This window comes from Sceloporus occidentalis, unplaced genomic scaffold, assembly GCF_023333645.1.
Source record: "Sceloporus occidentalis isolate IW3139 unplaced genomic scaffold, rSceOcc1.0.p SCAF_2, whole genome shotgun sequence".
NCBI lineage: Eukaryota > Metazoa > Chordata > Lepidosauria > Squamata > Phrynosomatidae > Sceloporus > Sceloporus occidentalis.
The window spans coordinates 92371040-92515218 of NW_028316982.1; the positions used below are offsets into that span (position 1 = coordinate 92371040).

Consider the following 144179-nt stretch of genomic DNA (forward strand, 5'->3'; position numbering starts at 1 on the left):
CAAATCTTGATTTTGCCATTTTATATGAGGGACACCTTTTTACTATGTCATTGTAGTTAATGGGTCTTGAGCACCCACGGGGTACCTGGAACCAAACCCCAACATGGCCCACTGTAGTATTTTTATAATTGTATTTACTGCCTGGTTGTTACTACATAACAGAGATAAGAGTAACAGACCTTGACAAAAGTGCAAATTGGGTGTAGCAAGGGTGGCTTTTGGGACTGCTTGAACAGGGACACAAGGCTACTTGTGTCATAGTGGTTTGAGCGTTGGACTATGACTCTGGAAACCAGGGTTTGATTCCCAGCTCAGCCATAAAACCTACTGCGTGACCTTGGGCAAGTCACATGCTCCCAGTCCCAGGGGAAGGCAATAGCAAACCTCTGCTAAATGAACCCTGCCAAGAAAACCCCATGATAGATTCGCCTTAGGGTTGCCATAAATTGGAAATGATTTGAAAGCACCCAGCAGCAACAACAATGGTACTTATATGCCCCCATTTACAAGCCTAAATATCCTGAAGGCATGCTGCCCCTTTTGTTCCTGGAATTCTAGGGCTGATTCTGATGAGTCTTGACTGAAGGGTGTGAGAGCAATGCCACAGCCTCCTTGAGTGAGGCCTCCCCCTTGATGGAGCTCTTAGGAAGGCTAGCAGCATCCTTCAATTATCTTTGGCCACCACAAATCATAGAACGCGATGGGGCCCAGAACGCTATTTTACTGCACAGCGGAATGCTGCCATTGCCGCCAAGCATTCCCATCGCGTTCCCATTGAGTTCAAGGGGACGCCATTTCTGGGAACTGTTTCAAAGTGTCCCCAGAAATGGCGTCCCCTTGAACTCAATGAGAATGCAATGGGAATGCTCAGCAGTGACAGCTTGTTCTGCTGTACGGTAAAATAGTGTTCTGAGCCCCATCGCATTCCCGTCACACTCCGTGCTCACCCCCGTTAGAACGCACCGGGGAATGTTTTAACCCCGCTGCGATAATCTTCTTTCTCTTATGAATTCCCATCTAATTCTGGAGTGGTCCTGCAAGGAAAGTCATGGAAGAAATGAAGGAGGTATGGTATTCCAGACAGATGTTTCATACCATCCTGTATTGCCTCTAATACAAAGGCTTTTTAGTATTAACATACTCAACTATCAGTAATCTCTTTTTCTGTGTAACTAACACCAATTTTGAAAGTGCTAGTATAAGGACTAGTCACTTGGTAGCCAAATTCTGTTTTATTCTCATGTCAAAGGGAAATTTCTATATCTCCTAAACTGAACACTATTTGTGTATCAGAATTTATGAGAGCCAGCATGGTGTAATGGTTTGACTTTTGGACTAGGACACTGGGAAACCAGGTTCAACTCCATGCTCAGCCACAAAAATCCACTAGGTGACCTTGGGAAAACCACACTCTCTCAGACTCAAAGGGAAGAAAAGGCAACCCCCCTCTGAACAAATCTTGCCAAGAAAACTCTGTGATAGATTTGCTTTAAGGTCACCATAAATCAGAAACAACTTGAAGGCACACAGCAAGAACAATGCTGCACTTGCCAGTATGAGGTCTGTATAACAAAATTAAAAACAATAATTAATAAAATAATATAATAAAATAGCAGCACAATAATAACAAGTATAATAACACAGTAATAATATATTCATGATTCATCTTCTGTCTTTTTTAAACTGCTCCTTCAGATTGGAAAAGACAAAGGTGTGGTATCAAAAAGACATGAGAATAGGTAGCAAGCAAGATTTCCTGGGGAGGAAATTCTACACTGTATGAGATGCTACTACATAAGTCACTGCTTGCCGCACCTTAGATGAGGCCTCTGAAGACCATCTCAATTCTTGGGCAATTTGATGTTAAACAAGATGTTCTTCAAGGTCCTGAGTCCCAAATCAAGTAGGGCTTTAAGTAGTAGTACTTTTCATTACATTCAGAAATTGACTGTTTTAAAAAGAACGAGTGCCATTTCACACTACACAATTATATGGCTCCACTTTAACTGGCATGGTTTTGTCCTATGTCAAATATTGGGATTTATGGACTGAGCTTGCGACTTGGACTAAAATACTTTAATACATCACTGATGTCCAGATATATTTGGTATTCTACTGGTGGCACCTTGTGCTATTTGTAGACCCTTGATCCTCAAAAGGGAGAGGTGGGATGATAATAATAATAATAATAATTTATAGTTCTGGTAGTCCCATGCACTTCTCATTGTATTAATTCAAGCTGGAGGTTATTGAGCCTTGGCCACTTATAACTAGGCTACTTCTGCCCAGGAAGGGTCATCAAACAGGAACTATCCGTGCCCTGATGAAAATCTTGGATTGTCTCTGAAAACATGAAACTTCAGGGAGAGTGCAACCCAATCCAGAGCAGGCTGAACATCCCCTGAGCAGATGAACCACCAACCAACAATATTTCCATTTTGTTAGGTGTAAGTCTTACACTTATTGACTTGTATCCAGTCCAAGCACCTGTTTAGCACCTCCACCATCTCACCTGAATCAGAAAGGAGAAGATGTGGGGGTAGAGAGAGAGACAGAGGGATGGGTGCTGTCAACATGCACATGGTCCCAAACTCACCTGGAGTTTAGGGCCATGGAGTTTAGGGCTGTGGGTATGTTGAGTACATATAGATATTAAAACAAACAAAAATAGGGCAAACTCCAAGAGGCAGAATCAAAACCACATTCACAACATCCTCCCAGATGGGAACTATCTGTTCCTGAATTAAACACTGTGCCTGCATTTCCCAGTCCTATAGGAGTCTAGAATCAGTGGTACTGACAGTCACTGAGAAGTCCAGTAGAACTAAAAGAGATGCATTATCCCTGGCTGCCTTTCTGTTCAGGGCACTCACCAAAGCAAGCAAAGCAATTTTGGTGCCAAAGTCATGCCTCAAACCTGACTTATGAGTCAAATCCAGATGATTGCCTCTTTCCAACAAGTAAAAAGATTTGTCTTTGAATGATTTGTGTTAAGCTAGCTTTTTCCCCCCTTTTTGACTCCAAATTATTCTGCATACTAAGATCTAATGGCTTTTATTCCCCTTTAGGATGTATGCTATGCCGTTTGCTTGAAGAATGATACTGTATTATGATACCTGTGATTGTCCTGCATGTTGGACTATACAGAAATGTCCCAAAAGTACACATTTTGATACATATCCTCCAGGAGTCATACTAAGCAAAATCTGGTGGGTGGTTACTTACTCTTTTCTTTTATATATACGTGAGTGTGTGTGTGTGTGTGTGTGTGTGTGTGTGTGTGTGTGTGTACTTTGAATTTTCAACTGGTCCTGGAGTGACATAAAGGCCTGTGATCAATTTTCTGGAGTGAAACAGATTTGTATTTATCTGTTGATATATGTCTCCAGGCAGAACTCTTACTTTTCCATCATGGGTGAAACACAAATTATTTTCAACAAAATAAGTATAGTGATGGGAAGAACTGCACAGGATAACCATAACCAAATCGTATGGTTTTAGGTCTGAAATGAGGTCCATCCAGCAGAAGGTGTGGGAAGCTTTTGAACCTCTAGAACAGTGGTGGGCAAAGCATGGGCTGCAACCAGCCCTTGGGATCCTTAACTCACCCAAAGTCCCTAACCTCCCCTCATTTTTAAAAAAAAATGTTTATTTTTACCCAATACCCCCCCAGCACCCCCCCCCCCCCCAAAGCTAATATTGAAACTGAAATATAGAGAGATCTTGTTGCACCTTTGAGACTAACTGAAAGAAAGAAGTTGGCAACATGAGCTTTTGTAGACTTAAGTCTATTTCCCCAGATACATTTGGTGGAGTGGAAAGCCAGGGACAAACCTATATATGTGAGAATGTCAGTTCAAATTCAAAATCCTTTGTGTAAGCCACCCACGAGTTCTCATCTTTTTCTCTTCCAGATGTTTTGGACTTCAATTACCAAAATTCCTGAACATTTACCTCATTGGCTGGGAGTCCTGGGAGTTGAAGTCCAAAACATCTGGAGGAGCAAAGGTTGAGAACTACGTAAGGAAATGAAATGGCACATCCTGTTTTAAAATGATCATTGATTAACAAAGACAGTGGAAACTGCAAGAGAGAGAGAGAGGAAGGGAGTGGTGGGTGAAACCATCATTGACTGAAACCATCCTCAAGGTCTCAGACAGAGATCTTTCCCAGATGACAGGGAATTAAATCCAGTGCTCTCTATCAATGAGACAAAAACTCCTCCAAGAAACATCACATTTCTACCTTTTGAGGAACAAAAAGTGCTTGAAGATCACTGAAATGACTTGTGAGGAGCTGATGTCAAGGCATTCAGCCCTGATGAATCTATGTCCAGTTGACCCTTCCAGCCAAGGGTTCATGGCAGAAAGCACATATGTCTATGCATGTTCTGACAGGCAAGGAAGATCAATTCCCATAATCTACCTCTTCTCATTTAATGGTGTGTGTGTGGCAGGGGAGGGGGCTAGGGTTGCCATTAGTCTGGACCTCCAAACCGGGACAAATGTAGGACAAACTTTTCAAATGTAGGACCTTTTTTTTGGGGGGGGGGGGTTCCTACATTTGAAAAAGAGCCTCGCTGAAGGGAGGATTCCTTCTCCGCCTGGGCTCCGTTCTCAGCAAGGACGGAGCCCAAGTGGAGAAGGAATCTGCCCCCAGGGAGGCTTTCTTTTCCTCTTGGGCTCCGTTTTTGCCAACAGAGCCCAGGGAGAAAAGAATACTCGCTGAGGGGAGGATTCCTCCTCCGCCTGGGCTCCGTTGGAAGCAGACCAGGCGGAGAAGGAATCCGCCCCCAGGGAGGCTTTCTTTTCCCCCTGGGCTCCGTTTTTGCCTGCGGAGCTCAGGCGGAGAAAGAAGTCTGGCCTCGGCAGACGAGGTTTCTTTCCCTCCCTCGGCTCCAGCGGAGCCAAAGAGGGGAGGGAAGCCCCCCCTCCAAAGGAGAGAGGACTACAGAGGCCTCTCTCTCTTTCCCCCACCACCGCTGTTGCACACTTTGCAACAAAGCCCAGGGGCGGGGGAAATCCCAGGGGCGGGGCCAACCCGGGGCGGGACCGTGCGGACCCGCCCAAAACCGGGAAAGTCCCGCCCACAGGCGGGATATGGCAAGCCTAGGGGGAGGGAGATAGGCATAATGTGTACTTGTGGATTCCTGACTTTTACTGGACTCTCTAGGAACAGTCAGGAGAACTTTACTTGACTGGCATCACACTGGGATGATGAATCTTGCCTGGGTGACCATGTGAACAGAAGCACTGTCTATGGGCCTTTTCAATGCCTTGGCTTAAGGGAATCTTGTTTTGTTAATATTCAGAGAATTCACTTTTGTTCCTAGCAGAGGCTCTTATGTTAGAATTGGGACCTTTGGATGTTAAGCAGACATTGTGCTTTTAAAATTCTCTTTTCTATTCTGAGCCCAAGCTAATAATTCACTTTCTGTTTTTATTATGCACACAGAGGCCTTTTTTCTTTCATGTATTCTTGAGAAGTACACAATGAAACTTTAAGTAGATATTCCTTCTTAATAGCCTATAAAACCATCCATAGGGAAATCATATTTCCCCTTTATGTTTTTATAATATTAGGCTGTCTTGATCATGGGGTGTGCTATTTTGGAGTGCTCCAGATGGAGAAAATAGTATTCACTTTCCATCAGCTGCATTTTAAAACAGGTGTCCTTACAACACCTTGTGGCAACTGCAAATTTCTGTCTGACCATAGGCCTTTATGGAAAATAACATAAAAATCCAGGAGACTGTATTTATTTTTCATCTGCATTTAGTTTTCATTTCCCATAACACATCTATATCAGTTTGATAGAACACAATAGCTTCATCTGATACTCCAGCTGCACCCTTTCCTGGAACTGTAGTACATGCACTGATAACCTCACGACTCAATTTTTGTAATGCATTCTACATGGGGCTACCCTTGTGCCTAGTCCGGAAACTTCGACAGGTACAGAATATGGCGGCCAGACTGGTCTCCAGAACATCTAGGAGTGACTGCATAACACTAGTATTGAAGTCACTCCACTGGCTGCCTGTTGGTTTCCGGGCACAGTACAAGGTGTTGGTTATTACCTTTAAAGCCCTACATGGCTTGAGTTCAAATTATTTAAGGAATCGGCTACTTCCATATAATCCGCCCCGTACACTCAGGTCCTCTGGGAGGAATTTATTGCAACCTTTAAAGACCAGGTTAGTTGCTATCTCCCAGAGGACTTTTTCTGTAACCGTTTCCAGTCTGTGGAATCGCTTGCTGAATGAGATCCGTCAAATCATCAACTTAGACACTTTTTAAAAGGCTGTCAAGACGGATCTCTTCCGGCAGGCCTTTCCAGAATAAAGTCCTCAGCCACATAATGATCACTCCCATACACCACGGACACTTTGGTCTATGCCATGACTCTGACCACGATTATTAGATGTTATTTATGTAATTTTAATCTCAATTTGTTTAATTCTTTTTTAAGGGGGATATTGTTTATATCATTTTATGATTTTATATGCTGTTCGCTGCTTTGATTGTTTTTACAAAAAGCGGGATACAAATAAAAGTTTTATTTATTTTTATTATAATAAAATACAAAAGGGAAAAGGGAAAAATGATTGGATTGGATCCAGGTCTAATCTGCACAGCAAATTAATGCAGTTTGACATCTCTTTAACTGTCATGGCTCAATACTATGGAATTCTGTATTTGTAGTTTTGTGAAATATTTAGCCTTCTCTGTCAGAGAGCTCTGGTGTCACAATAAACTAGAAATCCCAGGACTTGAGACATAGCAGTTAAAATGGTGTCAAACTACATTATTTCTGCAGTGCCAATTAGATCCCAGACATAGAGAAGCAGTATTGAAATCAATAGGAATTACATGATTTCAAAGAGTTTTCCATAAACATGAATAAGTCTGGAACTCAATAATTTTCCTAAAGGACTTCCAATATATACATAATATATATTTATCTATAGATACAGATACAAAAAGATATGCACATGCACATACGCACAAACATATTATCTAGCACCACCACCGCCGCCTTCAGATTTCTTTCCAAGGTTTGTACTGCTTTCTGAAAGGAGAAGAACTCCTTCCCAAGCCAGGAAAGATATTTCAGTTTCACATTCCTATGTGTCAAGTCAGAATATGTTTATATCAAGTTAAACCCTTATTCTACATGTTTTTGTCAGGATGTTCAAATTTATTTTGACAGTACTGGAGAAGTGGGTTTATTGCTTTTTTCTTTTACTACAAAGTGACAAAAATTTATTTGCACAAAAGTCAGAGATGGCAAGACAGCAGCTGCAAAAGCTCTGCTACAAGTTAAACAAAAATTGCATTTGATAAACAGTACATGTGAGGAATCAATATCAAGCTAAAATATGACATAGCTTCAGAATTTACATAAGCCTTGTATAAAATTGTTAAATGTTTAGACAATCTATCTCTCACTAACAACATAGGCTTGTGAATTTTTCTTGTTTTGAGGACATTATTGCTCAGAACGGAAGGAATTTGTATAACTTTAAAAGGGACTGTACAAATGAAGCTACTTATTGTCAAAAAAGGAGAAAGGGGAATGAGTAAATAGTGTTTTGTTTTTACACAAAGGATAAAAGCATGGGTCACACTGACTAAACGTAGTTGGAAGGGGAAATCCCTACAAATTGGTAATAATAAGAATCTTAGCTAAGATGTCAAAATTTGAGGCACCTACAGAACATTGTGCGTGTACCCAAAAGATTGTTTTAAAAATCAACACAGCAACCCGGAAGGACACTGGCCACCTGTCTATTGTTGGCATGAATGCAGCACTAACAGTTGAACAGAATGGAGGGGAATAATGGCTTCACAAATCTCTTACTTCCCACACTGATGGATCTGCCAAGTGAATTAATTGCATAGACTGACTTTTAAGCAGAGCCTAGTCTCCTCATTCTTTTCTTTCCTCTCTTGTCTTGGACAAAGAAAAACTCTGAGCAAATGGTTACCTGTATACGAAGCTATCCAAGGGGCCAGTACATAATTTTATAGGGAAATCAGTTAAGTAACTGACAAGGATTGGTGTGGTGCTTGACATCCAAAGTCAAGGTTCAGTAGGCTTTATATAAAGGAGAAAAGGAGTGTCTGCGGTGAAACCCCTGTGGGCTGGTGCATGTTTCTGAGGTGCATAGAGTCATTTTGCACAGAATGCTATCCTGGAATTTGGTTCTCATTGGAGTTTATCAGACAAGGGGAATTGGGAGTATAATCTGATGGCAATCTGAACGCAATCATGGGGTTTAGCGTTATTACGTGATAACCCACTACACACAAATTCAGGCAATGGGAAGTCAGTCCGAACGCATTCATGTGGTTTCACATTATTGCGTGATAGACTGCCACATGCAAATTTGGGCAATGGCATGGTATTTTCAGGCAATGGGGAGCCAGTTCGAATGCAATGCGTATTCACGTTATTGCGCGAAACTAGCGACTTTAAGTGAATGTGTTCTGGCCCCACTTTCTTTTCATTCGAATGTAAGAGAAATTCCTCCTGTTTGATGAACTCCATTGTGTCCTTCATGAACTGGAAGTACATCGAAGAAGACGCCCACCACTCTTTGGTGTTCATATTGTGGAAGAAGATAAACCATTCTGCAAAAAACTATTTCAGGTAAGTTTGTCTGCTGTTAGATCTTCTTGTAAAGGAAGGCCTGAGCAGACCCCAGCCTTCTTTAATAACATTATTTTCCAGAGGACTACAAATAACTGAACATAATGCTGAACATAATGGACACATCTGACTTTCACATCCAAGCTGCAGAATGGGATTGCGCACTTATTAGAACCATGCATGCGCTCTGTACAAAGAGTTTTCAAGTTTCCAAATGTGTTTTGAATTCCTATGGACATTCTCACACACAGTGTATTATATAGGTCTGTCCCTGAGCTTTCCACTCCATCAAATGTATCTGAGGAAGTAGGCTCAAATCTGCAAAAGTTCATGCTCCCAACTTCTTTCAGTTAGTCTCAAAGGTCCTCAAAAGCCCTTTGCATACTGAATTTCCAGACTAAATTTGCTTTGAAAAATTACTTTTTGGACCATAACTCCCAGAATCTTTCATCCATCATAGCCAGTGGTTCTAAAGTATTCACTTTCTCAAACTCTACCAAGTTACCATGTGGCAAGTTGTTCAATTAAAAATAACCCACTCCTTTGTGAAAAGCACTGAGGAAGAGATAGTTATATATGCATTAAAATTGACATATTTGGGTGTCAGGTTCCTGCTTTATTATTGGTCTTGGGATTTAATCATCTGCTCCCACATCTTAAGAAAGAAAGAAAGAAAGAAAGAAAGAAAGAAAGAAAGAAAGAAAGGGATAAAGAAAAGAAAAGATGAAAGAGCAAGCAAAATAACTGTCATGGTTTCCTCCCAGACTCCTTAATTCCAGTCTGTATGTAGTGATTACAGTAGATGGAGCTTGACATGATGTTGAAGGGAACAAGAGATGGTAATGCCCTCTCCATTGGGAATTCTGTTTGGCAGAAGCAAGAGAACAGCTTTTTGGAAAACTGGGCAGTTTTCCATACTGTTAAGAGTCTTCTGCTTCCATCTCCAGTTTGCTAAAGAAACTGCAGCTGAGTTGTTACACTGGGAGCCAGGAGAAATGTTTTGTAAATTTGCTGGAGCATTAAGAAATCATTCTGCTTCAAAAACCTTGTGAAACATAAGGTCTGCATTGGCCTGATTATATTTTTGAGAGGCCAGGTCAGAGTCGGGCTTTGTGGTGACTTGAGAAGGCACAAAACACATGTTCGCCTCCTTTGGAACAGCTTTGAAATCAAAATCAGCAGGAGGGAAAATCCACTGAGATGACCAGAGCAGCTTCTATTTGTTTTACTGGGGCTCATGCCACACTCCTTCCAAGAAGAAGTATGACAGATAACTTTAGAACTAGAGCGTGAAATAAAAAGACATACCCATGCCAGTCCAAAAAGGGATGCAAAAGGATCTAGTAGTACCTTTGAGACAAACTGAAAGTAAGAAGCTAGTAGCATGAGCTTTCATAGAGTTGAGCCTACTTCCTCAGATGGATGTGAAAGAATTACTTTTTAAACTATTACTGTGAGAATCCCCCAGTCACCATGGCCAGTGTGTCCATGCCTACATCTCTGATTCTATGGCATGGCATCCAAAGATGTCCTGGCCTGTGATGAGCCATTAAACTCTCCTTTGGATAATAGGCTAGCTAAGAATGTCATGTACTGACATCTTTGGGTGAGATCTGCATCACTTTTTGATTTTGACCTTAGTAAGAAAAGATGCCTTAAAAGTTGCCCCAAAAGGACAAAGTCTAAGGCCTGTTACAGACAGCCAAAATAAAGCTGCTTCGAGTCACAGTGGAGGAATGGTGTTTCAATGATGCATGCATCCTAAGAGTCCAGAAGTCGCACCAAAGCCACGCTCCAGCCCTAAGGACTGGATCATGGCTTTGGTGTGGCTTCTGGACTCTTAGGATGCATGCATCATTGAAACACCATACCTCCACTGTGACTCGAAGCAGCTTTATTTTGGCTGTCTGTAACAGGCCATTGTTTCATGTCTGGCTGGAAAAGGTTGCAGAAGAGGCTCCTAAATGACTTTTTGAGACTCTTGTACTACTGATGACCGATGTTGTTCTGGGACTAGCACTGTCTGCATGCATGCATGCTTGGTTGCTATACAGCTCTTCAGTCTGTATGTTTGGAAATAAAAAGATATGCATGTCCTTCCAGAAATCTAACCAAGGCTTACATTATTATTGAGCAAAGTGAGACAGGTGGGTGAGAGTTCCAGGAAAAAAATGTGCTGGACAAGACCTGCGAAATACTGCTGTCCTCACACAGGACTAGGAGCATAACATCTTAGTACAGAGGTGTCCATAACTGCTTCTAGTTGTTTAGCTAGCTTGTATTCAGCCTCTTTTAAATTTTGATTCTTGGGCTGGCTGTTCTACACTTTAGCCTGACCTATTTACATTGCCATTCAGTTAATTAACCCAAACGTGTGAGCAGTGGCCAAAGCTGACGAGCCCAATGTTCATGTACACAGCATGATAGTAAGATGAAAAAAGCAAAGTGTGTCATCTGTTATGACCTATTTTGTAATGGCTCTTTTGCAAGTCAACGTAAATGTTTGCTTATGAGAACAAAAAGAAAAGAAAGAGATCAAAAGCCATGTCCAAATTAACCTTTTAGGAAGATGAGTGCAAAATAAAGGAAAACATTAAGCATTCAGCAGAATGTCAAATCCATTAGCCTGTGCTGTGTTAATAATATTATCAGTTCTCTGGATTCATGTGCAATTTTATCTTCTGCAAACACACAGGTTATAAGAAAGCTCCACATTTACTCTGGATTGGGGCATTTAGTGCTTAAAAGACTCTCCCCTCCACATGTTGTTGGTGTGGTTCTATTTCTGTCATCCCATTGCCTCCCTGAGGTTTTCTTTGCCTGACCTACTCACACGTTATAGCTCATCTTTTCTAAAATTAAAGCTGCATAGTCAAGCACACCTGTGGGAAAACAAACCCCATTGCAATCCATAAGTCTAGTTCTGTGGTGTAGCAACAAATTCTGAAATGTAGGCAGTCTGCAAATGAAATGAAAGTTGGCAAAGCCATGTCCTACAAGGAGACTCCAAAAGTGTAGATGATTGTGTTGAAGACACAATCTGCAAACAGATATGATACTTTATTTATTAAGCTATTCATTGGGGCCAAGCAGAGCTCAGAAAACTTACTTTTTTGGACCATATTTTCCAGAATCTCCCAATCAGCATGGTCAGATCATGACTTGAACTGGTTGCTCCTCCACTTTGAAACAGTACTAAATGTCATTTGAATTTCATAGCACATATAAAAATGAGAAAAACTAGATGAAATAAAGACAAGATGGGGGAATGGTATCACCGAAATCAACCCAGTCAGATGGCAGACACAGCAATTTATATGATGCATTAGAAATGTTGCAGAAGTGTACGGTTTTATGCAAAAACTACCAGATGTAGTGTAAGGCTCCTGAGGCAGTGAAATCCCACACCTCATTCCAGCCAGAGTATGCCATCATCTTTATGATGGCAAATATGTTTCGTTTAAGTGTCTTCATGCTGTGAAACTACATAGGAGGCACAGTCTGGTGCCCTATAGATACCCACATACTTTCAGCAATTTATCATTGTAGCGATTTCTTTTTCACCTCCAACCTCTACCCTCGCTCTGGCATCATTATTCTGTGTGTGTCTTATATACACACATGTGCATCAAGTAATGGCAAATCAATTTTGCTGAAGTGTAGTGCCTACAATCTGTGCAGTGTTTGTGTCTCAAAAGAGGGATAATCAAGTGTCAATTATTGGATGTTCACATTTAAAGAGTATCTTGAGGCAAATCTGGAAACCCCCTCAGTGTCTCTTTACATTAAGAGATGCCTCTCAATAATAACAAAACAAAACAACAAAAACACTTTTCCTTTTATGCTGTAGCAGGATGCAGGCAACAGGAGAGACATGTGATGCAAGGCCATTTCATACTGGAGCGTCTTTGTTTGGCAGTTGGGGGTGCATATATCAATTTTATGAAGCCCAAAATGCAGAGATGCAATCTCTACTTTCTTTCTGTATGTCACTGAGACAAACACAGATTCATGTCAAATGACAGAGGTTTTAATTTATGCATTTTACTTTGGGCAATTTTTTGGGGAAAGTGGCTTTGAAATTTGATTTGAGTCACAAGTGAAAACACACGATTATGAGATTGCATGTAAATATTTAAAGTAAATAAATGAGTGACTTAAATAAATCAATACTAATCCTAATAATGGTGGTAATAATAGCAACAACAGCAACATCTGAATGATTTCTCAAGTAAAAGAGCTTTTAATTCCAAGTGTTTTAGTGCACAGTAAGTGAGGCTGCTGTCACATTGCAGAAATAAAGCAGTTTGACACCACTTTAACTGCCATGACTCAATGCTATGGACTTTTGGGTTTTGTAGATTTCTGGGATATTTTGAGAGCTCTGGTACCCCGACCAAACTACAGATTCCAGAATTCCATAGCACTGAGCCATGGAAGTTAAAGAGGCATCAAACTGTTTTACAGCATTTCTGTCTGCAGTGTGGCAGTAACCATAGATAACTTCAGCTATGCTGAAAAGACATGAAAAAGGTTTTCTTTACAGTCTTAGAGGCATTCTCTTTCTCATCATGTTCCTGGTCTAAGTTCTGGCTCAAGTGGTCAATCAGTGTGGTTTCACATCTGTGGCTAACACCAGCTTATAATACACAAGTATTGTGCATTGGGCAGGATGCATTATTTGAATTAGGAACATTTCTCTTCTGCTTTCTGTTCTGCATTAACAGTGATCACACACAGTCATATAAATTGTGGAAGGGGGGCACAAAATTAGGGCTTAGAGTGGGGCTGCATCTGCACTGCAGAAATAATGCCGTTTGATACCACTTTACCTGCCACGGCTTAATGCTATGGAATTCTGGAGTTTGTAGTTTGCTGTGGCACCAGAGCTTTCTAAGAGAGAAGGCTACAAAGCTCATAAAACTTCAAATCCCAGAATTTTGCAGCATGGCCATTAAAATGGTGTCATACTGTATTATTGCTACAGTGCAGATGCATCCTGGGACACCGTGGCACTTTCTTTTCCCAAGAACTATAACAGTTCTGCTTCTTTTCACTGGATGACATTGAGCCTGGCCTAATCTGAAACTGAGTCAGCCCAGAACCTCTCCCAATAAAAGAAACTGGCCCACTTCCTTTCCCCCCAGGCTCAAGGGAGATGTCAGAAGCTTCTCTTCTACAAATGCTCTCAGTCCATTCATTGAGGTGCTTCTTGTTTGTAGCTTTATCACTTTTCTGCTGTCTCTTTTTCCTTATTACCTTGAATCACAAGTCTTCTGTCTTTCTGTGCTTTACTTCCAATTTTCCTGATACTAAACCTAGCTTTACAATTAGGCAGCATTTAATTTAAATTTTGTACTTTGACTATTGTGCTATAGAAAAATCCACGTGTGATCACAATTATTCAATTTGGTCTGCTATCTAGTGGAATCAAATGAAATCACAGTGCAGTTTTGGAGCCAATCAGTCAGCTCCTTTGGTAACCTCTTGAATACACACTTTGGATTTCTGCTTTGTTTTAGTTTTAAATACACATTTCATACCTTTCAAATGTTCCAGTTTGGCAGGACTGTCCTCATTAATCCTCTGTCACTCCTCTTTTTCATTTGCATTTTAAATGTTCCATTTTCATTGTCCTCCTCCCACTTTCCCTGTTTGTTCCCACCTTATTTCAATAGGTGCAAGCTAGTTCAAAGAACAAAAGTAGTTTGTACTCAATTAACTTAGCAAGGAGATGGTATGGAAGACTGCTCTTCCCAGTAGATCCAGACTCCTAGTTTGTGTGTTCTTCCTTATTAATACTGTCTGCTGTTTTGACCATACTCTGATGTTGCTTCACCACATGTTTCGTCAAACAGCGACATTTAAGTTCAGTGCTCTTTTCTGAACTGATTTTGAACAAACCTGATACTTACACTTATCTTTTGAATGAAACTTCTTGATGATTTTTTGTGCCGATTCTGGATCAATCAGCAAAACTTTTTGAAAATTTTCTGGGTTAGGTTCATTTTGCATGGATGTAGGTGGAGAAAAAACTTTAAGGGCTGTAGATGCTTTTGTTTCATTCAGACATTGAGTTGAAATGATCAACATCAACTCATGCAATGCCAGTAATTGTATGTCAAGAATAGATTTCAGGGCATCCAGGTTTTAACAAATCCAAATTCTTTATTTTACATAAGTGTTTAAGTTTATAGGAACTTGGCTTCCTGGTCATCCTAAAGAGACAAAGAGAATGCTGCATAGATTTGTGAAATTAAGTACTTCAAAGAGTTTCTTTGCAATGTCTTGATGTTAGCTTGGCTCTCAACTTCTGACCACCAACGTATTATGATTCCATCTTTATGACTTTATTACTTGCAGTGGTGCCCTCAGGACAAGACATTTGGGCATAGGTCCAGGGAGGATGCAGAAGGATGCAAATATAGCAGGGCTGGTGTCCTATATATGAATGTAAGTGAGCTAATAAACAATGGCATGTAAAGACTCCCCAGCACAGCATAAAATAATTAAAACCAGCATCTAAAATGACTTAATGGCAACATGTAGTGGGGAACAAATGAAAACTTTGCATGGGGAGTCTGTGACAGTTTTCCTTGCTGACCAGGGCCCCTTTCACACTATAAAATTGTAGCACTGTGATTCCAATTAAACTGCAATAGTTCCACTTTATGCAATCCTAGGGTTTCTCATTTAGTGAAGCACTAGAGCTCTCTGGCAATGAATCCAGAGAAACCATCCTTCAACTGCAAATCCCCAGGGTTCAATGAGGCGGAACTGTGGCAGTTAAAGTGGAATCATAGCATTATAACTATGTGATGTGAAAGGGCCACAGGGGTGTCTTGCTGATTTGAAAGACAAAAAGAATGGACTGTGACAGAAAATAAATGTAGTAGGTCTAAATACCAAGCTGGACCCATGTGGAACATGCAAAACATGTGGGTATGGTGATGAGATGCCAAGCTCAGTTTTAAAGATGGCCGTTGGGGAACAAAGGTGGGAGGAAAGCCAAGGTGAGTTTATACCCATATAAATGGCATAAGGAGTTACTGGAATGTAGTATGAACTTGGCTGGAAACCAGAGAGGCAATGTGGCAAAATGGGTAAGAGAGTCCTCATGAGTTTAGGGCATTAGCTAGTGTTATAATATGTGCAGTGTGCTAAGAAACCATTGCCTTTGTCCAACCCACTGTCGATAGACTGGAATTTGCAGATACATCCCAGTTCTGCTTTTTCTCTTTCCAATTTCTTTTGTAGGTTTCTTTTTATTAAAGGATTGCTGGTCTGAGGACCAAGATATAATGTCCAGGAAAACTGAAGTGTTCTGCAACTGGTTTTTGTATATTCCCATTCCTAAAGTCTGATTTATGTTAGTTTATCTTCTGGCACAGAGACTGGGTTGTTTGCCCAATGCAGAGGGCATGTTGACAGAGGATGGCATATATCAGATTAGAGGATAAGCAAATGAAAGTATCTCTAATATTGTGGGTGATGTGGTTAGGTCCAGTGATGACATTTCTTGAGTTGGCATGTGAGCACAGCTGGCATCTGGGTTTGTGGTAACTCTCCCATCCATGTTGTGTGTCCTATTTAATCATTTTGGCTTCTGATGAAATGTCTTCTGGTGGAATGTCTTTTGGCTCCTAGGGACAGTTTAGGCCTCATTTGCTCTTGGGCCCATTCGTTTGTCCTTTTGGAAGACAATAGTATATGTAGAACTCTCTCCCAGAGTCCTATCTAAAATGAGTTTATTCTTCCCCTGTCAGCTTTCTTCACTGTCCAGTTTTCAACAATATATATATATATATATATTGTGGCATGTGTGATTCTGACATGGTATTTAATTATATTTCTTTACACTTGAGGAGCTTCATCTTGGAAAATGATAATCTATAGATCTATAAATCAATATCTGGCATCAAGATCAATATGCATTAAGATCATTCATAAATGGTATTACTAGCCATTTAACCTCAGTAAGATCAGTAAAGAAGCAACAAAGTTATTTGGGAGATATTGTAGCAAAGTAGGCGATTGGAATCACATGTGGCTAATCTGTCCAAAAAATATGTACATTCTGGAAGGATGTATCAGGCTGGATAAAGCATATGTTGGCCCAAAAAGTCCACTTCAGTAGGGCATTATAATTATTTTCAATATTTGAAAGTGAAAATGAAAATTTGCCAAAGATCTTATAGCACTTATGTTAAGTGCTGTAATGCTAAAAATACCTAAAGCATGGAAAACATTTGACAATCTCTTGATACAAAAAGTAGTTAAATAGGATATGGTCCATTGCTCTTTCAGAAAAATTAACACACACACAGACAAAATGAAAGCAGCAAGAGAAGACTTAAAAGAAAGCTTGTGTGAGATTACTTGGAAGCCATTTATTGCTTATATTTCTGATGGCAATACTGGATTTAAACCCCCTTTGGATTAAGAGAGATTTTGGGGGAAATGAGTAGTAAAGATTGTGACTATCATATAAATAACATGTAATTATTTGAAACCTGTTTTTGTGCTCTCTTCCTTAACTTTGCTATTTTCTCCTAATACTGTAGTATTTGCATAAGAGTGGAACAGGTAAGCAAGTAAGCACCCTTTACTGTTTACCACTAGCGTCTACCACCACTGTTCTACTATACCACTAGACCAGTGATGGTAAACCTTTTACAGACTGAGTGCCCAAACTGCAACTCAGACCCCACTTATTTATTGCAAAGTGCCACGTCCCTCTGGCTTTCTAGTAAGAAACTGGCAAACTCTGTGCTAGGATAACAGCATATGAGCCCATAGAGAGGGCTCTGAGTGCCACCTCTGGCATGCGTGCCATAGGTTCGCCATCACTGCACTAGACTCTACTACACCACTAGAGTCTGCCACTACTGTCCCCTCTAGCATGGGTGGGCCATTGTGCTAAGGAAGTAGACTTTGGTAGACTTAAGTAGACTTCTTTCTTCCAGTGAGTTTCAATGGTGCTCCAAGATCTCTTTCTATTACTACTACTACTACTACTACTACTAATAATAATAATAATAATTAGTAACAGTTATAGTATATAGTATATATACTATAGTATAGTATATATACTATAGTATATATACTATAGTATATATACTGTCTAACTATTCTCAGGATCCAGCAATAATTGATCTCTGGCAGTTTCTGGGCTTCAGTCAGCAACAGGATTTTGGTAGGTATAGCTTTCAATAGTCAGGGAGATTCAGTGATGGTAATAGCTATACCAAATGAATTTTAACTTGCCATTGAAGACACAGAAAGCTGCTAAAGGTACCCTAGGTTCCAAATAAATTCTGCACCTTGGACAGATCTGTCACACACATTACCACATGACATTGTCGTGGTGCTATTATTCCATTTTAACCATTATGGCTGCCTCCTGTGGAATTTGGGGATTTGTAGTTTAGTGAGGCCTAAAAGCTCCCTGGCTGAAAATTCTAAATGCCCTTCCTTAAACTGCAAACCCCATGATTCTACAGTGGGCAGCCATAGCAGTTAAAGTAGAATAATACCATTATAACAGTACAGTGGGACCTTGCCATTTGCAAGATTGCCATCTGTGGATTTGAACACACCCCACTGTCCCAAATGGCAGTGTGTGTGGTCACACTAGTGACCATGCACATATTGCACTGGTATTAGGGACAATGGGACTTGAGGTCTTGCATTTTTTTGTATCCAGGAAGGTGAATCCAGAATGGATCCCCTTAGATACAAAGGTCTAACTGTACACTCTTATACTGGGAAATTCACTGTGTTATACTGGCAAATTCACTGTCCCTCTAACAGGGAACCCATCTTCCATGGGGCATGGGAAGGTTAAATGTGGGTAACTTCCAGCTTTATGGTGAATTGGTCAACAACCTTCCCACATTCATATGCTTGTCCTGAGATCTCATCAGTTTCATTGGTTGAAAACACTGAAGCTGCAACTGCATCCGCTCTGTAGAAATAATCCGGTTTGACATCACTTTAACTGCCATGGCTCAATGCTGTGGAATTCTTGGGACTGTAATTGTTGTGGCACCAGAGCTCTCTGGATAAAGAGCTCACAAAACTACAGTTCCAAGAATTCCATGGCATTGAGCCATGGTAATTAAAGTGGCATCAAACTGGATTATTTCTGCAGTACAGAACTACCTTATAGAGCGCTCTCCTTTGTATCTGGGCACTCATTCACTCAACTGGGGTGGTCAACAAACAAGCAGCCCCATTGAGCATGTGAATCGGACATAGGCACAGAAGAAGTGACAAAGGGATGCCTTCCACCAAAGTGGTCTCCTTGTGGGGTGACCAGATGCCCTCCTTCCCCAGGATATGTCCTCCATTTCAACCATCTATCCAGGAGGAATTTCAAAAATATTCTCTATTCTGAGCATGTTTAAGAAGCAAGAATTTACATTTCTGTGCATGTTTTTAGCTTTTATTTTATTTTCCATTTTTCTGCAATGTCCTCCATGTGGCCATGCCTTGTCCTCCTTTGCGGTGAGGGCATCTGGTCACCTTGTCTCCTTGGTGCAAACCAGCCATCCAGGTGAACTCTCTGATGTTTCTATGAGGCCAGAAAGAACCCCACCTCATAGAAACCAGCCACTCCTGGCCCAAACACTTCACCAAAGCCCTCTGAGAAGGCAGGGTGATCAGAGCTCCTCCTTTTCCAGGACATGTCCTCCATGTCAGCCTTCTGTCCAGGAAGAATTCTAAAATGTCATTCATTTTGAGCATGACTAAGAAGCATGAATTTAGTATTCATATTAGTGTTTTTAGCTGTTATGTTGTACTGTCCTACATTTTTCTTGCATGTCCTACATTTTATGGAACTATGTCCTCCTTTGTGGTTAGGACATCAGCTCAACCCTGCATGGCAGTTGAAGCAGTGTCAAACTGAAATATATATATATATATATATATAGAGAGAGAGAGAGAGAGAGAGAGAGAGGGAGGGAGGGAGGGAGGGAGTGTATGTGTATTTCTGACTGATATATATATATATATATATATATGTCAGAAATATGTATGTGTTAATATACCTACAATGTGTGTGTGTGTGTGTGTGTGTGTGTGTGTGTGTATAATGGTATATTAACACACACATATTAGTAACCATATAAATCATATTACAGAAACACAAGACACTACAACCCACAACATGCCCCTTCTCAAAAAAAACCAACAAAAACGAAACAAAACACTACATAAAGAAAAGGATAACTTAGGTCCAAAACAGACTGCAGAAATAATCCAGTTTGGGATCACTTTAACTGCCCTGGCTCAGTGCTAGGGAATCCTGGGAACTGTAATTTATTATGGCACCAGAGCTGACAGAGAAGGCTTAGCAGTGAGCCAGGGGAGTTAAAGCGGTCTCAAACTGGATGATTTCTGCAGTGTGTTTTGGGCCAAATCTTGACTTCCCATTTGCCAAGATAAACAGGGCATCCCTTTATGAGTGTTTCCCAAAGAGCGGTTTTCTAGGCTTTTGGACTTCAACTCCCAGAAGCCCTGACCAGCTTGGCATACAGTCAGGAATTCTGGGAGCTGAAGTCCAAAACGTCTGGAGGACCAATCATTGCCACAGTCCTTCTCAAACTGGGTTATTTCTATAGTGTAGGTGCATGACTTCTTGTGTCATGAATACAGCAATGACTTTGCTTTCTCTCAGTTTTCCCTCCATTTTGTGGTGTCTTGTCCTCCTTTACAGATAGGACATCTGGTTATTCGGTGTGAAGGAAAGCGCAGGAAGAAAGAAGAGGAGGGCAACTATAAGCTGCCACTAGAGTCTGGAGTCCCAACTGGGCCAGAGGCCTCTGAAGGAGGGACTAGTGGTCACCTTTCACTCCTCCTCCTGGAGGACCTTGTTGTTGTGTGGCGTCAAGTCATTTCTGACTTATGGTGACCCTCCTAAGGTGATCCTGTCCTGGGGTTTGCTTGCCAAGGTTTCTTCAGAAGGGGCTTGCCATGGCCATCCTCTGAGGCTGAGAGAGTGTGACTTGCCCAAGGTCACCCAGTGGGTTTCCATGGCCAAGGCCAGATTTGAACCCCGGTCTCCAGAGTTGTAGGCTGAAACCACTAACTCTTAAGAAGGACCAGGCACCACCAAATGGAGCACTTTGAAGATATATATATATATATATATATATATATATGGACATGACCCAAGCAAAGCTGAAAACACTCATAGAAATGTTAAAATTTAAAGATATAGCCATGTTTAGGATCAGTATGTAAAGAGGTCTTGGGGCACTTTTGAGACTCACTGAAAGAAAGAAGTTGGCAGCAGGAGCTTTCCTAGACTTAAGTCTACTTCCTCAACGCATTTAGTGGAGTGGAAAGCCAAGGACAGACCTATGTATGCCATTGGTGTATGAGTATCTCCATTCAAATCCCAAGTCCTTTGGGTATGGAGATGAAGCGGCAAACTGGAATTTGCTGGATTCACCACTTGGAGTAGATGTGCCACTTCATCTCCATACATAAAGGATTTGGGATTTGAATGGGCATTCTCACACACTCATGACATACATATGTCTATCCCGGGCTTTCCACTCCACCAAATATATCTGAGGAAGTAGACTGAAGTCTACAAAAGCTCATGCTGCCAACTTCTTTCTTCTAGTAACGTAGAAAGATCTTGTAGCATTTAATATCTCTGTGCAGAGAGATCTTGCAGCACCTTTGAGACTCACTGAAAGAAAGAAGGTGGCAGCATTCGCATCTGAGGAAGATGACTGAGGTCTATGAAAACTCCTGCTGCCACCTTCTTTCTTTCAGTGAGTCTCAAAGATGCTACATGATCTCTCTCTACTTATTATTATTATTATTATACCCAAATGCATCTGAGGAAGTAGACTTTTGTCTGTGTAAGCTCCTTCTTTCATCCAGTGAATCTCAAAGGTGCTGAAAGATCTTCCTCTACTTATTATCATCATACTATCCAAATGCATCTGAGGAAGTACACTCAGGTCTATGTAAGATCCTGCTGCCACCTTCTTTCTTCCAGTGACTCCCAAAGGATCTCTCTACTTATTATTATTATTATTATTATTATGATATCCAAATGCATCTGAGGAAGTACACTCAGGTTCTTCCAGTGAGTCTCCAAGGTGCTACAAGGTCTCTCTAGTCTACCTATTGATCCTGCAGCCTCCCAGGGCTACTACATCTCGGAGTACTATCCTCCCAGGGGCTACAACAGTGTCTTGATATTAAACCCGACTTCCAAATGAAGGACGGTTGCGGGCAGGAGGCGGGAAAGGAGGACGTGTCCGGGAAAAGGAGGACCTGGGGAGGGGGTCTGAGGGAGAGGCACTGCCCCTTGCGGAGGGGGCGGGTCTCCTCCTCCTCCTCCTCCGTGGAGCGCAAGGCAAAGGCGCAAGGAAGCCCAGCCAGGAGGGCGAGTAGTTGCTGGCGGAGCGCCGTCGAAGCGGCGGCGGGAGCTTGGGGAGCCTTTCTATTCCTAATCCTCCTCCTCCTCCTGGCTGGCCCCCTTGTCGGCCCCTTGGGCCCCCCAGAGAGCTGCTCCTGGCCTGGGCAAGAGGAGCCCCTGAGGCTGGAGAGCTGGGCACCACCACTCTCCCCAGCAAGTGGCGAGGAGGAGGCGGGCATGCCGGGCTTTGGCGTCGGGCGGCCGGGGCGGCCTTCCTCCTCCTCTTCTTCCTCCTCCTCCTCTTCCTCCTCCTCCTCCTCCTCCTCAACATGGTCCTGGACTTCGGGAGCGGATGCCCTCTCCTCCTGGCTTTCTCCCCGGAGGACCCCCGGCAGCAGGGAGCAGCAGCAGGGACCATGATCGCGGGATCCCTGCACCCCCCGCGCTTAGGGTTAGGCGGGAAGCTCCTGCAAGGGGTCACCTCCATCCCCAGGGACGGAGCAGCGGCGGGACTCGGAGTAGCTACTAGTGGGAGTAGCAGCCCCGGCCCCAGCGGCAGCCCCTCCGGGGGCCCCTCGGCGGCGGCGGCGGCGGCGGGGGTCTTCGGCAACGCGACGGAGCCCTGCGGGGAGCAGATCCTGAGCTACGGCCCCCTGGAGAAGGTGGTGATCGGGGCGGTGCTCTCGCTGCTGACCCTGCTGACCGTGGCCGGCAACTGCCTGGTGGTCATCTCGGTCTGCTTCGTCAAGAAGCTGCGGCAGCCCTCCAACTACCTGATCGTCTCGCTGGCCCTGGCCGACCTCTCGGTGGCCCTGGCCGTCATGCCCTTCGTCAGCGTCACCGACCTCATCGGCGGCCGCTGGGTCTTCGGGCGCGCCTTCTGCAGCGTCTTCATCGCCATGGACGTCATGTGCTGCACCGCCTCCATCATGACCCTCTGCCTCATCAGCATCGACAGGTCAGCGCCCCAGTCAGTCCTCCCTGGGCCCCTGGGAGGAGTGTGAGCGGGAGGGCAAGAGAGGACCGCCAGGGGTCTTCCAGCTCTCCCAGGAGCTCCTCTGTGTGTCTTTGGGGGGGAGGGGAGGGGAGGAGCCCCAGGGCCAGGGGACTGCTTTGGGTCCAGCTGTCCCAGGAGCTCCTCCCTGGCTCCCTATGGGGGAGAAGAGAGGACTTCCCAAGGGGCTTCTTCACGTCTAGCTAACCCAGGAACTCCTCTTTTGTGTTGTATGTACAGTATGGGAGTGTGAGGAGGAGAGGAGAGGACCTCCAGGGGGCTCCTTTTGGATAAAGGGTCCATATTATAAATATATGGATGGGGGAGAAGAGAGGACCCTCCATGGGACTAATTCACATCCAGCTAACTCAAGAGCTCCTCTCTGGCTCCCTATGATGATAAACATAGATGTGTGTGAGGGGGAGAAGAGGACCTCCCAAAGAGCTTCTTCACGTCCAGCCAACCCTCCTCCCTGGCTCCCTGTGCTGCTGAACATAGAGGTGTGGGAGAAGAGAGCACCCTCCAGAGGGCTTCTTCATGTCCAGCTAACCCAGGAACACCTCACTGGTTCGCTATGATAAAATGCTTGTGGCTGCTGGGCAGCTGGGTATGAGGGGACCTCCCAAGGGGCTTCATCCTGTCCAGTTAACCCAGGAACTCCTCCTCTGTGTGAGGGGGAGCTACTCCCTGGCTCCATATGGCAAATATGTCTGGGTGTGGGTATTGGTGTGGATGTGAGGGGACCCCCCAAGGGGCTTCTTTACCTCCAGCTAACCCAGAAGGTCCTTGAGTGTGAGTGTGAGAGGGAGAAGCCCCAAGGCCAAGGGGCTTTTTCATATCCAGCTAACTGACCTTACTGGCTCCCTATGATACGAGTGTGTGTGTGTGTGTGTAAGGGGAGAAGAGAGGGCCTCCCAAAGGGCTTCTTCACAGTCAGTTCCTCCATGTGTGTATGGATGTGTGGCATGTGTGTGTGTGTGAGAGAGGTTGCATTCATACATGGAACATCATGCATGTATGAAAGAACTCAGGTCCTGGTTCCTTCTCGGTGGAGCCACGTAGAAGTCTACCTTTAGATAATCAATAGGGTGCCAAAGACAATTTCACGCATGTGTGGCTGAAGAGAACTTGGTTTGGTATCCTGACCACTTGGAAGCAGGGGTTAATTTAAGTGAATGGTTTGTTGCTGTGTGCCTTCAAGTCTTTTCCAACTTATGGTGACCCTTATGGTAAGATTTTTTCAGAGGAGGTTTGCCCTTGCCATCCTCTGAAGCTGAGAGCACGTGACTTGCCCTTGCTCACCCAGTGGGTATAGATGGTCGAGCAGGGAATCTAAGTCAGGGTCTCCAGAGTCTTAATCCAGTGCTCAGACCACTGCACCATGAACAATAGGTTGCTTGAGTGGATGAATTAACCAGATTCAACATCACTGATCACTGTATTCTGGTTTTTTAGTGTTAACAATTATAATCTTAAGAGTGATTTCCAATCCACTTATAGGGCAGCAGTTATGGTCTCTTAGTAATTATGAAGGACTCAAGAGGAATTCACATAAGATCCTTGTATTCTAGAGTAAGTTGTGAGCCAAACCTGCTTTAAAAATATTGTCGAAGCGATCTATCCATGTCCTTTACAGATTCAACAGAGTTGTTTTTTATAGCCACTCTCTGGCTATATAAATTTGTTGTTGTGTGCCTTCAAGTTGTTTCTGACTTATGCCAAACTGAAGGCCAAACCTTTTCTTGGCAAGTTTCTTCAGAGAGTGTTTGCCACTACCTTCCTCCAAAGCTGAGAGACTGTGACTTGCCCAAGCTCACTCAGTGGGTTTTCATGGCCAAGAGGGCATTCAAACCCTGGTCTCCAGTGTCATATACTGTTACAGTATTATGACTTTGGCAAAATGCAGTATTGTCCATGGTATACTTTTATTTCACCTAGTCTCCAAGCTAGCTGAAATGAAACATTTCTGAAGTAGATTTCACTGAATTTACAAAATATAAAAACATTTTAAACTGGAGAAATAGAAGAGACAGAAATGATCCTGAGTTAAAGAACTGTTAGTAAAAAGCTAAATTGTGGAACCAAATGCTTGAAGTATGTCTTACATCCCTAGAAGCAGTCAGTCTTATAGCTTGCAGCTTAACTGCTATCCTTGAAATATTTTACTTTTGCAAATTCTACATAGAGAGCAAGGTGATGTTTATTTCTTACCTTCCTATTTGAAGTTCCCTCTGTCAAATTACACTGACTAGGATACCAAGATGCCAAGAGAGACACTAGGATGAAATCAAGCGATACACACACAGAGGTTCTCTAAAGTTTGAATGGAGTAGTAAAGTGTGTGGCAGAAGCTGAGAAGCTGATTCCAAAACCATTCCAGCAGGGGTCTCTTTTGTATTGTTTATTTTTTGCCTGGAAGAATGTGAAGGTTAGGCAAAAAGGGATCGTTGATGGGGGGAAAGGAAATACAATTTTTAGCTCAAGTACAGCCAGATGTATGCCATTTTATTTATTTATTTACTTTATTTATATGCCACCTTTCTCCCAGGACAGAACCCAAAGTGGCTTCCAGAACACCAAATTAAAAAGTTTACAAAAAGTTTTAAAACTGATTTAAAATCCCCACACTAGAGCACTATAAAACTGTTTAAAAATCATACAAAAGTTAAAATCTATCAAGCTCTGCCAAACAAACAGAATTTCTATATGAGTTGAATCTCCCTTGTACAAAATACTTGGGATCAGAAGATTGTTTGGGGATTTTGGAATAACTGTATTAGTTGTTATTGTGTGCCTTCAAGTCATTTCCAACTTGTGGCAACCTTAAGGCAACCCTATCATCAGATTTTCTTGCCAATATTTGTTCAGAGATTGCTTATATGTACATGTACAGATGAGAGCCAGCATGGTGTAGTGGTTTAAGCATTGGACTGTGACTCTGGAGATCAGGGTTTTATTCCCCACTGGGCCATGGAAACCCACACATGACCTTGGGCAAGTCACACACTCTCAGCCCCAGAAAACTTGGTCATAGATTCACCTTAGGGTCTCCATAAGTCTTGAAGGCACACAACAACATCATAATTAGATATTTGGGAGGCTACACATGAAATTCACTCACGGTTCATATACACCTTCTACATATAGCCGGAAGGTAACTTTATACAATGTTTTAAATAATTTTATGCATGAACCATCAGAAAGCAAAGGTTTCTCAGGCACCCAGGAAAAACATTTTGGTTTTTGGAGTATTTCTGATTTCAGAATTCCAGATAAAGGAGATTGAGCCTGTATAACAATGTTCTAAATAAGGTATTTCTTCTGGTGTTGTTGTGACTGTCAGCTTGATTCTGGGCAGAGTTAGACACCTCTATTGAATTTGACAGGGTCCAGTCTTGATAGGATTGCAGTCTGGCATAGCTGTTTGTCCTTGAACATTTTCAAATATGCAGAAGCAAAATATGACACTTCTTGAGTTCATTCCCATTAATGAACTGATTGATCAGAAATGTTAAGTCAGGGTGGGGAATGTCTGACTCCCCAGGTATGGTTGAACTGTACCTGTCGCCATCTCTCACCATTGGCTACAAAGCCTCCAGCTATTTGGGGTAGCTGTATCTGGTGGCTCTCTTGTCTTTGGAGTGGCTAGTCCATTCTGAGTTGTAGTCTTAATTCTAAAGGGGCTGTCCAAAGTTCTAAATCATATATCCTAAACAGGTTCAATCCCATGGACATGTCTTAAAGGTGCTGCTTGCTTCCATGAAAGCAACCAACTTGCCACCCCACGGATGATTCAAACCTTTGAGTACCTTTGACACTCACACTTGGTGGTTAATAATGTTTACCATGATAGCTAAGGAAAGAATACGCGCCATTGTCATTGTGAAGAATATCTTGGCACAGCAATCTATTTTTGTCACTTACTATTTATTAATTGCCACTTTGTTAACTAGAAATCCCAACATTTGGGATCCCATGCAAACAATTTGCATTTTGATAGAGAGTAAAAAGGGTTGGAGAGTGAACTTTTCTATTGAAAGGAGGCTGTTCTTTCTCTTTCTCTTCAGTGATAGTGTTCACCTCTGATTTGAATTTTAGCAGAAGTGGCAACATTGTTAATGAGAAAAGGCTTAACATTTGTCTTATGGTGACCTATAAGGTTCCTATAAGGTTCCCCCTCCTCTGATGGAGATTCTCTATACTGGGCTGGCACAAGACATTTTGTAGCCTGAGACAGAACAGAAAAAGTTTCTTCTCCTTCTCTTGTCCCCTCTCCTCTAAGATGCACAGTACCTAAAGCCATCCAGGTTACTTTGGCAAAGCCGAAAGAAGCATCCAACAAGTGACATTCCACAAACATTCTAAATTGAAGAACTGACCATGCATAGTAATGGCAGTCTTTATTTTGTTGATTTCCTTCAGACCAAGGAATAGGGAATGGGGATTCCTTTGAGATCTACAACATGAGCAGAGTATACCTCATCTCACGGTTGTCTCCAGTTATTGACCACAGAAAACACCAGAGGCTCCTAACTGGGGACTTCATGTGTTGTGGTCAGAGGAGTCTGCTGCTATATCCAGTCAGTGATCAGAAATAACAGCACTATTCTACTTTCCTGTGTGTTTCTCACTTCTCCAATTGAGAAAGCCGAGCAAGGGCCTGGCAGACTCCCCCACACACCAATGCAGAGGGGAAAGTTTGTGAGAAAGCGACAGGCCTCGCTAGAATCCTTTGAAGGCCTAAATGGAGTACCTCTGTGGTACAAACTACATCTGGGGACCAAAGGGTTGCCTTGTCATAATGGGAGGCCCAGAACTGCCTGTATAAATGTGCATCAGCAGCAGTGACATCATTGTCTTACACTGAAGGTGAATCTATGGCTGCTGGGGGCATAGTGGTCATGTTGCAAGGCTGTGGCTTTGGGGTAAAATCCTGCAGTTCCCATCAGTATGTATGGGCTAAACAGCTTGGTCATAGCAGAATCCCTTAATGAAATGGAAGCAAGGGAGAGAAGAAATAAGAGACAGAAAAATCCTCCCGCTTAATGTTATTCTTCTGAAATGGAGCTTTGCCACCAAAACTGGGCACCAGAAATTTGTGGTTTGAACAGTTACTGTATGGAAAATCTTCTAATTAAGTAGAAAGGAAGGAAAATGTTAGCCAGTGCTGACAGAGAAGAATATGATAATGCTTGCCAACAGTGCAGTTGTTTTTTAATTTGTGTAAATAGTGTGGTGTAGTGGTTAGAGTATTGGACTACAAGCTCTGGAGACCAGGGTTTGAACTCCACTCATGCATGGAAGCCCACTGGGTAACCATGGGCAAGTCACACTCTCTCAGGCTCAGAGGAAGGCAAATCTTGTCAAGAAAACTGTTCATTTTGGGGTTGCCAAAAGTTGAAAATGACTTGAAGGCACACAACAACAAATAAACATTACTAGTTTGAAAGAGGGGAGATTCTTAAGTAATAAAACAAACGGATGACTTCTGTTTTATTAGTTATTGTAATACATGAGTGCTTATGCTTTTCCTACATTAGGAAGAACTGATTGATATTTAGAGCTTTTAAATGGTGGAAAGGCCTACCACTTCATGGGGTGGTGGCTTTTCCTTTGTAGAAAAAAAATTAAAACACATTTTGGATGGCCATCTGTCAGGAGTGCTTATTTCTTGATTTCTTGTATGAGTAGAGGTTTACGCTTGATGGTCCCTTTGATTCTTTGAACTCCTGAGCTACGTTCATTGGGTCCCAGGAAGTCCCAGAACCCTGAACCAGCATCAGTCTTAGAACACAAAGCCTAAAATAAATTCCATATGATTTTAAGATTCCAAACACATGAAGAGAGTCTTGCAATATGGGTTCCACAGAATTTCATCCAAAAGAAACAAATTCCAGACAGTGTGTCACATACAGTTCTTCAGAAGAAAGTATCTTTTCCAAGCCTTTTTCAATAACCAATCAGGCTGTAGCTGGTTGACAACCTAATAAGAAGGCTTCAGGCAGTCCTGCCCAGGCACTTGATACTGGCAGCCTGCTAGTTCTTCCATAATACTTGCACCCATAGGTCCTTCATTTTCTGTGCCTCACAGCATGTTATCTCCTTCTCTCCTCTTTCCCACAGAAATCTTTAATTCTTCCCATCTACCCTGTCCTTCAGTCTCATGATGTGGCTGAGACAAGAAAAGGGCAAGTCTTTACTTGTGTTCTCCACCCATTTATACACCATTGACTCCCTTTTTTGCTTCTTGTTTTGCCTTAAGGACAGGCACATAGAATGGTGATTTCAGTGACTCAAGAGTCCTTTGTCATTTTTAGTACAAATTTAGCTGCTAGCATTCCAGTCTAGGAAGCTCAGGTACAATTAACCACATATGGCTCCTTGTTCTTTTTTCTCTCTCTTTTAAATCTTCACTCTATGTTCATGATGTTTTAAGGCATTACTGATGTGCATCTGCTTTGCATTCTGTGTGCTGCAGAGTCCAGACATCTGTGTAGCAATGATGCTATTTTGGTGAAGAAATGGAGAATTTTGGAGAGGATTAAAGTCCCTCCCTCTTCTGCAGTTTATTTCACAATAAAAATAATGTGCCTGTTTTCTATCATGGCAAGAAATAATAAAAACATTGCTGCTGTTACCTGTTGTCAGAGGTGGTCTTATCAGTGTTAGTCCACTTGCCCTGCCTCCTGGCTTCAAAATGCCAGGTATATAAGTCAAAGCTGAGATTCAAGACTTTAAAAAAGCAGGCTTGTCTTTCTTGATAGCAGGATTTTCTTTCATGCTAGAATGGTAAAAAAATGCCAGGAAAGGCTTTGCCTTCTCCACCTTTGAGAGCTTGTGGGGTGGAGATGTGCCCTGCTGAACAGCCTGCTTTCCATAGTCGGTTATAGTGTGTATTCTAGGCCACATATTCAGATAATTCGGGAAAAAGAGAAGAGCTTTATCTCTCAGAGAGATATAACAATGGGTGTATTTATGCTACCAGTTAAAGCAGTCAGAGGACACTTTAACTGCTGTGGCTCTATCATGTGTCATCCTGGGATTTGTAGTTTGGTGAGGTACTTAAAAATTCTCTGCTAGAATGCTCCAGTGCACTCCCCTGAGCAACAGAAACAGACCTTTCTGGTAGAAGCACTTCACCAAACTGCAGATTTTACAATTCCCAGGGTAGAGCTTTGAAGGTCAATAAGAGTGGGATGACCTGGGGCCTAGAACTCAACTGTGTCCTGTATGTTTTGTCTTTCTCAAGAGTATCTTTATTTGTCAATTGTTTTTGACACCAGTACATGTCAAAGAAATTAATAATGACATACAGAATTCTGTGGTGCAAAATGCTAACTTTTTTAGTCAGTCCACCCTTGCTTCAGGAGAGAGCAGATCTGGGCACAGGTGAGGGGAAGTGGGCAAAGTAGTGCCAATGAGTACTTTGAGTGGAGGATGGAAATGAGATTGGTGGGCAGGTGAGTGGTGTTGGAGGAAACCATGAGTAAAAATCCAGTGACAGTGGTGGCGGCTCAAACCAGAGACCCAGAGGTAGTTGTACCACTGTGGCCTCAGCTGGCCAGAGGAAGAGGGGGACATGCACCTTCACTTCCATGGCCAGGGTGAGCATTTCTCCCAATTCTTTGGTACTGCCCCAGAAATGGCTCCCAAATGTCTCTTCAGGGTGACCAGATGTCACATCTGCAAAGGGGGAAAGGTACTGCAAAATGTAGGACATTTGAGAAAAATGTAGGACATGATCACATTAAAAGCTAAAACCACTTATATAAATGTATATTCATACTTCTTAGTCATTCTTAAAATGGAGGACATTTTGAAATTCATCCTGGACAGAAGATTGAAATGTAGGACATGTCCAGGAAAAGGAGTATGTCTGCATCTTTTGCCCATTCCAAAATGGCTTCTGGAGGGAAAACGATGTTGGGGGCGGTACTTCTGTATGTGATGGGTCAAAGAGTGAAGCCAAGGGTGGGAACTGTGTGTATTACAAAATACTGATAATTTTAGCCAATCTTTCTTGAGCACACTATCCTTGAGGGAATGGTTGGGACCTGGAAAAAAATCCCTGGTGTCCAAACCCACTCTTGGCAGTCCTGAACCATGAGAGTTAAAGTAGTATCAAACTGATCTAGCTGTGACGTGCAAATATACTAAAGACATATGCCAGAGGTTGTTGAAATGTTTTCTAGCAGTTTTGCCCTATTTTGCAGTATAAGACCCAGGTTCTATAGTGCGTTGCCTGACTGCATGACTGATGCAAGATCTGCCAAATTAGATGATACAGCTTCTTTGGAGACCCGAGTAAGCTGAGTATTCTTCAATAACGCATCTACGGGGGAGGGAGGTGTAACCAGGGGGTCATTCCCTACATTTTTACCATTGTAGTAACTTAAACATTTACTTTAGCATTTAGAAATACTAAATTACTAGGGGTAGGAACACAGCATATATAAAAGTTCTAGGTGTGAATAATTTTCACTATCCCACTTTCTGCAATGCTAGAAATGTGGGCTTGAAGAATAATCTCATTGAGAGACAGAACTGTTACTTATGGGACAGTGCTCTTATTTCACACACACACACACACACACACACACACACACACACACACCCTTAGGAGAGGGATGCGACAGATAGGACCTGTCCATAGATTTCTGTGTGACTGGCAGTAAACTGACAATTTTTTTTTTTGATTCCCAGTTGTGTAACAAGGACAAGGATTTAAACACATGCATGCATACACATACAATGCTGCCAAAATGAAGAATGCTGGAGGCACAGCCCAATTTTGGAACTAAAAACAAGTTTCTGGCTCATAAAACTCCAGTTCTAAGTGTTCGTCATTTCAGATTCTAGTCTGAAATTTCCCCCACATTGCCTGGAATGGATGGGCATTTCAGCAAGTCCAGGCATTCTTTTCATGGATCTAATAGCCCTTGGGATTTAATAGCCCCCTTGAATCCCATTTTGTGAGAAAGATAGGATAGAAATCCAATAAATAAATCAAATTCGGAACTCTTCCTGCATCATTGTTGCTGAATATTGGTGACAACCAGGAAAAAAACAGCAAAAACTGAACCTCTGTGGTTCAATCTGGGAGCAGATTGCAAAAATGGCCTTGGTGGGTCATTCTTGCTCTCACAATGACTCAGCAAGGATACAAAGGGTGAAAGAACCCTAAGGTAGACTGTTCCTAAATAGTTTAGAGCTTTCTGTGTTGATAGCAAAACCTTAAACTTGCCTATTTAGCTTATCAGTATACTGTAATTCTTTTTGCAGAGGTGGAATGTGCTCTCGAAAGCAAGCTTCTGTGAACAGCCGCTCAGATGCAATTTGCATTTTCTAAATCAAACCCAGCAATATTCCCACAGTAACCCAGTGTCAAGATTACCAGAGTTTGGACCATTGTGTCCACATTATCATAGAACTAGGAATGGGAAGATTTCTTATTCTTGTTTTTGTGTTTCTTTTACTCTTCCCTGTAGTTTCTTCTTGTCCTTGTTTTTATCACATTTGTGGGACTTTGTGAGAAATTTTTGCATGGAAGTTCGTGCACACCTTGTAATGCATTGCCTCTAACATCTGCACACATTTATGTAATTTATCAATTTCCTTCTTTTGTCTACAGCATGTTTATATGCATTTTTTCAATTGCATGCATTTTAGCTGTTTGTCTTATTAAATATGCCTGTTGCTTTATGTACATTTTATTCCTTTTAAATGTCCCAGAAACATCACAATTGTGTTAATTCTTCTCACAGTTAGTTTAAGTGTCATTCAAACAGTGTTGAATGAAAGAAAATTGCTTTTCATCTGGCCATAGCTAATAGCGTCACTTGAGTCTTCAGTGACAACAAACAGATTCAGGAACACAGTGACATGACATACTGTATGTCTTCTTTCAGGGAACAAGCAGCCCACCTATCTGCTGAAGTGGAATCCACCTACCTACTGTGCCTCCATCCTGTGGGGATTCAAACTCAGTTTATTGCCTTGTACTGAGTGGTCTTGAGCCTACATAGCTTAACCTTAGTCATCTCATGTATGGAAAAATAGAATTGTGTGTCACCTGCTTGATGATATCTTGTTCCCAGTTCCCCAATGGCTGCTCCCAGTAGCTTCATATTGTTGTTAGGGACAAGATAGTGTTCTATAACAGGCTGAAGCAAAAATACCAGAGAGCCTAAAAATGCACCTCCTCTAGTTAAAAAAAAGACAACAGACAAATGTGGCCATGCTAGTCATCCCATGGAACCAATATCATCTCAGCATACTTGCAGGATTTGTGATGGTTGTTACAAATCCATGGAATATTTGGTGATGACTGTCACAAATCCATGGATCCATGGTGGGCTTTTTCAGGTCCAATCCTACTGCTGCCTTTTTCAAGATGGCAGGCAGCAGTGCTTCATGTAAAGATCCATGAACCCCACACCTCTGATACAACCAGTCATACACAGCTGGCTAGCTTTAATTAGTCGACGGGCTGAAAAGGCATATAGTTATTTACACCATTTCTCCATAACCAGGCCATGTCACCTGAAACTGATTCCCCAAATAGACCTAGGTGAAGTACTGGATGCCTCACTCATATCACATCTGTTACTTCAGAGCCAAATGACAAATGACCTCCAAAATGCATTGGGGGGAAAACATTACAGTGGGTGCTTTTTGGAGTCAGTTGCCTTCAGATCATTTAAAGATCTCTATTGAACAGATACTCAAGGATGCAGCGGGAATGGTAAATGTTCATGTTCATAACCTGAACCACATGGTAGGTATGATTTTGTGTTCTAACGGGTGTAGAGTTGACTTTGGAGCATGACTTTGGCAGACTGTGCTCCAGTGATCCTTGATTGAGCGACCATGGTCCAAAACACACTGCAGAAATTATTCAGTTTGTGACCGCTTTAACTGCCCTTGCTCATTGCTAAGAAATTCTGGGAATCATAGTTTGTTGTGGCACCAGAGCTCCCTGACAGAGAAGGCTAAATATCTCACAAAACTACAATTCCCAGAATTCCCTAGCAATGAGTCAGGGCATTTAAAGTGGTCTCAAACTGGGTTACTTCTCTAGTGTATTTTGGACTCATGTCAGCAGTATTTCATATCTCACTGTGCCATGTTGCAGCAACAGCTTTGACAGCTTTGTCATCTGTATGTTTTATAAAATCCACAGGCGCATTCAGGATAATGTTAGATCTCGACGGGTGGCAGGATATCACCCCTTTTCGCCCCGGATTGGGGCTGCAGCAACCACACGCTGCAGCTTCCATAGGAAGCAAAAAGAAGCTAGAAAAATTGGATTCTTTTTGCTCCCTGGAAGGGGTGTCGTAGGCACGGCGGTGCACCATGATGACGCACCTTCTGCGTTATGTTGTTTGGGGGCTGCGCCAGAGGTGCATTATCATGGCATGCGCCGTGTAGACCACAATGGTGCCCTGCCAGCAGCAGTAGGGCTTGGAGCGTGCGGACGCTCAGCCCTCATCCTGTTCATAGGCCAGCACAAAGTAGCCCCTAAGTGTCCAACCTAATAGGCCCCCTATGCATGCAGGAGGAAATTGCTGTCAGAAGTCAATATGCTACTTATTGGGAAGCAATGTCCTCATTTTGCCCTCTGCCCTATAACTTCATCCTTGATCCCTTCTTTAGTTATGATGCCATTGTCTGTATGAGTGAGAGAATAAGTATACTTGTAAAATATGTATTTATGCATCTTACTCTACAGCCACTGCTTAACCCTCTCACCTTCTGCAGTTTTGCTTGCTCCAAATTGCTGCACTCAAGCATTGTTTCCACTCATGGCAGAAACATCTCTCCATACATGGGAGGAAAGCAGCTGGACAGGGATATGTTTAGATCCAGCAGAAGTAAATGATCAAGCAGTCTCTTAACTGCTGCTCTTCCATTCCTAATGGCAGCCTCAGAAACTGTGTGTGTATGTGCCTCCAACTTGCCTGTGAACCTATGGTGACCCCATGAATTTCATTAGGGTATGTAAGGAATTCTCAGAGGTGGTATTTCCAGTTTCCTCTCTGAAATATAACCTACAGCATATTCCTTGGCAGTCTCCCATCCAAGTACTAACCAGTACTGACCCTGCTTTGCTTCCAAGCAGGGTGCCATTGCTCTTCCTTAGAAAAAAGATGGAGGAATGAACCACTTGGGTGTATGCAAGACATTGTGAAGAGGATACTACTGTTTTACAGTAACACAGTTGATTTTTTTTTTTAAAAAAAAGAGCAAGTGTTTTCATTTTGTACATTGATTAAAAAAGAAATAACAAGGTGAAATGGCATTTGTGAGATCTTTGGAATTAGTAAATACCATGATATGGCACGTTGGGATGAAATATTTAGCAATATACCAAATTTCTGTGCTGCCTGATAGTTATTAAATACTTTGTTTTGGCTTTGATTAGTGAATTGGAATTTCTTCCCCTTTACAGAAACAGGTACTGAAACAAAAGGGACATAGGCAAGGAAGTGGAATGATTTCCCACCCTCAGCCTTAGATTAATTCCTCTTCTGGATTAATTCCTTTGGCCCCCTCCTTCCTTTTTCCTCCCTTTGGGTTAATAATCAAGTTTTACAGTTTTAAATGTGAGCCAATTTTAAATTTAGTTTATTAAAAACAATCCTGGAAAAAGACTATTAAAAACTGGAAAATGAAGCCTGGGAAGAGCTGACAAGGTTTTTGATGTGCAAAAAAGGATCTCTGCACTTCTGAGAAATCTCTTTTATTTGCTTTACGTGCCTGGCTTCATCCTAGAGCTTTGGAGAGCTACAGCAAGTATGAGAGATATTTGGTGAAGTGCCACACCTCACACCTCTTTGGGGAGCACCTTCTTTCTCCCTGTTGCCCCATAGTGATCAAAAATTGTCAGAAGGGCCCTTGAAGACTCCAGCAGCAGCTTCTGGCATTGCTGTGTGTGTTACCCTTTAAATGTGGGAGGGTTTTTTTTTGCTGTTCACCTCATGGATGAAATCCAAGCCTTTTGGGTGGTTATGGGAGTTGGGGAGAAGGTCTTTTAGGAATTCATAAGATTTACTTTTCCAGGCATCTTAATGAACCAGTCTGCACTTTTGAAGTGGCTACCCAGCATAGTCTCAGAATGTTTATAGGCAGAATGCACATTCTCATTTGTCAAGTTTTTTTGTTGTTATTTGTCATGGAGTTGACTTTGACTTATGACTGCCCAACTTGGGTTTTCAAAACACAGGGCTATGGCTTCCTTGATTGAATCTATCCACCTGCAATCCAGTTTCTCTGTTTTCCTGCTGCCATCCACTTTACCAAGCATTATTGTCTTTTCCAGTGAACTACATCATCTCATGAGATGTCCAAAGTACAGCAACTTCAGTTTAGTCATTGTCTCTTCCAATGAGAGTTCAGGCTTGATTTGCTCTAAGACCCATTCAGTTTCTCTGACAGAATTGGTAAGTCGGGGCTAGATGATAGAAGATGTACGTAATCTTCAATGTCATGAATCTTCACTGGTTCTCCTCCATCCTCCTCTCAAACAGTGCAATACTACTACTACTAGTAATAAAATTTATTTTTATCCCGCCCCATCTTCCCTCAGGCAATCGGAGCAGCTTACAGCATTAAAAAATTACAGTATACAAATCATATCCCCCAACCTCCCTCCCTTAAAATAGAATTAAACATTTTACACTTTAAAACATATTAAAAGATAAATAACAATTTAACCAATAGATAAAAACAAACAAACAACAATAGACAAGCAAACAGCAAACGGGATCAATCCATTACATTCTCTCTTTGGAGGCCACAATGGATTGATCCCATTTGCTGTTTGCTTGTCTATTGTTGTTTGTTTGTTTTTATCTGTTGGTTAATTTTTTATTTTTATTTATCTTTTAATATGTTTTAAAGTGTAACATGTTTAATTCTATTTTAAGGGAGAGAGGGTTGGAGGATATGATTTGTATAAATATATACATTACTATACATGTTTAGTCAGAAGGAAGCCCCATGCAGTCCAACATTGCTCCAAGATAAAGGCATATCAGATTGCAAACAACATCTGGATGTTTGGTGGCCCTATGCTTTCTACATTTTTCAACCCAAAGTATCCTTTGACAGTGCTAGTGATGATTGCAGGATTATAGCTTTTAAAGTGTATGCAGTTCTTACATACATCGATAGTTTTTGGCAAAGTCACCAGCATAAACATTGTCTTTGATGACTTCGGGATTCTGGGGCTCTGGGCAATTGTCATATGTAACTGTTCCCATCTGGATGTGATATCACTGTTCAAGCTACTTTTATGACTTGCTGAACCCTTCTTTACTTCATCATCCTCTAGCTCAGGGGTTTCCCTACCTTTTCTATGTCCCACACCCTTAGAAAATGTTTGATTTGATTGAAATGATTGATTGCATTCCCTACAAAAGTTGGTTACCTTGCATGCCACTGAAATGATGACACAGGTTTTGTACTAAAGCTGTGTTCTTAAGCCGGTCAATCACAGAACATATGGCAAATGTTTCACTGAATTCAGAATTACTTACTTCTGAGTAAACATGATGAAGGTTTGGTCTGCAGCAGAGCTGGAGAACCTCTAGCCTCAAGCCAAATCTGGCTTTTGTAGGGTCCCAATCTGATCATTTGGATGGCTCCAGATGCCTGCTTTGTCTTCCTCACAAGACATTTGGTCCCCAAGAAAATCTCTGTAATGGAATCCTGGTCATTGTGAAGTTGGATCCTGCTCAATGATGATATGATCTTCCTTTTCAGAGGGACATAATGCTTCCTAAGGGGATCCCAAGGAGAAAAAAAATGGCTCAATATATTTGCATAATATGTACTCATCGCTCAGTGAAGAAGAGCTTCACAGAGACTTGTGAAAGTGAGAGGAAGCAGGGAGAAGAGTAAAAGAAAAGACGGCAGTCTAATGTAGCCATATACTTTATTAAAACAGTGAATATGTAATTTGGCTGCCTGGCTAGAGACTTGGAAGGCATGTATCAGTTGCAAGGCAGCCTACAATTTGTCTTTTCCATCACAGGGGTCTAATTTTCATAATATATTTTTGGGGATATAGCCACTCCTGGCTACTTGGATTAGTATTCAAGAGCTTACATGCTTATTTTATCATTTACAAGATGTGAATCCTGAGAATTCTATAATAGACTTCTGTTCCCTTAGGGTTGACCAGGATTCTGAAAGGATGCCCATACTTTGCATATAGTAGAACCATTCTAGTGTCTGGCATATAATTGTAAAATACCTCTTTGCCCTCGAGGTAGCTGGAATGAATGCTTTAATCATACTAAAGCAGTCCATTCTGCTTGTTCATAAGCTACCAGGGATATTCTGAAGGTTCTTTATGGGGATCATCCCATCAGATATAGAGTTTTCAGTGTTGATGGAGATATTGCCCAAATGGGTGCAAGGGAAAGAAGTATGTAAGCAGCCTGGCTGATATGATTAAAAACTCTGAAAGGATCATGTGAGTGGGCTACAATTGTATACAAACAGGGGCCGTGAAAGACACACACACACACACCCCAGTTGTTTAGGGCCAAGTTTGATGATTCAAAGTTTCTTGGATTTGATTTAATCAGGTCATATGTGATGACCCAGTTTGGATTGGAATCTGAATTGAAATTTGAAAATCAAATGCTCATACTTCCCATTAAGTTGCAGTTGGAAATCAAAACAACCATGTGTTTTTTTTACACATAAGTATATAAAATTCAGACAAATTTTAGACAGATTAGTCTATCGTTTATTATGCTACCCACCGTTAAAATTTGCTAACATGTATGCTGCTATTTTGCACTCAGTTACTGTGTGTGCTATATGCGTGCAGCTAAAGCACAAAGGTAAAACAGTACACTTATGTACAGTGAAGAGTCAGACAGATAAAAAAGAAAATATAAACACTTAACAACGCAGATCTAAAGTAATATCAAACCTCTCATAAAAAACAAGGCCAGAATTGTTTGTGAAGCAGGCAGGGTTTAAGGCAGGGGTGGACAACCGTGGAAGGCTAGAGAGCTGCATTAGCCCCCAGGAAACCTTCTAAGGACTGTACTTTTGTGTGTATGTGTGTGTGTTGTGTGTCTTCAATTCATTTCCAACTTATGGTGACCCTAAGGTGAACGTGTCATAGGGTTTTCTTTACAAGATTTGTTCAGAGGAGGTTTGCCATTGCCTTCCACTGAGGTTGTGGCCTGCAGCATGTGACTCCCATAAAAATAACAATGAAAATGTTGTTTTGCTTCCAAATGCCTCTAGGGGGTATTAGGACATGGTTTCAAAATGTCATTGCTTAGCCTAAAGTGGCCCAGGGTGTGTGCACAATATGGGAGATATTCCATGCACCACACTCCCTAGTGGATATTTTGGAACATTTTGGGGGAAACTTGTGCAAAAATTATGTTTTACCCCTGATGGGGACAGAGTAACTCCATAGATGATGGAAATGCCATCCTGCCCCTGGCATGCATTTAGACACATTGTGGAGATAAAAGCATTTTTTGGGGGGAAAATATTGGAGCCTTGGGAGCTGCATGTGGCCTGCAGCCATACTTTGCCCACTGCTGGTTTAAATGGATGAGGCAAGTGTCACAACCTTATAAAAATATGACTAAAATAACACAGAGAGCAACAGAAATGGTCAGAGAAATAAACAACTCTTAAAAAAAAAAAAAAACCAAAAGATGGAACTAAACTGGGAAGGACTGTTAAAGGAAGAGTGAAGATTAACTGCTGGTAGGATGAAGGAAGAAAACAAATACAGGTTACAGTAGATACTAGATTGCTACTAAGCTCTAGCAGAGCTCTTTAAAAATGTTTCTACATATAACAGGGAATCAGTGAAAGAGAAAAACTGGACAGTACTGTTGAAATTCTTGCTTCAGATTGGAAGGCAGAATTCTCAGTGAACAAAGGTCGAGCTGAGAGAATGTGACTTTCCCAAGATTGTTTCCATTATTCAAACTCTGGACTCCAGAGTCATAATCCAATGCTCAAACCACGCTGCCATGATGTTTTATGGCACTGTGCACCATGTTAGAGATCCATACTGTCTGGTTTTCATTTCTTCTATTTTGGCGGCTGAATGGCAAAATAGGTCTGCATCAATTTGGACTGATCTGATCCATTTTGCACCTGATTGAGACCAAATCAGTCTCAGACCTATCTGATTCTGGCCTAACCCAGACAAACCTGAATCAGCTCATTTTGGGATTTATCCAAATTGGTTGAGCAGCCATCATAAAAATGTACACACAGAGAAAGTCAGGTAATGTTTACCATAAAACCTAACCAGTCCACTGTTAATGAGAAGTAGTCTAGTCAGATTACTACAACAGCAGTCAGTACTATGAAGATGAATGAGGCTGATGTGGAATAAAAATACTTGTCATGCAGAACAAGCAAAACGAATGATGCTGCTGTTCTTCTCTCCCCCCCGCCCTGCATTTCACTTGAGAGGGCAGGTTAGGTAGCCTTGAAATTACAGTGGATGCCATAGCATCTGCTGAGGTTTTGTCCCAGGACCCCCGGTGAATGGATGGTCAGGTTCCATTAAATACAATAGCATAGTAAATTGGTTTGCTTTATATAAAATGGCAAAATCAAAGGTTGCTTGTTGGACCTTAAAAATAAATATATATTTTCAAGCCATAGATGGCTGAATCCATGGATGCAGAATCCACAGATAGGGAGGGTTGACTGTAATTAGATGGCGCTGGGACTGGATAATGATGGTGATATGTTTGTTTCTATCATAATTGCTGTATTATCTTTAATAATATAATTAAATATGGATTATTAATTTTCTTTCAGACACAAATGATTTAATTTGTCTCTAGACCTTGTTTATATTCCGTCAGGCCTAGCCATGCATGAGATCTTGCAGTTGGCTTTTCCCAAACTTTTAATAAAGCAATAAACAGGAAGGTGAACTTTATATTTGACTGAAACAGAAGTATATAAGGAAGGAGTGCTTTTACATTTTCCCACTATGTTGATTTCCCAAATAAAGTTGTTTCCCACCACTGAAAGCTGCTGTTTTTTCCTGGGATGGGGGGGAGAATAAGATAGCAACTAGGGGAGGGGGTTGATTGGGAACTATTGTTTGTTTTTGTTATGTGTTTTCAAGTCAATGTGATCCTATCATTAGGTTTTCTTGGAAATTTATTCAGAGAAGGTTTGCCATTACCTTTCTCTTAGGCTGAAAGATTATGGTTTGTCCAAGGTTTGTCCACTGGGTTTCTGAGGGTGCATGGGGATTTGAATCATAGTCCAACTCTCAAGCCACTGTACTATGCTGGACAAAACACAGACATTTCAAAACACTAAAACAAACAAACAAACGCACACATAATAATAATAATACACAGTCCTGATCATGGACCTCATGTGTCATGTGAGATTTGGCCTAAAAGGTATGAATTGTGCAGCAGCCTGGGATGAATTGTTTTCACACTGTGTCTCATGTTAACACATATGGTCAGCAGTGAACATGTGGCTCTACCAATATTTTTGGCTGCAACTTTCATTTGCCTGTATCTCTTTAAAATGCTGAAGAGTTGGTGTGAGTGGAGTAAGGCTCAATGGGAGCAGAAATGAGAATCCCCAGGGTTTTTTTAATTTAAATTTCAAAATTCAAAATTCAATTTTTTTTATTATTTTTTATTTTTTTCTTTAAAAACATCACATTTTACCAAGTTTTCACTTTAACCACATGAAACTATGGATATGTAAACACATTCATTCTGTGTGTATGATACTGTAATTTAAAGGTATAATTTTAATTTTGCTAGTTGTTTATATATCAGCTATTACATTCAGTGATATATGGGAAATACGATTTATGAGTAAATTAGTACAAAAAACATTACTAAGGATTCTGTATGGGTGTGGTGTAAGATACAGTTGGGGGGGAGTGTGTGACACCATGAGTTACCACACCAGGTGACACCAACCCTACTGATGCCACTGGTATTTAGCGCAAGTACTGGAGCCATACAGTGACTTGTTTGTTTGTTTCAGGAACAGGGCATTTGAAGCTTTACAGTGGCACACCCTTTCTCCACACACTTGCTGTAAGAAGAAAGTATTGCACCTCAATAATATTTTTGTTCTTTTTCCTGGGACTGCTTTTTAAAAAAATTATAGCTGTCTGGAATTTTTGACAGTTGACAGGAAAAGCAGGCAAATATTGGGCTTTGTCAGGACTGGCATCTGGTAAAAGAATACTTAAAATTTATGGGGCATTTTATGGGAAACATAAATTTATGTGCATGACAAACAATGCCAAATTACAAAACAAAACTTTTATTGACAATGGGTAGTATTCTGTAATAGGCTACACTGCAATTTAAAAACAAGACACATGCCCTTTTTATCTTTTATAGCCTTTTCTTTTCAGCTTTTCAGCTTTGTGGCTTTTTTTTTTTTTTTTTTTGCCATCATTCTTGTCATCATCAGTAACAACAGTCATAGTCTTATGTACCAGGGTTATACAAGAACTATGGCTGAACCTTGAATAATGAAGCAAATCGGTCTGATTTGTATTGATCTCTCTAATCTCTGGAGCAGGGGTAGGCAACCTTTTTGAGCCGGGGGCCGGGTTGCTGTCCCTCAGGCGACTGGGGGGCCGAAGCTGGGGGTGGAGCTTCAACCCTCCAGGGCGGGGCCACGTGCTGGGGGTGGAGCTTCCACCCTCCGGGGTGGGGCCACGTGCCGGGGGTGGAGCTACCACCCTCCGGGGCGGGGCCGCGTGCCGGGGGTGGAGCTTCAACCCTCCGGGGCGGGGCCGCGTGCCGGGGGTGGAGCTTCCACCCTCCAGGGCGGGGCCGCATGCCGGGGGCGGAGCTTCCACCCTCCGGGGGCCAGGCCTCCCCATCTTTGCTGGCCCCTGACGGGGCCCCAGGCCCCGTCAGAGACCAGCAAAAAAGCTGGGGGGGCTGCCAGCGCTGGAGGGCCCCCTGGAGGGCCCCAGCGACGGCACCGGGCCTCCCAGAGGCCCCCTGCCGCCCTCGGAGCCCTCCTGGAGGGGCCCAGCGACGGCAAAGGGCCCCCCAGAGGCCCCCTGCCGCCCTCAGAGCCCTCCTGGAGGTCCCCAGCGACGGCAAAAGGCTCCCCAGAGGCCCCCTGCCGCCCTCGGAGCCCTCCTGGAGGGCCCCAGAGACGGCAGTGGGCCCCCCAGAGGCCCCCTGCCGCCCTCGGAGCCCTCCTGGAGGGCCCCAGAGACGGCAGCGGGCCTCCTAGAGGCCTGCCGCCACGGCCGCCGCAGCCACCCATCGCAGCTTTTCACTGCTCTGGGCGCTGCCATTTTGGGCGGCAAAATGGCGGCACCCATAGCCCCAGAGGCCGCTATGGGCGCCGCCATTTTGCCGCCCAAAATGGCGGCGCCCAGAGCGGTGAAAAGCCGTGACGGGCGGCGGCGGCGGCGGCGGCAACAGCAGCCAGGGGCTGGTCGCCAGGCCTCCGCGGGCCACATCCAGCCCGCGGGCCGGAGGTTGCCGACCCCTGCTCTGGAGCATAGTGTATTGGCACAATTTGGTTCTGGACAGAACAGCATATTCTGAAGCACTTCAGAGATCCAGAGATCCGGTTAGTGAAAATTACCTGGAAAAAGCCTGGCAGTGTGTCTCCAACATGCCCATACTAGGAAGTTGCCAAGGAGGTGTGATTTTGAGTGGTAGGAGGGGAGGTGAGCTGTAATCATTGACTGCTTTAGTGTGCAATCTGATGCACAATCTCACTATCACAGTGTTTATGGGGAGGGGTGAAGCCATTGATACTATGTATTCAGTCTCACCACTGTTTCTTCATTCTGTGTTAGCAGCAGATCATGAAGCAGCTGTAGTGAGGGGAGGACAGTTGTGGGTCTCACCATGTCTTTGTTTAATTTTCTCAGATTACCATGTCCATCTGTTTGCCATTGTTGCCACCAAACAAGCCTCTAAGGGGATGGGATTCCATAAATGGGATGTCATAGGAGAGAAGACCTTCACCCATGTTCCTGCATGATGTATCACTTCAACAAGTAGGACATGAAGCAGGAACCCACCAGCAGGTCTTATTTCTCAGGAAGGTACACAATATTCAGGCATCAAGACATTTAAGGGGTTGAGTATCAACACCAGCACTTTGAATTCAAACCAGAAGTGAACTGAACCAGGCTTTTTAAAGACTGGTGTTATATATTGTCTATATGATTATAGACAATATGCTGCATTTTGCTCTAGCTGTAGTATCAGTATGCACCTGAGGAAGAAGAGCAAGGGCCTTAACAGACCGTCATTAAATTTTATTTATTATTTATTTATTTAGGTATTTATATCCCGCCCTTCAGCCTTAATGGCTCTCAGGGCGGCTTACAATATTATTTTTAATCAGACAGTTCCCTGCCCTCAGGCTTACAATCTAAAAGACACGAAACAAAAGGAGAAGGGAATGGTGGAGGGAAAGGGGATGAGGTCCAGTGGTTCTTCTCTCCCTCTATGGCCTGGACCAAGGCAGATGGATTGGAGGGAGGGCTCTTCCTTCTTCCAGGCTAGTCCTGATGGAACTGGACTTGCCTGGCGAACTCCCTCTCAGGCCGGCAGATGGCAGTTGTGGAGGGCGGAGTCTCCTTCCTTCAGGCTTAGTCCTGATGGAGCTGGACTTGCCTGGCCAACTCCCTCTCAGGCCGGCAGATGGCAGTTGTGGAGGGCGGAGTCTCCTTCCTTCAGGCTTAGTCCTGATGGAGCTGGACTTGCCTGGCGAACTCCCTCTCAGGCCGGCAGATGGCAGTTGTGGTGTTGGGCAGAGTGGAGGTGTCATGCTGTGCACCTGACCGCATGGCGGGCGGCATCATGGCACTCCTTTGGTGCTGCATCCAGATGACGCACACCAAAAGGAATGTCTGAAAGTGCTGCAGCGGCGCCAAAGTCACCTCTTACCCAACACAAAAAGAAGTGGCTTTCTGTGGCTTCTTTTTGCATTGGGGAAAGGCTGGCTTGGGGCAAGGTGTGCAGTTGCCACAGCCCTGATCCAGCGAGGAAAGGGTCAGTGGGACACGGCTCCAAAGGGGCAATCTGTTTCGCCCCCAAGTCTATGAAATCTTATGTTACAACTTTTTTCACAGTTAATGTCAAAGGGGCTACAATCCCCTTTCAACAACTCTTGCCAAGAAAACCCCACGATAGATTTAGAAACAGCTTGAAGGCACACAACAACACAATTTATAATTCACCTTTATTGCAAGAAAGAGAGTATGTAAATTACCATATCTTCATACTTTATCCTTAGTTTTACCATTTTTCACGTTGCCTTCTTCTTACTGTTTCTTAGTGATTTATCTCCACTTTTCCCTTTTCTTTTTTTGGCAAGGTTTAAACTGCCGTCTAGCTGGAAGGGTACTTGTTATCTGTTACTGGCTTGGGCAGACAGGATGGGGAGAAGGAGGGGGGAATATCTCCAGAGATTATAGCTCTACTAAAAGACTATCTTCTGAATGATGAAGAAAAGCAACTAGAGAGCCCAAGCTGAGCTGCAGGGAGCAAAGAAAATGCTGGAGATTTATTCTGGCTGCTTCATTTTGCTGTGAGGAAACCAACAACAGCAGGCATCCTGACTGCTGTGAGGCATACTCCTGTGCCAGCATCCCCAAGCAGCTAAGGGACAGAACTCGCCAATCCTTGAATTCTAGGCTTAGGAAAAAGCATTTCAGAGGTCTTTTACCTGCTGCATATTGCATATTGGCTGTGAATGACATAATAAGATGTGATATGTATATAGGTATTTTATATTGTTCTTTGGTTTTCTTTTCCTTTAGAAAAGGGTGATGCTTTGATATTGTATATTATTGTTTTATTGTTTGTATATAGAATATGTGACCCAAAGTGAAAAAAATGGGCCCCATTGACCAAATGTTTTGTTTGGAAATGTTCCTGAAATAATAAATAACACAGAATAATATGTTTCAACTAAACAAAAATGAAGATGTTACGGCCTTATATAGTATTTGGAGTTATCAATAAAAGCATGCATACATGGCATGCATAAATGGTAGTCTTCATTAGAATATTTATTTATTAACAAAACTAGTTAGTAAATAAATAAAGCAGCATGACTGTTGTCTCTTCAGGTGAAACTCCTTTGTGTTGCTACCTGTGGCTCACATCTTCCCCACTTTGGGGAACCTCTGCCGCCAGTACCTTATTTTCAGTATCTCAAGCCAAAAGAGCTGGCTGCCTTGTCCATTCAGTCAAATGTTTTCCATAAGGACAAGTGGAGAGCTTGGGAATTATATATTGGAATTAACAGTGTTGCCTGTAATATTTTTCCTTCGGAAGTTACAAGGAGCATGGGGATGTTTGCTTTTCATCATCATCACAACAACAGCAACAATAATACTGTGGTTTCTTTCCCCAGTGTAATGGATAACATTTATCCATTGCATTTTCTTGTTGTGGGGGACGGCAGAATACTTTGTGGGATATTTTGAGATGATCAGCACTTAAAAAAATTGTAGACCATTTTCCTTACATTTTAAAATTTTAATTTACCCCAAGAGAGTTACTAAAAAGTAGTGAACAAAGCAATTAGGAAACTAATTGGGCAACTGCATCGAGATATATTTGGGGCTTTTCAAAGAGATATACATCAAATTGCTTACAAAGCTGCTATTAAAAGGTAGATGTCAGAGCTCTAACTTCAGAGCCTGGAGATAAAGACCAGGGTTAACACACTCTCTCTTTTTGTTAAGGTCTTGAAGTTCATCTTATCATCTGCTTGTCATAAACCAAGTTTTCAGGAGGCTTGTTACTCAGTTGTCCATGGATGAGTTCTGAAGTCATTTTATGGCCAGAACATAGCTTCAGAATAAATATGACTGTATTTCAGGGATGGGAAACCTGTGGTCCTCTAGATGTTGTGAGACTCCATTATCCATCAGTCTTCAGCCATACTGACCAGTTGTGAGTTATGAAGGGAACTAGTTCAGCGATAACTGGTGGACCACAGATTCCCCTGACATTTTTGTTTCCTACATAGTCTGGAAAATCATGAAACAACAGCTTTGAAAGTATCTGTTGAACCCAAAAGAGGGCATTTAGAGTCTGTGAGTTTTGTGGGTTGTTTTTTTTTTTTTTAATCCACTGGTTTGTGTTCTAGTCTCTGGAGCAACAGAAAACAAGTTCACCTGATACACATGACTAACATGTCACTCTCAGTCTTCACTTCTCTAAGCTAAACATAACTAGCTCCTTAAGTTATTCTTCATAGGGCTTGGTTTTCAGACCTTTTATCATTTTTGGTTGCCCTCATCTGGTCATGTTCCAGTATGTCAATATCCTTCTGGAACAGTGGAACCCTGAATGGAACACAGTATTCCAGATGAAGTCTGCTCAAAGCACAGCAGACTTAGTGCTTCTACTTCCCTTGATTTGGTCACTATATTCCTGTTGATGCAGCCTAGAATTACATTGGTCTTTTTCGCTGTCATGTCACACTGTTGATTCGTGTTTAGCTTGTGGTCTATTAAGACTTGTAGATCATTTTTACATAGATTGCTTTCAAGCCAAGTGTCACTTGTCCTATATTTATGGATTTTGTTTGTCTTTTCTACAAGTAGTTTGTACATTTGTTGTCCATTTTGAAATTCTTCTTAGTTTTTTTAAAAAAATAATGTTTATTAAGTTTGCTAAATATATATGCATTTATTAGCATACATACATTCCAAATCTTATACATTCTATATTCTAATTCTTATACTATCTAAATCTTTACAGTCGACATATACTAATTCTATAGTATTCGTGCTACTCTAACTTCCTTAGACTTCCTTCCCCCATACTTATCAATTCTAAGTGACTTTCTTTATCCCTACTTTATTTACTTAACTTATTTTCCTTATCTAGTAAGTAATTGCTTTAGCAAATTTGACTTATGACTTGTGTCTTTACAGCTTGAAGTAAGTTCCCAATTACTAATTTCTACGTAGTAATTCATTCTTTACCAATATCTCTCATATATAGTATAATAATATAGTATAGTCTATTTTATTTTAGTATACTTTATATACTTTCTATTTTAGATATATCATATCTATACATCTATATTCTCATATTACCCCCATTGCTCCTTTATGTATGCAGTTACAGCTGACCACTCTGTATCAACATTTTGTAAGGATTTGTTTCTTAATTTTTGTGTCAATTTGTCCATTTCAATCATATCTAATAAATTTAGTTTCCAATCATCAATCTCTGGTATTTTTGACTTTTTCCATTTTTCCACCCATCCTTGCAGTGGTTAACATATAAAACAAAATTTTACCATACTTCTTTTCTAGAAATTCTTCTTAGTTTTGACCTAGCTCTCCAATCTGTCAAGGTCATTTTGAATTCTGATCTTTTCCTCTGGAGTATTATGTAACCCTCCTAATTTGGTGTCGTCTACAAATTTGAAAAGCATGCCCTCCATCGTACAAATTATTTATAAAGATGTTGAACAACACCAGGCCCAGAACAAAAACCTGAGGCACCTCACTAGTCACTTCTCTTTAGGATGTAGAGGAACAATGAAGAAAGTAGATGTGGCAATTTGGTTTGACCCAGTTTAGAAGAGAACTGAACACAATGGGCTGGTTGTCTTCTTCCCTTTGAGCTGACCTCCTTTGGGCAAACACCTGTGTCATTTGAATCCAGCACAGTTTGAATCCATCACATTCTAACTTGTGTGCCATTGGAACCCACTGAGAATATTTCTGGTATATATAGCAATTTGGGTTTGTCGCTCATTATGAATCCACTATTGTCTTAATTTCAACTGAGTAATAAGAGGTCTCAGGAAGAACATCATACATGATTAAGAATAATTATTGTTGTTGGGACATTAATGAGCATGAAATGGCATCAGAGGCAAGCTGAAGAGGGATAATATGCAGGTAAGAACCCAGTTGGCCTTTTGGAATTAGAAACCATTTCCTAAAGGAGCTGGCTGCCATATATGTAGAAATGACCTAGCTCAAGAGTTTCCCTTTTAATCAAGCGTGCCTAATTAGGGACTGTCACGACTAAGTCCTTTCAGTTTATATCCTCTTTTTGAAGACATGTACAGTAAATATCTTTATATGCTAGGTACTAAACTAATAAACATTATCAAAAGGTTTCTTTTTCTAATGTCATATAAGGGAGGGGTGTATTCATGTTTGAGAGAGGGAGAATAAGAAGAGGGAATGCAGGCTCAGACATGCCGTTGCAAGCAAAGATCTGCAAGATATGAGCAGACAAGTTTTTAGAATTCCTGTGAACTATATGTTGTGACCAAGAGAGACACTGAGTATTGTATTTATTATTATATTCTGGTTTTTGTTTTTTAGCCAAAGCATTTTTTTTAACCAAAATCAATATTTGGATGGCTGGAAATAGCTTAGTTATTTTTAGGTGTTTCCTTTGTCAATTATTTTAAAAATCTGTTTAGTAAAGTTCTAATTGAGGATGGGAAAGCTGCCCTTAGGGGAACCGAAGTGAAAACAGCAGTAAAATGGTGCAGCATAGACTGTTTCTGTACAAGATTAGCGTTCATTCCATTCCCTCTCCTGCTAAACATGCTCACTGGGTCGTTTTGCAATTCTGTCCCACCCTGAGAAGTTATTTTCTCACAGACTGCTGAATTTTGCCAACATGTCTCCCCAACAAAACCTTAGGATACTTCTCTGTTCTGCATAGATGGCACCATGAATAAGGATCATGACTCAGAAAATTGGGATTTTTGTTTAAGAGAAGCCTGTGTCTATAACTTCTCTTTCTTTAATCCACTGTTAACTGTAGGACTTGGCATGAAACATAATGACCAGCAATTTGCACATCCAGTATAAAAATATGTTACATAAAGATATAGATGATTTTACATAAAATATAAACAATATTCAGTATATAATATATTCCATATGTGTGTGTGTATAAAATACAGGTTTAAAAAATCTTTGTAAAAACATTTGCTATAAAAATGCAAATTATGAGCTGTTTTGGCAGCATCTGTTGCAGACATCATGCAGATAAGAACTGTTAAATTTTGGATGTATAAATCTCTATTCTGCTTTGGTCAGGCTTCACCTGGAATACTGTGTCCAGTTCTGGGCACCATAATTCAAAAGCGTGTCCAAAGGAGGGTGACTAAAATGGTGAAGGGTCTGGAAACCATGCCCTATGAGTAGGGTTGCCATAAGTCTGGACCTCCAAACTGGGACAAATGTAGGACAAAATCTGCAAATGGAGGGCACATTTTTAAAAATGGAGGACATGCAAAAAATTGATGTTTTTTAAAAAGTGTTACTATAAATGCATGTTTCTTAGGCATGATCAAAATGGAGGACATTTGGGCATTATTCCTAGACAGATGACAGAAATGTACTTTCCTTTTTGGCCAACCTCCCCTCCCCCCATTCCAAACAGCACATTTGGGCATTGAACATGGCTTTACTTAACATGGCCTCTTGCATATTTCAGAGGCTTATTCGATAACCAGACTCTTTGGGTTCCACACTGAACATGCTTTGCATACTGAATATGTCAAGGTGGTTTAACAAGAAGTGGGTTTGCCCTCGGATTCAACTGTACTTCTCAGAAGTGTGTACTTGTAAAAATCAGAACAACTTACATTGGTCGTGACTCAGAAGCTGGCTCATTTCATCATCATCGCTATCCTCTTCCTTCTCCTCCTCTTCTTCCTCCTCGTCCTTCCTTCCTCCCTCCTTCCTTCCTTCCTCCCTCCTTCCTTCCTCCCTCCTCCTCCTCTGCCTCCCAGGCCCAAGCGGAGGAGGAGGTGGGTGGCTGCCTTGGCGCACTCCCTCCACCTGCGCGCCAAGGCAGCAGGCAGGCAGCTACCCACCGCCTCCTCCGCCTCGCGTGCCTCCGCACGACCGCGCTAGGTGCTTGGCTTGGCCCCGGCAGGTGGAGGCGGAGCCAGAGGAGGAGGCAGAGGTGCCTGCCTGGCTTGTCGCACTCCCCGCCTGCCTGCGCGCCAAGGCAGCAGGCAGGCAGCCACCCACCTCCGCCTCAGCCTCCTCCTCTGCCTCCGCCTCCTGGGCCCAAGGCAAGTGCCCAGCGCGGTCGCGCGGAGGCACGCGAGGTGGAGGAGGTGGTGGGTGGCTGCTTGCCTGCTGCCTTGGCACGTGGGCGGGGGGGGGGAGTGAGCCAAGCCAGACAGGCACCTCTGCCTCCGCCTCGCATGATTCTCCGCGACCGTGCTGGGCGTTTGGCTTGGCCCCGGCAGGCGGAGATGGAGGCAGAGGAGGAGGTGCCTGCCTGGCTTGGCGCACTCCCCGCCCACGCGCCAAGGCAGCAGGCAGGCAGCCACCCACCGCCTCCTCCGTGCGATCGCGCTAGGCACTTGCCTTGGGCCCGGGAGGCGGAGGCGGAGCCAGAGGAGGAGGAGGAGGCGGTGGCTGAGGGCCCGCCGGCTGCATGAGCAGCCGTGCGCGGCCAGAAGAAGAGAAAGAGGTGGTGGAGGAGGAGGTGGGTGGCTGTGGGCGGGGCAGTCCCACCTTTGGTGCAAAACTGGACTGGGACCGGGACCGGAGCACCAAAAGCAGGTTTGTCCCGTCTACCGGTGGGATATGGCATCCCTACCTATGAGGAACGCCTTAGGGAGCTGGGGATGTTTAGCCTGGAGAAGAGAAGGTTAAGAGGTGATATGATAGCCCTCTTTAAATACTTGAAGGGATGTCATATTGAGGAGGGAGCAAGCTTGTTTTCTGCTGCTCCAGAGACTAGGACCCGGAACAATGGATGCAAACTACAGGAAAAGAGATTCCACCTCAACATTACGAGGAACTTCCTGACAGTAAGGGCTGTTCAACAGTGGAACATACTCCCTTGGAGAGTGATGGAGTCTCCTTCCTTGGAGGTCTTTCAGCAGAGGCTGAATGGCCATCTGTCGGGCATCCTTTGATTGAGAGTTCCTGCATGGCAGGGGGTTGGATTGGATTGGATGGCCTTGTGGTCTCTTCCAACTCTATGATTCTATGATTCTAGGAAGGAAAACAAGTAATAGTTACCGCTGGTGTCTAGGAGCCAGTTAAACTGTGCTGATAAACAGCATAGTTTCTTTTAACTCTTCTTTAACATTGATGTTGGGTTTTGGTTCATCAATAGACATTGTTCCCTTGTTGTTGTTGTTTTCCTTTGGAAGCGATGTTTGACTTGAAGCCAGAGAAACTAACTGGGATGGCTTTACTCCCTTTTCTAGAGCTGGAATGAAACTTCCAAAGAAAACTGTCAATCACAATGTACGGCATCTGTTCAGGAAAATACTGTTCTTTAAAATGTTGATTCTGGCATCTAAATTGTTGCAGTGGGAGCTGGGTGTATGAGGTGCATCCCCCCTCCCCATGATCCTTTTAGGGTGGAATTATCTTTTTCTCTGCTGGTGTCACTGTTGCTGTGATTGCTTTTGCATCTTAAATGTGGCAGCAAAGTGCAGCAGGAAACATCTGGAGGTTTAAGAACATGACAGTCATTTCAGTACTGGAGCAGAGGCAACCAGTTAGAAAATGGGTGCGTGGGCTAAACACACACAGGTTCAAGGCCCACATCCAGCTCAGGGTTCCACGTTGGCTACTCCTGCATTAGGATAATATCTTGGTTGCACCAGGGCAAACAAGATTCAGTGCTAATTTTGTGAGTACAATTAATGCATATGTTTTTTATTGAGGGATAAACAGCAGCCTTGGGCAAGCACAGGTGGCCTCAGGAACATGAAGGGTCTCAGGAACCTGAAGGAGAGACAGATTAATTGTTTTTTTCCCTACTTCTGACAAAAAAACAAGACCCATTTGAAGCTGCTATTTCCATTCTGAGAAGATGCTTCCCTACATAGCAGAGAACATTGGAAACAATTGATAATTGTTGGGGAAAAGGCAGAGGGGAAGGTGATATGCTGCCCCACGCCACTTCTCTTCATCTTGAGACTGCTCAGCAGTTTTGAAGCCAAATTGTACATAGCGAAGAATGTTGTGTTCATGTGCATCTTAATTGTGGCCTACTGGAAGATAACATCCATCCCACACAGGATGCCAATTTTGTTATTAACAACCAAGAAAGCAGGAAATAGAAACTGTAAAATTCCGTTCTGAGTTGCTCTAGTATGAGGCTGTGTTTGTTGATCACTATAAAGGAATGGTTTTTCCTGGGAAAACAATTTGGTGTGTTGGATCCCATTTTAAATTGAAATCTTGATGAGTGGAATAAGAGAAGACCCATGTAGAGCAGAGAGGGAAAGGGAGGGAGAAAGAGAGAAGAGATATGGCTGTCTTTGTTTTCAAGTTGTTCCAACTCAGTATTATGCAACGGTCTGGTAGAACTTTACTCCAAATCTTTGCTTCAATTCAGGCTATACTGTAGCTACTTTTCTCTCTCCCTCTCAGCAGATAAAAATCTAGATAAACAGGCTGCAGCTTCTGGGTCAAGGTAACCTTGAGAAATGCTTATGTTTTATCTTTTGCTGTTGAGGGCTCTGTTTTAACAGGAGAGTTGTCATATACTAGAAATCCCTTAGGAACTATGACAACCAGTATCATTTGTCACCGTCCAGCTTTAAATAACTTTAGAGACTGTTCTTTTTCCCTGGGTTGAAGAATACTTGATTCAGCTTGGGTGTACAGGATTAATTTCTTCTGTATGTTTGTTCACACACACACACAAAATCAAGTTCTACCCACCTTTATAAGAAGGAATGAATGGGGGATTAGTTGCATGGTTAGACAAAAATATACCTTATTTAGGAGTGGGGACCCATGACAACACAGATGTTTGTGTGAATGTGTGTTAAGAAGGAGAGTTCCAAAACTAAGGGGCATGGAGTATGAAAAATGCAATTAACTTTGCTAAAAATGGTATGCCCCGAATGATCTTATATAATGGTTTAGATCCTCTGTTATTATGATCATTGTGAAACATGAAAGCTTGCAGATTTGTATCCAATGATTGGTCCATAGGACTTTAACTATGTCTGCCTACACTTTACCTAATCACCCACACAGCAAAAAAATGTGCTATAACAAACTGCTGAGCCTTTGCAGTACTTAAAAATAGTCACATGCACACACCTCATAAACTGAAGACAAGGCATTTCACTCAGCAAGAAGGGCTGCAACCTGTGGTTTGGCTTATCTTTCCAAAAGGTCGTGATATTTTTCAGCGATGATTGCTTTATAACAAGTCAATGCCCTTTGTATACGTATTGATATGAAGTTGCCCCAACCTGTTCCAAAGCCGTGTGACTGATAGAAATGGGCTACAGAACTGACCTCACTGAGCAAAACTTTTTTTCAACCTAAAATTATATTTTTCCAAGATACTCCCAAGGAAAGAGTAAGTTAAATGCATCTAACAGTGCTTGTAGAGATCTCAGTACAGAAAATACTACATCTCACTGTCAAGTGTCTGAGTCAAACAGTTCACAGAATGTTCTGAAACTGAGAAGGATATTGTTAACTTTACAATTGTACAGATATGGTCCACAGCACAGTGTTAAGAGTGCTTCAGCCCACTGAAAATATTTCTTAAATATGAGTAAATTTGGTTTGAATTATATTTTTGAGAATGAAATCAATAGCTTTGGACTCAGTGGTGAGAAACCAGGTATGATGACTGAGGATGATGGATGTTCCTCTAACAACATCTAGGGAGTTTGACCAAAGCAATTTCTGTTCCAAAATGAGACCTGCAGTTAAAAAGGCATCTTGAAAATTCATTTCATTTGAGTGTTTTTGTGGCTGAAGGGGGATCATGTGTTTGAGCCTCTTTCCCAAGAAGAAGATGCCGGTAACAAGTCTGTTGTTTTTCATCTTCTGGGCTGTGATCAATTTTTGTCAGGATTGCCTTGATGACTGCCTCTTTCAAAGGGTCTGGTGCTGTCTACTCCCTCAGAGGAAGATTTTCATAAACCTCTGAACTGTCTGTAGACATTTCAGTGTAGTATGCCCTTTTCTTGTTTCCTTATGGCTCACTGTAGTACTCTCTGTGTGTGAGTGATGTTTCCAGCCTACATATCCTCTCAGTCCTAGCCAGCATGGCTACGGGGAGATTATGGAAATTGTAACCCAAAGCATCTGGAGGGTCACCACTGCCCACCTTAGTAGGGCATAACTTCTCAAGATGTTAGCGCCTGTGTTTGTACAACCACAAAGCTTCTGCTGACTCTTGTAGAAAATCACAGATATCTCTAAAGGCAGAATTTAGCTATCGATTCTTTCTTTAAATAAATAAACAAATAAACATGATTACCAGTGGCCTTTTCCTTTTCTGTTGTCTTCCAGTTGACACACTTTCACATAGGATATCCATGCTGTGACCTGTGCAGTGTGCACTTTTCATGCAGAGATAATTAATTGTACCACAGCTTCAAAATGTTTTTTTTTTTTCTTTGCATTTTCTGGGTTGGTTACAGAAAAATCAGAAAGTAGAAAGTGAATCACTTTCTTATATTTAAGCAACAGTTGAGGGAGCTAATGGCTTTCGGTGACATTTTTGTAACCTTTGTAAGGAAAGGGCAGTGTTCGTGGATAATGATGCTTTATGGATACTGAAGTTGCTATGAAGCAGATGGAGAAAGCTAAATTGATTATTAATGCTCTGCATGGTGTATGGTCTATGACATAGGTATGGGGAATCTAGCCTCCTACCAGGTCAGATGTTTTGGCCTAAATCCTTCATCGTTCCTCCTGGGATACGTAATGATAAAATCTTCCCAATACTCCCTACCACTGCTGTAAAAGCTACTAATACATAAGAATATCAGACAGTTGTTACAGTTTGTTTGTTGTTGTTGTTGTTAAGAGGTGAGGAAGGTGCAAAGCAAGTTTTGCCCTTTCTACCAAATTATGCCAGTTAGTTTAGTTTTGTCTACTCCGCACTATCCTGTATTACTTGATTTTCTCACAAAGACTGGAGTCCTTCCTAGCCTTACCTGGAATGTCCAGGCTTGGCCCTGAGACCTTTGGCAGGCAAAATGTGTGCTCTCCCACTAAGATATGGCCCTTTCCAATGATTTGGCACTACATAGTGGAAAAACATAAAATGATAATGTGTGCACACATTGAAATAAATATATGCAGAACACATTTAGGTGGACTAGTGTTTGAATTTGAAAACGGTTACCATCTGCTTTTGACACCTGCCACAAGTAGTGTAGCTTCATTCTGTAATTCCTTAACACTGTATGTATGTATGTATGTATGTATGTATGTATATGAAGCCCAGAATACAGAATGTGGTCCTTGTAATAGCTCAGGATTTTATTCTAGCACTAGCCTGTGTCCTGGGCTTTCACTTAATACTTGGCTTTAAAAAAAGCTGTATTCATGGCAGTTGGTATAGTCTCCATGTTGTGGCCAGTTATCTGAGAGACAGTAGCAAAAGTCTCTTCAGGTACTGTTGACCTCATTGAGCAATATGTAGCTCATTGAAATAGCTGTTAATTTCAATGAAAGATTTAACTGGGAAAGACACCTTGATGCAGTCAAACCAACGGTATCTGAACCATACAACAAATCCTAAGTTTGTTATTTTCTGAGGATGGCCAGTTGGCTGAAACCACTTCAATAATATTTATGAGAAAGGCTGATCCTCAGATGTGTTATGGAACTGAGATTTGGGGTGATAGTAATGTTGCTGCACTGAAAGTACTCCATAGTGTGTTCTTAAGGGAAAGACTAGCTCTCTTACCAAGCTCCCTCCTCAGGTCCACCAGCAGCCTTGGTGACAACAGAGAATGAACTACTTCTGTTGAAACTATGGTCAACAAAAGAATTTCAGGACTGGTGCAACCTGAGTGAAATGGTACTTTTAAGACTCCACCCCAAATGCCAGTATGAGGAACTGAAAAGAAGGGAGGGATAGACAAAGGTCTGGCAGCACAGAATGAAATTATAACCAGTCTCTATAGAGCAGGCAGAGTTGTTAGGTTTTCAACTCAGCTATAATCAACAAATTAAGAAATCCATTAATCTCTGGATGAATTATAAATAATAACCTCAGTTCTTTTTGGTTTGTATTGAAGAGTGTACTCTAAATATCTCAAGGGCTGTCACAGAGAGGAGGGTGCAAGTCTGTTCTCTGCTGCCCCCGAGGGTAGAACCAGTTCTAATGGTTTTAAATTACAGGACAGTAGATTTTGATTTAAAATTAGAAGGAATTTCCAGACAGTAAGTGCAGTTCTTGTGAGGAAAGATGGTGCTGTCTCCTCTGGACAGCTTCAAAAACAAGCTGGACAGCTACCTGTTGGGGATGCTTTAGCTGGATTTCCTACATTGACCACTGGGTTGGACTGGATGGTCAATGAGACCCCTTCCAACTCTATTATAGTATGAGTCTATGGACTCTTTCACACAGAGGCACTTACTGTTGCTAAAATGCCTGCAAAACGTTCCTGAATCATTCCTGCAGCACAAAGGTGGGATAGCCAGTTGTGCTTCTTGATCGTTAGCTGTCACAATTCCACTACTGAGGAAGGCCTTTATGGAATTAAGATTTGAACAGATGCCACTTACTTTTGTGGATAGTAGATACTCTCAAATTCCTATAAGTGACAGACTTTATTTTTGTGGAAATGGTTGTGTGGAAGATCTTGTGCACTATTAAGTTTCGTGTCCAGTGTGTGTTCACCTCACAAAGCGTTAACTGCCTCATTTGTGTCTGAGGATAGTGGGTGAGCAGTACATGTTGCAGTAATCTACTTACTTTCAGACAAGCAAAAACACATATTCGTACACAACAACAGCTGAGTGATTAGTGGCAAGAAGCATGGATGAATTGGCAGTAGACTGTAGGAGAGACTCGGAGACATGAAAAAACTCATTTCTTGAGCAAGTTCAATAAGTAAAGTTCACCAAGTAAAAACTGAAATATTTTTGAATGGAATAAGTAATATGTAATAAGTCGGAAATGACTTTAAGGCAAATAACAACCAAATAGGTATTTAATAGCTTTGGTTGTGCTAGAGGATATGCTGTTCCTAGAAATGGTCAGGTTTGTGAGTCATTTTATTCTTATTAGGTTTTAAAGTGTTTTAGATCCTGAGTATTTTATTAGAAAGTACTGTATATATATATTTTCTTTTTGTACAGTCAGCCCTTCTTATACATGGATTTTTTATACACGGATTTATACACGGGTCCAGTCCATGCTCAAGGGCAATTTTCCAGAGTGAAAAGACCCCTATTTACTCCAAATCAGGGCAGAAAGTCCATGAACATGTAAACTGTGCCCTGGTGCAGGGTCAGGGGTGAGGTGCATTGGTGGGTGGGCAAGCTGCTATTTCTTGCCATCTAGAATGTCCAACTCCCTGCCACAGCATTTTCACTGTCAAGTTTGCACGATTCCTCAGGTGCCATTCCTTTTGCAGACAAATAAATTGATCACACATATGCAGGTTAGAACAAGAATACCACTGGCACAGAGCCAGTGTGGTATAGTGGTTTGAATGCTGGTCTATGACTCTGGAGACCAGGGTTATATTCCCAGCTCAGCCATGAAACTTACTGGGCAACCTTGGGCAAATCACATGCTCTCAGCTTCAGGGGAAGGCAATGGCAAACCTCCTCTGAATAAAACTTGCCAGGAAAGCCCCCTTAGGGTCACCATAGGTCACAAATGACTTGAAGGCAGGCAACACACACACACACACACACACACACACACACCATCAGAACAATGCCATTCCTTTTTCAGACATGCAGATTAATTGCCCAAATGCACATTAGCCCTTTTCCATGTCACACTAGTGGGAACATCATCCAGGAACATGGAAGAGAGCCATCTCTGCTGTGGCACTTGGTTTGTGGATTGCCCTCCCCCTGGAGGCCCAGTTGGCACCAACATTGGTCTCTTTTAGTTGCCAGGTTAAAACCTGGCTTTAAAAAAAAAAATAACCCTAAAGCTTCAGGGCTTAATCTTATTACTTTATAAAGTATACATGTACAGGGTTTAGCTTTTCTGCTGTTTTAACCAGGTGATATAATTAATAGGTTTTTATCCTGTTTATTTTGTTTTTATATTGTAACTGTTTATATTGTTTTAATTGTATGTCACCATAAAATATAACAATAGATGGTGCAATAGAACTGCTTTGAGAGCCAGTGTGGTGTGGTTTCAGTGTTGGGCTAGGGCTCTGGGAGACCAGGGTTCGAATCCCTGCTATGGAATCCCAGTTTGTGTCCCTGGGAAAGTTACACTCAGCCTCAGTGGAAGGCAATGGCAAATCCACTCTGGGCAAATATATTTGTATATTTATTTCATTTCTGTGCTGCCTTTCTCCTGGAAATGGACCCAAGGCAGCTCACTGATAAAATCAGTTTAAATCTTTACAGTAAAAAATGAAAAACAATTAAAATCATCTTGCTAAAATAATATAAAATTGCATTAAACATACAAAAGTTAAAAACACACACACACAAAGAAAACACACACCCCATATAAAAGCCTCCCTTACCAAGATTATATATTAAAACCTGCTTGAATAAAAATGTCTTTGCCTGCTGGCAAAAGGAAAGAACGAAGGTTTCCTGCTCAAGGGAATTCCAGAGGGTGGGAGCAGCCACTGAGAAGGCTCTCTCTCTCATATCTTCACCACGCAAAACAAACCTGTGATGGTGGTAAGACCGAGAGACAGCCTTTTGCCTATACTCAGCCTTGAGGTACATTTATTGTTTATTTTGTTTAGCCCATCCCTGAAATTCAAATATACATGAAAACCAAGCCCATCCAGATTACATTAAATCACATCTCTATCACAAACCCTAAATATTATTTCCACACCAACAAAAACAGCATTTCATAAAATCACTGAAGGCTCAGAAATAGTAAACATGATTAGGGTAAGGTTCTTCCTCTGATGGCCTTCGTGAAACTCTGCTGAGGAAAGCATTCCACAAGATGGGCGATGCTCTCAAAAATGGCTTGATCCTTGTTGCCACCCACCTGGCCTCAAACCCTTAAGAAAACTAGAACAGGGCCTCTGAGTTTGAAAGTACAGGTGTGGAGCCACATATGAAAGAAAGCGGTCCTTATGGTACATAAGCCATTTATAGTACCTAAGGTCCTGAACCATTTAGAGCTTTAAAGCAACATCTTGATTTACTCTACTTACTTACGTATAAGTCTAGAAATTTTAGTCAAAAAATTAACCTGGAAAACCTGAGTCAGCTTATCCATTGATCAGTGTAAATACTGTACTTTAACTTTTATCAGAAAGGAACTATCCCATGATGAAAGATGAGAGCATAATCTCTCCTCAGAGCACCTAAAACAAACACCAACCCCCTTTACACTTTCATCCATCCAACCTTTAGTTTGAGCACAAATGATTATACTGGAATTTTGTGAGTTCTTCGGCACTGTTTTCCTTTGCTCCATCCTTCACATCCTTTGTTACATGCCATTAGGTTGTACCCTTGACCTATTCACAGGTCATATCAAAATAAATAATTTTGGCTCCAAAACCTGCCTTTCACTTATACATGAGGGCGACATATAGTTCAGTATATATGGTAACCATAAACTGGTAACTATAGTCCTTTTTTTTTTTTTAAAGGAAAGGTTTAATATATTCTGACCTCTTCACTCCAGTCAGTATTGTGGCATTAACATTTTACATTAGTCTCTGTTTCCAAAGCCTCAGGGACTACATCATCGTTAGCTTAGGAAGGAAGACTGTTTTGCAGCAGAGTGGGCAAAATGTCAATACTATCCTGTCTTGAAGAGAATTTTCTTTTCTAAAGCTGATATCTGCTTTGTGGAGGAGGGTAAACCTCCAATAATACCAATGGGGAACTTTTTCCCAATGCACATACCAGCTCCAGAGGGCTGATTTTCTTCAGGAGAGAAGGAAGAAAGGAAAGAATTACATTTTAATTCAGTGCTGTGGTGTTCTTAATTATTACATACACACTCTTAAAGCAAATGGCATTTAAAAACAACAATGCTACACATTTACTGCAAAGATACGTTTGACATTGCCTTTAGTTTGGTTGACAGATCAAGAACTTTAGGAAGAAAGGTTTATCAACTCCTCTATATGTTAGTGTTGTGCCCAAAGGAAATAAAACATGAGCAAATATGTTGTTTTAAGTATCTGACAACTACTTGATCTACTCTAGGACAAAATATTGAAGATGTTTGTAGTCAGGTGACATAGAAGGAAATAATCCCTCTCTTTCATTCAGTGTCTTTTATATCTAGAAAAGCAGCTGAACCTTAGGATATGGGGGAGCAAGTAATAGAATAATAAACATCTTCTGTCCCTTTATTTCCATTTAACAATTAAAACCATTTTAAACTAGACACTTCTGTGGTATGTATTTGTAGGTGGGATGAGGGTGGGGTGGAGTTTCCAGTAAGTGTATGTCGTTCTTGAAAAATATATTTGTTGTTCAGATGTGATAGTATAGGAATAAATGTGTAATTAATGTGTAATGTCATTTATATTATGCATTAATTACATTTATATATCATTATGTATTAATTTGAGGTAAATATATGTTAAAATGGCAAGAATAAGATCATTACTCTTAGGCCTGGACATAGTCTATCAAATAATGTATCTTTTGCATAAAGTTGGAGACAACATTCCCTGGACTGAATTCAGAATGAAAACAACACCAACCCATTTCACCTCTTGAATGGCCCCATTCCAGTTTGATTTGGCATTATAAATAGGGTTGCCATATCCCGCCGGGGGGCGGGACAATCCCGGTTTGGGCGGTGCTGTCCCGGTCCCGGCCCGGTTTGGCGCCCAAACCGGGACGGCCCCGCCCACCACGGCCACCTCAGGCCCCGCGGCGGCTCCAAGGCCTTGCTGAGGCCTGGGAAGGCTCTCCGCGGTTGGAGCTCCAGCCGCGGAGACGCTCCCTCCCGGGCCCCAGCGAGGCCTTGGAGGCAGCTCCGCGGTCGGAGCTCTGGCCGCGGGGTCCTCAAGGCCTCCACGAGGCCAGGGAGGAGGAGGAGGCCGCTTCCCACCGTGGCGATCGCCGCGATGCCAGGCTTCCCCTCGCCCTTCTCGGCCTGGGAGCCAGCCTAGGCTCCCTCCCAGGCCGGGAGGAGGAGGAGGAAGCCTGGCACCGTGGCGATCGCCGCGATGCCAGGCTTCCCCCCGCCCTTCTCGGCCTGGGAGCCAGCCTAGGCTCCCTCCCAGGCCGGCAGGAGGAGGAGGAAGCCTGGCACCGTGGCGATCGCCGCGATGCCAGGCTTCCCCCCGCCCTTCTCGGCCTGGGAGCCAACCTAGGCTCCCTCCCAGGCCGGGAGGAGGAGGAGGAAGCCTGGCACCGTGGCGATCGCCGCGATGCCAGGCTTCCCCCCGCCCTTCTCGGCCTGGGAGCCAGCCTAGGCTCCCTCCCAGGCCGGGAGGAGGAGGAAGAAGCCTGGCACCGTGGCGATCGCCGCGATGCCAGGCTTCCCCCCGCCCTTCTCGGCCTGGGAGCCAGCCTAGGCTCCCTCCCAGGCCGGGAGGAGGAGGAGGAAGCCTGGCACCGTGGCGATCGCCGCGATGCCAGGCTTCCCCTCGCCCTTCTCGGCCTGGGAGCCAGCCTAGGCTCCCTCCCAGGCCGGGAGGAGGAGGAGGAAGCCTGGCACCGAGGCGATCGCCGCGATGCCAGGCTTCCCCCCGCCCTTCTCGGCCTGGGAGCCAGCCTAGGCTCCCTCCCAGGCCGGGAGGAGGAGGAGGAAGCCTGGCACCGTGGCGATCGCCACGATGCCAGGCTTCCCCTCGCCCTTCTCGGCCTGGGAGCCAGCCTAGGCTCCCTCCCAGGCCGGGAGGAGGAGGAGGAGGACAAGGTTTAAAAATCTAGGACTTTTTTTTTTAATTTCCTAGCCAGGAAATTTAAAAAAAAAAAAAAAAGTCCTACATTTTCAAACCTTGTCCTACATTTGTCCCGGTTTCGAGGTCCTCCATTATGGCAACCCTAATTATAAATGCAATTATGAGACAGGTGGGTTCATTTTTTTAAAAAAATCTCACCAATCATGAATTGTACTGCACAAGAACAGTGGGAACGGGGAGCAGTGAGTTCACCAAAGAACCCTTAAATCCTTCTGTATCCTTCTGATACGTAACACTTCTTAGCTCCCTGCTTATCTTACCATTTATCCATCCATCAGTCCATCCCTGCTTTTTCTTAGTGGGATACCCAAGGTGTTTTACAGCATATATTAAAAATATGGCAGAAATAATTTCTAATATATAAAAATAATAATAACAATAAATGCCATACTATTAAAAACATCAATTTAAAAAGGTTTAGAAAACATATAAAACAGTGATGGAGATGCAAGTACAGTGGGCTCTTTTTATCTGCAGGTTTGCCATCTGTGGATCTGAATGTGTGTGAATGGCAAGCCCTCTTGTTTTAAATGGTTGCACATGCATGTAATGTGACCATAGAAGGAAAGGAATTTGAGGTCCCACATTTTTTGCTATCTGTGGATGGGGTCTGGAATGGATCGCTTGCAGATAACAAGGGTCTACTTTACAGCACACCCCATTAAAAGACACTGCCACAACCAATTAACAGTCAAAGGCATAAGAAATAAAGTCATTCCCTGCTGGCATGAAGTGGCCAAATGAGCCTCCTGTGGGAGGAAATTCCATAGCCAAGGAGCACCCACTAGGAAAGCTCTCTCCCATGCACAGTGATGGGACTGAGAGAAGGCCATTGCATAAGCACCTTAAAATATGGACAGGCTTATATAAGACAATAGGGTCTTTCAGATAGCCGGAATCATATTTCTGCACTGCTCCAAAAGTGGCCTCAAAGGATTGTGGACTGTCTGGTGAGGCCAGTAGTAAATGTCCAAGTGTAAGCACTCATGACCATTCTTGTAGCTGGAATACCAACATGGCACAGCTCGAAAATGCAAGTAGCTATGGTGTTCACTGTTTACAAACCACTTCTAGCAGTGACATAGCAAAGACGCGTTCCAGACAGGCCTATGGGGCACCTTCGTTACACATGAGGGGCGGCACTTCCTGACGCACCTTGCCCCTCACACGTAATGAGGGCGTCAAAATGGCAGCGCCCTATACAGATGGGTGCCGCCATTTTGATGTGATGGACGCCTAGTGTTTGCACGTATTGGTGCCCTTGTGACATTGCAAGGGTGCCATTGGCGCCTTGCAATGTCACAATGGTGCCGCAAGAAGAACCCGCTTTTTGTGGGTTCTTTTTGCTGCATGGAGGAGCCGCGTGGCTTGTCCGCTATGGCTCCTTCGCACAGCAAACACGGGCGCCGGCAGACCACCCTTTTGGGCGGTCTGTAAAATGCCAGTGTTAGTCTGGAATATGAGTATGCAAAGGGATTTTGTAGCATCTTTGAGACTTACTGTACAAAATAAGTTGTAGCATAAATGTAGCTTTCTTCCATGTATCTGCAGTTAGTCTCAAAGGTGCTACATGAGATCCCTGTGCATACAGTTCTAGCAGCATACATCTGCATCTTTTATAAAGCTGGTTCAAGACCAAGCCACCCCAAAATATGTGGAGTAGAAGGCTTTCACAGCCCAAATCCATACTTTTTTCTGAGGTTTTGAGGCTATGTGGCTGTGTTCTGGAAGAGTTTATTTCTGATGTTTCACCAGCATCTGTGGCTGGCATCTTCAGAGAATGCCAGCCACAGATGCTGGCGAAATGTCAGGAATAAACTCTTCCATAACATGTCCACGTAGCATGAAAACCCCACAAAAACAGCCCAAAATACTTTGCATCACAGCAGGAATTGACAAGAACAATATGTCCTTGTTATTAGAAAAAGAATCTGTTCCTCATTCCAAGTCAAGACTGCAGTGGGATGGCAGATGACATCAGTACCTTTGCTAATCAGAAAGTCATGGTACTTTCATAAACTGAGTTTCAGCTCCACTTTACCACTAGGTTTAGACCAAGAAGGTTGGCCACAAAGGTCCTGGGCAGGGCAGACAACCTTCCCTGTGTTGGCCTAAGGACCAGCTACGGGCGTGTGCTCCAAACCATTCTGTACTGCTGCTCCTACTGAGAAGCCCTGATGTAGAAAATGGGGTGCCTGGCTGTATCCACATGGCCAAGCATCCTATTTCCATGCCAGACACAGAGGCAGGGATCTTCCCAGTAGGGTGATGGCATAGAAAGGCGAGGAGCACACAGCGGCCATTTAAACAGCTGTAGTTTGCCATGGACTTTGACCTATGTTAAGGGTTGCTTATCCCAAGATTGGGTCAGATCCTCTGGATCCCTGTCCAGCTGCCAAGATCTGGCCTGATCCTGGCCCTGGAGTTTTGGCGTGTGTCACCCAAACAGGATGAGGTGAAGCTGGGGGAACATGGGCTTTTTGGCCCATGTGGACAGCCGCTATAAAAGGGAAATGTATCAGATTCCTTTCTTGCACATGAAAATGTTTTGTGTAAGAAAAGAATACTCTGTAGTCATAGTTTACATGTTTTGTTGCTTCAGCACAGGCCGACCTCTGTATGGAACCACAATATATATACATTATATAATTTTATCTTGATTTCACTCAATTATTTTAAACTGTACTAGGGCCCCATAGCATGTTGCCTTCCCACCCACTCCCACCCCCTTGGTGAATCCATCCCCCAAAGAAAAAACAATTCCTCTCCTGTATCATTTACTTTCTGATGTTTTTATTGTGTTTTAATGAGAACATACAGCAATAATTGGCACTTAGGAAAATATGGTTTCATGCTGCATGTACAGCAATGGGAAAACATCCGCTCCAAAAATATTCTTTTCTTCTTCATTTCTTTTTCTTACTAATGAATTTGAAAGCTCTCCTCCCCATGTTCTCAAATTTTAGATAGTAACTCTGGCTGTATTTCTAATTAGTGCATATGCAGCTTTCAGTTAATTTTAGCTACTGGTTTGTTTTTTGTTTTGTTCTTTTGCAGGGGACATGGTTTTATGTTCCAAAACAGCCCTTTCATTTAAAATTAGATGAAAATCCATGGGGGAAAAATACATGGAATTCTAGGAATAATACATGTACAAATAGTGCATTATAAATCTTTTTCAAGGTTAATTGTGTAGTGGTTGGGGACTAGGGTTATGCCAATACCTGTTCTACTCTAATTCTAGGAGGGCTATTGCCATCATGACCCTAACCCATGGTTATCACATCTCACCTCATATAGGCTTTTGAACAGGGCTGGGAAAGTCGTGCTCTCTTCATAAGTTGGACTACCATCATCTCTGGCAATTGATCATGCTGGCAAGGCAAATGGGAATTGTGGTTAAACACTGGAAGGGCTACAGCTTCCTCATCCCTATTCCAGGAGCCATTGCTTAATAGGCCTGAATGATTTGGAGCTGAAAGAGATCAGTATGGTGATCACGTTTGCTGACAACAGCAAATTCTTTAGGCTAGTTAAAACTACTGTATATACAGTAGTTGAAACATTTTGACCCCAAAATTGACCCAAAGACTCTGAGTCGACTTACACATGGGTCAATACGGTAACTTCCTCATTCCGGCTGTCTCCTGAAGGAACAGCCGGACTGGGGAAGAGGAGGCAGGGTGAGCGCCTGCCGTCCATGCCTCCTCCCGACACTGGCTGCCTTTCGGAGAACAGGCATGGTTGGGAGGAGAGAGGAAGGCAAGCAATTGCCCTCCATGGGTCCTTCTGACCATGGCTGCTCTTCAGAGGGCAACAAGCATGGTCAGGAGGAGGGAGGGAGACAAGTGCCTGTCCTTCGAACAGCCTAGGGGCTTCGACAACTGGCCTTGTGTCCCTCCAGCCCCACATGAGTAAGGTAGAACCCTTGCCGGCCTCCCTCATGCCTGATCTGGCCCAAAGAGACAAGGCTATCCACCCGCTGAAGCACCCAGGCTGCTTGAAGTTGAATGATGCACCACTGGAGGAGGATGATGACAACAACAACTCAGGCGGGCAGCCATCTCTCTTTGCTGCATCCTCATCCTTCTCATCCTCCTCCTCTGCCGCTACATTATTCACCTTTAAGTGGCCTGGGGGCTTCAGTGGGTGGGCAGCCTTGTCTCTTTGGGCCAGTTCAGTTGAGGGGGAGGCCAGCAAGGGTTCCACCTCACTCATGGGGGTTGGAGCACTTGTTGAAGCACCAAGGCCACCCAAAGGTGAACAACGCAGAGGCAGAGGAGGAGAAGGATGAGGATGAGGCAGCAAAGAGACAATGTCGCTCACTTGCTAAAGGCCCCTGGCTGCTTGGAGGTGAACAGTGTGGCGGGGATAGGGTTGCCATTAGTCAGGACCTCCAAACTGGGACAAATGTAGGACAAAATTTTCAAATGTAGGACCTTTTTTGGGGGGGTCCTACATTTGAAAAAGAGCCTCGCTGAGGGGAGGATTCCTTCTGTGCTTGGGCTCCGTTCATGGAGCCCAAGCGGAGAAGGAATCCGCTCCCTTTCCCGGCCTCTGTGGAGGCTTGGCCTTCACAGAGGCCAGGAAAGAAGGAGGAGAGCGCCTGCGATCGCGGCGATCCCCCTCCCTTTCCCAGCCTCTGTGGAGGCTTGGCCTTCACAGAGGCCGTGAAAGAGGGAGCAGAGCCAGGCCGCCTCCCTCGGCGGAGGAGGCCAAGCAGGGAACGGGCCTCGCTCATGCGAGGCTCCTTCCCCTGCCTGGTGTCCGTCGCAGGGGGAGGTGTCCCGAGGCGGGGCCAAACCGGGGCGGGACCGTGCGGACCCACCCCAAACCGGGAAAGTTCCGCCCCCAGGCGGGATATGGCATCCCTAGGTGGGGAGGCTGTGCAGTTCTGCTGATAGCAGGCTGATAGCAGCTCAGCCTGGAAACAGCCCCAATGGCAACTGCCATATTTTACCCTTGACTTATTCATAGGTCATACCAAAACCCCTCGACTGATACATGAGTTTGACTTATAATCGAGTATATATGGTAAAACAGATTGTGAAGAGCTACAAGAAATTCTCTGTAAAGTGTGTGTGTGGACATTAGAATAACAAATGTAATTCAGCATAAGAATATGTAAGGACAAGGGAGGAAGTAAGAGGAAAGAGAAAGTAAGGTGTGGACATAATGGTTTGTAAGAACCATGGTTGCAAAAAAAAACATTACAAACATTTTTTGTTTGTTTTAAACTATTGTTTTTTGGTTTAAACCAGTTTAGAACTAAATCAGAAAATTAAGTAGCAAAATGCAGTTCAGATGTTATGGCTATTTGCCATAATCATGGTTCTTTAAAAATGTTCCTTTCAAGCAAGCTTTAATACCTCAATACATAATATTGTATAATATTGCACAAAATATTGCATATATTTTCCCTCTTATCCTCTCCCACTCTCCTGGCTTTTCAGAGGTCAAAAATATTTCTACTACAGTCAAAAGACCTTCTTGAAAAGTCTGAGCCATGGATTTAATGACATTATTTACTTCTTCCTGACTCCTGCTTGAAAAACATCAATCATGAGTTAAATTACATTATTTCTTTATACACTTTCTCCGCTTCAGCTTTTCCTATCAAGATTTCCCACTTCACGCTCCATATTTCTTTCTTCAACTATCCCATATAATTTATTCTTCTTTTTCCAAGAAAATCAAATAATAATAATTCTGCTAAATATTTATCCACCTTATCCACATAGCAAGTTGCTTTCTCTTTCTATCCTAAAACAATACTGCATGAGCAGATTTAAGGTATGGTATATTTAACTACATTTTCTTACTTGTCAAGACCAGGTATGTTCATTCAGCCTGAAGCATACTCACTGCAGTGATGCTTGAGGAATGTGACCCAGTCTGTCCAGTAAGCTCATTTTTTCCTGGCAAAATATGTCTTACATGTCTGTCTTGTTATCAGTACAGTTATAACCCAGTTACGGATGGGGTAAGGAGAAGGTATACATATATTGCACAATAAGCCGTACTCCATTGAAACAATCCACTAAATAAAGGCAGCTGTTCAAACAGCCCCAGTACTCTAGGGGTGTGTGTTTTGTAATGTTGGATGTTTCTCTTGGCAACAGCATCTTATCTGACTTGGGCGACAAGCCATCCCAGCTCTCCTGCTGAATGTCACAAGGCAAAATCGGCAATGTGATGTTCTCTGTATTGTTACCCAAGGGAAACTATTCAATATAATCTGTAGTGAAGGATAGAAGAAAGACGACTAAAATGTGCACAGATGGGGAGGTGAGCCATTGTGTTGTTAGGAGCAATAGAGAAATAAACAGACCAGGGAGTGGGAACTTGTGGGAAGAGATGAAGATGTCTGAAGACAGAAAGAACACCTGCCTAGGGAGTAAAACTACATGTGGTATCAAAAGCACACATATGAGGAAATAAAGGGCAAGGGGAACCCTACTGTGAAAGCACCTCCCCTGCCAGATGGAGATTATAAATGGCTTTGGAATGAAGGTGGAATGAAGGTCTCACTGAATGGATGAAACAGTTTTGAAGACAGAGATGAAGGCACATATCACACCATGTGGTTATATCATCATAGCAGTGGTTTGGTCCTGTGTTTGTTTCAGCCTTATCATTTGACATTGTGGTTCTCCCAGTGCTGCTGTGCTGTACAGTTATTGGGAAGGTGATTAGTTTCATGCTGAAAATAATTTGTTAATGGTCCTTTTTGCCACTATGATTCCAGTAGGCAGTTTGAGTGTGGATGTCTCATTGCACTTCACTGTGAGAACAATTGATTAGTAGGTGTGGTGTGAGTGTGATCTGGTTGTCTCTCCCATGGGGATTCCCAAAGAAATTGTCTGGAGGGAAACCTCAGACTACTGTGCTTGGGCACAGAGGACAAAACTTCCAATGAGAATAGCTGTGTTTTCTGTGGCCTACATTTTTGAAACCCTTTTCAGATTTTTCCCCTCTATATAAATGATTTGCTGTTAATAGCGAAATAATGCTGCAATCCTGATACATTAACCATTTAAAGCCACTATTCAAATGCCTTTACTGCATGGGGGTGTTTTCCAAAAATTTCTCCACTGCTTTCCTATAGTACCTCACACCACAGTGTTGCCATCATAGTACAACTTTTGAAAAATCATTTACATTTTTTTTAAAGGTAAGAGCGCAATAATGCTATTACATTATGCTGCAATAGCATTATAACTTTATGGATACAATGAAGTGATTTTTGAACAGGACAGCCTGAAACAACTGACTAGCATGATAAACACATACACAGGAGAAAGGCATCAAAAATGGTCCGTTTAATCCTTCTGTGTCACCTTTCATAATGGAAAATCTTGGAAGTGATGGGTGCATTGTAAAGATATTGATCTGTAACAGTTTTATTATGGCTGAATGAGTATGAGTGAAGCAGTTTTGAACAGCAGAACCTGAAACAACTGACTAGATATAATACTAGTTACATACTGTATAATACTATTTAGATGCTTTTTCACAGGAGAAAGGCATCAAAAATGGTGCCATCTCTTGCAATGAGAGTTTTGGGGAGTGATGATATTGTGTTGTGACAGCATTATTAGGGCTATTTGGGGGAAAAAATGAAGCAAACCAATCATGAAACACAAAGTGGTACAACTGAAGTGGCAATAATGGCATTAATGCAGATGAAAATCTGCAAATCACACTACAGTTGGCCCTCCACAGATTCTGTATTCACAGATTCAAGCATCTATGGCTTGAAGATAAATTCTAAAAGCAAATACAGGCGGGATACAAACCGCCATATAGTACGTCTTCTATACGTACTAGGGTTAGGAAGGGGCGGTGCTTCTGCACCCCCCTAACCCTAGTACGTATAGAATACGTACAACATGGCGGCGCCCCTTCCACATGGGGGCCGCCATGTTTACGTACTGGACGCATAGCATCCAGACGTGTCGCGGCGCCTATGACGTCGCGAATGCGCCAGCGGCGCCTCGCGACATCATAAAGGCGCCACAAAAAGAAGCTCCGAAATGGAGCTTCTTTTTTGCTCCGCGCGGGAGCCGCGTGGTTTGGCTGCTGCAGCTCCCACGCAGAGCAAATGGCGCCGGCGGGAGACCGCCGCAAAGCGGCGGTCTGTATCCCGCCGTTGATTTTGATGTTTTATATAAGGGACACCACTTTGCTATGCCATTGTATGTAATGGAACTTCAGCATTCATGGATTTTGGTAATGGGGGGGGGGGAGGATCCTGGATCCAAATGCCAGTGGATACCAAGGGCCCACTCTATTATAGCGCAAATCTGGCAAGGATGTGATACATAGCATCAACAGTCAGCTATTGTTGCAAGTACAGTGGTTTTTGAATGGTATAACCTGGCATAAAGTGTGGTATGATATGGATTGAAGAAAACATGTAGTGAGATAACAGGGAGTTAAATAGAAATCCTGTGAACAGTAGAAGACAAGAATGAGAAGAGTGTGAATGAGAGATAAAGGAATTTTAAAAATGCAGTAATGGAGTAAATATATTAGCTCCACACACTGAATAGATAAATTGATTTATTCCTAGTCACCTGTGAGAGTAAAGTCTTCCATTTACAAGATATGCATTTACAAAACCTATTAATGAGATAGCAGATGCATTAAAAATAATTGTAGACTCATTACTAATTGTTGAGAAGAATGTAGAAAGTAAGGAAAGGTATAAAGATCATAATAAAATAAGGGATAAAAATTAGATTTATTGAAATGGAACAAAAGTTGAAAATTTGAGAATATGTAACATTTATAAGCATCTGTTATGAGTTTTAATTAGGGTTGCCATATCCCACCGGGGGGCGGGACAATCCCAGTTTGGGCGGTGCCAACCCGGTCCCGGTCCGGTTTGGCGCCCAAACCGGGACGGCCCCGCCCACCGCGGCCGCCTCAGCCCCCGCGGCGGCTCCAAGGCCTTGCTGAGGCCTGGGAAGGCTCTCCGCGGTTGGAGCTCCAGCCGTGGAGACGCTCCCTCCCAGGCCCCAGCGAGGCCTTCGAGGCGGCTCCGCGGTCGGATCTCCGGCCGCGGGGTCCTCCAAGGCCTGCGCGAGGCCAGGGAGGAGGAGGAGGCCGCTTCCCACCGCGGCGGCCCCTGCCTCCTTCCCGGCCTGGGAGGAGGCCAAGGCTCCTTCCCAGGCCGGGAGGAGGAGGAGGCCGCTTCCCCTCGCGGCGATCGCCGCGATGAGGGGCGGCCCCCGCCTCCTTCCCGGCCTGGGAGCCAGGCCCAGGCTTCCTCCTAAGTCGGGGAGGAAGCAGAGACTGCTCTCATCGCGGCGATCGCCGCGATGAGGAGCGGCCCCCGCCTCCTTCCCGGCCTAGGAGGAGGCCTAGGCTCCCTCCCAGGCCGGGAGGAGGAGGAGGAAGCCTGGCACCGCGGCGATCGCCGCGATGCCAAGCTTCCCCGTGCCCTTCCCGGCCTGGGAGCAGGCCTAGGCTCCCTCCCAGGCCGGGAGGAGGAGGAGGAAGCCTGGCACCGCGGCGATCGCCGCGATGCCAAGCTTCCCCCCGCCCTTCCCGGCCTGGGAGCAGGCCTAGGCTCCCTCCCAGGCCGGGAGGAGGAGGAAGAGGACAAGGTTTAAAAATCTAGGAGTTTTTTTTTTAATTTCCTAGCCAGGAATTTTTTTAAAAAAATGTCCTACATTTTCAAACCTTGTCCTACATTTGTCCCGGTTTGGAGGTCCTCCATTATGGCAACCCTAGTTTTAATGAGCCAGGATCTGGGGTTGCTTAGGGCCCGAATGGACAGATAAAAATAAAGCTGCTTTGGGTCAATGTGGAGGTATGCTGTTTAAATGCTGCATGCATCCTAAAAGGCCGGAAGCCACGCTAAAGCCATGCTCCAATCTTAAGGACTGGGGTGCAGATTTGGTGCATCTTCTGGCCCCTTAAGATGCATGCGTCATTTAAACAGCATACCTCCAAATTGACCCAAAGCAGCTTTATTTTGGCCTGTCTGTTCGGGCCCTTAGTTTTTTTTCTGCAATGGTTGAATTTGGTTACGTAGCAATGAAAGATTTTAGTAGGCTTTATGGTGTTTCCAAATATGTATATTTATAAATATACTCCATTTGCACTTCCTGAATCCACGAAGTACTATATATCTACTTGATTATAACTTGAGAAATTTGTGCTGAAAAATTAACCCAAAAAACCTGGGTTTCCCCTCCAGCCTCCTCCCCAGTCCGGCTATCTCCTGAAGTGACAACTGGGCTGAAGAGGGGGAGAAAAGGTGGGCATTTGCCCCTCAAGCTTCCTCCTTACTTTGTCTGCCTCCCTAATTTTTACCCTCAACCTATCCATGGTTCATATAAAGATCCTTAATTTTGGCCCCCAAAACCCTGACCTTGGCTTATACATGAGGCCGACTTATACTCAAATATATACAGTAACTACATTGTTCTATAGAGAGGTGTGAAATGTCCTGGTTATGACTGGAAAAGAATCAAGATCATCCAATAAGAAAATATCCATCAACTATACTAGCAGTTCAAAAGTATGCAAATGCAAGTAGATAAATAGGTACCACTCCGGTGGGAAGATAAACAGCATTCTCTGCAGTCATGCTGGCCACATGACCACAGAGTAGTCTCTGACAATGCTGGCTCTTCGGCTTAGTAACAGAGATGAGCACCGCCCCCTACAGTCGGACACGACTTGACAATCTTGTCAATGGGGAATACCTTATCCCACAAGTGTTTCAGGTGACTGCAACAGCTCCCTCACTGTCCATCCTCAGAAATCTTAAGGAGGCACTAAAACAAGACTGTGAGCTCCCCCCTCAAAAAACTGCTTATTAAACACCCAGGTAAAAGACCCTGGTTGGCCTGGCTTGTTCCTCAAGCTCTGTCACTGAGTTCAAGAGACTGGGTCTATCGTTATATAGAGAGGTCCTGGCTGGTAACTCCTTCCTGAGGCATTTCTGTGACTCACTTGCTCTGAGCAAAAGCCCTTCAAAAGCCCTTCACAAGAGAGTGCACTTGGCTGGGAAAAGCCAACCACAAAAGGAGCGGCAAAAATCCGGTGTCCTTTTCACGACAGCAGCTGGCTTTGGGGACACAGCATCCAGTCACCTGGATCCAGAGCTGATTGGGGGTCGACCCATGCTAGAGCGGCCAGAGGCCTCTCCAAGCTGTCAGTCTGCATGACCCCTATATGAATGAGTAATGGGATGTAGTGTGGGTGCCAAAAAAAACGTGATGAACTGACCAAGAGAGCCCCCATGAGGCTGAGGGGTTAGCTAGTGTGTAGTGTGCCAGGAAACCATTGTCTTTGTCAATGGGGCAGTGAGGGGAAAAGGGGACAGCGGAGGAGAGGCACCATTTGACAGACTGGAGCAAGGAATTAGAGCATGTGGTGGCAGGGAGAAGTGGTGGCGAAAAGGAGCTTTCAAATTTGGGACTGTGCTTTAGCTTTGTGAGCTTTGTCACAACTTGGCTGGCAGACTGGAGTTACACTACTCCTGCTTTCTTTCATCTGCTTTCTTTCACCAGGCAGGCTGAGAGAGGAAATAGCAGATGAAATGATGTTTTTGTGGGAGGGAAAACACTTGAAGTTGTATGGGGAAAACATGTATCTGGAAAGGAATATCTGGGGTCGATTATTGGAAAGAGTGTCTCGAAGCAGCTCCTGTTAAAATATCTCCCTTTCCCTTTCCATACCAGTCTCCAGTCCAGAGCATGTGGCCTCTACACATGCTCTTGCTGTGCCCTTCTCTGTCCTGCCAAAAGATTGAGAGTCCCTCTTTACTGGGGAGAACCTTCTTGCTTTGTACTTGGTCACCCTGGGAGCAGCAACCAAACATCTGGCTGAGCAGTAATCCAGGGGCCTCTTGTCTGCACTGGCCTTTGCCTCAAGGCTGGCATGGGTGAGAGGTTTCTTGGTTGCTGCTCAGCCAACTGCTTGGTTGCTGCTCCCAGGGTGACCAAGTACAAAGGGAGTAGCAACTGTGCCATCAGTCTAGCAGTGACCAAGAAGCTTCTCACCTGTGAAAGGCTGGCACAAGCCAGAAGCTTCTCAGTAGCAGCTCAGCTAGATGCTTGGTTGCTGTTTCCAAGGTGAGTGGGTGCAAAGGGAGCAGCAACTAAGATTGGTTGTTCTAAATTTGCAGTAGAACAGTAGATATAATACAGTGAGACCTCGCCATCTGTGGGCTTGCCATTCATGTATTTTAGCATCCATGGATGGCAAGCTCTGTTATTCCAAAGTGGTGGTGTGTGCATGCAGCTGTGAATGGATGGAATGGATCCCCCACAAATACAAATGTCCAACTGTATTTAAAAAAGCACTGGGGGTTGTCGCCTAAGAGGAAACTAGCTCAAAAAAGGTTGGGAACCACTGATTTAGTGGAAATTAGATTAGTATGTAGTAGAACGATGAAATCCCACTTTATTTACATGAAGTGCTTATGTGTCCTTCCTCCCTACTCAATAATTCCTGAAGTCTTCAAAATCCATAACTTGCCTGCTTTTGGTCATGATGCATTTTGTCATGGTTGAGGGAGGGACCACCTGCTGTTCTGTCTCAGGCCACAGAATACCTTGGGCTGGTCCTGCATGCTAAACTACCTCTGCCATAGTTAATGGCTTTTTCTACAGAAGTATTAAAGGCACAGGACCTGTGTCCTCTGGCCAACCTCTCCGCTATGACTGTGGAAGAAAAACAATCCTGTAGGCAACATATTGTTGTTGTGTGCCTTCCAGTCATTTCTGACTTATCATGGGGTTTCTTGGCAAGTTTCGTCAGATGGGCTTTGTCATTTCCATACTCTGAGGCTGAGAGAGTGTGACATGTCCAAGGTTACCCAGTGGATTTACATGGCTGAGCTGGTATTTGACCCCTGGTCTCTGGAGTCCTACTCTAGTGCTCAAACTACTACACTACATTGGCTCTCTAGGCAACATATAGAAGAGTCCATTTTTTGCTTTATGAGGCACAGTGGATGATAACTGTATACATTTCTGCTTAGCCATTTGGTGCAACTTCTCCAATGTAGTGATTTACATTATGTTAGTAGAATCTTTAATTTTCAAGGTTAATAGAATGTGTATGTCAAGGGGAATGGTATGAGGTTATCTGATTGATGTCTCTTTCATCTTTAGAGACCATAATCTGCAGCCAAAATAGAAATATTATAGGGAACACCTTAGTGCCATTTTATGTAGATAAATTAATTTTAATTTCAAATGCCCATATTTTGTAGAAAAGATAGAGTGTAGCCCTGCCATGGCTTTCTTAATCTGATGCATTTTAAATCATGCCAGGATATATTGCTTTCATTTTTGTTGTTGTTAAAGTATTCGAATGTGTTAGCATGCACTGCAGGGCACTTCAGATATATATATATAATATGCAATGTTGATCTTAACTGGGACTATATTTTAACTGTATTTTACCCTTGAGCATTAGAGCTTTTTTAAAAATAATTTTTAAAAGCTGTGTTTGAAAATGCCTAGACATAATGTTTATTATAATAGTGTTTCCCTACCTATTTTGTATGGAAGGTAAGCAGTTAAGAATGTGATCCTGAAGACACGAGTCCTGGGTTTCTCAACCAGTGTTCCCTGGAAGTTTAGGGTTCTGCAAGAGGTCATTAGGAATTTCACAAGAGATTGTGATCAAGGGCAGAGGAAGTCTTTGGTTTATGAGCTCTAGATATAATCAATTTTAGCCTCAATGATTAAAAAAAGTTGAAGAAAACCTACAGCTATCCCTTACATTCATGGATGGATCAGTGTCAAACACAATACATCTGTAATGCAGAAGAGTAGCTGTTGAATTCTTTCACCTACTGCTTTTCCACATCAGTCTGTGTACCATTCCCAGTGCTTAGAAGTTTAGACTTAAAAAAAATACAATCTAAATAGTTGCAATTCTAAGCCCCTTCTAAAGAGTTACTGATACAGTGGAACCTCGGGATACGAAATACCCGGGTTACGAATTTTTCGGGACCCGAAAAAATCCAATTGGAATTAATTGTTCCGGGTTACGAACGTTTTTTCGGGTCCCGAAAAAACTTTTGGTGCTTTTTGCCGCGATTTTACACCAAATCGCGGCTTTTCCCCATTAGCGGCTATGGGGATTCGGCTTGCGAAAGCCGTTCGGGTTACGAAAGCGGCCGCGGAACGAATTATTTTCGTAACCCGAGGCTCCACTGTATAGTTACAGGTAATTATTGTTGTTTTTATAAAGAAACGTACAATTTTTGCATTGAAAGATATAAAAAAAAATCTTACTTTTTAACTACTTAACAAATTTAGAATATTACAGCCACTGATGTATGCTACAAAAAATCTAATTATACACCCATAACTATAAAAATAACTAAGAACTGTTAAGTGAGACCTCAAAAGGAATGAAGTTCTTCTCATTATATAACACTGATAATGCAAAATTTTGCCCTGTGCAAAAAGGAGTTCCTTTTTGTGGCTCCTTTTTGTGCTTTCCAGAGGCTGGATCGGAGCCACGGTGTGAGATTGCTGCAGCCCCAATCCCACTGTTTCTACAGCCCCTTAATTACTAGAAATCTTATTAGTAATTACTAGGATTACTGTTTCACCCTTCTTTGGTCACTTTTCTAACAGGTGACATCAGGCTAACTACCAAAAGAAAGAAAGAAAAGAAAAGAAAAGAAAAAGAAAAAAAGTCTGGGAAAGTGGGTCATTGTAAGAAATGTTTGAGGGTCTAGAGCTGTTTTCCTTGACCTTCTTTATTCTCACTTGAAATGTGTCTGGATTGACCTGTATTTGAAAATAGTTCTACCACCAATATATGTAGTTTTTCCTTTCCTAGGGTTCCTCAAGTACTTGCTTTCGAGGAGATGTCTGCACTTTAAATTCAAACCGGTTTCAAACCCAGAGCAATCTTTTCCAATGTGGTGCCCTGCTGAGGATTTGAATTATAGTATCAATTGTCCTTCACATCATTAGTCATGCTGAGTGGGATAATGAGAATTGCACTCTGAGCAACATTTGAAGATCCAGATGTGCCTCACTTCTGACCTAAAGAAAGTCTTATGCCATTTTAAATATTTTAGTATGTCAGTGTTGAAGTTGTCACTAGATTTCTTCATTGTTTCCTCAATAACATGTTAGCACATCTACCCTTCTGGAAATACTTTCATGTTCATTAACTGCCCAAGTAGTCAGTAAAGAAACTCTGAAACTGTGGTTCTTTATAATTGATAAATACTAGCATTACCTTTATTCTAATACAGTTACAAAAGTAACCTGTTCCTTAATGACATGATTCTTGAGTCATGTAAGGTTCATTTTTAGTCTTGAGGTGCAGGGAATTTGAAAACATTTTAACACATGTTGTTTAATTTATAACATCATTCGAGCATAGATGTGAAGTTCTCCAAATGAAATGATCACAAAACATGTAAAAGTGAACCAAAAGCAACAAGAGATCTTCTGTCACTCTAATAGATTTTTTTTGGCATTAGCTTTCACGGACTGTAGCCCACATTGGAAAAGCATGTACCAAATAAAACTAGCTAGTCTTTATGGTGCCACAATACTTGTTTCTTTTCTTTTCTTTTTTTCTGCAACAGAAAAACACACAGCTACCTCTGTGAGTAAAAAAAAATTGTAAATCATGAGGAGGGGGATTTATTTGTACATCACTCCTTTAAGAAGAATGACTTTGTAAAGTGACAAAATGCCTTGATTCATTTAAGCAGATAGAAAAATGTCATCTTTTCAAAATTTACAATTAGAACAGTTATAAATAATGAGTATTTTCAGTGGATTGCTTCTAATAATATTATAGTATCATACTATAAAGAATTTTAAAACAGGCATAAGGGATTTGTGGCCTTCCACTCATTGCTGAGTAATATGTCCCATCAGCCCTGGCCATTGGACATACTGGCTGGGGAATGGGACTTGTAGTTCAACAGCTTATAAAGGATGGTTCCACATTCCATTTTGAAAAGCAAGTTTTAAAACATTTTCAATAAAAATACACTGGTGCCTCGGGATACGAAATGATCGGGTTACGAAATTTCTGGGATACGAAAAAGTTGGATTGGCAAAAACTGTTTCGGGTTACGAAATATTTTTCGGGTTACGAAATTCATTTCGGCGCGAAATTCAAATGCTGCAAAGTGCAGCTATAGGCTTTCCAGTGCTACCGGATTATTTTTCGGGTTACGAAATTTTCGGGTTACGAAAGGAATGGCGGAACGAATTAATTTCGTAACCCGAGGCACCAGTGTACAAAGCTGTTAACAAGGACGAATTCAAAGCAAACCTAAATGGAGGACAGGACAAATTCATTGTTTCTCCTTTTTCCTGAACTAGAGCACAACTTGAACCGGCCTTTGTTGAGCCAACAGAATGTAAAAAAATGAACACAACCCAAAACTGCAGGTTTAAGATGTAGAAGGTGTTGTTTTTTTAAAACTCGTGGTCCAGTACTCCTAATTGGCTCCAGCATAAATAATAAAGTAGCCATGTGCTAGTGAAAGGTGTATTATTCTTTTGTCAGTGTTTCTGTACTCTGTCTCTTCACAACAGCTACTAGAACTAAGCTAGACATGACATAAAATGCATCATTGCATTTAACATGGAAAGGTGTGGGGGGTTTTTAGTGTAAAGAACATTTGTTAGTAGGGACTCTGATAATTATTAGGATCACAGCAGGCTTGCATGGGAGAAGTAATCGTTTCCTCCTCTGCTTTGTTCCTGGTTGGGTGGGGATCCCTTCTCTGATGCTGGTATTTGCTTTGAAGAGAAATTCCAAAGAGACTCCATCTGCATCTTTTGGATATCATATTACTGGCCCTGTACAGGCTGGAACTTTGTGCCGACCTGTGGGTGGAGTCAGAATGTAGTGTCCTGATGCTGAACACCCTGACTCCACTCCCAGGGTGTCATGATGCTGTACACCATTCCAGATGGCATGACTCCAGCGCTGCATCCACATGATGCAGCACTAAAGGGGCGCCGTACAGCTGCACCACTTTTTGCAGCTCCTTTTTGCACCCTCCAGAGGCCGGATTGGGACTGTGGCATGAGGTGGCCATGGCCCAATCCAGCCAGAAAAGGGGCGGCTGCAGGCTGCCCCTTTGGAGCAGTCTATATAGCCCCTACCCTGATGCTGAAGGACCTGCTCTTATTCCCAGCTGAGGATATTAGTTTTAAACTTTAAAGCCCTCAATGGCTTAGGGCAGAGGTGGGCAACCTGCAGCCAACAGGCCACATAAAGGCCATATTTGGGACCACAAAGATCCCAAGAGTTAAAAAAAAAAACCTTTCCCCAATTGCCCTTTGGGGTGATCGGGAAAAATTTGCCACATTTCCAGACCCGTGGAGCATTCAAAACCGAAAGGAGACCTTTTCTAAAACAAGTAAGATGACTTCTGATCATTTCCTATTACTAAGAATGCCTTCTACTGAGCCTAAAATGGCCCAATCCCCACCCCTCAAAAAACATAGTTAAAATGCCACTCTCTCCATTTGAGGGCAAAAATTATTTTTGCAGGGGTGAGTTATAGTGACCATGCAGTCCTCCAGAGTCTGGTGGAGGTTAATGTGCCCCCTTAGCCTTCCACAGCTGCCTACCTCAGTTAGGACCTGGTTATCTAAGGGATTGCATGTTTCCTGATGAACTTTTCTGGAAGGGCTTTAATTATTGTGGGGTTTTATTGAGTAATTTGTTGTGGGGATTTTTGAATTTGTCTTTAACTGTGTTACCTGCCTCAAGCTCTGTATTTCAGTGCAATGGCAGGCTAAAAATGCAACAAACAAATGAACTTGCAGTCAGTTTTATGCACTCAAGTAGCATTTTGCCATATGATTACACTTAAACGTAGAGCAAAGTGTTGAGTTTAGTGCTTTAAAAACCTTGGTTCAGATCCCTGCTGAGCCAGGAATTTCCTGGTGCCAGACCTGATTACTATTAAAGCAGTTGTGCTGGTTGTCGCTTGTATCGATGCAATGATCTTTTGGTTTTAGTCTGAAGGACTATCCAAAATGCTCAATCAATATTGGGGATACGTTTCACCACTTTCAAACTTCCTTTTTTCAGAGAAAAAGCTAGAGTAGGTGCAATGCCACACTGACATGGAAGACACTGGCAACTATTGCTGTTAAGGTGGGAAGGGTGGGGTAGAGACAAGCCTGTATATGCCCTGCAGAAAGTCTGACATCACTTTCATTGCCTTGGCTCTATGCTATGGAATTCTGGGAACTGTAGTTATGGTGCCAGATCTCTCTGACAGAGAAGGCTGTCTCACAAAACTACAGTTCCCAGAATTTTATAGAACTGAGCCATGACAGTGAAACTGGTATCAAACTGGATTATTTCCATAGTGTGAATGCAGTGTAAGAAGAACTGAAAGAAATCCACAGCTAGCAAAGATGATCAAGAACAGAGTCTCTTAGTTGTTTAGAACAACAGGCAAGCCTGCCCTGGGAGTTTTCTGTAGGTCTTAGGAAGCATGGCCTGATTTTCTCTGACCTACTGCTGCAAAAAAGTCACTGGGGTCAGAGTAATCTTCCTCCCAGCAATCACCTTCTTTGGCCAGAGCTAGGTAAGATCACACAGGCTGAACCTCTAGTTGCCATTTAAAGACCGCTGTAGATTGTAGCACTGTATATTTAACGAGCCACACTTGCATGACCTGTAAACTGTTCTCTTCCCCCCCCCCCCCCAATAATTTATTAGCAGAGCAGTTTGCTTTTTGTTATTATTCATTATGGGATTCCCACAGCATTTCTGGCACAGATAAGGTTTTCTCCACAAACGGATAGGAAATGAACATTAACACAGCTCTTTCTGTCTCTCTCTCTCTCCCCTACCCCCTTCCTTCCAGGTATCTTGGCATAACAAGGCCTCTCACCTATCCTGTAAGGCAAAATGGGAAGTGTATGGCTAAAATGATCCTTTGTGTGTGGCTGCTGTCAGCTTCCATTACTCTCCCACCTCTCTTTGGTTGGGCTCAAAATATAAATGATGACAAAGTTTGCTTGATCAGCCAAGACTTTGGATACACAATTTATTCCACCGCAGTGGCATTTTACATCCCCATGTCGGTGATGCTTTTCATGTACTATCAAATCTACAAGGCTGCCAAGAAGAGTGCAGCCAAACACAAGTTTAGTGGCTTCCCACGGCCTGAAGAAAATGAGGGCATCGCTTCTGCAAATGGCATTGTGAAACTACACAAGGAATCAGAAGAGTGCACCAATTTTTCGCGGCTGCTTAAGCATGAACGGAAGAACATTTCCATCTTCAAAAGGGAGCAGAAGGCTGCCACCACCCTGGGGATTATTGTTGGGGCGTTCACTGTGTGCTGGCTGCCATTTTTCATACTTTCCACTGCTAGACCCTTTATCTGTGGGACGTCTTGCAGCTGTATCCCATTGTGGGTTGAGAGGACATTTCTGTGGTTGGGTTATGCAAACTCTCTGATTAACCCATTTATATATGCCTTTTTCAACCGGGATCTGAGGACAACCTATCGCAATCTGCTGCAATGCAGATATAGGAATATCAACCGTAAGCTGTCTGCTGCAGGCATGCATGAAGCCCTGAAGCTTGCTGAGAAGCCAGAGTTTGTTCTGTAAGGTCATTTGCTTTTTATTACGCTTTTTTGCTTGTTCATGTGTGCGCACTTTCTCTTCCAAGTAAAATCAAATATGGACTTGAATCTTTCAGTATATTTTTGTTAGAAATTTTGGCTAGCTTGTGGTTTCTTCCAAAGAATCCTGGGAATTGTAGCCCCCAAAAGTCACTTTTCCAAGCTCAGATTGTATTGTGATATGGATGCTGAGAGTTCTGTGTCTCACATATCTATGGCACTTTAAGATTAACCATTAGCTATAGTTATTATTATTATTATTATTATTATTATTATTATTATTATTAACCTTTATTTATAAAGCGCTGTAAATTTACACAGCGCTGTACATACAATCTTTTTAATTGGACGATTCCCTGCCCTAAGGCTTACAATCTAAAAAGACACGACACAGAAGGAGAAGGGAGTGGTGGTGGGGAAGGGGCCTGTCTAGTAAGATAATACATATAAAATACATAGCAATACAGGAAATGATTGAATAAAACAGACAACAAAAGAACATCAAATAGCAAGTGAGAATTATGCAATGCCTGGGAACGCTTCTCTGAACAGGATGGTCTTCAGCTCCGTTTTGAAGCTGGTTAAAGAAGTGATGGCTCTTGTTCGCGGGGGAAGAAGGTTCCAGGAGTGAGGGGCAGCGAGTGAAAAGGGGCGAATCCGAGATGGGGCAGAGGAAATCCTGAGCTGGGACAGCAGACCTTGACTACCAGAACGGAGGGCCCTAGTGGGAAGGTGAGGGGAAATAAGGTCTGATAAGTAAGGAGGGGCCAGCTCATGGAGGGCTTTAAATGTTGACAGCAGGAGCTTATACTGAATGCGGAAAGGGAGTGGGAGCCAGTGAAAGGATGCCAACACAGGAGAGATGTGGTCAGAGCGGTGGGTGGATGTGATAATACGTGCAGCTGAAAGCTGGACAGAAATTAAAGGACGGAGGTGAGAGAGAGGAAGCCCAGCCAGGAGGACGTTGCAGTAATCGAGTCGTGGCAGAAAAGGAGTGTTGAAGGGTGGACTTAGGAGGAAGGACAAGAAGCTCTGTCTAAACTTTCAAATAACTATAAGTTTGTAGTGCAGTTGCACCCCTAAATGCTCACAAATTTTGATCAGCTCTCTGTAGGCTTGCTAGATTAGTACCATATCAAGTCTGTAGAAACAGGCAATGTGTTGAGTTGATCTTTCATCAAACCATTGTTACTCTTCACCCCTTATCATTGCAGGTATATAGAAATAATTGATCCACTGTGTTAGATACTATGGGTATTTTTCAGTGCCAACATTTGTGTAACTATGGTGCAGTACATTCCACCCTTTTGGGGCAGGCTGCACCCGCCCCTTTTCACTCCCGGTGGGGGCAGGGCAGCCTCACTGGCAGCCCTGCGGCCCTAATCTGGAGTTTTTCAGACCATGGAGAAGCGGCAAAGGGGTGTCCTTGGGGCTTCATGCTCCTGGACACCCCAGGAGCTGCAGCCATAGGAGAAAGGGGCTGCTCAACTCCTTTCTCCCTAGCATTGTTCCTGCAGCCATTTAGAGGCTGCAGGAATGAGGCAAGCACCCAAAAAGAGCTCCATTTTGGAGCTCCTTCTCGCGCTGCAGCCAGACTGCCATAAATGGCCTGGGGCGGCACAGAGACATCATGCATGTGCTGGGCCGTTTGGACGCGGCATGTGTATGATGTAATCATGGCGGCCCCCGTGTAGATGGGAGGCTGCCATGATTATGGTGCCACCACATACTAGGATTGCGGGGTGTGTGAATGCTCCACCCCCAGTCAACCCTAGTACGTGGCCAGGCCAGCACAAAGCTCCAGTCTGTATCGCGCCTTAGCTTACAAGCAGCCATAATGTTTAAATATATGGTGGGATAATTTGTTTGAATGATGAAATGCTTCCTTGGTTTTATTTTCCTAGGTTTCTTGTAAGTGAAAATAGGATGGATTCAGAAAGCATAAGCATTTCAGTACTAAAATGAACAATAAAAAAAGTTTGTGGATCACAGCACTCTTTACTCCAAAGCAAATATTTTGGCTAAAATAACATGCCCTTGGGAATGGCAAGGTCTAGAGCTGCTGCTGGTTATAAAAGCTTTGTATTTAAACTCCCACATTCCTTCAGACTAGTAGTATAAATCATGGTTTGCTTGTCTTGTATTCCAGACAGGAATATTGGCAGCTTGATCTATGGCACAGTGGGCTTCTGTTGGGAAATTGGAGGAGAAAACTCCCAGTCCTGAGGCACACAGGCAGTTCGCTGCATGACTCCTGTAGATGTTAAACAAAAATGTTGCCTTACATCCTATTAGTGAGGCCTTTCTGACTTCTGCTGTTTGTCTTAGCAATGACTTGTTATTGTTGTCCTCCTCAGGTTGTATGGCAGCCTTTAGATAAACCTATTGGGGGAAGTTATTGCCAAGATTTGTTTGGAGGCTGGGTGGCCATTGCCTTCCTTTGAAGCCAAGGCTGCATCTGCACTGCAGAAATAATGCTGTTTGACACTGCTTTAATTGCCGTGGTTCAGTGCTATGGAACCCTGGGATTTGTAGTCTGTTGTGGCACCAGAGCTCTTAGACAGAGAAGGCTAAATATCTCACAAAACTACAAATCCTGGATTCCATTGTGTTGAGCCATGGCAGTTAAAATGGTGGTAAATTGCATTATTTCTGCAGTGTAGATTAAGTCAAAGATAGTTTGGGCTGTGCATGGTCATCCTGTAGGTTTCCATCTTGTGGAATTCCAGCTCAACATAAGGAGGAACTTCCTGACAGTAAGAGTTGTTTGACAGTAGAACACATTCCCTTGGAGGGTGGTGGAATCGTCTTTGGAGGTTTTTAAACAGAGACTGGATAGCCATCTGTCAGGGTTTTTTAAATTGTGTGTTCCTGCATGGCAAAGGGTTGGACTGGATTGCACCTGTGGTCTCTTCCAGCTTATTCTATGACTTCATAGCTGAGCAGGAGTTTCAACTCTGGTTTCTCAGAGTCTTAGTTCAACACTCCACACTGGCTTTCAGCAATGACTTGGTGGGCTTTTAATTTGGCCTGTGTTGGTCTCTGCAATTTTCATGTGCAGACAACTTTTAGGATTCTTCTCATGCTCTCCCTTGCTTCTTTCTTTGGGCATGAAAGAAATGCAACAGACTAGCAAGAGAAGGAGATGTAAAATATTGAATGCAATCTATGGGGCTGATGGATGCAGTTTTATTTCAGAATGTTTGGCTCTTCAGATTAGGAAACTCTTTTCTTTCTTTGAAGATGCCAGCCACAGATGCTGGCGAAACATCAGGAAGAAACTCTTCTAGAACATGGCCACATAGCCCGAAAAACCCACTAAAAAACTATGTTTTTGTGTGTATTTGTTTTTACTTGGATGGACACTTGAAACAGCTGAACAAAATTAAAATTTAGATAAACCATGGGGCTCAGTGATCTTACCTATTATTTGCAGTTTCACAAGATACTACAAAGTCACCAAACTGGAGTGGTGATATAATAAATCAACCTTTAGACTCTCCTGTCTTTTGCCAACCGATTACCAGTGGTCTGGTTATGAGTGGTGTCTCTTATATTAGCCACATTTGCACATTATACTAAACAATTTAGTGCAATAAGAATGAGCCCAGACAAATATAATCAGCCCTCTGTATCCACAGATTTTTTTATCCACAGATTAAAGCATCCACAGTTTGAAAATATTTTTAAAATACATAAATTTCAAAAAGCAAACTTTGATTTTGTTATTTTATATAAGGAACACCATTTTACTCTCCCATTGAATTTAATGAGACTTGAGCATCCATGGATTTTGGTATCCATGGGGGGGTCCTGGGACCAAACCCCAGCAGATACCAAGGGCCCACTGTATCACACTCACACTCTCCCCTTTCCTCTTCCCACAAGGCTGGGAGAAGGAGTTGAGACAATTTGCTTCTGGTTTGGCAGTGTGATCCAGACTGATAATCTGTTGTTAGCATTAACTATGATTTGTTAAAAACAACCCATTTTTAAATCATAGTTTAAACAATCTGTAGTTAATATTACTTGCATTTCATTGGTTAAGACAAATTAGGATTAAGCGAAAGGGAAAGCTTTGAAGCCCCTTCTTTCTTTGAAACTTCTCTGAATGGGAGTAGAGGAGCATGCGTGTCCTCTAAGTGTCATTGGGGTTGTCCCAGCTCATTTGTATCATGCTAAAAACTATGTTTGAAACACAGATGGATTTGTGGCCCTACATATGTTCTTGTACTGTTGCACTCATCAGTTCTAGCCAGCATAGCCAGTGGTGAAAATTACTGAAAATTGCAGGACCACAAGTTGGCCACATAGGTTAGCAACATTTGAAGACCAACTATCTTGATTAGGCTATTTAGGAACACTGTATCAATGAATATACAGTGCTCCCTTACTTTATGCGGGGATCCGTTCCAGACTCCCCTGCGTAAAGCAAATACCACCTATGCTCGAGCCCCATTTAAATGAATGGGACTCGTGCACATGGTGGCACGGCGGCACGCGCGCACCATGCGAGTGCACCCCATTCATCCTTATGGGATGCGCCACCCCTTCTCCCCGCGCAGCTTTCAGTGTATGCTGAAAGCCGCGTATGACGTGGGTGAGTTGTAGCTTCAAAATGAGGCAAAATTTCAGCATAGCCATCAAAACCTGTTTTTACAACTCCAAGATTCCTCAAAAATTCTTCAGAAAGGAGAAATTGCATTTCTGGAAGCTTCCAGGAGAGAAATCTCTCCTCTAAAGCAAGGTGCTTTTTCCAAACAAGAAACAAACCCTTTGATTGTGTGCAAGTGTGGGCAACCGCTAATGGTCCTGGGGCCAGTCTTTGGCCCTGAAGACTTTCTTAAGGGCAGTGACATCCCTAGGGTTGGTGTCACCCGGTGTAGTAACTCATGGTGTCAACCCCCTTCCCCGACCACCTCATATTTCTTTTTTTTAGTTTATTTAACATACAATAATGTACATTACGTACATCATCTACAAATACAAAAAAACCCAGAAGCAACCTACACCCACAGAAACAACAACAAGAGAAGATACATCAAACGTCACATACATATGCATATAGTGGAACAAACAAACAAACAAACAAACTGAAAAGTACAAATGATAAAATATTACTAGACATTACAGATTTCCAAGTGACTAATCTAAAATTTCCTGTGCTTAGAATTTAATCTTTCATCTCTTAATCTAACTGTCTAATTCTTATACAAAGGTAGTATCTATATTTCCATATATATTTTGTATTTATATATTTACCTAAATTTTATATATTTTAAGATTAATTTATACAGTTCCTTTTTTCTATACTTAACATAAATTTATATCTCTAATTTTTCATTTCATTGAATCATCTTTAGCAAAATTCTCATATATTATAACATGTCTTGTTTTGAATTATTTTGAATTACCTTTCTGTAATAATTTGTCCTGTATTATATTTATTGCTGTCAACCATTCTTCATTAAACTTGTCATCTGATTTATTTCTCAACAAACTTGTCAATTTATCAATTTCAATAAGGTCTAATATTTTTTCGTACCATTCCGATATTTGGGGTGTTTTATTAGTCTTCCACATGGAAGCAGAGAGTGTTCTGGCTGCAACTAGAAGGTAGAATAATTTCCTACCACACATTTTTTTCTAATTCTTTATTATTCCTAAAATAAATATTTTGGGATCTTTCTTGATTTTTTTTTGTAAGATCTCCTCTAGTTCCTTATTTATTTGGGACCAAAAACTTTGGGCTATAGAGCAGGACCATCACATGTGAAGAAAAGTTCCCTTCTCTTCTTTACACTTCCAGCACTGATTTTGATTATTTTGGTTTATTTTTGCCAATTTAGCCAGTGTAAAATGCCATCTTATAAACATTTTCCCTCATGTTGTAATTCAGCGTATGTTTTATTTTCTTTTTCCAGATCCTTTGCCATTCTTCCATATAGATTGTTTCTCCCATATCCTGTACCCATCCGACTGCCTCCCATTTCACACCCTACAGAATCCTTAGTAATGCTTTTTTGCACTAATGTTACTCGTAAATCATCATTCCCATATGCCACTGAATGTAATGCTAATAGTTGTGACACAAGCAACTAGCAAAATTAAAATTGTACCTTCACATTACAATATCATACACACAACCTAAATTATTTACATATACATAGTGTAGATGTGGTTAAAATATGATGTTTTAAAATAAAATTTAAAATTAATATTTTTAATTTCATTAAAATAAAAATTAAATTTTCAATTTTGAAATGTTAATTTTAAAAATTCTGTGGCAGCTCCTTTTTCCTCCCACTGAGCTTTGACCCACTCCCACGATCTGTTAAAGCATTTTAAAGGGAAGCAGGTGAATGCAGCAGGCCCATTTATGCCAAAAGTAAATGTCTGAGGAGCAGTGGTGCCACCACCCTTAGGGTCTGCCACTGTCTAAGGGCCACACTAGGCCTGAAAGTGTGTGTGTGTGGTGGTTTTCATACATCCTGCAAATGGTAAGAAATCAACTTCTGTCTTTTTAAAACATCTTAGATATGGGTGCGTTTGTGGTTCATGTACACCATTTAAAGTTCTAGAGACCTCCAAGGATAACAAAATTCCAATTTTGTCATATTCAACCCCCCTGCTGTGTACATGGCTTAGTAGAGCCAGAAAAAAAAGTCCTTGGGTACCACCCTTGATTTAGTGTTTAATAATTTGCTTCTAAGCCCTGTTCAGCTGTTAAGTATTAGACTCACAGCAGCTGCTTAAGATGTTCTTCCCTAGGAAGCTTATGGAATTCATAAGATTCCAGAGATCTTAGCGTGTTTCTGATTGACATGGCTAACACCTCATTAGTTTTTTTAGCTAGAAAGATAGAAAAGCTATTGAAGATATCACCTACATGCTTTCCCCTGACATTCAATCATATCTGCTGTTAATATTTTATTTAAAAATGGTTGGAAGAGTACAATAGAAAGGCCATTCTTGTAAACAAAAAGAAAATGAGAAGGTCACCAATAGAGCTTGGAAAAGTTGTATTTGGGGACTACAACACCCAGAATCTCCCAGCCACTATGGTTTTGGGCATGGCCACTCAGCATGACCACCAACTTAACCACATGGGAAAGGTTTTTTCTTTTTCATTTTTTAAAAACCGGCTTAATGCAAAGTCTCAGTCCATCTGTCTGTTATATTGCCGTTTAGTCCATATTGTATTTGATTTTCCACTCTACAGATGGTGTTTTTACTGTTCCATATTTTTCAAAAGGATGAGACATGAGCCAAATGATTTTAAATAAATATGCCGCAGGCAGTCTTTGAGCAGAGGATTTACTTATTAAGTGCAAAAGGCTGTTTTTATTTGGAGCCCATTTTGGCAGGAAAGAAGGAAAGCTCTACATGAAAATTATGTGACTGAAGTGATAGTGGTTGTGCTTAGGATTTCTTTTCCCACATGGGTCAGGTAGAGTATGCCAGTGAATGGTAACCTGTGATATTCACACATGACTCCTTTAGGTCTGCATTTGAACAGAACAATTTAATTCAAAGGCAGTTGAGAAAACAAGAAAAGCCAAATAACCTCTCAGTCTTGTATTTTACAGAGACTGTCTCTAGCCCTTTTGGCAGCTTTCTTTTGGACCAGCCTCAAATTCAGATAATCCCAGTTTGGCGAGGAACTGAGCCTTGGGTTTCTTAGCAGCAATCCAAGTTGGCTAGTTGCCTTCATTAGAATCATTAAAATGCTACTAGAGTGGCATGCAAGCCATGCCAGTTTTTAATTTTCCAGAATTTTCCATCTGGCACAATAATACAAAAATGAAGAGACTAAGAAAAAAACAAAAATGCCCCAGACCTGGCCCTAGGAGATTGGCCATTTTATTTGGAAGTTAGTGCACTCTCTTTTAATGTGCCTTATCCCTGATGGGATAAAGGAGCATTTATTTTAAAACAGGTTTTATCATATTTGCCTGTGGCTGGGCGAATGCAGCCCGGATACCAGCCGCCCTCAGGCAAATGAGATAAAACCCGTTTTAAAAATAAATGCGCCTTTATCACATCAGGGAAAAGAGAATGCACTAATCTCCAAATTTGCCTCTGCAGCTGTAAGACAGAGATTGCAAGCTCTCAGTGAACCTGTGATGCAGAGTTAATGGTTTCTTCTCTTCATCACCACTGACTAGAAGATTGGCTGTGACCTAGAGAACTGCTCATTGCCTTTTCTTTTCAAGATCATAGCCTCCTGAGTTGGCTTAAAAGCAGAGGCACAAAGCTACATGGCCATCTGCCAGCAAAAGTGGAGATAGTAGGTTAGAAATAATGGAGTTTGACACCACTTTAATTATCGCAGCTCCATCCTGTGGAATCTTAGCATTTGTAGTTTTACAGGGTCTTCAGCCAAAGAGTGCTGGTTCCTCACAAAAACTACAAATCCCATCATCCTGTAGATTGGCACCATGGCAGGTAAAATGGTGTCAAAATGCATTATTTCTGCAGTGTAGATGTGCCCTAAGTTACTCTGGTAGATATTGTAGTACTATCAGGATAGTTTTGAAAAAGTTTAATTTTCTCCAGTTATTATTACCCTTTACGTTAATACACAAAAGGATGGACAAATCCTGCTTCAGGTTGGGTTAGTTTGTTTTTTGGCACATATTTACATGTTTGTTAATCTCAAATTCTTTTTGCCAAATTTATGGAATTTTTTGAAAGATTCAATAGGGACAGCTATTCCGAGTTTGGAGAGGATTATACTGTATCTATGTGCCATGTAGCTGTTAAAGAAAAAAAAACTCTTTCAATAAACATAGGCAGCAGGCCCACAAAGAACTATTAACTGTTCACCAGCATGATAAAGATTATCAAATACACAGGGATTTAAAGTCACTGGAATTTCATGAGGTTTTAAGAGTTAATGTCTGTGTAGAGATCTGAAATTTTTCCTTTTTTCTACTTTAATTTTTTAAAAACTCTCAATTTTCCATTGAATGTATGAAGGAATTTATGAATTTTGAGAGGTTCATAATCAAAACACAAATCAAATGAAATTGTTGCCTATCACAAGTTTTGCTTGAAATCCCAGGTGTTCTGCTCATTCCTGATTTTGCATGATTCTGTTGTGCTCCAATTTTGCACATGGACCATTTTATGCCCAAAATACAGTGTCTGCCATTGCAAACCACATCATCTTTACACTTTTACTTGGGCTTGGGAATGCACAAGGATGTTGTTTGTTACACATTTCAAAGCTAACCAACCTGGTGTGCATGAACCAGACTATTGTACACGCAGGAACCATATTATCCTTTTGATTATGCAATTTACTGAATCTTTCTTTGCTTAGAAATGTACCAAACTATGTGTAAAATTTGTATTTTAAGATAAAATGAATCCAGAACTTTGCCCTATGGGAAGAAATATGTTTAGAAATGCATGTTTTCTGAGAAAATACATATAGAATATGGTATTTAAGCTAATACAGACACAGAAATTGAAATAAATGGAATAACAATGTAATACATAAATAACATAGTAATTAATTATAAACACAAATTTAAAAAAATATGCACATTTTTTAAATTTGCAGAGTAATATGGATGAATGAACTCAGACAAAACTGACTCTCTATTCCTCCAAAATCTCACTTGAGAAACATATTTTCCAGTGAATGGAATTGATCTTATTAGACAAACTTATGAACATTAACTTGAAACTAGGTCTAATTTGCACTGCAGAAAAAAAAATACAGTTTGGCACTGTTTCAACTGCCATGGCTCCACCTATGGAATTCTGGGATTTATAGTTTGTTGTGACACTAAAGCACTCTGTCAGAGAAGGCTAAATGTCTTACAAAACTACAAATCCCAGAATTACATAGCACTGAGCCATGGCAATTAAAACGGTGTCAACCTGTGTTATTTCTGCAGTGCAGATTAGACCTCATTTCTTCAAGTAAGGCTTTTCTTGATTGTAGGTTTACTCCCCTAATCGGATTTATTTCCAAGTAAGTATATCCATGGGGCACTACAAGAACTGAAGCAGACTTGTGGGAAATGAATGTGTTTTTTCTTGTCAGTTCACAGCCTCATGGTAAGGCAGAGTGAAATGGCTGCTGAGAGGTGAAGAATGAAGAAGGCAGCTTATGCCCTGTGGCATGTCCTCTGCCCCCTAACCTGGGTTCTTGCCCACAGATGGAGTGGGAAGTCCTATGTTGTCACCAATAGCGAAGTCAGATTCAACTATTGGCTTTTCTATATGGAATGGGAGTGCCATCTTGACTGAGGCAACAAAACATCTTGCTTCAGATCTGTCAGTTTAGTACCATGATAGAAGTGTCACAGATACTAATTATACCCTCTTACTTTAAAGATTTGAAATGTATCTTCTGTTATGTCTGGTTGGTTTAAGGGCATCTGTTACATTTTTCTGGCTCTCTTGAACTACTATATGGCCTTCCTAGATTTATCTCTGTGACCTGTAACTTTGTGGGTACTGACCAAGACCCTTGAGGTTTCAGATTGCTGCACCTAATAATTTATCATGGCTAACGCTGTATATCTTGAAATAAAGCCATTTTCTGTCTGTCTTGTCTTGAATTTATGTTTTAAATGCCTTTTCTTTTCTTTTTTTAGGAAGGAACTCAGGAGAAGAAATTCTCCTATGAAAAGCACATAAACCAACCATCAGATAATTGATCTTTACTGTAGCCAAGCTTAGACATAAAAGTCCTTTGTGCAACTTTCAGAAAAACACATCTGAAATATTTCTTATGCCCTGAGAACAGATTATTTTCTCCCAAATGATATTCAGTACTGATGCTTTGCCATGATTGTGTATGACTGAATGAAGGAATGCAATAGGAATTCCAGGTGTTTATGATCACACACAAAGGGTAATAAAAATGAGTCGAATGTTGATGACAACAGATAAACTAGAAGTTTTTAAAGAAAAGTACATATATCATTGATCACAAGCCTTGTTGTATAAAACTTAATTTTCATTTCTAACAGACGAAAACTCTGTGCCTATTGCTTGTTAGTCTAGCAGACTATAAACTGCAATATATATATATATATATATATATATATATATATAGAGTCTAGCAGACTATAAACTGCTATATATATATATATATATATATATATATATATAAAATTTGTCAGTTTTTGTTTTTGTTTAATGACCTTTCATTATTTATTATTTCTTTCATCTCCAGTTTATCTTGACCTTGGATAAAATGACATGTTTTATGACAGGGGTAGGCAACCTTTTTGAGCCGGGGGCCGGGTTGGTGTCCCTCAGGCGACTGGGGGGCCGAAGCCGGGGGGTGGAGCTTCAACCCTCCGGGGCGGGGCCATGTGCGGGGGGTGGAGCTTCCACCCTCCGGGGCGGGGCCGTGTGCCGGGGGCGGAGCTTCCACCCTCCGGGGCGGGGCTGCGTACCGGGGGCGGAGCCTCCACCCTCCGGGGGCCAGGCCTCCCCACCTTTGCTGGCCCCTGACGGGGCCCCAGGCCCCGTCAGAGACCGGCAAAAAAGCTGGTGGGGGCCACCAGCGCTGGAGGGCCCCCTGGAGGGCCCCAGCGACAGCACCGGGACTCCCAGAGGCCCCCTGCCGTCCCTCGGAGCCCTCCTGGAAGGCCCCAGGGATGGCAAAGGGCCCTCCAGAGGCCCCCTGCCGCCCTCGGAGCCCTCCTGGAGGGCCCCAGGGACGGCAGCAGGCCCCCCAGAGGCCCCCTGCCGCCCTCGGAGCCCTCCTGGAGGGCCCCAGGGACGGCAGCGGGCCCCCCAGACGCCCCCTGCCGCCCTCGGAGCCCTCCTGGAGGGCCCCAGGGACGGCAGCAGGCCCCCTGCCGCCCTTGGAGCCCTCCTGGAGGGCCCCAGGGACGGCAAAGGGCCCCCCAGAGGCCCCCTGCCGCCCTCGGAGCCCTCCTGGAGGGTCCCAGAGATGGCAAAGGGCCCCCCAGAGGCCCCCTGCCGCCCTCGGAGCCCTTCTGGAGGGCCCCAGGGATGGCAGCAGGCCCCCTGCCGCCCTCGGAGCCCTCCTGGAGGGCCCCAGGGACTGCAAAGGGTCCCCCAGAGACCCCCTGCCGCCCTCGGAGCCCTCCTGGAGGGCCCCAGGGATGGCAAAGGGCTCCCCAGAGGCCCCCTGCCGCCCTCGGAGCCCTCCTGGAGGGTCCCAGAGACGGCAAAGGGCCCCCCAGAGGCCCCCTGCCGCCCTCGGAGCCCTCCTGGAGGGTCCCAGAGACGGCAAAGGGCCCCCCAGAGGCCCCCTGCCGCCCTCGGAGCCCTCCTGGAGGGCCCCAGGGACGGCAGCAGGCCCCCCAGAGGCCCCCTGCCGCCCTCGGAGCCCTCCTGGAGGGCCCCAGGGACGGCAGCGGGCCCCCCAGACGCCCCCTGCCGCCCTCGGAGCCCTCCTGGAGGGCCCCAAGGACGGCAAAGGGTTCCCCCAGAGGCCCCCTGCCGCCCTCGGAGCCCTCCTGGAGGGCCCCAGGGACGGCAACAGGCCCCCTGCCGCCCTCGGAGCCCTCCTGGAGGGTCCCAGAGATGGCAAAGGGCCCCCCAGAGGCCCCCTGCCGCCCTCAGAGCCCTCCTGGAGGGCCCCAGGGATGGCAGCAGGCCCCCTGCCGCCCTCGGAGCCCTCCTGGAGGGCCCCAGGGACTGCAAAGGGTCCCCCAGAGACCCCCTGCCGCCCTCAGAGCCCTCCTGGAGGGCCCCAGGGACGGCAAAGGGCCCCCCAGAGGCCCCCTGCCGCCCTCGGAGCCCTCCTGGAGGGTCCCAGAGACGGCAAAGGGCCCCCCAGAGGCCCCCTGCCGCCCTCAGAGCCCTCCTGGAGGGCCCCAGGGATGGCAGCAGGCCCCCTGCCGCCCTCGGAGCCCTCCTGGAGGGCCCCAGGGACTGCAAAGGGTCCCCCAGAGACCCCCTGCCGCCCTCAGAGCCCTCCTGGAGGGCCCCAGGGACGGAAAAGGGTCCCCCAGAGGCCCCCTGCCGCCCTCGGAGCCCTCCTGGAGGGCCCCAGGGACGGCAGCAGGCCCCCTGCCGCCCTCGGAGCCCTCCTGGAGGGCCCCAGGGACGGCAGCGGGCCACCCAGAGGCCCCCTGCCGCCCTCGGAGCCCTCCTGGAGGGCCCCAGGGACGGCAGCGGGCCTCCCAGAGGCCCGCTGCCGCCTTCGGAGCCCTCCTGGAGGGCCGCAGGGACGGCAGCGGGCCTCTCAAAGGCCCGCCGCCGCTGCCGCCGCGGCTGCCCATCGCGGCTTTTCGCCGCTCTGGGCGCCGCCATTTTGGGCGGCAAAATGGCGGCGAAGTCTCGCGCGACCTCCCCCAAGGTCGCGCGAGATTTCGCCGCCATTTTGGGTGAAAAAATGGCGGCGCCCATAGCCCGAGAGGCCGCTCTGGGCGCCGCCATTTTTTCAGCTAAAATGGCCGCGAAGTCTCGCGCGACCTCGAGGGAGGTCGCGCGAGACTTCGCCGCCATTTTGCCGCCCAAAATGGCGGCGCCCAGAGCGGCGAAACGCCGCGACGGGCGGCCGCCGCGGCGGCGGCGGCAAGGGGAGGCAGGGGCCGGTCGCCAGGCCTCCGCGGGCCGCATCCGGCCCGCGGGCCGGAGGTTGCCGACCCCTGTTTTATGACATGAACTTGAATTCTAGTGCTTTTTTATTGCTTCAAAATGATTATATATATATATATATATATATATAATAATTTGTTTTATTTATATACCGCTATTCCAAAGATCATAGCGGTGAACAGCAAGTAAGCTAATTAGCAAGTAAGCTAATTTGCCCCCAACAGTCTGGGTACTCATTTTAGCGACCTCAGAAGGATGCAAGCCTGAGTTGAGCTTGGGCCCTTTTGCTGGTCTTGAACTCGCAACCTTGTGGTTTCGAGTGAATGGCTGCAGTACAGGCATTTAACCACTGCGCCACCAGGGCTCCATATATCTGTGTGCATTGTGTCCTGATGCCACTGTAAATGTTATTCCTTCAGAGGAATGGATTTAGGTTCAGCCTTTTTTGGGCCTGCCGTGGACTGTGCCTCTGTCCAGTTCTGGAGGAAACTGCAAGTCACAGCTCAGTCCAATCAACAGCATTCCCTGACTTCCTGTGTAGCATTTTTAGGGGGATACATTTCCTTGAGCATGATGTGTCAATGAAATCTCCTTCTTCTGACTCAGGGGTAGGCAACCTTTTTGAGCCGGGGGCTGGGTTGCTGTCCCTCAGACAACTGGGGGGCCGAAGCAAAAAAAATAAATAATTAAATATTTTTTTAAAAAATTAAATATATAAATAAACCAGGACAAATGTAGGACAAAATTTTCAAATGGAAGACACTTTTTTTAAAAAAATGGAGGACACGCAAAAAAAATTGCTGATTTTTTAAAAAATGTTAATATAAATGCATGTTTCTGAGGCTTCTATAGACAATTGCCCCCCAAAGGCCCCGGCAGCAATCGGCGGCAGGACCGGGCTGGGGCCAGTCCCAAGGCCTCGCCGGGCCACATCCGGCCCGCGGGCCGCAGGTTGCCTACCCCTGTTCTAACTCAATTGCACATATCTAAATCTGTCCAACCCAGCCCCCAGACCCACTCCCCATGCAGCATGGTGGCTGTGGTATTTGCTGACTTCCTTCCCGGTGTTTGTTTGTTTGTTTTTTTTATTAAAAAACAAAAACAAGTGATATTTTTGTTGTCTCAGACTATTCAGTGGCAATGGCAACATTTTATTCCCTTCCAGAGGTTGGTTTTTTCTTCCAGTTCCTAAATATATTGGAACAAAAAAATCCCCATGGAATTTGTGTGGACCAATACCTGCAGTTCACACTGTGTTCTTTGGCCACAAACTCTTCTTCATTGCTGCTGGGGGGTGGGGTGGACAAGGTGAGGCAACCAGCAGCAGAGATGTTCCCCTGAAGTTTACGTATCCCACTGTTATTGTAAAAAAGAAGGCATGTCCATATCCAATCTCACAACATCCCGTCAATAGACACTGAACAAAGACACTGAAGAGATCTGAATGATGTCTGGCTAGGTGTTGTAACTCAACTTCTGAAGGACTCAGTTCAGGAGGAGATGGCAGCTTACTAGGAAGAGGCAGTTCCTGATAGTGGGGCTGTCTCTGAGTCTGAGGAGATGAGGGATGGGGCAGTGGGTTACCCTACTCCCCAACAGGAGATGGCAGAAGCTGAAGATGCTGAAGATTACACACACCCATCCTTCATTGAACAATCAAGAGTGAAGCACCAAGCCCATCAGTGGTTAAATCTGAGAAGTTAATTAATTAGGCTCCTGGTGTTGTTGAGATAACTGGCCATAAATCTCCCAGCAGCTCTTCTGTATCTTCCTTGTTCTCAACCATTTTATCTGGGTGACTGATGGAAATCTGGCTCTCTCTTTGGCCTCAGACTGGCTATGTCTTTGTTTATTCCTTGCTGGCTCTTGTATCTTGATTTCTGACTTGTTAACAACTCTTAGACCAGCTGATGATAAACTTCATGCTTATCCTTTCATCTGACTTGGACTGAACTGACTACCATCAGCTCTTACACAACAACTACCTGCTTCCTTGGGTACTTTCTGGCTTGTGTTCAGGACATCAACCTGCCTACAGTGCTGTGAGAGCTGAGTGATGATTGGTAAAGTTGCCTACAATATTGTGAGATTTGAATGATGATATTAGTGAAGTTGCTTACAATGTCATATAGTTTATTTTGTCCTTCTGCTGTCCCTGACAACTTCCACAGGGACTAAAAAAATCTGGGAGACTCAGAGTAGATATAGAAGCAGCACCAAAAGACATTAACCAGCAATAAGTGAAGAGTTATGTTGCAAGACAATAGCTCTTACTTCTTTGTACCAGTTCAGAGAAGCATCCATTCTTGGAGGACTCTGGCATATTTCCTTTCATTTCTACGTGTGGCCCATGACCTGAGAAGGGCTGTGTGCTCATACTAACAGAATGAGGTCCCCCGCCCCGTTGAGGCCATGGGTATTGCCTATTTAATCTGCAGAGGTGAAAGTAAGGTAGTTACAACAACACTAATAGCACATTGCTTTGGGTGTTTAATTAGAAGATATTGCCAGTGTTTCTGAAATTATCATAAATATTGCTCATTCTTATATTTAATATTTGCTCACAATTTTTACTTCTTTCTGAGAATGTCATGCTCTGTGGAGGGCATTTTGCAGGGTTTTCATATCCCAGTCATTTTCTTAGTGTTTTCAATGAATCCACCAAAAGTAACTAAGTTAGCCTGGGAGTAATTTAACAAGTGAGTATTAACTGTAGAGATTAGGATTTGAATAATGCTCAGCCATGGAAATCCATGTGTGATTTTAGGCAAATCACACTCTATCAGCCTTAGAGGAAGGCAAAGGCAAACTCTCCCTGAACATATCTTGCCAAGAAAACACTGTGCTAGGTTTGCTTTAGGGTTCCATAAGTTGGTAATATTTAAAGTCACACAACGCCAACAAAGAAAGCTGTCTCCTCTATCAGAGGTTAAAGGTTTCCGTGGGGACTTGAACTTTTTTTTTTTGCAATGCCACCAGTGGAGACTTCTTCCTGCCCACTGCTGTGGCACCAAATGTGGGAATTTCTAGATGTCCTTGTGGTTTCTGTGTGTGATGACTTCATTCTTATAATCTCACCCCTGGACACTACCAACCTTGAACCACTGCTGCCAACAAAGACACTGTGTGTCAGAACTCAATTGCTTCAGTAGCACTTTTATAGCATTCCCAGAACCCTATGTGTATCAAACAAAAACGATTTATTAAACAGAAGTTCATCATGTACATAAGGTTATGGTTGCAGAATTTCAAGACCTAGTTATTACAGTTACATATTTAACACATCTAAATCCTAATTGACTAACACACGTCACTAATTCTTTCCATCTCTTCATAATCCTATCTGTGTCCATCTTAATCTAATTTCTATCTCTGACAGACTCACATCTCTGACTGTATCATAGACACCAGTCTTTTAAATATCCCATTTGATCATTCATCCAATTCCCATTCACTCCCAACATTCCATTCTTCCATCCCCTCCCAACACATCCTTACCTTATTACATATATACTATACATTGCATACATAAACATATTTTACCTTAATTTTTTGAACAGACACAACAACGTTTTTACAAAAGTCCAGAACATCACAGTTTTCTATGTCCTTTTAACACATTGATCCAATGCACTGCTTAAATGGGCAAGTGAGGAAAGAGACAGCATCTTGAATAATAAGCCACATATATTCTTCATACGGAAGACTTCATATTATACAGGAAAATGCAAATAAATTTCAGTTCATCCATACTGGTTCAATTCTGTTTGTATTTTTTCCCCTGCCACCATTGGAGAAGGTGGAAGGAGCAGGATTAAGAAACAAGCTTTAATTTTAATTACTGCCATATTGAGGCAAGTTGTCTTTGTTATTTGACAAAGCTAGAAAAAGGCTTCAGATTCATCAGTGTTGACAACAGATATTTAGGTCCCTAAAATATAATACTGCTCTGTGTTTACCGAGAAGTATAAACTGGGGAGTATACTACAATATGTGTTTCAGATTATACCCCTAAACTTTCTTTAAAAATATAAACTATGGTAACTATTTGTTGAAGCTCTTTGTGTGCTATAATGAGATGAATAAGATTCATTTTCAACTGCTAAGAAGCAACATGTTAGTACTTACTTTCCGGTGGTGGGAGAAAATCTTTTCACAGATTTTGGTAGAACTCTTCTCTTACATAATTCTTTTTCTTGGGGTGAAATATGTTCCCCCAGGAAACCTGTTCCCCCAAATTTGCACTTGCTGCAGTAATGCAGCAGTGAGACGTTTGCAAGGCACCTTTGAAAGGCAGGTAGAATGTATTTTTCCAGATCCATTTCCCCTCACACACACCCTGTCCCCCAATGCTCCCTTGAAGGTTTCTTTCTATTCTCAGAGCCAAATAGAGGGCTGCATGTTTTTGGTCAATCAGCATGCAGGGAAGGGTTAAACATTTTCAGAATGAGGGAGGGAGGAAGAGCAATTTTATTCTCCCATAAGAATTTTCCTACAGTCTCCAAATTTTTAGCGTTTAAGTAATTTCAAATGTCCATTGAGTGTTTAGAAATACACGTTAGGCATCCAAAGAAAAGGAGCAAGGAAAGTTGCCAAGGAAATGTAAACACAGCAAATATGAGCTCTAGGTGTGAATGATTTTCAATGTCTTATTTTCTGTAAGGGTAGAAATTTGGAGAATGAAGGAAAATTTAATTGGGAGGTAGAATTCATTTTTGGGGGAAAGTTCCTCCTTTTGCCCTCCACCCAATAGCTATGATTTGCTTCCCACTCTCTCAGAAAATGACTGCTCAGTAGACTGGAGGAGGGCAAACATTGTCCCCATCTTCAAAAGGGGAAAAAAAGAGGATCCCAACAGTTATCGTCCAGTTAGTCTGACATCTACAGTATACCAGGAAAGATTCTAGAGCAGACCATTAAGCAGAGAGTCTATGAACATTTAGAAGCCAATTCCATGATCACAAAGAGTCAACATGGGTTTCAGAGAAACAAGTCATGCCAGAGAAATCTTATCTCTTTGATAAAATTGCCAGCTTAGTAGATGAAGGGAATGCTGTGGATATAGTATATATTGATTTCAGTAAGGCTTTTGACAGGGTTCCCAATGACATACTTGCAAACAAGCTTGTAAAATGTGGGCTAGACAAAGTAACTGTTGCATGGATTTGTAATTGGTTTACCGGCCGAACCCAAAGGACTCCTTTTCATCCTGGAGAGAAATGACCAGTGGGGTCCCACAGGTCTCTGTCCTGGGCCCAGTGCTATTCAACATCTTTATCAATGACTTGGATGACAGAATTGGGGTCATACTTATCAAATTTGCAGATGACACCAAATTAGAAGGAATAGCTAATACTCCAGAGGACAGGATCAAAATTCAAAACGACCTGAATAGACTACAAAGCTGGGCCAAAGCTAACAAAATAAAATTCAACACAGAGAAATGTAAGGTACTGCACTTAGGGTGGAAAAATGAAATGTACAGATATAGGATGGGGGACACCTGGCTGAATGAAACTACACGTGAAAGAGATCTAGGAGTCCAGGTAGATGACAAGTTGAACGTGAGTCAACAGTATGATGCGGCAGCACCAAGGCCAATGCAATTTTAGGTTGCATCAATAAAAGTATAGTGTCTAGATCAAGGGAAGTAATAGTGCTACTATATTCTGCTCTGGTCAGGCCCCACCTGGAATACTGTGTCCAGTTCTGGGCACCACAATTCAAAAAGGACATTGAGAAACTGGAGCGTGTCCAAAGGAGGGCGACTAAAATGGTGAAGGGTCTGAAAACTATGTCTTATGAGGAACGACTTAGGGAGCTGGGAATGTTTAGCCTGGGGAAGAGAAGGTTAAGAGATGATACGATAGCCCTGTTTAAATATTTGAAGGGGTGTCATATTTAGGAGGGAGCAAGCTTGTTTTCTGCTGCTCCATAGAACAGGACCCGGAACGGTGGATGCAAGCTCCAGGAAAAGAGATTCCACCTCAACATTAGGAAGAACTTCCTGACAGGGCAGTTCGACAGTGGAACACACTTCCTCAGACTGTAGTGGTTGGATGGCCATCTGTCAGAGATGCTTTGATCGAGAGTTCCTGCATAGCAGGGGTTTGAACTGGATGGCCCTTGTGGTCTCTTCCAACTCTACGATTCTATGATTCTATGATACATTTGTGTTACAGTACAGTGGTGTCTACTCTGTCAGTGGAGTGATTAATCATCTGGTTTTTAGTCCAAACTTTAAAGGAATTATCCAAAATGTTGATCCTGTTTTGTGGAAAGAGCTTAGCAACTTAGGTGCTTTAAACCTGAGTGGATTTGCCACTACTGACATGAAAAGTACCAGCTACCACTGTCAACCAAATATTAAGAACCCTGGGTTGGATCCGAAGATAACTCAGGTTCACAGGGAATAAAAAAAGGTTTCACATTCCTTTCCTCTGATCATCTGCAGCTTTCATGATGCCTCTTTTGTTGGAGGTACATCATGCTGTGGACATACAATGGGGCAAGGAAAACATGGGGGAGAGAAGAGGGGACAGAAAATATTTCTTCCCTGAATTTCCTCCAATTAATTTATCTTAAGCTCTAAGCCTGAATTGGTGGGATTCCTCCCTCACAGCAGTCTCCCATATGTCGCAGAAAATTGTCCAACAGGTCCCTACACCCCTTCAGATAGACGTTTTGAGGGAAATGCAAATGGCCACAGGAAGGAGGAAGGGATGAGAAACTTCCTTACTTATAACTTGAACCTAAGTTCCAAGCTCCCAGTATTTGTCTCATAACATATACAGTACGTTTGCCTGTGAACAAATTACTGCTGTTTGTTAAAGAAACTTTCCAGCCTGGCTGTATACTACTGAGGCAAAAACAAATATCATTCTGGAAATTCTGAATAGACGTAGGGGTTGTTCCCACTAGGTGAAACCCCGCGTTCTGAATCGAATCCAAGGAGTGGCGTTCCTATTAGGATCCGATTTAAACCTAGAATGGTTCTAGAGCAACCCACAATCGTCCCCACTACAAATCGAATCGTAGAGTGGGATAAAAATTTAAATCGAGTTTTCCTCATTTTACGCGTGTTAAAAAAACACTAGGGTCCGACCTACGTTTTTCCATTGATTCGAGTTAGGAACCGGAGCATTTAAATAGGAACGACAACCTTTGAAATCGGGTTAGCTGGATGGGAGGAGCGGAGTGCGATGGGGCTGGCCTTGGGGGAGTTGCCCTTTCTGTCCCCATCCGTCATGGCTGTCGCCATTTTTGCTTCCCTCACCCCTTTGTCCGCTGTGGTCTTTCAATAAGAGATAAGGATTATTTTTATTTTTTATTTTAATGGTTTACAGGCGCTTAATCACTTCAGCGCATTAAGCGCCTGAAGTCCCGGCTGCTCAAGCGCCTGCATCTGCCGGTGGATTGCAACCTCCCCTCTGTGTGGGGAGAGCCCATTTCTAACGGAGGAGAGGAAGGAAGGGAAGGCTCCTCTCGAAGAGGCATTCCCTGCCCGCTTGGGCTCTGATCTCGCCCAGACAGGGAAGGGAAGGCTCCTCGCGAGGAGGCATCTGATCTCGCCCAGGCAAGGAAGGGCTCTGATCAATGGGGGGGGGGGGAATAGAGCCTTTCTCCCTCCCTTTCTCAAATGGAATCTGCCTTCTCCTCCAACCCTGGAAAGAGAATCTTTGGGAAGAGTGCTCCCTCCCTGCTTTTCCAGCAGCCTCCTTCATTGATCTCTGTGCTCTCTGAAGGGATTCTCCCTGGCTGTCTTGGGAGACATGAAGAGGGGATGCTGTCATGCAAAACCTATCCCATAGTTCCTCTGGAAAGAGCTTGGGTTTCCTAAATTCGCTTTTCCAGCAGCCTCCTTCATTGATCTCTGTGCTCTCTGAAGGGATTCTCCCTGGCTGTCTTGGGAGACATGAAGAGGGGATGCTGTCATGCAAAACCTATCCCATAGTTCCTCTGGAAAGAGCTTGGGTTTCCTAAATTCGCTTTTCCAGCAGCCTCCTTCATTGATCTCTGTGCTCTCTGAAGGGATTCTCCCTGGCTGTCTTGGGAGACATGAAGAGGGGATGCTGTCATGCAAAACCTATCCCATAGTTCCTCTGGAAAGAGCTTGGGTTTCCTAAATTCGCTTTTCCAGCAGCCTCCTTCATTGATCTCTGTGCTCTCTGAAGGGATTCTCCCTGGCTGTCTTGGGAGACATGAAGAGGGGATGCTGTCATGCAAAACCTATCCCATAGTTCCTCTGGAAACAGCTTGAGTTTCCTAAATTCGCTTTGCCAGAAGCCTCCCCCATTGATCTCTGTGCTCTCTGAAGGGATTCTCCCTGGCTGTCTTGGGAGACATGAAGAGGGGATGCTGTCATGGAAAACCTATCCCATAGTTCCTCTGGAAAGAGCTTGGGTTGCCTAAATTCGCTTTGCCAGAAGCCTCCCCCATTGATCTCTGTGCTCTCTGAAGGGATTCTCCCTGGCTGTCTTGGGAGACATGAGGAGGGGATGCTGTCATGCAAAACCTATCCCATAGTTCCTCTGGAAAGAGCTTGGGTTTCCTAAATTCGCTAAATTCACAAACAGTCAATGAAATGGAAACGATGCCAAAAGATAAATCGCTTCCAAATATTCCGGATTAACGTTACGTCATTCTGACGTACTATTGATTGACAGCTCCAAATAAAGTATGGAGGAGAAGAATCGCTTTATTTAAACACCGATTTCATGCCAAGTAGGAACGCTTGCAGGTAAAAACTTCGATTTAAATAACCAGATGGGAACGATGAACAAAGCGATTCGGATAGCGAGATAACACCAGGGTTATTTTGAATCGGTTTTATTAAAAATGTTGTATTTTAAATCGTTTCAAATCTTAAGTGGGAACAACCCCTTTGTCTCCTCTTCTATAACTTTGGGGCTATACAGATTGGGGGGAAAGGGGCAGCCAGAGACTGCCCCTTTCTCCCCCAGATGGAGGCCGCAGCAGACAAACACCGCGGCCTCTGGCAGACCTAAAGAGAACCTGCTCTCGGTCATGTGCGGGGCGCCATTGGCATCCTTGCGTGCAAAAATGATGTCCATGCAGCATGGTGCTGCTTGAGTGCTGCACTGCGCAGACATAATTGTGTGCCCCATATGTATGGGTGCATGTGGTTTGTAGCATGATTGTAGGGCTGGGTACGTGCGGATGCCTTGCCCTACAAAACCCTACTTTCGGCCCCAGGCCGGCGCAAAGTGCTGGTTTGTACTGGTCCATAGTCTCAACCAGCAATGTGTTTACTTGGTTTCCCTATGCCAGGAATTGTTAACCAAGCCAGCCACATCTATAGGTGCCTGCCTCTTTGTTTACAGATAAGTCTGCTTCACTAGCCACACCCCAGCATGTTAAAAAAAAGCATAGATCTAGAAGTTTGACCACAAAAAAATTGAAATTGTAAGAAAAGTAGAGGAAGATGAAAGGAAAAATAAAATAAAAATATTCCTGGGTATATGCTGGGAAACATTCTCATATGGTCTCTAGACACTTTAAAGTGTTTTTGGTTTGGCTTGGGTTTTTAAAACGTATGCAAGGACAAAAATAATTTTCACAACAATCAGTGCAGAGAAATAGAAACCAACAACAAAAAAGCAAGAACAAGAGGCCTGTTCCACAAGATCTGAGAATTAAAAGAGAAATTTAAACCAACAATGGGGATGCTCTACGATCAGAAACTGAAATAAAATACACAACGAAGCTGAAATAAAAAAGGATGGAAACAATACAGAAGAACCATATAAAAAACGTGAAAGGACAAATGACACATGGGAAGAAAAAACATACGAAGGTGAACCCCAAATTTGGAAAATGAGGTGAAAGCCGCACTTAAAACAACTAGAAACAATCAATAACCAGGAACAGATGACATACCAATATAACTTCTACACTCTACAGTGGTAGAATCAATATCATTGCTAACTAAAATATGCCATCGAATATGGAAAACAAAGCAGTAGCCCACAGATTGGATATGATTAATATACATTCCTATATACAGAAAAGGAGACACAAAAGGTTGCAGTAACTACAGAGCCATTGCTCTAATCTCCCATGCAAGCAACGTCATGTTCAAAGTCCTGCAGCAAAGACTCCAACAATTTATGGAGTGAGAAATTCCAGAGGTACAAGCTGGATTCTGGAAAGGAAGAAGCACGAGGGATCATATTGCAAACATGATGGAAAATGGAACACACCAGGGAATTCCAAAAGAAAATCTGCATGTACTTTATTGACTACAGCAAGACCTTTGAATTCATAGAGCACAAAAAGCTATGGAATGGTCTCAAAGAAATGAGAGTACCATTAAAATAATTAATGTCAAGGAACACATTTACTTGTAATGACTTTCCCATAGCATTCCTTTTTTTTGATGAAATGAGAGCATAACACTATTTTTAATATTTTACCTATTGCAAAATAATATGACTGATGACATTATTACAGAGCTTCAGAAATGATAGCTTATTCTAGGAGTTACTGTACAAAAAGCACTGGGAGTTACAGTACAAAAAGTAACTTTCCCTAGTGCTCTCATTTTTTTGGGGGGGAGGATCATTTTGGTGGCTTTTTTGCTGTCGTTAGAAATTTTTTTTTACTTACTAAGGGTCTGTATAGACCAGACAAAAGGCCTGGCATTGGGGTGGAGGGGTGTGTGGGACGATTGCACGCCGCATGCCCCAACTCCACCCCCAAGATGCTGGAAAACTGCCAGGCTGACCAAATGGCGGGCAGATCTGTGGTGTTTCTTCAGTGTAGCATTTTAGACATGCTAAGACAAATGGTGGGAAGCTGCCACTGCAGGAGCAAGGGTGGCTTTTTGCCAGCTCCAAAAGGAGCAGCTTTCTGCCACTTATTTTGCAGCTGGCAAATTACTGGAACAGGGCTGCAGTTCCAATGCAGCACTCAGAGGGCTGGTGGCAAGTGGCTCCTTTGGGGCCGCCTGTTTAGCCCCTAAATGTAAAAAGTGTAAATGGAGGATAATGAAAAAAAAGTAACTAGTAATTGCAAACATATTACTTAGGAGAAAATAGTGCCTAGTGTGTTACTTCGGAGGATTTATGTTTGAACCTCTCAAGAAATGAATTGGAAAAAGATCAGGCATTATGACAACAGTGAGTGTCCATCTCATACTTAGGCTTGTCACCAATCCATGTAACCTTTAGAATAATTTTTCTTTTTCAGAGGTGTACAGTTTGGGGGCTATTTTCCCCCTCCCACAGTCTTTGCAGGACCCCCTTCTCCTTCAATCATCCCAGATCCTGAAAAAATATACCAAATTTGGCAAATCCTGACCCTGAAAGTAGTTTAAATGTCCCTGAGTCTATAATAAGCCAAAAAGGAGCCTTTCTTTATAAACTGAAAATTACCAAATAGTCACTTCTAGTATTAATAAAAGATTGTTTTGTGCATGAGACATGTTCAGGGTCATCCAGATAGTCTTTAGATAACACATTGCAGATCCCAGAGGTTTGGGGGGATATTGTTTGCCATTTTTGGATGATTTTGGGATGTGTGCATAGGTTCTGGGCCCGTTGATCAACACTGTCCATCCTGGTCTTGCTCAAACAGTTATCAGCTTTACTTTTGATCCCATTTATTCTTCCCCACAAATCAAATTCCATCTGGTTGAATTCCTGGTTGAATTGCATCCTGCAAATGGCTGTTTCTGAAGATTCCTCTATCCCATTATGTGTGTAGCTATTGCTCTTAACATGTCACAAGTTGCCCTGAATCAATGGTGTGGGAGGGGGCATGGTAAAGACTTTTCCACCCTGCAGTGACAGTAAAAGTTATATCCTGTTCATATTGAATATTTGTAAATTGTCTTTTTCTTCAAACAGGAGGAACTCAGATTATGCAAGGAAAAAGAGTCATGATTTATGACTGAATGAGTCATATATGGACAAGGCTCTGCTGGGCAAGGAACAGTATGGAAGATCCAGTCAGCCAAGAAGAACTGAGGAGATTAATGGAATTCATCTGGTCCACTTCTGAAGGGAATGTTAAAAAGAAAGTCAGTGTTCATGCATATCATATTAAATGTACTCCTGCTCAGTACAGTGACATCTCTCTTGCTAGCTTCCTCTTCTTCCTCCTTTTTTTATTTCATGGAATTGTGTATAAATAGGTTTTATACCCATTATACACAAATACACTTTTTTTGTTTAGCTAGATGAAGCAAATGGCACTTTCAACAAAAATATTACATATGACATCAAGAGTGTGAGGGAATGCCTTTCAAGTTTTCTGCTTAAGGATGTAAATCTTCCTCAGTATCAGTTTCATGAGCAAGAATGAATAGTTTAACCACTTTTCTCCAAACTGCAAGAAGGTTCTCAAAACCTACACAGTTTTGAATGATTATTTGCAGTTTGGGATTTATTATACAAAAAATAATGGGGGTTTTGTGCATAAAAGCAGAATTTTCTGTGCAGAAGACAATGGTCTCTGAACAAGGAATTTGCTTTTCATGCCAAACATAACATTTTGTGCAGGATTAAAACATTTACTAATATTTTTTTCCACCCCTACTGTATCCTTGGGAAAGAAGGTACATATGCCCCACCAATCCTTTTCTAACTGCCCCAGCTATTTTTTTTCAAGTCCACATTTTTACCTCTCAACAACAGCAGGCAAAATTTTACCATGGGCTGTCCCTCTCAAAAAGACACAAATGAAAACTATGGGGCTGAACAGACTGCCCCTAAGGGGTGGCCTGCAACTGTCTCTTTATTCGCCAGATTGGGGCTGTGGCAACTACATGCCGCGGCCCCGATCTGGTCTTTCTGCAGAAAGGACACCATAGCTGCTGGTGCCACAGCTTTTTGGTGCTCCTTTGGCACTATGTCATCTGGATACAGGGCCAGAGGAGCGCTGTGATGCTGCCCACTGTAAGGTTGGGTGCATGGCATGATGGTGGCATCAGGGCAGTGTCAAGGCGTGTGCCGCGTGGATGCCACACCCCCACTCTGTCCCCAGGTCGGCTTTTATGACTGGTCTGTCAAAGCCCTACGTCTCAGCATAAGCAAATCGATCTGTTTTGTTTTCTCTCATATTCAGCTTTTCCACACAACCATTTTTCATTTTTGAAGGAGTTTGACATTTTTAGTTAGCTCTTACTAAAACTTGAACTGAAAAAAGTTTCCATTCCTCTACACAAGCCAAATTCAATGGGTATAGATGATCACAGTATGAAGATGACTGTATTGTACCTGCTTGCCTTAGAATTATTAATGATGAGATGCTAGTCTTAGATAAAAAAAAAAAAGGAACATCCCTAATTTTGCACCAAGAACATGGTTGAAGTCACAGGGGTTGAAATCTAGACCCTTTGAAGAGTCAAGTAATCAAAGCAATCTGCCTTGATAGACAAATTTCTCCATTTTGCTTTTCTCCACATTTTTCTTTTAAAAACCTCAAATTCTTTGCATCATATTTATGAAAAAAGTAAATTTTGGTAGGTTTGTTGATCTGGTACTAGTGGTGTGCCTTTAAGTCATTTTTGACTTAACAGTGAACCTATCACAATGGGTTCTAGGCAAGATTTGTTCAGAGGGAGCTTTCCTTTGCTTAGGGAATGAGTTCTATAAGCAATATAGAAATGTACTTGCTATTGCTTTGCTTTCCTCTGAGGTTGAGAGTGTGATCTGCTGAAGGTCACCCAAGGGGTTTTCATGGCCAACTGGAGATTTGAACTTAGGTCTTCAGAGTCATAGCTAGGTCTCCTTTGATATGTCTCAAGCTCTGGTGAATATTCAATTTGCTTCATTTTTAAAAAAATATACTAGCTTAACTTATAACTTTGCTAAGTTACTATTTACAAAAAAATGAACCAAGCCAAATATTCAGCTTGGAACATTACTTTTTCTGTGGCAGTATTCCTGGAACTGCAGTCCCAAGAATAACTTTTCCAAGCTGTGCTCCTCATTCCTCCCTAGGTATTCCAGAAAAACAGAGAAAACTCATCAATGTAAATTGCAGACCACTGGGTTGCAATTTTAACAATGCTTGTTTGTGACAAGAAAGACAAAATGGGACAACAATATAGTTTTACTTTCCTTTCTACATTTTTCCCCTTTAGCCATCCTTCCCACTTTCCCCCTCATTTTCCTTACAACGAATGTTTCTTCCTTTTACTGAGCATCATGGAAAGTGTAGTTATGGTGGGATTTTATATGACAGAAACTTTCCAGTGAAAATTAGCCAACATAATCAACATAGAAGCTTTCAGACATTTTCATGTATCGGTGTTCTGTACCTTTGAGACAAACATTCAGAGAAACAACAGGGATACACAATGTATTTTGCTGGGCCAGTGAAGGGTGTTTTTTAAGCAAAGAACAAGAAACATAAAACCTTTCCCCACTATAAGAGGCATGTTCTGGCTTCAATCCAGAGATGTAACATTCTTAGGTCACAGTGAAATAAATGTGACTTAAGATGTAGCATGGGTTCTTAAAAGGAAGCTAATTCGCTGTACAAAATACAGGGCTACTTTTGTCTGTCTGTCTGTTTGTTTCACTTGTGTTTGAAAGAGGTTGCTTTAACCAGAATGCTCTTGGTGGCTTCTATTGGTGTAACTGGGGAGGGAGGGGGTAAACCAGTATAACAGGGGGTTGTTATTTTCCCCTGACATTGCTTATAATAGTATAAAATGGAGAATCACTGAACTATTAAGGGGGAAAAATACAAGGCTACATGTTGATGATACAACAAAAAGCAAAGCCAAGAACTTTTCAATACATTTGTTAATTTATTGTGTCTGCTGTCATATTTCAGTGTCATTTGTGGGTGTACTAAAATGTGTTAATAAATTATATGAACAGTAGTAGGATTTCAGAAGCTTTTTGTGCACTGTGAGTTTCCTTGTTTTGTATGTATGAAAGCCTCTTTTTAAAGAGTTGTATCTATTGCTTTGAGCTTCATGAGACAGAGGTACATATTTGTTCTTACAGTGGTGACAATAAATATTAACTATCAGACACCCTTATATAAGTATTGAAAGTTTACCAAGAATTTGTCCATACGTCATTTCAACATTAAAGACTATGCTTCAATAATATTTAAATTAATTCCTTTTTGCTAACTGGGGGGCTGTACAGACAGCCCTGAAATGGCGGGCTGGAGTTGCCCATTTTAACTGAGGAAGGACGCTGCAGTTGCCAAACCGTGTGGCGTCCTTCCATAGTAAAAAGAACCAGGTTCTTCCAGGTTCTTTTTGTGGTGTGTTGCGTATATCACGCGTGCGCCATTAGCACTTGTGACGTACACAATGTGCAGTGACATGCAAACACTGCATGGCAGCAGTGTCATCATGGCGGTGCCTGGACAGGATGCCAACATGATGCCACCGCCCGTATGGACTAGGGTTCCAAAGCGTGCGGTTGCTGTGCACTCTGGAACCTTTGTTTCAGCACTGGCACGCCGCTTTTGGCCGGTGTGTCTCGGGCCTCAGACTATATTCTTCTCAGACTGTTTTCTTCCAAGGTATATGTTAAAGAACCAACGGGCTTGAAAGAGAACCCCTCACCCAAAAGTTGAAATGCTTTTGAGACCCATCTCGATAAAACATGAAAGAGTATTATTTGTTTTGTTTTGCTTTTTAAAAGAATCCATGTAAGCATTTATGTAAAAATTATCATAGGTGATCTACAATCAATCTGCACAGAGTGGTAAGAATGGGTGATAACAGAGCAGCAGCTTCAGGTAAGCTACCAGTTCAATGCAGCAGGACTAAGACATAATTCACAAACCACGTGTAAATGGGTTCTTAGAAGGAAGCTGATTTTAGTAACCATAAGGGACGTAGCCAAGGGGGGGGGGTCTGTGGGGTCTGGACTCCCCTCTTCCGTTAGATACAATGAATGGTGCATGCCCCCACACCCAAGCCCCATTATAATAGTGGCACTTAGTCTGGACCCCCCCCCTTCCCAAAATCCTGGCTACGTCCCTGAAACCATCATGGAGTCTTTGACATATTGCCATGCTAAACAAGAGCAGACTGTGTCTAAGTGGTGGAGAAAGCACAATAGCTCTTCCAATTTAATCAAAGGCTATCAGTGGATTAAAAAAAAAAACCCTGTCATTTCCACTCACTTATGCTTTGATGAAAATGGGCTATCGTTATCCATCCCTACTAGAGGCATTCTGATCAGAGAGATGAAATCGCATATGCCCTCATTCAACCCAAAATGAGAGGAGTTGTGGGCTTTTAAAAGAAAAACGACAACATAAAATGTTACATATGTTTGTAAAATGTTGACATTTTAGGGGCTATACATACAGCTCACAAGGGGTAGCGGGATTGGGGCCGCGGCAACCTCACACCACAACCCCAATCTGACCTTTCGGGGGCACAAAAAGCAGCTCCTTTTTGTGTCCTTAAAAGGGCACCATAGCCGCATTGTCATGGTTATACGGTGCTTTGGTGCTGCATCATATGGACACAGCGCTGAAGGAGCACCATGACGCCGTGTGGAGCGGTGCTCAGTGCCAGGGTGCTCTGGGAGCGGAATCAGGGCGTGCGTAATCTGGATGTGATGCCTCGACTCTGCCCCCAGGTCAGCCTTTCAGCCTTGCCTGAAGAGAGCCTTGGTCACCCATGATGCTTCAGGGTATTCCATTACTTATAACCCCCAGCATTTAATTGTTGTTGTTGTTGTGTACCTTCAAGTAATTTGCGACTTATGGTGAATCTATCAAGTGGTTTCTTGACAAGATATGTTAAGAGTGGGTTTGCCCAGGGTCACCCAGTGGGTTTCCATGGCCAAGCAGAGATTCAAACCTTGGTCTCTCAGTAAATTGGAGCACTACACCCTTATAGTGTTGCTATTCCCCCTTTACTGCTCTAGCTGCCTCCTCTTGCATTCTGGTTTTTGTAGTTCAATGAGGTCTAAGAGCTCTCTGACTGAGAATTCTCCTTAAACCCCAAATCCTAGAATGCAGCAGGAAGCAGCCAGACCAGTTAGTGGAATAGCAGCACTATAAGAGTGTAGTGCAGTAATCTACTCAGTGTCATAGTCTAATACTCAGTCCACTACATCACTCTGGCTCCTGTACCCACTGCTAGATGGGCATTCAGATTCCGTACCCAATTATAAGATATTCAGTCCTTACTGGTCTGTTTAGGTGTGTATGTATGTTTAAATTTAAATCTTAGTAAATTCTCAAATACTACCACTCTCCCACCCACTCAGCTGCACATTTTACAGTGACCTAATACAGTCTGCTTATTGCAATTCTGTTTTCTATGAAAAGGGCAGGAGAGAAGCCAACAGGTTAAGAGAATCTGGAGAAATAAAAAGAAGGAAAGAAAAATGAGGGAAGGAGTTAAGAGTAGAAAAATAAAGTAGAAAAATAGTAGATAATTAACTGGAATGGTGTGATATGTTCTCAGCTGTCATGAACCCAGAACTTTATTCCACATATAATTAAAGGAAACTTCCCTGCAGTTTGAAATTTGATTTAGTTTGTAGTCCAATAGAAAACATTATTTATTAGCCAGTCTTGAATCCATGTGTTGATACTTGGAGTGTTCTTGGATTTGTAAGATGGAATGTTCACTCATCAGCCTTATTCTGGCAAATCATTTCTGCTTCTTCATTGCTGCCTTAAATATTGACTAAGGCGCGTTACAAACAGCCATAAGGGATGTCCTCAGGACGTCCTAGTTTTAAAAAGGGGTGTCACTTCTTGACGCCCCCAAGCCTAATACGTCCTGAGGACGTACAAGATGGTGGCGCCCCATCTACATGGGGGCCACCATCACTACGTCACGACTGCACCGCCTCCAAACGAGGCGGCGTGGTTGTGACATATTGGGGCCGCGACAGAGCGCCTAGGGCGCCCTTTTTGCAACCCCGGAAGGACCTCCGTTTCGGAGCTCCTTCTGGGTTTGCATCGCTGGGCGCAGCCTTCAGACGGCTGCGCCAGTGACGCAGAGGAGAAAGGGGCCAAGCGGCCCCTTTCTCCTCCTCCCCGCCGTCGCCGGGTGTCCTTGGGACTTGAATCTCCAAGGACACCCCTTTCCAGGCTGCAGGGAAGGGGCCTTTTGCCGCTTCCCCGCGGCCTGGAAAGCGGCGGATCGGGGCCTCAGCAGCTGCCGCTCTGGCCACTAAGGCCCCGATACACCGGGGAAAGGGGTGGGTACAGGCTGCCGTTTTTTGGCGGTCTGTAACCTGCCTTAGGCCCAGTCCAGATGGGCTTTTGCAGCGCCCTCGTCACCTGCAAGGGTTGCCTGGTGGGCGGAGTGCTCACACGCCCGGCAACTCTCGCATGTGATGAGGGCGCCGCAGCTGCGGCGCACCTACCAGACAGGGCACATAACGGTGATGTTGCAGCTGTGCCACTTCCAGACAGGGTGGCGCAGCTGCGACATCACCGCACCGGCTCTAGTGCTTTGCAGTACCTCAAAAAGGAGCTGCTTCTGGGCGCTCCTTTTTTGCTCCGCAGCAGCGCCATACAATTTGGTTGCTGTGGCGCTCCTGTGAAGTAAAGGGAGGAGCTGGCAGGCCGCCCTTTTTGGGAGGTCTGTACCGCACCTAAGATACTCATAAATATAACCATTAAATTGAATGGAATGGCAATAGTGTGTAATATGGGGGTATCTTACACACTGTTGCTGTTCCATTCAGTCTAATGGTTATATTTACAGTCAGCCTTCCACTGATTTTTTTATCCACAGATTTAAACATCCACTGAAAATATTTAAAATATATAGACATTTTGAAAAGTAAGCCTTGATTTTGCCATTTTATATAAGGGAAACCATTTTATTATGCTATTGTATTTAATAGGGCTTGAACATCCATGGATTTTGGTAGCCACAGGGGGTCCTGGAACCAAACCCCAGCGGATATCAAGGAACCACTGTATGAGCATCTAGTCAATATTTAAGCATACTTGCAATAAAAGAGAATTCAAGACTTGTTATGAACCTCACTGTACATTGTGTATTTTATATTTTACACACATAAACACATTTGTTGTCTCCCTTGAGGCCAGGCTGATTCTTGTTCTTATGTTCAGAGGCAAAGAAAAATAAAATCTGGCTTTAAAAATAGATTATTTTTGCATTATTGTTAGACATTAAGTTCTGCTGCATTGAAGAATAGAAAGGGGGTACAATTTAAAACAATTTGATGAGATGAGGACTTTGAGCAGTCATCAGTGTAATAGAATTCATGAGGAATCATTTTTGGGAGCTAAAGCAGTAGGCAAAGAACAAAATCAGCTCTAAGTTAGAACTTTGCATATTTTGAAACAATCATTTTCAGTTTGTACATGCAAAAAAGAAAAAAGAAAAGAGGAAATGTTCATTGGATCTATAATTAGTTAAAAGAGCTTATCTGTAATTGACATGCCATAGAAGGGAACTGGATTCACTCCCAAGCACTTTAGCAAATATGATGAAAACTGTTAAACATCCTTGGTCTTTTCCTTTGAAGTGGGCTAGGGATACGACAGAGCCATCCTAAACATATCCAGCCTCTTCCGATTTTGGAAGCTAAGCAGAGTCAGGCTTTGTTAGTACCTGTATGAGCGAGGGAGATGACCAGGCAGGCCCAGTTCCATCAGGGCTAGCCTGGAAGAAGAGACTCCTCCCTCCATAACTGTCATCTTCCGGCCTGTGAGGGAGTTGACCAGGCAGGCCTAGCTCCACCAGGGCTAGCCTGAAGAAGAAGAGCCCTCCCTCCAGGACATCTGCCTTGGTCCAGGCCTCAGAGGGAGAGAAGAATGCTGGACCTGATCCCCCCCATTCCCTTCTCCTTTTGTGTCGTGTCTTTTTAGATTGTAAGCCTGAGGGCAGGGAACCATCTATTATCCCTTCTGTTGTAAGCCGCCTGGATTCCCAGTGATTGGGCGGCATATAAATAAATCCTATTATTATTATTATTATTATTATTATTATTATTATTATTATTAACCGAAGCAAGACCAGAAATCTCCATGCAGGGCTAAGAAGAAAAATAGTGCTTGAAACCCTAAGAGAGCTGCTGCAGAGTTGTTGGGTTTTTTTTTTTAAATCCCCATTTATTATGTTATGCTCCATAATATCATACAACATATGTAATAAATCATTACTAAAAATTACCATTATTACAGCACATACTTTTCAGCCCTTCCCCTCTAATGGCTATAACCAAGTAATTTAGTACCCAGTACCTATAATGTGGAATATCTTATTAACAGTTTCCCTAACTTCATTGTACCCCTTTTCAGCTTTAACTTTTTCAATCCAACAACCTCATTTGTCCCACCAGATAATTTCCTTTATTTGACCATTATATTTTCCTTCTCTCTCTCTTAAATAATCAAATAAGAGATATTCTGCAATAGAATGTGACCAATCTCCACCCCCAATGTTTTCTCATCCCAATGCTAATGCAGCATGTGCCACTCTTTAAAAGCTGCTGCAGAGTTATTGGGCTAAATGGATGTATGGTCTGACTCAGTATAAAGTAACTTCCTATACTCTTATGGGGAACATTTCACTCTTCATGTGTTTGTGATACAGCTATAACAGTCCATTGCCATAGGTTATGTTGGCTAAAGCTTCTAGGAACTGAAGTCCAAAACACTGAATGGCAAAAGTATTCTACCTTTGAGCTAATGTGGTGCAGTGGTTTGAGCATTGGACTAGAACTTTGGAGGCCGCATTTGAATCCCTGCTTGGCCATGGAAACCAACTGGGTGACCTTGGCAAATCACACACTCTCAGCCTGGCAGTGAAAAGAGCACCCCTTTTCTGGCCCAAAAAGGAGCTGCATTTTGCCACTCCTTTTTGGGATGGAGAAATGCCAGATCGGGGCTGTGGCATGCAGTTGCCGTGGCCCTTATCTGGCGTTCAAAGGGGCAGTGCAGAGCCACCTCTTTATGGCCATCTGTTTCAGCCCTAATTTCCTTGCCTACCAAACAAATCTTGTATTTTCTTTGTGCCATTGCACAAAAGATATATCATTCTTTATAATGGGATCATTTGAAAAAACATTTGCTTTCATTACAGCAATTCTTTCTAGAAGGGATAAATGTAAGTTTCACAATTTTTCTCTATCTCTTTTTAATATCTTTCCAAGGTTGTTCTTAATTGTTTTGAAACAATAAACTATTACTCTTTATGATTATAACTGTCAAATATTTGATCTCCTTTTTCCCCACTTTAAAATCTGAGAAGGCAGTTAGTTCATTTTTGTCGTCTAATGACATATGTTCCAAAAATGCAATAGTGTTAAAAGCAGTTCTTGCATTATTCCTTAGTAGTCTTTTTGGCAAAAATCCACTCTGATCCTCATGGATATTTTGAGAAATATGTTTTTTCAATCTGCTTGTCAAAATAGTAGCAAATATCATACAGTCATTGTTTAATAATGAAATAAGTCTATAATTCTTTATTAATGTCTCATCTGTATCCTCTTTATGAATCTGTAATATAGGCATTTCTCCAAGAATCTGGCACCTGTCCTTTATTTAATAGCTCATCGCACACCATTTTTAGTGGTTTCTTATAATATTTCTTATAAATTGATTTCATATTATATGCTGCAGATAGTCCATCTGGACCTGTAGCTTTCCCATATTTAATCTCTTTAATTGCTTCAATATTTATTTTTAATAAATATTAAAAATAGTAGTCACCAGTCCATTCAAACTTTGGTTTTGTTCTAGAAGTATTTTTTTCAAATTGTAATTTATTCAGGTACTCTCCCATTTCTGAAGTTTTCTTGTTGTCCCTCACATATAAACCTCTATAACAGTCCTCAAAGATTTTAACAACATTTTCAGGTTGTGCATTATATACTGATCTTCCTTCTTGATGTTTGTGATAAATTTCTTCATTCATTTATCGAATTTAAACAATGAGAACTGTTGCTGAAGTAACTAAGTTCTTGAATTCCTTTATCAAAATTCTTCCTAGCTTATCGTCCGGGATATAGTATTTTGTCCAACAATTTATTATTTTTTTACCTCTCTTTCTTTTTTCAATCTAGTGCTATGTTTTTTAATTGCCCCATCGTTGGAATGCAAGGTTTGCTTTCATCCCAAATTATTGTAGGCTGTATATCCTTATTGAGTTTGGTTCAAAAGATCCTTCTCAGTTCTTCTTTACATTGTCATAAGAAGTAAATATTCATTAAGGCTGCATTAGCATTGCGGAAATAATGCAGTTTAACACCACTTTAACTGTCATGGTTCCATCTTATGAAATCTCGCAATGTGTAGTTTGTTGTGGCAGCGGAGCTCTCTGACAGAGAAGACCAAATGTATCACAAAACTATAAATTCTAGAATTCCATAGCACTGAGGCATGGCAGTTAAAGCAGTGTCAAAGGGCCCAAACAGACAGGCCAAAATGAAGCTGCTTCGGGTCACTTTGGAGGTATGCTATTTAAATTATGCATGCATCTTAAGAGGCCAGAAGCCGCACCAAAGCCACGCTCCAGTCCAAAGGACTGGAGCTCAGCTTTGGCACAGCTTCCGGCCTCTTAGGACACATGCATAAGTTAAATAGCATACCTCCAAAGTGATCCAAAACAGCTTTAGTTTGGCCTGTCTGTTCAGGCCCAAACTCCATTATTTCTGCAATGCAGAAGCAGCCTAAGTTGCCATCTGAACTCTGTTTATTCTGTTTCATAGTGGAATTATGATTGATTTTTTTGTAGGGATGGGAATATGCATCCTCTTTATTACATTAGTCAGATTTCTTGAAATCCAAAACATATTTATTCTTGAGAAAGTTTCATGGTAGCTAAAAAAAAGAGGGGGGGAGGCTACAGCCGATTGAGTTTGGCTGCAGGTATTTCTAACCATCTATTAATCCAAAATGTTCTCTCTCTTTCTCTCTCTCTCTCTCTCTGTGTGTGTATTTGAAAGGTTCTGGGAAATTTCTCTTGATCTTCTTTACTTCCTTTATTGGAACATTTATCTTTATTGGGGTCAACCACTGAATTCCAGTTTCCTATACAAATCAAGTTCCGTAGATCCAATTCAGATGTCTTTCTGTGGCTGCATCTGCACTGAAAAAATAATCTATTTTGACAATAATCTAGTATTGAGCCATGGCACTTTAACTGCCATGGCTCACTATTATGGAATTCCAGGATTTGTAGTTTATTGTGGCACTAGTGTTCTCTGACAAAGAAGGCTAAATGTCTCACAAAACTACAAATCCCCAAATCCCATAACACTGATCTATGGCAGTTAAAGTAGTGTCAAACCCGATTATGTCTCCAGTGTGGATGCAGTCTTAATCAGTTTTCATAAAACATTGATTTCTCATTATTGGGACCATAAATGACTATTGATGAATTATCTTGTCATTCCATTTAATTTCCACGGTTACACATTGACCTTGTCCATCTTCAAATATCAATTTAGAGTGTAATGTTTGGTTTATGTAAAAGAACTACTCCATTTCTTTTGTTCTTGTTTACAAACAGTAGAGAAAGAAACAGTGGACAACAGCCCAGGACCATTGCCAAATGTCAGTAGAAGTGGAATCCTGCTCAGGCCTATGTACCAGATGGGGATGAGGAACCACTGAGCGCTCACAGGCCCTGCTTCTCCCCTCCCATATTTCACCATTGTACATTTCTTTATCATCTGCCCTCTCCATGCTCTCCAACATTTCAGTAATGAAAACTAGGACATGTGCGGTCAAGATAGCAAAGGTTATTAATGAAGAAAAATACACATGCTAGGAGAGGCTGCAACAGTTTGCTTTTGCCTATGTCTACTGGAAAGGGCAAGACAGTTCCCCCCTCCTCTCCTTTACTCTGAGTTAACTGAGAGCAAAGGCCATTTGCACTTTGAACCCAGTTTGTGACAATGGAAGTATACGAAGGACAACGGGGGAAAGTAGAAGGAAAAGAGGGAAACTGGGACCTTTTAAAAACAGCTGAAAAATTGGGATAACAGGATTAATTGGGGCTGTCCCTGCCAAACCAAAAGAGTTGGAGATTATGCCTCTCTCTCTAGCCAGACAAAGAAGAAGACACAGCAGTTGCTACCAACTACTTGTTCACTGTCTCCCTTCTTTGCAATTGGTCAGATGACCACCATGTAGTGGAGGAAAAGCAGCAATAGTTACAGGCAAATGGGCTCCCTGAGAAGGCCAGGACTCCACTCAGAGTGTCTTGCCTATGCATCCCCAAGACCTGGTGCTGGTACTGCTACAAACCAGTGGCCTGAATTGGCAAAACACATCTTTAGGTTGCTGACCATGTGTGAATTGGTTATGCAGCTAAGTAGTGGTGGTATACCATTTGCTCACAAGATGTGAACCTACAGAAAGGCCAAAAAGTCAATTAGGCAAAATGAACAAAGGTAATTACTTTTGAGACTTAACAATGCAAACTCATCTTTTGATCATTCTCTCTTTTCAGCTGACCAAGGACTTGGAAGTGTGGGGAAGTTGGCTTATGTGATTTTTAATTTAGATGAATTAGAAAGAAGTCTAATCTACGTCATTCTGAATTGCTTGAATTTTGCTTATTTGATTAAAACTCTTATTCTGTCAGTATACACGGCACAGGAAATTATTGTAATGGGAAAAACACCCCTTTTAATGCTGGGAATCGCTCTTTTGTACATAAATACAGACATCCAGTTAGTTTACTGCAGTTCTATAATTTGCATATTGGCTTTGGGCAGTAACAGAATGTCCTCTCTCAAAAATGTATTTCATACAATATGCATATATAAAGCACAAAAGTGCCACATCCATTTTGAATGGACTATATTTCACATTCATCTTCCATCAAAATGCATAGAAGCTTTGACCAGAGTAAGAAAAAGCAGACTCAGGTATACATTTTAAAATAAATTGTGTATAATACTATGGTGGGTTTCCTTTCACATCAGTTAATACCTCTTCTGGAAGGCAGTACCTGGTAGACTATGAGATATTCAGATGCTGTGTCTCCAAAGGAGCAAATTAAATGCAGGGCCACTCTGAAATGTTCCAAACAGAAAGAAACTGATATGAGAAAGGAGGTAGGAGATGATGACTCCCATGATGTCATTTTGATCAGTGTTCACATTTATGTGAAAGAGAACAAATGGGACATAGCTTTTGGTGGGACAAAAAATAAGACCTGAATTTTGAGGGCTCTGTAGATTTGCTGTGTAGCAGTAGATTTGGCACTGATATATTTTAAGCTGTGATTCTCAGAGCTTTGGAAAGCCCTCTTTTTTGGACTACAGATACTTTGCTTTTGTGGATTCTGAGAGCTGTAGTTCAAATGAACCCTTTCCTAATCCCTGGGCATGGTCAACCTATTTATAAATAATTATGAAACACTGCAAAGCTTCAGTCACCTGCCTCCAGAAGAAACCAAAGCTAAATAAACCTCATGCCCCAGGATGTCCCCCAGGAAAGCTGGGACTGGCATAATAATACAATCAATGAATTATGTAAATTTTATAATCTACTAGTCTTGTCTGAGGAGAAAGAGCTATCTGAGAAGCTCCCTAGGTTCAGACAGGAACCACAGATTTATACCACATATCTGATTTCATCTGCTTTCACATCCAAGCAGGGTCAATTATGGTTTGATTTTGAATGGGAGCCACCAGACTTCCAGGTAGGAAAGAAGAAGCATACAAAACATCAGACAGCTGCTACCAATTAGAGTTGACAGCACTGACCTTGATAAACCAATAGTCTGACTCAGTATATGTTTCCTTTCCCCTTAGATTTGGAACTATTCCTCTAAGTGTTCACCCTCAGACAACTCATTTGAAAAGGCATAGAATTTGCTGAGGGGATCTGGTGCTGTTAGGGTATTTAGGCTCTATTTGAAAAGAAAAATTCTAAGAAAACATGCTGCTTTCACCTTCAAGGGGTACAAACATTTTAATGATGGGTAGAAATGGATTAGCATCAATAAATGTTGTCTGTTGCCTCCCAAAATATCCAGCAATGATCAAGCAACCGTTTCTGACACAATGGTACTTTATTATTACATGACATGACTGGCATACAACTCAATTTATCACCTTGCTGCTGCAAGAACTACAGGTGGCCAGTCAATCAAACTAGAAATCCAAAATGGAATTGTAGCTCCAAAAGTGGTTTACATAACATTGCCAGGTATATTCATAACAAAATAAACAGGACAGTTTGCCCACTCCTGTTAAAAAAATTAAGCCAGTATGTTAAGTATGAAGTTGACAGGCAAAGCAATGCTCTCTCACACTGCTTCATTAATGGTTTAAAATTAGATGCACTTGTAATTTAAATTCAATTTGTGTACTAAAATTAACATCCACTTCTGACAGCTGGTAGGGAGGTCTGCAGTTAAGGTCACATCTGGCATTTTGCTATTCATCGCATCCAGCTGGGAACTGCAACAAAATATTGTAGAGTATCTCACAGCCTTGCAAGAGGTTCCTGACTAACAGTCACGCAGCCTTCCCCCAGGATTCTATAAACTATCAGAAGCCCAAGCTGGGTGTTCGATCTGTCCTGTAGATTTTTCTTCCACCTAATGATTGATATTCAGTGGTTGCCAGGCAGGCTTAGTTCATCAGTGGACTGCTTTGGAGGTTTGTTGTTGTTAGCTGCCCCCAAGTCAACCTTGACCCACGATGACCTTATAAATGGGACATCTCCAAGACACCCTAGTGGCCTCAGCAGCTCTGGTCAGTTCCTGCAAACTAAGGATCGTGGCTTCCTTGTTTGAGTCTATCCACATGTAATGCTGTCTTTCTCTTTTTCTACTGCCTCCTCTATTGCCCAGCACTATTGTCTTTTCTACTTAAATGGCTAGGTTTTTAAAGAAATGTTCTAAATGTTGTTTTGTACTTCTGAAAACCTCAGGGACACTATTTAATGTGTTGGAATATTCAATTTCTGTGGCCCAGTTTGAATTTTCTGTGGGAATAAATACTACCCCTTCTTAGACAGCTGGAGTCCAGTGGAGACCCTCATGTTAGCAGCTGCTCTGCATTTAGCCAAGCTTTAAAGGAGCTACAAGGTGGTGAACCATTTTGAGGACTTAGGGCCTGAACAGGCAGACCAAAATAAAGTTGCTTCAGGTCACTTTGGAGGTATGCTGTTCAAATGACACACATCTTAAGAACCCAGAAGCTGCACCAAAGCTGTGCTGCAATCCTTAGGACTGGAGCATGGCTTTGGCGCAGCCTCCAGCCTCTTAGGACACATGCATCATTTAAACAGCACACTTCCAAAGTGGCCCAAAGCAGCTTTATTTTTGCCTGTCTGTTTGGGCCTTAAATCATGGAGTAGATTTACAGCCTCACTGACAGCTACTTCTTCTGTATCTGAATTCTAGATGAGTAGCAGTGGCTTTCTCTGCCACTCATCTATCATTCAGCCACTGTAGTGCAGTGATTTAAGTATTGGACTGGGACTCCAAGAGACCAAGATTCAAATCCCTGCACATTCCTTGAAGCCCACCGTATGACCTTCAGCAAGTCACTCTCAGCCTATGAGAAAGGCAAGGGCAAACCTTTTCTGACTCAGTCTTGTCAAGAAAATGCTAGTCAGAATCTACTTGAAGGCATTTGAAACAACAGCTGCAGCGTTTCTACCACAATAGTTGACAAGGTGGGGGATTTGGGGATTGTACTCCAAAAAGGGAACTCCTCCAAGCCTTGACTAGGAGCAAAGGTTGGAGCAAAATGACCCTTCCTCTAACTGTACCCCCATTCCCTCTTGTATACTGTGTTTGTAAGGAGACTTCATCTCTGCAGGTGTGATTCAGGCAGAAGAGTTTAATGGCAATGCTGCTCCATTAAATGTGCAACCAAATGCAAAACTGAACTAGTTGCATAACAAATGCACAACCAAAATGTGCAAATAAGCATACAACCAATTGTGCAACTGAATGTGCAACCAAGGGAATACCACTACCAGTTTTGGCAGAGTCAGATGGAGATGCCTTGGGCAGGAATGTGTATCTGTAATGACATTGCATAGCCTATTTTGCTTCTGCAACATTAAGCTGAATGTAAATATTATATGCTGGATATTATGTCCAATCACTTTAGTAGGGGAACTTTTGTTGTTGTTGTTGTGTGCCATCACGTCATTTCTGACATCGCAACCATAAGGTAAACTTATCACAGGGTTTTCTTGGCAAGTTTATTCAGAGGAGATTTGCCATAGCCATCCTCTGAAGCTGAGAATGTGTGACTTTCCCAGGGACACCCAGTGGGTTTCATGGCCAAGCATGTTCTTCAGGCATAGTCCAACACTCAAACCATAACACTGTGCTGGTGCTCTACTCATATATAAAACACCTACAAGATTCTGGTCACCATATAAGGTTGCTCAGTCAGACAAACACTTGTGAAGGCAGATGTGACTTCTTTCATGGATTAGTTATTCAGAACTAAAGATACCAAAAGGGGCAGGGGGGCTGGAGGTGGTTTAGGTTTCTGTTTGTTGTTATTATCTGCTGTCAAACTTGCGGTCACCTTATAAATAGAAGACCTGCAAGGAACCAGGCCATCAACAGCCCTGCTCAGTTCTTGTGAGCTCAGGGCAGTGGCTTCTTTCAATCAATCCATCTGTAGCATTGCTTCCCTCTATTCCTATTGCTTTCTACTTTATTGAGCATTAGTAATCATTTCTTTTCAAAAATATAATTGTCTGTAACATTTTTACACTACCATTCAGGTGAAATAATAAATAATTGGCTTATCTACAAAATATTAAACAGCCACGACAACAACAAAGTCAATATTGCAAAAAATTACTATAATAAATGGCAATTGCTAAATGAAGCAGCAAGTTCAGATTCAGAAAGCAAGGCTTTAAAAGCTTTGGAGAATTATGAGGGTTTTTTTCTCTTGCTAGCAAGAAGACAAAGGAGATGTGAGGTGTGTCTTGTTAGGAAAGAGATTCTAAAAGGGAAGGCACACTTTCGGCCACCACTACTCACATAACCCCAGATACTGCTGGGCTCAGAAGGTACACTCTGCAGGTTACCTTGATTCACAAACTATGCAAGAACAGGATGGAAATTTCCTCAGATACAAAGGTCCCAAGATGTGCAGTGGATCAATGAGGTAATTTTTGGCCTTTGACTTCAAACTTGCAAAAGCCACTTTTAATTATGGAGATTATGTAAAACTGACTAGAAATCTTGATAAAGGAGCAAAGGCACGGTTCAGGAAACACACTCAAGTCTTTATTGTATGAGTTTCATTAAGAAAGGAAAGCTCTCTAGGGTGCTAAGATAATACTGAGCTAGAAGAAGGCAAGAGTGTATGGAGATTATCAGGTGGGGAAAAGGATGTCCTTGTCCCATCCTTTTCCCATCCTTATGGCACAATTGCAAAACGATTTTCATATGACGTTGCATTTATCTTGTCAGTGTCCTGTCAGTGAACTGCAATTGACCACAATCGCACGAAAGATTTTCATACAATGTCACGCTTATCCTGTCATTGTCCTGTTACTGAAGTGGAATTGTCCTGTCATTTTGTATTAATAGGAGTTTGCGTTAATACAATTCCACTTCAATGACAGTATAAAGACAGGATAAGCATGACTTCTATGGAATGGTTTTGCGCAATTACAATAAGGATGGGATAAGAACAAGAGAATGATCCTGACCCTGTCTGATAATCTCCAAGGTGAGAGAGAAAGAAAGAGAAAAGAGCAGAAAAAAAAGAGGTGGAACAATCCCTAAGAATATCAGTTTACCTCATAGAGAGGTTGTATGACTGGTTAAGAGATGAGCAGATCTTTGGCCACTATTAAACTATTAACCCTATCACTGCTGTTCCCGCTAAGACTGCATCTACACTACAGAATTAATGCAGTTTGATACTTCTTTAACTACCATGACTCAATGATATGGAATTCTAGGAGTTATAGTTTTGTGAGATAGTTAGCCTATTCTGTCAGAGAGCTCTGGTGGCACAGTGGTTAAATGTGCATTGGTTAAATGCCAGGACTTCAGCCACAAGGTTGTGAGTTTGATCCTAGGGCTCCAGGGTGTTGACTCAGCCTTCCATCCTTTCATAGGTCAGTAATTGGCTTACAGATTGTAAACTGCTTAGAAGTGCTGAGTTCACTATGAAGTGGTATAGAAATGAAAATGCTATTTCTATTGTTAATGCTCTGGTGTCACAACAAGCTACGGCCCGGGACAGACGGGCCAAAAGTGGTGTGCCACTGCCAATACTAGGGTTCCGGAGCACACGGTAACCGCACGCTCTGGAACCCTAGCACATCACGGCGGTGGCCTAATGGCAGCCTCCTGTCCACATGGGGGCCACCATCTTGACATAAGTGATGCGCAGCATATAGATGTCACTGCACATTGCTTACAGCATGAGTGTGCCAATGGCACACTCGTGGTGTGCGCGTACCATCCTAAAAAGAACCCTTTTTTCCAGGTTCTTTTTGTGGTGGAAGGACTGCTGTGGCGTCCCTCCACAGGCAAACAGGCCACTGCCAGCCCGCCCTTTAGGGCAGTTTGCACTGGGCTTACAAATCCCAGGATTGCAAGGGTTTGGCCATGACATCAAAGCAACATCAGACAGCATTGATTCTATAGTGTGGCTGCAGCCTAAGATATCTTTCACACCAATGCCAAGTGTTCTTGCATTGCTTATGTTTTAAATGACAGCTCCCAGAAATCGCCAGACAAAATAGCCAATGACTGAGGGATTCTAGAACTTTGCTCAGAAATCATTTTCACAATAGTTTTTTTGTGGGTTTTTTGGGTTATGTGTCCATGTTCTAGAAGAGTTTATTCCTGACGTTTCACCAGCATCTGTGGCTGGCTTCTTCGGAGAATGAAGATGCCAGCCACAGATGCTGGTGAAACATCAGGAATAAATTCTTTTAGAACATGGCCACATAGCCCGAAAAACCCACAAAAAACTATGGACGCTGGCCATAAAAGCCTTCAACTTCACACTTTCACAATCTTTTTTTCCAGCTTTTGCAGGGTGAGGCTGTTTCAGAGTGTGTGGTCAGTACAGTTTTTAGGTCCCAAACCATTTCCTACCAGTGGGAAAGGATGTCTAGGGGGTCTCTGAGAATATCAAGGGTTGCACAGGAACTCCCAAAGGGCTGCTTACAGCTCATAGGCTACACAGGCCCGTTACAGACCGCCCAAAAGGGGCAGTCTCAGGCCGCTGCCGGTTGCAGCGTGGAGGAGCCGCAGCAGCCAAACCGCGCGACTCCTCCGCGCTGCAAAAAAGGAGCGTGAAAATCGCGCTCCTTCCGGCAACCTGGAAGAGACGTTGCAAGTGCCAAAGCGCGCACTCGCGACGTCTCTTCTGGGTTGGGACGTGCGGACGCAGAGCGTCCGCTACGTCAAGATGGCGGCGCCCATCTGTATAGGGTGCCACTATCTTGACATATCGGTTACACGCGAGGGGCAAGGCGCGTCTGGAAGCGCCGCCCCTCGCGTGTAATCGTGGCGCAAGGACGGCACCTCTTAGGCCCGTCTGTAACGGGCCACAGTTCCCATGCCTATTTTAGACAGCTATATTGCCTTTAACTGCAAATTACATGAGTCGTATATCCAACCCTACCATCCATGCTTCCAGACTGCTTCTATATTTTTCTTGTCCACTGCTCTTGATGGTCATTTGCCCGCTTGAGTTCACAGGTCCTTGGACTTGAGCACTGTTGTTCCATTTTAGCCAAGCACTAACTGTGCTCAGGAACAAACCTTGAGCAGAATGGTAGACAGGAACAGCTGGGTTTGGGTTTGTATTTAGGATTACAGTCCTATCCCTCCTTTTTACATTTTGTACAATTTCTTTTTGTATCACTTCCACCTCCCCTAAATAGTTTAAAATAATCCCCTTTATTTTGTTGCATTTGGAGTTTTAGATTCCTAATTGTCCTTCACAATTGATCTTCTGTGTTTGCCAGGTGTCTTCTTGTGAAACGACCATTCAAACTGAATTACTAAAGCAGGTTTTCCCTCCCATACTCCTTCTCGGCCATTATGCCATTGTGAATTAACAATCTGACCTTTTAAATGGAGAAGGCACATCTATGAGTCCCCAAATGAAAGCTCTCCACTTTTTTTGGCAGGATGTGAGCATGCAATTTAGCTTTTAAAATTATCATACCAAGGAGGACTAATGTGAAAGGACTGAATTGTGCCTTGATTGAATGACTCACCTTAGCTAATTCATTTGATTAGTATTTACCCTGCAGTCTGCTGAAATGCTACCTGAAAGAAAGTCTCCTTCCATTATGTAAGTGCAAATATCATTTGCCAGACATATAACCATCCATTGACAAGCTGGGTGGGGGGTGGGGGGTGGGGGTGGGTGGGGAGATTTAGTATAGGTAAAATATTCCACATGGATCACCACAGTATCTTTTAACTGATGATGCAGAAGAAATAGCCACATGGTATAAAAGTCTATACAGTATCAGTGTGCTGGGGACACTCCATCACCCATTTATCACATCAGAATTTATTGCAAGAATAAACTGTCTAAAATCGATTTTTGCTATCTTCCTATTGCACAATGCCGTGCCTCTCCCCTAGTCAAGCTGTAGTACTCCTGTTCCCCAAACAGTTCTTTTTATTCATGGGAGGAACCCCTGAGTTACCACAATATCACTTTCTTTCCAGTACGTACTATTTTCAAGTGTGATCATTTGATGTGCTGTCATCGTGATAATGCTGTAATCACTTGGTGTCCGTAGTCATGGATTTCTCTCCTTTTCCTACTCCATCCAGAGCTAGGTGAAATCACTCCACTTCCAGAAGCAGGAGAGAACGAGAGGGCACACATGCCTATTTTCCCCTTTCCCAGTATGTAATTATTTTTTTCAAATCTCAATGATTGCACAATTGCACGGAACCGCTGGAGCTTTTTAGATATGGTACCTTCCTATCCCTCTTTCTAATTCCTCAATTTTTTGCAGAGTGCTATCAGATTTACATTTTCTATTGTTTCACTGGATAAGTCTAATTGTATGGTCATGAGTGGACCTGTATATTCCCTATTTTCCCAAAATGAGAGAAGGTAGAGTTAGTTTAGAAAGTGAGTACAACAGTCTTTCCTCAGCATTGAGCATCGTAGTTGATAGTTGTTCTGCCTTCTGCTCCTAAAACAATGTGCCTTATCACTGACCAATCGCTATTTGTCAACCTAGCCTAGTTTAGGGATAGGAATTCTGCAGTCCAGGGCTTTTCTTACAGCTTCTGGGCATGTCTCAGCCCTTATTTTTTTTTAAAAAAAATGTTTAGCTATGAAATCTTTAAGTCTAGCCCAGTGATGGCGAACCTATGGCATGCGTGTCAGAGGTGGCACTCAGAGCCCTCTCTGTGGGCACACATGCTGTCACCCTAGCATAGAGTTTGCCAGAGTTTCTTACTAGAAAGCTAGAGGGATGTGGCACTTTGCAGTGAATAAGTGGGGTCTGGGTTGCAGTTTAGGCACTCGGTCTGTAAAAGGTTCACCATCACTGGTCTAGCCCATGGACAGGATACTGGCCAATGTTTTTTTACTGATTTTTATAATCACCATGATAATAAAAGATAATAAACGAATAATAAATGATTTAAAAACTCAAATATCTGTAAACATTTCACAGACATATGGAGCCATTTTGAGTAACAACAACCTCTGCCCCCCAGCAAGGAATGGAGTTGGTGGTCCATCTGTATTTGCCAGTACATCCACTGCAGCCTCCTGGTGGCTGCTGTTCATTAAAATGAAAGCCTTGAAGTGATGACTCACAGAACTGGCTGTCACAAAAGCTTTCTTTTGCCACTTGATCTTGCCTGTAACAAGTTAATCAGCCTGGCTTTTCTGCAGCATCACTGGCACAACTTGGCTGTCTTCTGTTTTCACAGTCAAACTAGCTACAATGGGTAGTCAGGACAGCCAAGGTGATTTCTTATTTTCTTAGGGGAAATCCAAAGAGGGCTGTGTGGATGACTCTGTTAGAAATCACACATATGTACATGCTGGAAGGCTTGGTCTTTGGAGCCTAAGGACTGGTCTTTTGGTGTCATGCAGTTACTTTGGGATAAAGAAATACACAAGGGACCCCTTTAGCCTGTCATAAGATGAAGAAATTATGGTGCCTGGACTCTGCTTTTGTGACCCTCAAATCCTTCTATCAGTCCGCAAAGCCCTCTGAACCACCCAAAAGGTTGGTGCAATTCACAGTTGAAAAATGTCCCAAGGGACACACAAAGAGGTATCCTTGCCCTTTTCATATATCTTCTCTTCCTTCTAATTCTCTCTCAAAATGATGACAGAAAGTGATATGACATCACTTCTGGTTGCCATTTTGAAACAAAAGAAAACATGGGGCATTTTGTTGAGCTCAGATGGGAGTGAGTCCCACTAAGGGGACTGCAGGCTGAAAAATTGGCTCTTGTCCCTGTGCAGTCACTCACTCATGGTCTGAACCTTTGCTCCATAGCCTGCTGCTCAGGTGGGGGTATGTGAAGCATAGCTAGTGTTTTCCATCTTTATTGGGGTAGGACAATGGCATTGCAAATACTTGCTTTTGATCTTGAGGTCTGAACATCTTGCCTAAGGCTGATGTGCACAGTATAACTACGGGAAGATAGCTTTCTTGTTTTCTATTTCCTGTTCATAATGTAATTCCTCAAATGGTCATCCTGTTGAAATGGTGAAGTACGACTACAGGAGTCCAAGAAAGGCAGTTCATCCTCCCTTTAAGGGCAAGAAAAAGGTAGAGGGCACAGTCTGGAGGCTTCAAAAAGAGCCTTGGGATCCACCACATTTTCTTGTTTGTTGTTCTGTGCCTCCGAGTAGATTCCAACTTATGGTGTCCCTGACATTGTGTTTTCATAGCAGCATTTATTCAGAAGAAATTTGCCATTGCCTTCCTCTAAGGCTGAGAGAGTTTGGCTTGCCTAAGGTAACCCACTGGGTTTCCTTGGCCAAGTTGGAATTTGAACTCGGGTCTCCTGTAGTTCTTCCTAATGGAGCATTCAAACTGCTGCTACACCATGCTGGCTCTCTTGTTGCTAAATTTTGCCACTCCTAGTCTAAAAGATTGTACTTGATATTTTATTTCAGGCAAGCTGCCTTGAAGACTTTGGAGTAGAAAGGTAAGGGTAGAAACATTTCAGATTAAACACATTTTTAAAAGCCATGTTTTTCCAATTTTCATGAAGCTGGCATTACAATTTCTTTGTAATGCCAGCTCCCACAGTTACACTTCAGAATAATCCCCCTTTAAAAATGCAGGTTAATGCCCTCAAGAGATAGATAATATCTGGGGGACGGGAGGGGGAATTGTCCTAAAGACTTAAAAACTCAATAAAAAGGTATTAATTTTTAAACCATATAACTTCGTAGTGCTGGTCTCACATATTTGGATTGCTTGTGGATAGCAGAATTTTAATTCACCCTCTCCCTGCTTTCCTTCTAGTAACACCTAAAAGCTAATGAAGTAGAATCAATTTAATTCCTCTATATCCTGCTACAAGGGAGGGAAGAACTTAATGAACTAATGTATCTTTGCAACAAGCCAAAAACACAACTGTTTGCCTATTGCAGTAGACTGAATTCCTCATTACCACAAACAACATATGAAAAATAAACTACTCCACAAACTAGATACACAGCCACTTTGGGGTTCTACCTGGGGAGAAAGATGACCTATAATACAAAAACAAACTAACAAAGTGAGGATCCTAGATGTAAAACTGCTTGATCTTATAGATAACATGAGGATTAGATCCATATAGCAGGACGTGAAAACCTGTGCCCATCCAGATGTTATCAGATTGCAGCTTCTATCATGCCTTGCTATTGGCTATGCTTACTAGAGCTGATGGGATCCATGATCTGGGAACATCTGAAGAGCCACAGATTGCCCATCCACGCCAGTGTGATTTATCTTGAGAGGTTTTCCTGTAATACATAAAATTTCATGACAATGTGGCACAAAGCATATTGTCACTGTTTGTTGCATGTTGACTTCAGGTATATGAAGTGCACATGCAAATCTTGTAGCTCATTTAAGAGGTGTAGATTAGTTCTGAGCACAGGCTATTTGCTGGCAAATCAACTGACCATTTTTCCTCTTCATAACTGGAACATACTCCCTCATTTCTCACTTTCCAACAAATTTGCGATGTTGCATCTGTGAACTTATTTTCCAAGCCACTTGTTCATTTTGTCTTCTGATCAGTACTTAAGGTGCACTCTAATATTGCGACACAGGTTTATGTAGTATTAACATTCTTTAGACTTTATGTCTGAAAAAAATAAACAAGCTTGCCATAGGTCACTGGGATACACACTGACCTTATATATATTAAATAATAAATAAAACTTTTATTTCTATCCCGCTTTTTGTTAAAAACAATCAAAGTGGCTAACAAGAGTTAAAATACATTCATATATACAAAATATCCCCCCTTGAAAGACAATTAAACAATATAGAATTTAAAATTACATAACAATTAAAACCAATAAAAATGGCAGAGTCATAATATATATGTGTGGGGGGGGGGGGCAATCACCACATGGCCGAGTAGTTTATTCTGGAAAGGCCTGTCGAAAGAGATCTGTCTTGATAGCTTTCTTGAAGCTGTATAAGTTGGTGATTTGACAGATCTCATCCGGTAGGCCATTCCACAGGCTGGGAGCGCTTGCAGAAAAGGCCCTCTGGGAAGTTGCAGTCAGTCTAGTTTTTATAGGTTGCAATAAATTCTTCTCAGAGGACCTGAGAGTACAGGGCAGATTATATGGAAGTAGGTGATCCCTTAGATAGGTTGGGCCCAAGCCATGTAGGGCTTTAAAGGTAATAACCAACACCTTGTACTGTGCTCGAAAACTAATAGGCAGCCAGTGGAGTGACTTTAATATTGGTGTTATATGGTCACTCCTAGATATTCCAGTGATCAACCTGGCCACCATATTCTGTACCAATTGAAGTTTCTGGGCTAGGCACAAGGGTAGCCCATGTAGAGTGCATTGCAAAAGTCAAGTCTTGAGGTTACCAGTGCATGTACTACAGTTTTGAGGTCATCCAAATCCAGGAAAGGGTGCAGCTAGTATATCAGTCAAAGCTGATAGTAGGCGCTCTTGACCGTCACATTCACCTGATTTCTCATTGTATGCTGATCCTTTGTTCTCAGTCTCAACCAGTGCTTTTTGGGGGTCCAGTTCCCAGAACACCCCCTCCCCATTGTCATGCTGGTTGAGGTATTCTAGGAGTCTGGTTTGTGATCTGATGCTGATCTTGGCAGGTGGAGCATCAAGGTCTAAAAAATTCTATGGAAGGAATAGAACAAAAAACTGGAAAGCACGTATTCACAATAAAAGAATGAAAGGAGACAATGGCCTCAAACAGACGGGCCAAAGGAAGCAGTTTCAAGCCGCATTGGGGGCATGGTGTTTAGATGATGCAAAGTGGCTGGAAACCGTGCCATTTCCTCTAACGGAGGAAGAGCCAGACTGAAAAGAAGCAGAAATAAACCACTCTAGCCAGAAATGTTTGCACCTTTGACCCTGCATATAAACACCCTGATGCAAGACCCATTGCAAAGGAGTGCTCCATCCTAATCCTAATCCAATGCTGCATATAAATGCACCAGTGTAGGTGCGCATTTTAAAAGGATGGAGCTGACAGTCGGGGTGGCAATGCAAAAAAGGCACTTCCATTGGCTATAAGTACAACATACACTAACCAGAGTGTTCAAGATGGGGCATTGAGTGAAGATGGGGGTGAAGGGGGCAGGTAGGGGGGCATGATTGTGCATTGCCAGTGTTTTACTGGTTACACCTCTGCTCCAATGTTCTGTCCTGATGGAGGGTCACAGATGCAACTGTGTGCACGATTGAAGGGGTAGGCCATCCAATCGGTTGGCATCTAGGCAGCAGGCAGTCACCAACTGTGTGTTTCTGCACCAGTGCTAATGGATAGTGGGGGAATATTTTTTAAAAATTACCCAACTGTGCAGCTTGACACCATGCCATGCAGTCATGACATGCACATGCAGGCCACCTTGGGAGTTGGTGGTGCAGTCAGCGGGGTCTTAGCCAACTCTCAGAAGAAGCAGCTTCAGGCTGCTCCTTCCTGCCTGTCTGCTTGACCCCGTAGTCCTACATGCTATGTGATGGTCCAAAAGCTTTCTTTTTGTTTGTTTTATAATAGCCCCTGAAGAAGGCTAATTGGTAATAAGACCGAAAGATATTGGGCTTTTTAAGAAATAAAACTTTTTGCATTATCATACAGCACATGGAACTTTGTCCTTTTTCATTCTTCTAACAAAAAATTCTGTGGACATGTGCTTGATCAGGAGTAGAACTCTGTGCAAATTGGAACCACAATGACTTGTATAAGATGGGCTATTTCTTTCTGAGACTGACAAAGAGTCCAACCCACATAACTGAGTGCAGGGAGAGAGAATGCTTGGTTCTCCAGATATTTTACCATTTGCCATCATTCCTTACCATTAGCCATATTGAGAGATCCTACTGTTACTATTCCAACAAAACCCATGATATTTAGAAAAATCAACGAAGTTGGTGTGCAGGTGGAGTGTTTGGTAGCCTCTGGTCCAAGCAGAGAGACTCATCCCACAGTGATGAAATGACACATTCCATTTACTCAGAACAAGGACACCTGATAGTTTTATAATAAGGAAATTAACATTCCTTGCTGAAGAAAACCAAGCATTTTCTAAAAGCTGTTTTAATAATTTCTCTCAATAGAGTAAACAACACTTGATTAAAAAGCCTTCAAAACCACCAATTAATTGGCAACTACAATGTCCTTTTCATAAATGTGTATTTAGTCTGTGTATTCTGCACTATATGATGGCTTTTTTTTTTGGTTTTCATTATAAAAGGAATTGTGGGAGACTTGTTAGCAAATAATAACACATGAAAGCACATTGCCAAGTACTTTAGCATTTCCCCATATTCTCTTCCCTTAAGGAAGAGATGAGCAAAGTGTGGCCCGCCAGATGTTGCTGGACTGTAACTCCCAGTGCCCCTCACTAGAGATGTAAATCTTTGCTAATTTCATTCCTGAAGGAAGCCATGGAGGAATTTAGTAATTTTCTCCCTGCTATAATAAAGTATTCAAAACTAGTGCAGTTATTGAAGACTATTCATAGCATGAGCCCTTTTCTGTACAAAATTTACATGTGTTTCCTCCCTTAAAGAAAACAGCATTGTTTTTTTGTGCAAAAAAAAAAAAAAAAAAAAGCCTCCCATGTAAATTTTCCATAGAATAAATCCAAAATTGCAAAGATTATCATCAGTCCAGGATTCTCCTTGTGAGGGTTTTACAACACGTGAGAAACATATTTTGATCATTTTCAACGATTGAATACCATTGGCTATGCTATCCAATTTGCCCACCCCTCCCTAAGAGCTATATGTCATCATAGATAAATACATGATATAGGTACATTCAGCCAAGCATAGATCAGGACACACATGTTAGTGGCACGATGGCCATTTTATTACAACTCTCTGTCAAGCTTAAAAGTCTTCACTCAGTCCCTTAAGGCATATAAAAGAAACCAGATCAACATTTCTAATGTTCTTGGCCAATTAACTCTAAAGTGCAGCACCCTATAAGGCCTTACTTGACAGTGCAATTGTCAGAATAATGATCACAGTGAAATTTAGGGTGAGAGAAGATGCTATCACAGTACCTGACAAAAGACAGAATGCCATGCTATCCATCTATATACTGTATTTATAATTCTTACTTTCTTATGCCTTGTGTTATCTTCTCATAGTCTTGCTTGCAGGATGCTGGAATTTTCCATTGAAAACATTAAGAGTATTCTTACTGAGAGTTCTAGGTTGCATCAGAGAGACAAGATTTCTGTCCACCGAAGAGAAATTGTTTAAAGTGTTCTAAGGGCCAAACTAGATGCCATGTTAAAGTTGTTGGAGCAATATGTCTGTAATCATCAGAGAAAATATTCTGAGTGACCGGTGATACATATTCTATGGGACAGCCACAGAATGCTGGGCCAGATGCACATGGCATGATCCAAACTTGCTGCAAAGTTTGCATCATGTTGTGTGGCATCAGATGATTTGGTCAGTGCATTGCCAATACCAATAGATGGGAGTTTTTGTTTTTGTACTCTACTACGTTATTGTTCTGGCTGCATCTGAGTGCTTCATCTTCAGACTGTGCTGTTCTTTGGCTTATTACCTTAGCCAACAAAAGTGTCTGATAAACATGGCAGGGTCTTTAAAAATGTAACAGATTTGGGGAAGGGAATTTTAAAAAATCTTTTTCTTGCTTTAGAAAATTCTCACAAAAGAAAGTGCAAATAAGTTGAGAAACCTTGTGCCATTCTCAGTTTCCCATTAACCCAAAGAGAAGGAAAAAGAAATAATATAAACATCTCAGCAGTTAGGTAAGTTCAGTTGAATTGTTGCAAAATGCCAAACCCTCAGTCCACCCAGAAATTATGACAGAACATCATCTAACTTGCCTCAGCTGTTTGCTTGTTTAGCTATCTTAATTTCTAGATGCAATTCAAAGTGGCACTTTTTGTCTTCATGGCTTTGGGACAGAAGGCTTGAGAATCTTCAAATATCTTGGCCTCTACCTTAAGATCTTCTGAGGCTATTCTTTGAGTGCTTGCACCAGTTAACATCCATAACTACTGGGGGAAAGCAACTTCTCAGTGTTGGTACCCTTACTTTGGAATGCTCTGCCAAGAAGTGATTGCCTGCCACCCACCTTTATGTCATTTGGACATCAAGTGAAGTCATCTTCGTATTTCTCAGGTCTTTTGATTTGCTCCAGCTCTCATCAGCTTAATCTGTGTTGCTTCTTTGTATGCTACTTTTCTATGTTTTGTTGTTTATCTTTTTTTTTGTGGTTTCAATTTGTTTTTCATGAAACCTTCCCTAAAAAAAATTGTGCAGTGAAGAAATAAATAAATCTGGAAAGTCTGAACACGTTTGTTCTTCTTCAGTGCCCAGTGACAGGATGCTGGATATGTCAGCCTAGGAAGCCTAGAGATAAATACATACATAAACAAGCTGATTTCTACCTTATTGGAGCATTCTCTAACTCAGAAAACATATTAGTTAGAGAACGTGCTTTTGTGGAAAGTGATTGTTGTTAGAACATGATGCAAACAGGCAGGACTGGCTCTACTATTACAACCAGTGTGGCAGTTGACATGGACAACAGGGTTTGGATGTCATGAAAGAGAAGCAAATTGTTTGTGTCTTGCTTTGTTGCTATTGTGTTTTTTTTGTTGTTGTTGTTTTTTTGCAAGAAATGGGGAGAGATATTTGTAAGAGATGTTGTCTCTAGTGCCAACTTAACTTGGCCTGCTTTGGGCATTTTGTACCATGGCTTAGATATGTGTGTGTGTGTGTGTGTGTATGTGTGTGTGTAAGCAGGTGTAATTTTCTGTCCTGCCTGAAGCAACACAATGTTTTTTCTCCAGCAAGGAATTAAAGGAGGGAGCATTTTTTAAAAATCCTGCAGCTGCCAGACATTTCTTTCTCTCTATACATACATTTATTTATTTCTCTCTCTATAGATATATAACTCTCATAAGAACAACTATTCTGTTGAAGCATCTATACTTGTTAGGTTTATAGGGAACCTTCCTGTCTATATAAAGTGGCTTGGTTATAGTTTCACTGTCCATCAGGTTATACAGGGGTGGTATGGAAGCACTGAACTTTTTAGGCATGTCACAGAATGTTCACAGCAATAATTCCACAAACCATTCTGGCACTGAAAGCATTCTTAGCACACAATCCCTTAAAGGCCATTTTATGGAGCCAGCTGAGTCCCTTTGAAGAGCAGCTTTTTAAGAGCTAGTAAAAGAAGAAAAGTAGCAACAACTTTGTGATTTCAAATACCCTTGGAATGGAAGTGCTTTCAGAACTCCAAAACAGACATAACTTAGAAAATTCCATTAGGGTTGCCATATTTGGATCCTCCCTGGCCCTCAGATTTGTAGGCCAAAACATGAGTCTTCAGTTTGGCTCCAGTTTATATACTGGAGTGGGGCCCAGTGATGTTAAGCAGCAACCATGGTTGCTCACAACTTTCATTCAAACATACACATAGATAAAACATATATTCCTGGTTGGAAACAAAGTTTATTTGTAATTTGCAACACTTGATTTAATTAAGCTTGGCAAGATGCAGCAAGATGCACAGCCAGCTAGAACACTGTCTGGGAGTTTGTGAGGACCTGACCACATGGAACTTCGATAATTTGAATCCCTGTCTGTCACCTGGAGGTGAACTGTCAAAAGTGGGGACTCCAGGTGGCCCTCAGAGATGCAACTTCTTTATTTGCTTCCCTTTCGTAGACTCATAGAGTTGAAAGTGACCACAAGAGCCGTTTAGTTCAACCCCCTGCTATGTGGGAATACATAATTATAGCACTTCTAAAAGATATCCATCCAATCTCTGCTTAAAGACCCACAAACATGGGGGGGGGGGAGTTCACCACCTTCAAAGGCAGTCTATGCCACTGTTGAAGAGCTCTTACAGTAAAAAAAAATCTTCCTAATATTTAGGTAGAACTTCTTTTCTTGTAATGTGAATCCATTGGTTCATGTTATAGTCTCTGGAGTAGCAGACTACATCTTTTACCTGACATCTCTTCATATATTTAAAGACAGCAATCATGTCACCTCTCAGTCTACTCTTCAAGCTAAACATCCCCAGCTCCCTAAGTTGTTCCTCATAAAGCTTAGTTTCAGTCTTCTGATCATCTTTGTTGCTCTTCTGTGGATATATTTCAGCTTGCTGATATCCTTCTTGAACTGGATACCGGATTCCAGATGAGACCAGACCAAAGCAGAATAGAGTGGGGCTACTGCTTCCCTTACTCTATACTACTGTAGTATAGCCAACTGTAGCCAACTGTGTTTTTCTTTAGCTGCCACACCACACTGCAGACTTGTGTTTAGCTTGTGGACCACTAAGACTCAATTTTTTCCTACATGTACAGCTTTCAAATAAGGTGTCACCCATTTTTTATTTGTGTCTTTCATTTTTTCTTGCCTAGATATAAAACGTCACAGTCATCTCTGCTGAAATTCATTTTGGTAGTTTTGGCACAGTTGTCCAAGGTAATTCTGAATTCAAATCCTGCCTCTAGGGTATTAGCTATTCCCCCTAATATGATGTCATCTAAAAATTTGATAAACATGCCCTCCTTTCCGTCATCTAAGTCATTTACAAAGATGATAAACAACACCAGACCCACTAGTCACTTACGAGGCACCTCACTAGTCACTTCTTTCCAGGATAAAGAGCAACTATTGGCAAATCTGACAATTAATTACAAATCCATCTAGCTACAGCACTGTCTAGCCCACAGTCCACCAGTTTGCCTGCAAGAATATCATGGGCAGTTTTGCCTAAAACCTTATTGAAATGAAGATATACTACATACACAGCACTCCCCTGATCTACCAAGCTTGTAACTCTATTAATAAAAGAAACTTAGAACTTTATCGCACTGCGTTCCTTCCACGCGTTCTGAGAACGGAACGGAAGGAGTAGGGATGAGTGCAGAACGAGTGGGGGATGGATTTTACCGCACGCATCCGTCCCTCATTCGTTCCGTTCCCCCTCTCTTCCGTTCTTAATCTGTTCCAGAGGGGGAAATTTTTGAGAACTGTTCTGAACAGTTCTCAAAAAGCGTCCCCTCTGGAACGGAAGGGGCAGGGAAGAGAGGGGGAACGGAACGAGTGAGGGACGGGTGTGTGCGGTAAAATCCGTCCCCCACTCATTTCCGTTTCCTGCTGGGCCGGGCCGAGAAACCGGTGCAATAAACTTCAAAATTAGTTTGGCGTGACTTGTTTTTGAGGAACCAATGATGGGTCTTAGCAGTCACAGCATTCGTTTCCAAGTGCACACAGACTGTTTCATGACAGTTCTAGAACCTTACCTGGTTCTAATGTCATGTTGGCTGGTCAATAGGTGCTTAGGCTGTACCATTATAATATAGATGCTACTGCAGGAGAATTTTGGAGATTTTAAACCTAGTCTACAGAAGTGGCAGATTGTCACTTCAGTCTTAGAGGACTGTGAATATGCTGTCAATTCAAGCCGGAACTTTGAAAAAGCAATCTAAGGTACTCTACTTATTTGGAGGATAGGGTTCCTTGGATAGCTTAGATTTCAAGTTCAAGTTCATAACATTCTGAAAGCAAGCTGAGTATTTGCCTCATAACTTAAACAGTGTATTTTATTGGCTCTAAACATGCTATGCCTGTTACCTCATAACCATATATGCTATGGCCATTTAAGCCTTTTCTATGAGAATAGATAGATAGATAGATAGATAGATAGATAGATAGATGAGATCCACCATAATGTAATGGTATGAGCATTGGACTTTGACTCTGGAGATCGGGGTTCAAAAAATCCCCACTCAGACATGAAATCCTTTGGGTGACCTTGGGCAAGTCACACGCTTTCATCGTTAGAGGATGTCAATGGCAGACCCCCTCTGAAGAAACATATCAAGAAAACCCCATGATAGGATCGGCTTAGGGTCACCATAAATTGAAAATGATTTGTAGGCACCCAACTACAACAACATGCTTTATTATGATCTTGACAACCTATTGTGTGTTTATGTGTGCCTACAGTATGCTGGTATCCATATATGGATGAATACAAAGAGTGGTAAAAAATCTGCATTGCAACAAAACAAGTACAAATTTATGTGAAACCTACACAGAGTGTAGAGTTTGGGAAAGTTACCTTTTTGGACTATACCACCTGGAATCCCCCAGTTGACTGAGGTGCTGAGGCATTATGAAACCTGTAGTATATAAAAAAAAAGTTTCCATGCTTACTTATGAACTGTGCTTCATTTCAAAATGGAAAGAGCTAATGAAATATGAACTCAGACCTTGCGGCTCCCGCGCGGAGCAAAAAAGAAGCTCTATTTTGGAGCTTCTTTTTGCGGTGCCTCTATGACGTCATGAGGCGCCTGGGGCGGACTCGCGACGTCATAGACGCCGTGCGACGTCTGGACGCACAGCGTCCGATATGTAAAGATGGCAGTGCCCGTATGAACAGGGCGCCGCCATCTTGTACGTATTCTATACGTACTAGGGTTAGGGGTGTGTGGAAGCACTGCCCCTTCCTAACCCTAGTATGTATAGAATACGTACTAAATGGCGGTGTGTAACCCGCCTAAGTTTGCTTGGTTCAGATTTGTGCCAGAACAAACTTGCCTCACTCTGTCTGATGAATAATGGACTGGATTAGCCATATTCATGGCAATACACTGGAATCGCTTTCGGTGACACACAAATACTTTTATGTCATGCTTTAGTCCAGGTCAGGTTATGCTCAAAATACATATATAAAAATTACTAGATAACAGATTTTGTGCTACATACAGAATGAACAGAACAGGACTGAACTGGCTTGAAAAATCTAATTGACTGCAGCTTTTCTTCTCTGGCGAAGTAGGCCATCATGAAATGACTTTGCCAACCCTGCAACAACTAGACACAAGAATAATGAAGGTAGAGATCAAAATCGAACTCCATCCCATTATTCTGCTTCTGGGAATTTCAGATAAGTGTTTTGTCACTTAAGCCTTTGCAGTTTCAATTACACTTACAGATGCAAAGTTTATTGAGCTTTTCCCCTTCCTAATGTTGTTACCAACAATGCATTACCAGTTTAGATTCTCATAATAGGATTGTTGGAGAACTAAAGAATTTACCCACTTTTCTTCTGAATGAGCAAATGTGCATAGCTAAATAAACTTTTCTTTTCCTCCGATCATTACCCATAGCTATTCTTACTTTGACATGAACCAGTGGTGTCAGTGGGGGGAGTCAGGGGGCAGATCACACCGAGTGACACCCCAGAAGTGGAGTGACACCCAGCCGAGTGCACCCCCTCCCTCTCCAGTGACATCACTGGTTCATGTCAAACAAAAAAAGTAGGAATGGGCAATGTTACCTGATGTCAGACTTATTGAAGAAGGAAGCAGAAGTGGAAGAGATGGTGATTATGTTGATATTTAAGAAATAAGTGCATGACTTAATGTAAGTCACTGCATCAGCAACACTCACCTAGAAGCTGTGCAGACCACTCCTAAGGGGTGGCCTGCAGCCTCCTCCAGCTGTGCCAGATCAGGGCCGCAGCAACTGCACGCTACAGCCCCAATCCTTTCTGTGGTGCAAAAAGGAGCCGCAAAAAGTGGTTTCTTTTTGTGCCCTGGAAAGGGCGCGATAGCCGCAGTGCCACGGCTTTATGGGGCTCTTTTGGCACTGCATCATGTGGACACAGTGCTAGGGGAACGCTGTGATACTGTACGCCATGTGGAGCAGTGCGCGGCATCATGCTACTCTTGGGGCAAGGTCGGGGTATGCGTCATGTGGAAGCCATGCACCGACTCTGTCCCCAGGCTGGCTGGCCTTAATGCCTGGTATGCACAGACCCCTAATCCCTAAGACACCTGGAATCATCAGCCAGTGGGCATGTTCCAGCTTGATTTTCCCTGTTAGAAAAAGAATCCATCCCTGAAAACTCAGACGATTTTCCTTAGAGCTCTGGAATTCCTGTTATTTGCAGCTAAAGTTAACACAGAGCCATTGTAGTTTTTTTTAAACAGGAAAACTAATTTCCTTGTTTTATTTCAGATAATGTTTGCTCATGCCTATATATCACTTCTAAAGTTACAGACAATGAGAAAGTTAATACTTCTGGTTTGTGATTTTGCATGCTTCATTCATTCATTCATTCATTCATTCATTCCATAGCCACACTTTCCCCATAAATAACCTTCAAAGCATTCTCCATACACATGGCTGAATTTTTTGAGACCTAGACCCAGTCTTCAGATGCAGAAGGTTATTTCTGGTAAGTGCATTGTCCTTGCAGAATGACTGTCACTGAATTGTCTTCTGTAAATCATAGCTGTATTAATGGTTTAAATGCTTCACAGTGACCTATAACATGAAATTAGAGCTCCATGAGCCATAAATCATGCAGTTTATTCATTATCCTTGACATAAGGATGATTATTCTAATAAAATGTCATGTTCTATAGCATTTTAGTTTGCAAAAATTATTCAGAAGAAGAGCATTTTAAAATAATATATCTACATTACAAACTGTTTGACCTTGTAAAGTGAAGACTCTTTGGCCATACTTGGATGGACATCCCGCCAATTAAAGTTCATCATGAAACAGAAGAACCATTAGGTGTAGGTAGGAGACACCTTTACATGCAGTTGAGACAGAAGAAATAAAAATAAAATATGTTTCAGAGAAATCAATATATATGAGAGAGAGATGACAGAAAGGAACAATTTTTAAAAAATTAATACCTTTGAAATGCATTAACAATTACAGAGATCAAGTTTTAAAAAAGGAAAAAAGAAAGAAAAAGAAGAAAAAAGAAGTAGAAAGTAGCTTTTGATCTTCCTTTTAGTAGTTATGTTGTTCCAGTGTGCCTTCACGTTGTTTCCGACTTATGATTAGTCACAATACATACAGCAGTTATATGTACATATCTCATATTCATACCTCTCCCTCCAAAATTACAACACATTCACTTCTTTCAATAGCCTATTCTTTCTAATAATCAGAACCAAAAGTTACCAAGCCATTTTCTTTATCTCACAAAAAGTCTATAATGGGTTCCAGTCTTTAATAAATGTCATTAATGACCTTTCTCTAATCAAATCAGACAATTTGTCAATTTCCGCTAAATCTGTCAATTTCAACAACCATTTCTCCTTAGTAGGTAATGTTGAAATCTTCCATTTTTGCTCATACAATCGTCTTGTTGCTGTGGTCATGTACTCAAGTAATCTTCTGTAACATTTTTCCAACTGTGCATGCATCAAGCTCAAAAGAAAAAGCTACAGTTTTAATTGAATATTAACCTTTAAAATCCTCTGCATCAATGTGTGTATTTGAATCCAATTTGTTTAGCTATTTCATATGTCCCCCACACGTCACATGTCCACCATACATGCCCCTTCATGTTGTTCACATATCCAACATCTTTATACAGTACATTCTAGAGAATTTATCTAGCATCATATAGCAATGATACATTAGTTTATTTAAAAATCTCTTTAAGATCATAACATAATATAAATTTTATCCCCTTTGACCT

At 42.5% G+C, this 144179-nt stretch overlaps 1 protein-coding gene across 3 annotated transcripts; it reads left to right on the forward strand.

The window, feature by feature from the left end:
• The first annotated feature begins 22459 nt into the window (after positions 1-22459).
• On the forward strand, positions 22460-110881 carry LOC149318697 (5-hydroxytryptamine receptor 7-like). Of its 3 annotated transcripts, none has more exons than XM_089510301.1 (3): positions 22460-23001; positions 81752-82506; positions 107938-110881. In XM_089510301.1, the coding sequence occupies exons 1-2, from the start codon at positions 22460-22462 to the stop codon at positions 82503-82505; spliced, it is 1296 nt and encodes a 431-aa protein (XP_089366427.1). In that variant the 3' UTR covers position 82506; positions 107938-110881. The 3 variants fall into 3 exon arrangements, with proteins under 3 accessions (XP_089366427.1, XP_089366425.1, XP_089366426.1); XM_089510299.1 differs by having other exon boundaries at positions 81752-82501; XM_089510300.1 differs by lacking the exon at positions 107938-110881 and adding an exon at positions 93136-93263 and having other exon boundaries at positions 81752-82501.
• The last annotated feature ends 33298 nt before the right edge of the window (positions 110882-144179 follow it).

What these genes read in the sequence shown, in the direction of transcription:
- LOC149318697 (XM_089510299.1), top strand. Translation starts at nt 22,460, where the DNA reads ATGATCGCGGGATCCCTGCACCCCCCGCGCTTAGGGTTAGGCGGGAAG. An exon ending in TGCCTCATCAGCATCGACAG is followed by an intron (nt 23,002 to 81,751) that starts GTCAGCGCCCCA and finishes CCTTCCTTCCAG; the next exon opens with GTATCTTGGCATAACAAGGC. An exon ending in GAGAAGCCAGAGTTTGTTCT is followed by an intron (nt 82,502 to 107,937) that starts GTAAGGTCATTT and finishes TTCTTCAAACAG; the next exon opens with GAGGAACTCAGATTATGCAA.